Genomic DNA, 144,179 nt, shown 5'->3' with positions numbered 1-144,179 from the left:
TCATCTGGCATCGTCTAACGGAGCAAGTTCCAGGCAGGGATCCATGGAGCCTTTCCAAAACAATGGGCTGCCTCTCTGACACAGCTTGTGTGCGCAAAGGTCCCTCTTAGCTCATGTCTAGGGCAGGGGTTCTCAAATACTATCACATGAACCTCGCTAAGCAAAGAAAGGAAGTCTGAGTCTCTTCAATTCAATCTAACTTAAAACAAATACAGGCAGCTCATCAGGCAGTATCCTGGCTCCAGGAAATTGGAGGCTTCCAGGCTGCCTTAACCTGGAAGAGGCAGGCTGTACAAAATAATAAGAATTGCTCGCATGTGATCCGGGTCATTGGCTGTTCTGTGCGCAGGGAGAACAGCCATGTTTTTAGAGCAGTGGGCCCTTAGGATATGTCTGACCTTGCTATATCTTGCTGTGCTCCAGAGCCAGACTTTGCTGGCCTCTTTCTTCTGGAACAGAGGGCAAGTACATGAAAAAGGTGATTTCATGGCTAAGGAAACCCCTGAACTGGCTGCAAGAAAGACAGCAGACAAGTGGGGGCTTTCAGAGGTCAGACTGAGGTTGGCGGGACAGAGCCCCATTTGTCCTAATGAACCACCTCCATTGTAATTATTCCACACTAGTTAGAACTCAGCTGCTTCCATGCAGGTCCTGCACTTTATAGAGGAGCTAGACCAGCCTTTCTCAACCTTGCCACCATCCCTGGCTAGCAGCACCCGTGGTCAGGGATGATGGGAGCTGTAGTCCAACAGCATCTGGGAAACCAAAGTTGATAAAGGTTGATCTAGACAAATTTGAACAGGTTCAAAGGAGGGTGATGAAGATGTTCAGTAGTATAGAAAGCCCTAGGAGGAAAATATGGAGGAACTTGACAAAAGGAGGGACACGATAGCACTCTTGAAATAATATCAGGGGTGTCACACAGAAGAGGGCCAAGGTATGCTCTCTGCTGCCCTAGGGGCAAAACTAATGGGCTTAAGTTAGAGGAGGGTAGAATTTGGCATTATGTGAACCTTCTTGGTGATATAATAATAATAATAATAATAATAATAATACATTGGGGAGTTGTGATGTGATATTTTTATTTTTTGTTATTGTAAAAATTAATTTAAAATGGTATTAAAAAAAGGGAGACTGGGGCACTGTTAGTGTGGGGTGGGGTTCCCTAGACCAGATGGCTGGGAGGTCGCCTGGTCTTGATGGGGTTACACTTCCTTTGAAGGAGCAGGTTCGTAGCCTGGGGGTCTTCCTGGATCCTTTGCTTCGCTTGAGGCTCAGGTGGCCTCAGTGGCCCAGAGTGCCTTCCATCAGCTTCAGCTGGTGGCCCAGCTATGCCCCAATCTGGACAGGAATAGCCTTACTACTGTTGTCTGTGCTCTGGTAACTTCAAGGTTAGATTACTGCAATGTGTTATATATAGCGCTGCCTTTGAAGACAGTTCAGAAACTTCAGCTGGTGCAGGATTCAGTGGCCAGGTTGCTCACAAGACAGTTTGAGCGTATTACACCAATCCTGGTCCAACTGTACTGGCTACCAATTAGTTTCCAGGCCTAATTCAAAGTGCTGGTTTTGACCTACAAAGCCTTAAATGGTTCAGGACTGCAATACCTCAAGGACCTCCTCTTTCCATATGAACCTACCCGGACCCTAAGATCATCCTCGGAGGCCCTTCTTCATGTGCCACTCCTACTTCAGAATTAATAAGCTAGTGCAAGCTTTGGATGGGATGGATTGTATCAGGAGGTGGCAGAGTGATGTTTTTGGAGTTGTTTGGCAGAGCAGGAAGCCTCGAGTAAAACTTAAGATATTGACGGATGCTAAAGAAGGAGGTGGACCTGCCCTGCCCTTAAATTTTGTTGTGAACCATCTGCTTTTTGCTGGCTGAGAGAATGGTTGTCTCCTGGAAGCACAGAAGTGTTGGATAATGGCAGATGAAGTTGATGGACTAGATGAATTGGTGGAAAAGACTGGCAAGATCCGAGACCAGGGAGAAGAGTCGGTGGAAGAAAAGTTTAAAGAATATTTATAGAAGTATTGTAAAATTAATGAATGTTAGAAGAACGTTGGAATGAAGTTATATGGCTTCAGTAGAAATGTTATAAGGAATTAAGTATAAATAGATTAATAGAGTATTAAAGGAAAATAAGGTTAAAATGTGTTAAGGTAATTATAAGATAGAAAACAGGGGGAGATGGACAGGAAGTGGAATTAAGTATAAATAGATTAATTGAGCATTAAAGGTAAAAATATGGTTAGAATGTGTTAAGACAATTATAGGATAGAAAACAGAGGAAGATGGAAAGGAATTGCTGAAACAATTAATAGAAGTGGAATACAAAAAGGAAGGTGTGAGGAGGTCGAGGAAATAAGGGAAAGAAAGATAAGATGTTGAAATTGAAATTTTAAATGGTTTTTGTTTTGTTTTGTTCTGTTTGTTTCTTTTATTTTTTTTTATTATTATGTATTGTATTGTATGTTTTTTCTTTTTTTGGTCTTTTGCAGTGTTGTGTTTAATTTGTTGGAAACTCAATAAATATTATTTGAAAAAAAACACAGAATTAATAAGCTAGTTTGCTGAATTCGTTTCACAGAGGCTTTGGCTTTTTAGTTTGGTTCCTTCTGAGGTGGCACTTCAGGCACCTTCAGGTACCCACCCCTTTAACAAATCCAACTCTGGAGGTAACTTTCAGCGATAGTCTTAAGGGCTCACAACCCCCCTTCCTTAACTGGGTTTTGGGAGTCTCTTAATCCTCAGAGGAGTCTCTCCTCTCCAGACTAGTTAGAGACCTAAGTAGACTGATCCTTTTTCAGCTATTTCTCCTGTCTCACCCTCAGTCTCCCAGCAAGATCCGGTCCTATTACACCTGCAGGACACTACACTGAGTCCTTCTCTGAACACTCAGCGTGGATGATTTCTCCTGAACCAACTATCCCTCCTCAGCACTCTGAATAATTCAACTTGTCTCCTAACCTAAATCCCAACCTCAATTCCATGATGTATAGATGGTATTTGACTCCTGTAAAATTAGCAAAGATATATAATAATTGTGACAATATATGTTGGAAATGTAAAGAAAAGGAAGGAACCTTTTATCATATGTGGTGGACTTGTCCCAAGGTGAAAGACTTCTGGGAAAAGATTTATAATGAATTGAAAAAAATGTTGAAATATACATTTATAAAGAAACCAGAGGCCTTTCTTCTTGGAATAACAGGTTTGGAATTGCCCAAGAAAGATGTTAAATTATTTTTGTATGCCACAACTGCTGCTCGTATTTTGTTAGCTAAAAAGTGGAAACCCCAAGAATTACCAACAATAGAAGAATGGCAGATGAAGATGATGGATTTTTCGGAGCTAGCCAACCTAACCGGGAGAGTCCATGACCAGAAAGAGGAGGAATATCAGGAAGAGTGGAATAAATTTAATGATTATTTAGTTAAATTTGCTAAGTTAAACTAACTGAAAATAGCTTGCAGATACTTAATGGGCTTTTATTTATGTTAAGTGATAAATTAATATGTTTAATTCCATAAGGTGGAGATCTAAGGATGTTAATGTTTAAATTAAATTTCATAAAAATTGGGATTTGGAAAACCGTTAAAAGGACATGCAATGAAATTCAACCAAGGGGAAGCGAGGAAGTCACTTAACAAGGTTAATAACTGTAATTTTCAATAAGGCTATGATTTTTGTTTGTTTGCCTTGTGTGTTTGTTTGTTTGTTTATAATATTTGAAAACTAATAAAATTTTTGAGGGGGGGGGAATCCCAACTTCAATTCTAACCCCCCACCACCACAACCACAACTCAAAACCAACCTAACTAACTCTCTCCTTCCAAAGCTTCTCCTTTTAAACTCTCTCTCCTCAGCCAATCAGAGGCTGCCGTTCTTTAACCATTTGCTGGCAGGAGAAAAAAGTAAAAAGAAATACTTGTGGAAGCAACTTATTGGTGTTGGATCTTAGTGTTGGATCTTATTGACATCCAACACCCTTTTAGAATGTGGCTTTTTGGGGGGGGATAATTGGGTTACTGCTTTCAGCTTGATTTTATATGATGTGGTCTTGTTTGTGAACTGCCCTGAGACCTCATGGGTATAGGGCATTGTATAAATTGAATTAATAATAATAATAATAATAATAATAATAATAATACGTTTTGTGGACTGCTACAACCTTTCTCAAGTAGATACATACTAACACAGCAAGTATACTTGGATTTTTATGTTTCCCTCATTGCATCTTAATGGAAGAAGGAAGGAAGAAAAAAGTTGAATATGCGACTTTTAGTAATATCAGAAATACTAGGCACACAGACTCTGCAGGCCTCAAAACATTAAAAACCCATAAGAAGAGCCTGTTGGATTAGGCGCATGGCCATGTCTTCTCACAGTGGGCAGCCAAATGCCCCTGGGAGGCCCGCAAGCAGGATGAGACCCTCTCCCCACCTGTGTTTTCCAGCAACTGGTTTTCAGAGGCACACCCATCTATTCCAGCATGCGTCTGTATATTAGTCTTAGTTTCACTCTAATGCCACACACTGAGGCACCTCTGCTTCATTATTGGCTGCGTAGGAGGGTTACTGAGAGGCGAAGTGCTTTTTTTTTTTTTAATGATATTTATTAGAAATTTAAAAATTACAGAAAAAGGAAAAAAGAAAAAGGAAAAACAATAAATACAATTACAATTACAATACATAAAAAAAACAAAGAAAAAGGAATATAGAAACATAAAAAGGCAATACAACAATGCAGAGGGGGGAAAAAACAAAACAAAACACTAAACACACACATCCAATATTCCATATCTTTACCTTTCATTTGCTTGTTTCATCGACCTCCTCACACCTCCCTTTTTTGTATTCTATTTCGGTTAACTATTTCAGCAAATTCTTTCCATCTTTCTCAATTTTTGTTCTATAATTTATCTTAATGGTCTAACCTTAAATTTTTCATTTTGCCCTGTTATCAATCAGCTTTTACTTAATTTTTTATTACATTTCTGCTAAAACCATATGGCTTCATTCCAGCATCCTTCTAACATTCATTAATTTTACAATGTTTTTGTAGATAAGCTTTAAATTTTTTCCAATCTTCTTCCACTGACTCTTCTCCCTGGTCCCGGATTCTTCCAGTCATTTCCGCCAGTTCCATGAATTTCCATCAGCTTCATCTGCCATTCTTACCTGGTGGGTAGATCTTGTGTCTTCCAGTACTTTGCAATAAGTATTCTTGCTGCTGTTGTGGCGTACATGAAATTAGAGGCGAAGTGCTTTTGCACTCAGCGTCTCCCTGCCTCTCAAATTCCATGCCAGAGGAAGAGCCAGGTGCTGAGAGTTCAGAGCACTACATCTCAAGTAGGGCTTCTTCCCCACAGCGGCGCAGCATTGGACCCCAAGGCATCCTGCACTCCATTTCGGTGCCTCTGTCCCAGCCTGCCAAGGCGGTTCTTCCTTGCATGGCCTCTGCCTGGACTTCTGGCTCCACCCGTCTCCTTCCCAAACACCTTTGCCAAAAAAACCCCAAGCCCCTCCCCCTGTTTCCCTACATCAGGGATGTCCAACAGGTTGATCGGGATCGACTGGTCGATCCCCAGGAGGTTCCAGTCTATCGCTTCGATCGCGGGCTCATTTTCCGTTGCTTGTGCCTAAGAGCACCTGGCCCCGGCCCCTCTCCCCTGCCTGTATTTTCTCCTGATCTCTGTAACGAAAGACGGAGATTTTGCCTTGAGGCAAAATGCTTCCACAGTGCTGTTTCGGTGAGCGGCTAATCCACTTTCCCCTTAAAAGTCCCCCCCACCCACCTGAAGCCCTAAAAAGGGGGGTAGATCACTGCCAGATTTTAATTCTGAAAGTAGATCGCAGTCCCTGGGGAGTTGGCCACCCCTGCCCTACATGATGGAAACGGAAATCCTAAACCTAAACCTTTATCTGCCCATGGTGACCACAGAAAACCCTAACCCTAATCTCACCCAAGAACAACTAACAGCATATTTGCTGAAGCAAAGGTTTAAGACTATTTCGCCCCTTCTGTTCATTTAGCAGTGAGATGAACCTGGCATCTGTTTGTCCCGGGAGACAATGGCCGAGTGCAGTGAGATGAACAGGGTAGCCTTTACTTGCCAAGCATCCTGTGAAGAAACGAGCACTGGAGACTTATGACACCTTTTTTGTTGTTGTTTAGACGTTTAGTCGTGTCCGACTCTTCGTGACCTGCTGCAATTTCCTGCTGCAATGAGCTGCATAGTTGTATCATTGTCTCCTTTTAATGACAAGGCCTGACTTAAACAGAACGCCCCACAATTTTAATCATCATCATAATCAAGTATGCTGGAATATTTGGATGAATTACTTTAAACAAAGAAAGCTTTTAATATTTTTATTTTATTTTGTTAAGATGATAAGGACACTTCACCTACTTTGGTGCCTATCTATTGAATCTTAGTGCAAGCACAGACGTTGGGATCTCTTATACACTGCATATTGATTTATTTTTTTAAAAAAATCAGAATTACTGCATTTGCAATGATTACATTATTTAAACTTTTAATAATGGTAGATACGCCATGAAAGGGATTGCTTAATTCATGACACATGTTTTGCTGACCTTCCTCTCGTCCAAATATGATGGTGAAGAGCGAGCCTGGCCCCAAATCCCAAAAGCCCAAATTAATGGCTGCTGAAGTAATCTGATAGTGTTCTTTTAAAAGAAGTCCAAATTGCAATCTAGAAATTGTGTCTCTTTCACATCCCATGAATGAGGGAAACTAGCTGGGTTAATTAGGTCCTGGAGAAGCTGAAATGTTTACGCAGAAGGATGTAAGTCCAAGCAGGCTGCTATGTCTTAATTTCTCACTGGGTTGCCTGGCATCGTTCCTGCTCTTTGGTTATTTTAAATTCAAAGTCCTCTCTGAGTTTCTAAATACATTCAGAATATCTGTCTATCTATCTATCTAGCCAATAGTCTGCAGCCTTGATGGTGCTCAGGGAAACAAACAAAATATCCAACAAATTTAAAAAGTACCGTATTTTTTGCTCTATAAAACTCACTTTTTCCCTCCTAAAAAGTAAGGGGGAATGTGTGTGCGTCTTATGGAGCGAATGCAGGCTGCGCAGCTATCCCAGAAGCCAGAACAGCAAGAGGGATTGCTGCTTTCACTGCGCAGCGGTCCCTCTTGCTGTTCTGGCTTCTAAGATTCAGAATATTTTTTTCTTGTTTTCCTCCTCCAAAAACTAGGTGCGTCTTGTGGTCTGGTGCGTCTTATAGAGCGAAAAATACGGTAAATCCTACAAAACGAGAAAAAAGCAGCAAGAAAACAGAACAACAAACCAGCAAACAGAAATACTACCCAGAACAAATAAATCAATGCCTTCTCCTAGCCATGGAATCGCCCCGGCCCTCTCCTGTGGGTTGCCTGAGTTCCGGTCAGCTTTGCTCTCATTCTGTTGCACACGCCCATTCTGCTTCCTCTTCTCTCCAGTCCTGCCTTTCCCTCTCCTTTTAGATCCCATTTCCCCTCCTGTCTCCTTTTTCCTAGCCAGGGTTTAATATCTCCCACTTTGCACTGGGCAATGCCTCCAGTCACTTCCCTGTAGTGCTCCAGAAACTTCAGCCAGTTTCTGGCTCGGGCTCCCAGACACCCAGCACCCGCTCATGACATCACTCACAGGCGACAGAGTCTGTGGCCAGCCTGGGGTGGCCCATTCAGGACAGGGGGCTCTTGTGCTCTAAGTCCTTGCAGCATCTGACAATGAGGAAAATCTGACAAGCTACATCTGGACTGGACTTGGTAATAGCACCTTGTTTTTCAAAGAGAGCTACCTCACTGTTATAAAATAGCTTCCTCTTTGGTTTTTTTTAAGGAGCACCAGCCAAGGGAATCTGACTGGACTCTTGAAGCCTATGGCTTGAAGTCAGCCTCTCAGGTTCACCCAGCTGCAACAATGGATTCATGTGACAATCTGTTTGCTCTAGAGGTTTCCAAGGCTGCTGGACGCAACATGTCTTGCTTTTGTATAGCTGAGACCATGGAAATGGGTGTGCCTTAGCCTCATTGGCTGGAAAGTTTAGATTATTGCAGAAGCTTTCCAATGAAAGGAAACCGAGACCATCAAGGAACACTGTGTAGAAGATGATTGGCAAACGATTAGTCATGTCAGAAAACAGTGTCTGTTGAATTAGTTTATTTACTTTTTAAACTACAGCCAGTTCACATGACCTTCATAGCAGTCTGAGCTGCTCGGATTTTGCTGCTTTAGAATATTAGTCTAATAATGAGCAGGAACACATCAAAGCAGCAAACGTATGAACTCTTGCTTCCTGTCAGGTCTGTGGATGGATGATGGTGTTATATCCTTTCCAAAAGGATACGTTCATACCTGACCCAGTACTGCTTTGCTCTGATGACCTGGCAAAGAGTGCTCAATCATGCAAACCCAATTGCCGTTTAAGGTTCAAGACATCTTAAACTGTATCCAGAAGATAGTTTTCAGGAGCCTTGCAGGTGGACTTGGAGGTTGTCATTGTTTGTGGTACATATATGTAATTTTGTCTGTCCTACTGCTGCCTCTGGTTGAACCAATTTGGCTAGTTTGCAGTTCAATCAGTTCTGCTATTTAGCATGAATACAGGCAGCATTGATCATGCTCAAAGCACTTCACCACTCAAGTAAACCACATGGCAATCCCACAGGGTTGGACAAAGCCATTGTCCCCATGTTGCTGATAGGGGGCAGAAACCAAGAGCCACCTCCTCAAGGCTTGGGCAAGAGCAAAGCAAGGGGTGTCCTAGTTTACAGCTCAGCCTTTCAATCACTGCATTACCATAACATAAGTCTAGCATTATATCCAGTAAATAAATAGTACTTTCAACATCTTGATTTAAGTGCAACCAGAACTCTTGCAGCCAGCCAGTGTCCATGTTGTCAATGATGATGATTGGCATACACCCTCAGTGCCCATCCAAAGGTGTGGGCGTTAGGCCAAGTTGGAATGTCTTTGTGCCATTCCTTTGGCATCATGTAGGAAGCCATCGCTGGTCACCAGGCTCAAGGGCCTTCTCCGTTGTGCAGTTCCAGGGTGAAGATTCTCAGTGTTCTACCTGGCCTTCTCATTTCCTTGTGGGCATGGAGAAGGGGAGATGCAAGTCCAACATTAGCATTCTCTGGGAGAGAAAAAGCTGTCCCCCAGCCTCTTGGCCTTTAACCAGGGAGAACCCAGTGCTCTTTCCCTCCTGACACACACTACCACTTCAGCAGGAGTCTAGATTTGCTCCCTCTTCCTGTTCAATAGGAATTACTGAGTAAAATGAATTTTGACTGGCTGCTCCACACTATCTCATTCTAGAGAATGGGTAGTAGGTTACATTCAGGTAGATGGGACTGCAATAAACACCAGGAAAGGATTCCTAACTCAAAATGCACTTCAGTAGTAGAACAAGCAGCCTAGAGAGGCCATGGGCAACATTTTCATGAGAAGTCTCCTCGAGTATCAGCCAGGGATGATTTTCTTTGGTGCTGGTGGCAGCTCACAGCTCAAGTGGTTCACAAGAAGATTTTGGGCTAGAGTCCTATATACATGCTTTGGAGTAAGTTCACTGAACTAATTAAGGTTTACTTCTAAGTAATTATACATAGAATTGGGCTGTTACTCAAGCTTCTCCAAGCCTCTGCCCCACCAACCTGTCTTAATTCCGGTTTGACAAATCATTGTGCGGTATGTGAAAATTCATAGAATCATAGAATGGTAGAGTTGGAAGGGACTGAACTTGGGCTGAACTTAAAATGTTACCCTTAAGCTTCCACCGAGCTACCCCTATCTTTAAAAAGCCCCCTAACCTGGTTGTCCCTGCTTTAGATATAAAGTACCCCATAGTCAGGCTTGGTCAAGATCCTTGGGATGTGACTTCTCGTTCAAAACTTACACTTTAAAGATTGCCCAAGAGGCTGCAACTAAGCAGGCATGAATAAAAATCTATCCCAGCATGCAGCAGAAACCACAACTGCTGCTGACTAAATGCTGTAGCCTGGATTCTGTGAGGTGGCCTTTTTCTGGTTAATCCAAAATCCAGGACAAAAATCTGGAGAGTTTCCCGGGACATTACAACTGGGAAATAGCAGCAGTCTCATGAGAAAGACTTGGTGTCACAAGATTTCCAGAATGGTGTCCAGCTTGAGGAAGTTTGGCTATACATCAGATTTTTGAATGCTTTTTCCAAACCCAAAATCTCCTCACCTTTAGGGGGCAGGTTCTCCCTTCCTAGGCATTGTATCTGTAAGCGCAGCTGGTTGTGCAATGAGTGTCACTGCTAAAGTCCATCTGCGAAAAACTTTTTTGCAATCTTTGGACCAGAAATCTCAAGAATTTCCAGACACGTACTTGGCTAGAAGTGGAAGGAGGAAGAAAGGGAACAGCTTAGTAGACAGGATTTGTTTGCTAGAAAATCACTGCTTTCAGTCTGTGTCCAATGGAAGCAATATGGTTTCAATCTCAATCTTGAAAGTGGATCAGACTACAATAGAAGCACACATTCCATTTTCTCCTCCATGCCACTTGCTCAGTCTAGGTTGGTCAGAGCTAAAGTGACTTAAGGCCAGAGAAAACAAATGGCTCATTTAAACTGAAGTATTAGCCCCATCCACAAAGTACTTGCAGAATGCGAATGATATAAATGCTTGATCTATTGCTGTTAAGTGATTGGCTATTCTACAGTATCTTCACCTGCAGAGTATTGACATGTTGGAAGGGGAGGGGGGGAAGCAAAGAGATTGGTATCCCTTCCTCCAAAGGTAAGGGGAGTGGACATAGCTAAGGCTGACAGGACAGCTTACTCTATGGTCTTAACCCCTTCATGCATATTAAGCATGTTGACTGGCTATATCCCACACATCTGACAGGAGGCTGCATCTCCATCGGTGTCACTAATGCTGCTTTTGGAAGTCTGGCTGTTCCTGCCATGTGAAGTATTACAGCCTGAAAACTGGGATACTGTACTATAGTGACAAGGGAGGAAAGAAAGAAAGAAAGAAAGAAAGAAAGAAAGAAAGAAAGAAAGAAGCGGCAGAAACTGAAGGAAACAGGATTTTTTATATATATATTAAAAGGTTTAGAACTGATATTATCAATTTAGAACTGATATTATGAGCTTTCTGAACTAAGCCCTGGCACAAACATATCCCTGTGTGTGGGAAAAGAATGAAGAATTTGCCAGTTGGATGAGGACAAATCTCTGTAAGGACAGAAAACACTTCTGTGAGGATCTACTGGAAAGTAGAAAACCAGGAAAAGTTTTTTGTGGAGACAGACCAGATTATTTGCTTCCAAATGACACATCCAAAAAAGGGGAGATTGGGTATCAGGCCTATGTAGAAGTTATGACATGTTCCCCATAACCTTAATTCTGAGATGAGGAAAGGTATGAATAAGCTGCACCTGTTTAATTGTGAGGAAAATACGCTTTAAACATGCTCAATTTCCCTCACACCACAAATTCCAGGAACTGGCCCTGGTATTAAAAACAGATTTTAGCGTTGACTCCTGATGAGCTGTGGCACAAATGAAACAGGGCAGCATTTTCTCTGTGTTGTGGTTTTATTTTCTGCATGAAATAAACGAATATGTTCATTCAATGAAGGTAAGAGACCCCGGAAGCAAGTTGATGACCAGAGAGAAATCAGGCTGGAAGAAAACTACCCCACAGGCCAGGGAGCGAAGGCGCTGTCTTGGTATCAGAGGAGTGATGTGGGTGGGTGAGCAATGTATAATTTGGAGCTAGGGAAGCCAGGGAGGTGGACAGGAGTCAGTGGGGATGAAATATAGATAATTTTGGCAGGAATATCAGCCAACATTTTAGCTGCAAAGGAAGTAGAAATCAAATATTGTCTAGTTAGGAAAAGAAAATAAGAACGAATAAGCATGACACTCTTGTTATTTAGACATGAATACCAGGGACGCGGGTGGCACTGTGGGTAAAAGCCTCAGCGCCTAGGACTTGCCGATTGCATGGTCAGCGGTTCGAATCCCCGCGGCGGGGTGCGCTCCCATCGTTCGGTCCCAGCTCCTGCCCACCTAGCAGTTCAAAAGCACCCTCGGGTGCAAGTAGATAAATAGGGACTGCTTACTAGCGGGAAGGTAAACGGCGTTCCGTGTGCTGCGCTGGCTCGCCAGATGCAGCTTGTCACGCTGGCCACGTGACCCGGAAGTGTCTGCAGACAGCGCTGGCTCCTGGCCTATAGAGTGAGATGAGCGCACAACCCTAGAGTCTGGCAAGACTGGCCCGTACGGGCAGGGGTACCTTTACCTTTTTACCAGGGAATCTACGTATATATATATCATTGAGGAAGATAATTATTTGAAAGAAAACAAGGGGCAGAACCCACAAAACAGTGTTGATAGGCAACCACCGCTTATTTCAGGAAAGATTTGTTTGATCTCTATCAGTGCTGCTTGAGATATTTTGCCCAATGTTCTCATTCTGTGAAGGATAATAGACTTTCATACATTTTCAGCATTCCAAGTGGAATCTATTTTGAGACTGGATTCTGATTAGGAGGTGATATAACTCTTTTGTCAACATAAGCTTAAAATAATGGCTTCTCAGACAATTGCACTACTAAGCCAGCTTTCTCTCTGCCCCCCTCGCCAGTTACTCCAAAATTGAATCTGACATTATTACTATTTTTTACAACGTTTCTTTTCATATTTCAGAAGCATTTAGCCTGTTCTTGCCAATTGGTTCATGTGGAATATGATATACAAAATCTATTTCCCAGGACTTGTTGGCACATTCCATAATGTCGTTGAAAGACCTGGTTCCTCCACCATTTGGGCAAATAATTGGGGCACTTGATGCCTTCGTGAATGTTAGCTGCTTTCCTGACTCACCATTTGAAAAGAGGGTGGGGGCACTGGAAAGGATTCCTTTAAAATACTGTTGCCCTTCAGCTTACAGAAGGTTACGCTTACTTCACCATTTGCATTAAAAAACCTGGCTGTCTGCTTCTTGGTTCTATGATGGGCAAGATCTCCATCTGGCATCCTAGCTTTCGTACAGTTTTGCCAATTTACACTTGGATTTTGATATGTAGGAAAATGGTCTGATTCATGGGAAATTGTGGAAGGTGGCACCTTGAAACGAAGAGGGCAATAGGGAACCTAGACATTTTTAATTTAACCATTATTTTAAGGAAATAAATGATTCAGACTGTGGTATGCAGGAAACTCATACTGCCTTCAAACTATTTTCCAGACTTTCAAGTAAAAACCTGGCTTTCTACAAGCCATCCTTGTGTTCCTATACAAATAATTTAGGAACTTTCACCACTTGTGAGCTAAGTTTCGCTGCCTGTGTTTTCTTATTGCTTTTACAGAAACGCACATGAATCTGACCTTTGAAAAGTTTGTAAGTAAACCATTTTTAACTTACCAAATCTGCGGTCTTTTTCTATGCTAGGGGAAGTAGGAAACTTTGGAAGGAACCTGGAAGGGCATGTTTTAAAGGTCTAACATCCTATATTTCCACACTGCATATTTTGTTATTTTAAATCTCTGCTGGGGCTGACTTACAAAAATGTACTTGCCCCAAACCAGGATCTTGGCATCTAGGGGATTTTCCTTTTATACCTATATTTTTTCTTGCCAACCAATAGAATCATAGTCACTCAGTAAACATTGCTTCATTGCTTTTGTACATACAGAGCATTTTCTTGCATGTATGTAACTAATGGCTGCTCACTGCCTTCCTGGGGGGTGACGTTTCTGGTCCCTTGTACTCCAACCTCGATCCCCGCCACCTGGCCATACTCACTTCCTAGCAGTTGCAGAGAAGTCCATGTTGCCTGGGGAGGTAGGGGTGGATTCCTGCTAAAAATGCCCATTCAAGCGGCCCAGTCAGTGGCTGTGCCAGTATGGTGGACCCTTGCTGGCTGGCTGGGCATTGGCTCTGGCCCTGCCTGTCCTGTCCAGGCAGCAACACTTAAAAGGGCCGTCCACGTGGCAGAACTCTTCAGCTTGATGCAAAACACTTTCTTGCATGTATATAACTAACTGCTGCCCACGGTCTTGGCCATCCTTGCAACTGGTAAGGATGTTTTCAACCAAGGGAGCCATTTTCGTTTTTCCAAATACACCAAAGAAACAGCAGAAAAAAGGCTGGCCACTTATGGTGTCACAGCTCTGATTCTCCAGTCAGCTAAAGTGATTTATTCTCTCCTAAAAGAAACAGGAGCATTCAAACTGCAAATTTCAATATGAGTGAAACATTTCCAAATTCCTCTTTGTAATTTCTTGCCAGCCCTAATGCCTCCACAATTCTGTTTGGCATCAGTTCCCACCACGCTGGCCTTCCTCTGTCCCATCTCCCAGATTTATCCCCGTAGGAGCCCCTTTCAATTTCTCCTAAGTTTTACTAAGTTTTCATGGACTGCTAACCTCCATCTTAGCATGCCACTATCCTGCTGTGTGCTGTCAGGCATGGAGAGTCCTCCCCTCCCTTTGGTAACTGCACAGACAAGAATTAATGAGCAGTTTATCTTTTATAGTTCTTTTTATTCAATCATCTGGTTGCAAGCAAAAATCCACATCTCTCCACAAGGAGAGCAGTTGGCTACTCTAAATCCTCCCCCTTCCGTCCCCAGCAACATCCTGGGCGCCAGTGGGGAGTTCTCTGCACTCTTTGTTCTCTAATACGGATGGATCTCCTAGTTCTTGGGGAGGGAGGGTCCCTCACAGTCTCTCATGACGTCTCTGCTGGCTGTTCCCTTCCTTCTGCTTCTCTTTCCGTTATCTCGTAGCTAGGCAACTCCTGTCTCATCTGCTCAGTGTTTGTGCCTCCCTCTGCTTCTGAAACCACTGGAAATGGGGGGGGATCTCCCCCCTCCTCTTCAAGGAGGAGCTGATCTGCCTGAGAATGCATTTCCAATCCTCTTATTCAGACCATTCCCTGACATCTACTCAGGAGATCCTAGATGTCTGGATCTTATTTGATTGCCTTATTACCTTCCAGTTCTCTAACACCTCTGCACACTAGATCTTGGGTCTCTTATGATGAAATGTGATGCATGTTTACTGTGAAGCTTGTTCCATGGCAGGAAAGTGTGCTTAGGATTGGAACTAAGGGCTTCACAAGGCATGCATCAGACTGCCCTGTAAACGTGCCCTTGAAACATGGACTAATTCTGCTCACATCTTGCTTCAAATTGTTTGTTCATTAGAATATCCTATAGCTGGGGCATCATCTCCAAGTATACTGCCTGAATGTGAGCTCTCATGTGAAGAAATGGGATTGCCATAATGCTTGGTTAAGTTTTCTTTTTCACCCCCCTGAAACATAGATCAGTATCTGGACCGCTGAAAAGGCTACACTTGCTAAGGAACACTTTTCAAGAAGGAGCAGGGTGGGTGAGGCCGGTATCATGTGCATCGCTAGTTCACTAAGAGAAACTACCTAATGGAACAAGCACTGCAATAAAGGCCTCTGAACTTTAAATTTTGGATGGCAGCGCTTGATTCAGCCTGATGGCGCCTGCAAGTGTCTGTTGGGATCTGCGTATGGTATTTCAGCAGCAGGCAAAGGAGCTATAAAGAGAAATGAGTGCACATCTGGGATGTCCATCATGCACAGGGCGTCACAGGCCAGCCGGGCAAGCAAAGAGCCTGAGCTGCAGGAGGTGAAGAGCAACGTTTGGCCTTGCAAAGGACTTGGAAGTCAACGAATAGTTCCTGGAGTCGTTTTTTGTTTATTTTAGATGCTATATTTCTCTGGAACATATATTCTCAGTTTTACTTTGGCAGTGCTTGATAACGCCTTCAGATCTAGCCTACAATCTCATGACAACTTTACCCTCTATGCCTCTTCTTTTTAACTCTTTCTCTTTGCCTCTTTGGTCAGTTATCTGCTGCTGCTCATCTTCCGTTTACTTGGATTTGAAGAGCAAAAGGTCTTGCCACTAGCAGGCACTGTCCATGTGAAATGTCTGCAGGAGAGGTTCTCAGAGCCCAACCAGACAGGACAGAGCCACGCGTGTCGCTCTTCTTGTGCCTGCAGCATCCACACACAAAGTAAGGGTGGGCTTTCCTTTCCTTTCCTCTCCTTTTTGCAGCCAAATGTGTGTGTGTGAGAGAGGTAGATTTTGAAGAGGCTGTATTAATTACAATTTATCCCTCCAGACTCCCACAGAGACTCTCATCCCTGGCAGTAAAATAGGAACGTAAGAAATTAGGGTGCAAAGGCTCCTTTTTTATCTACTCCAGCTAAGAAAGTAAGTTGGCTGCCCCCTTCTTACCCCACTTAGCAAAGAATCAGGCAACAACTTGTAAAGCTGGTTTTAAAATTGTGTCTACTTACTCAATAGTCTTGTGCTGGTTCATGGCAAAGGTAGCAGTAAAAATGATGCAGGTAAAACACTTATATTTACAAGATAAGCTGCTTTAGGCATGAGCCTGGAGTTGGAGCAAGCAGAGGCATGTGTCTGTTTCCATTGTTGGCTAAAGAAGAGAGAGAGAAGAAGAAACAGGAAGTTACACCTGCTCCTTCCCTCCTAGGGGAAATGCCATCACACAGAGCCTTGTCTACCAATTGCATTTTCTATGGTTTCAGTGTCAGCCTATCAGCAATACAGCTCTGCGGTTATTTGCCCCTAAACTTACAGACTAGCACGAATTTGCATTGGTTGAATTTTACTGCAGTCTCCCACAGTGTAGTATTCTGTTCAAGACCACAACCTCCAGAGTGTTCTCAGCCCCTTGTACACCAGTTGACAAAGCGTAGAGCCTGGAGTCTTAGTTTCTGCTCTTGGACCTAAAAGCCCTGAGTCCTCATTGGGGAAGGATTGAAAATAAGCTCTCCCTCCTCCCTCCTCCTTCCAAACATGCTACCTGTTCCACAGTCATCCTCTGAGATTCCTTTCTGTCCCCCTCTCAAAATTCTTTCCCCGACACTTATTTCTGTTCACATACACAAACATGCCCTTCAATACACCTGAGCTTGATTCCAAAGAGCTCAGCATCTCCTTCAGCCTCATCACACAAGGAGTGTAGCTCCTTCCCCCAAATTTCCAGGAAATGTGCCAGGTTTGCGTAAAACTGTCTTTAGAGAGAGAATGGCAGCAGGTATAGTGAAGAAGGGGGCTCAGCTCCCATCACCCACACATCCCTCTTCATATAAAAATTAAACACCCCCTGACACAGCTTGTTGGACCCCCGTTAGTCTTCTGCCATGGCTGAAAGGCCAGTGGCCCACTGCTTGCAATTCAGGGCCCATTGTGGGATCTGCAACCGTGTCCTTCCCTTTCCCATCCGATTTAATGGGACAGAAAGCACTCAACCGATTTCCTACCAATACCTGGGACTGCCTGACTCCCCACCTGCCTCTTTCAATGGGGTTGTTATGCTGCTGAGGCTGTCGCTTCCTATGACCCCTACGTTCCCCACATACTTTCTGCTGGTAATAAATTATATTGATAATGGGGTTATGTTATTTGGTGCTTCTTATGATATAAAACAGTTTTGAGAGGGAGATATTATGGGTAACAATGCATTGTTGGTGTTGTCTCAGTATTGTTTTCTCATGATTTGTTGTGACTGCACTTGCACACCACTTTTTGGTAGATGTTAAAGTGTCTGAGGCAATTATTCTCTCTGGTGATTAAACTAGACCTCCTCTTCATGAACTGCTATCTTCCATACAGGCTGGCTGGCTTTCTTAGGTCACATCCACACCATACATTTAAAGCACACTTGTTCCACTTTAGCTGTTGTAGCTTCCCCCAAAGAATATTGGGAACTGTAACTTGTTAAGTGTGGGGGAACCGTAGCTCCCTCTTAGAAAGTCAAAGGGAGAAAAATGGCATCTGGCCCTGAGGGCAAGAGTCTGCCACCTTCATTCTGCCCCCTTGCCCAGAGATTTTACTCTTTTCCTATGTGACTCTGATAAGGAGGTCAGCGCCTCAAATCTTTAAGTCTCCTGAGGCAACTGAGGGCTTCTGCTGTTTGATCAAGATGCTCTGATCTGCCCCAGCTTGTCCTGTGTGACTGTGCCACCAGCAAGGATCACACCAGGGATGGGGCCACGTGGTGAGTCACAGTAACCCCCACTTACTTAATAGGCCCCATCTTGCTCCAGCAAAAGTGGCCTCTTGGGCCACATGTGGGTCAAATGTTGTGTAAAACTACCGTCTCACTTCCTTGCTTTGTGTAACATCCTTTACAGCAACAGCTGTGTGTACTAGAGATGTTTAAGATGTGAATGACCTTGAAATTTATGGGCTGATCATATGTGGTATGCATTGTAAAGATGTATATATACAACACAAATTTATTGCAGGAATCCTGTAATCCCAGAATACCGAAGGAAGCCATGCTGAATGTGCAAAAAAAAGCACATCTGTTCTTGCTGCCTAGCTGCCTTCCCCACCTCCCATGCCCCCTCTTTATACTTTCAGTTGATACAATCTCTCACTGTCATGTAAAATTTACAAATATTTTAGTTAATTGATTAATGTTGCAAGCCAGAAGGGCAAAGAATACTGGAGAAAGTCAATATGTCTGTGTGGTTCAATGCAACCTTAAAAGACCAGTGACAAACATTTACCATTAGCACAAATTTCCACATTATTTTATTTGGTTTAAAAAATGCAAATCTTATCTACCATAATTACAAAGGGCCAGACCCGGCTGAAGCTAGTTATACTACAGCTCAATCCTATGCATGCAAATAAACCACACTGTTGTTTATTATTAGAACAATTTATTTATACATCATCTGTGTACTGTCAGAGGCAGGTCCCTGTTTCTCTGCAGAGGGACAGAGAACAAAGGAGAAGGGGAGTAACAAGTACAGGGAGGAGGGTGGGCAAACACTATGACAGGGGTCAGCAAAGTTTATCTTGCCTGGGCCAGCTCGGTCTTGGGGAGATCCCTCCGTGGGCCAGATCACGCGTGTGCCCGCGATTTTTGGCTCGCACGCCTGTGATTTTTGGTGTCTGCATCTGCGCAGACACAATTTTTGGCACCACGGAAGCGAGTTTCCGCACTTGCTGTCCCGGTTTAGTGCAGCACGTGAGCAGGCAGCTCGGTTCGGGGGCGGCTCGTGCGCCAGTCAAACGACCTCTGCCGGCTGCTTCCGGCCCATGGGCCTTAGGTTGCTGATCCCTGCACTATGGCATCTGCTGGTTATTTCCTTGATAATGCAAATTCAGAGAAGAAAGCAAAGGCTATGCCAGAACGAAACAAAACCCCAAGTGTGGGGCTTGCAGTGAGAGTGTGGCGGCACCTTGCATATACTCTGGAGGAAGTTGCATGCAGAGGAAGCAGCCAGGGAGAAAAGCCATTTCACAGGGCAAGAAACTTTCAGGTGAATTGGGGTGGTAGAGATGGAAGGATGGAGGTCACAAGCTGGGAAATGATGAGAAAAGGGGCTGAGGGCAAGGCAAGGAATGTGTGCTGAATATGCTGGGGAAGGGCAGCCAGTGAAGGACTGTCACAGAAGGTGAACCAACTCCTTAGCATGTCCCACTGAAAGCAGTGAAATGGATCGGCCACAAAACTAGGACTTGCACATGAATACCGTAATCTTTGCTAGTTTTTAGGGTCTAAATCTTCTCAGCTATGGTGGATCAGCCAGGAGAAGGCAATATATGACGCTTTCATTAGCCTCCAACAGAAGTGAACATCTGCAATATTCATCATTGTGTTGGAAGACTAGATTAGGAGTTTATCACTTTCATCTAGTCTTCCAGCACAATGATGAATTCATGTTGGAACTCCTCCTCATTCTTCTCCTGCGAGGCGAACTTCCTCTCATGCATTTTAATTGTTCTCAGAAGCACTAGGAGCTCCTTTATGCAACTGTGCTCCTCAGTGTTGGACAGTCATCCAGATCCATTTGAGATAGCCCCAACTTGTTCCTTGCTTTCTGATCTTTTTGTACCAAAGATGTAAGAGGGAAATGCACCCAGAATTCATAACGGCTACACAGAGCAAGGTGCAGAGGTTGGGGGAGGGAGGGACATATTTAGGTTCTGATGCAATTGCCACATTCAGGAGAGATGGATTTATGCTTATTTGCAGACACATTGCTTCAACACTGGAGATACAGAATGACATCTAGAAATGTAAGCTAAAAGTACATGTTCTGAAGGCTAGACATGAGATGATGTCATGGTTACATTACACTGAATGCTCAGTGTAGGGCTCTGGGAATAATCCAGCCAAATGAGTTCAACATTACAGAATTATTGTTGTTGTTGTTGCTGTTGTTGTTATATTTATACCCCACTTTCCCCCCTGATGGGACTCAAGACTGCTTACAGATAAAAACAAGAACCACTATAACCAGAAAAATCAATCATAAACATACAGTGGTACCTCTGGTTACATACTTAATTCATTCCGGAGGTCCGTTCTTAACCTGAAACTGTTCTTAACCTGAAGCACCACTTTAGCTAACGGGGCCTCCCACTGCTGCTGCATGATTTCTGTTCTCATCCTGAAGCAAAGTTCTTAACCCGAGGGTGTATGTAACCTGAAGTGTATGTAACCCGAGGTACCACTATACATTTAAATCTGTTTAAACATACCAATAATTACAATGAAACCAGCACAACACCAGCCCCTTCATTAAAAGCATTCAGTTCCCCAAAGCCTGTTGGAACAAGAATGCCTTCATCTGCTAGCAGAAGGACAGCAAGGAGGGAGCCAGTCTAGCTTCCCAAGAGAGAAAGTTGTCTGGGAGCAGCCACCACCGAGAAGGCCCTCTTCCAAGTCCCCACCAAGCGAGTCTGAGAGGGTGGGGGGACCAAAAAAAGGGCCTCCCACGAATATCTCAAACCCCAGGAAGGGGCTCTATGAGGGAATAGAGTCTTTTAGATGGACCAAAGTCTTGTAGGGTTTTCTAGGCCATCACCAGCAACATAACCATACAAATGGGTGCGTATTTTGGAGAAATTACTTCTGCATTTAGGACATCAACCAATGCAGACTCAGGAGTCCTTAAATCAAATAATTTAACAAAGAACCTAACTCTGTTGGACTGTGCCCTAACCATGGAAGCCTCATTACACTTACTAGGGAGTTCATACGATTGAACTTGAAGGGACTTTAGTTTGGTGTTAGACCTCAGTAAGAGGCGTTGGACTGAAATATTAGGAGTAGATCACATTCACATGGTCTTCTATTCAGTTGTATCCTATCCAATTATAGGTGGTGAAATGTGCAAGCTTTCATGCAAGCTGCCCTGGGGTTAAAGAATGAGGGTCACATCCAAATGCCCATCCCATTGGAAATAATGGACAGCATATTTAGTAATAACTTGGGCCATTGCTCCTTCTTACATTAATTTGAGAAATATTGTTAGTTCTGCTTCATTATATTCATTTAGCCCCCTCCCCAATCCTTTTAATGCTTCTATGCTTTATTTTGAATTTATTTTACTTACTTATTATAAGCCGGACAGAGAACTTTATGTTATGTGGTGGCATACAACTGTCATAGGTGGCGCTGTGGGTAAAAGCCTCAGCGCCTAGGACTTGCCGATCGCATGGTCGGCGGTTCAAATCCCCACGGCGGGGTGAGCTCCCGTCGTTCGGTCCCAGCTCCTGCCCACCTAGCAGTTCGAAAGCACCCCCGGGTGCAAGTAGATAAATAGGGACCGCTTACTAGCGGGAAGGTAAACGGCGTTTCCGTGTGCTGCGCTGGTGCCGGCTCGCCAGAGCAGCGATGTCACGCTGGCCACGTGACCCGGAAGTGTCTGCGGACAGCGCTGGCTCCCGGCCTCTAGAGTGAGATGAGCGCACAACCCTAGAGTCTGTCAAGACTGGCCCGTACGGGCAGGGGTACCTTTTTTACAACTGTCATAAACAAATTGGCTATCAAGTACACATTCTGTTAAGCTTTCCAATGCACATCCAATTTACACTTGCATTTCCTGAAAAGGAGAATTGCCAAGATATTCCTTGGCTTTGGAGAGACCTGACAACTTGACAATAGGAAGCAGGACAACAAACAAAGGAGGCCAACAAAATAGGAGCTTGTATGGAACAGAGAAAGCCAAAATGGGAGCAAGGGTTGCTGAAGAAGGGCAGTATGAGCAGGGAAGGACCAGGCTGAGAACCTCGTCTTCCACTATCCAGATTCGTTGATTTAGTGTGAAGGTCCCCAGCTGGAAGTCCTCTTTGGGTGGCGCTAGCATCACCAATGCATGAAGTGGGTTGAAGCAAATTTGTATTGGGGGAGCAGGGTTCAGGACTGAGCAGGAGTGTTGATGCAAGGAGCCTTCTCCTTGCTAAAAGCAGTTTTGGGGTTCTCTCAACGGCTAGTTTCTGTGGAGGTTTCCTCCCACCCCTCTTTGCTTTCATGTATGCTGCCTTTCCTTGCTCTTTGCTTTCATGTATGCTGGAGGAGACTCTTGTTGGTGCTGGAGGAGACTCTTGAGAGTCCCATGGACTGCAAGAAGATCAGACCTATCCATTCTGAAGGAAATCAGTCCTGAGTGCTCACTGGAAGGACAGATCCTGGAGCTGAGGCTCCAATACTTTGGCCACCTCATGAGAAGAAAAGACTCCCTGGAAAAGACCCTGATGCTGGGAAAGATGGAGGGCACAAGGAGAAGGGGACGACAGAGGACGAGATGGATAGACAGTGTTCTCGAAGCTACAAACATGAGGCTGACCAAACTGCGGGAGGCAGTGGAAGACAGGAGTGCCTGGCGTGCTCTGGTCCATGGGGTCACGAAGAGTTGGACACGACTGAACGACTAAACAACAACAACAATGCTGCCTTTCCTTGCCATCAGAAAGAAGTCAGCTGTCTTAGAGAGCCAGCCTTTTTCAGGATTCATATGGACACAAAATGGCGACTTGGTCATGGTTTAGATATCTGTAATCTACTGGGCTCATCTTCAGTGGCTGTCTCTTCATTCCAGAGAGGTTGCTATGGCACCAGCTTTAAAAGCAAACTGTATAGCCTTGGCTCAAGAAAAGGTTCCTGGCTGGTTTCTGGCCTTTTCCTTCGAACAGAATTTGGAAGGGATTTGCATTTCCATTAGCTTCAGCTGCTGTTTTCTCTTGTTTTCTCCTGCTCCGCTCCTTTTGTTTCCGCAGATATTGAGATAAAGGTTAGACATCTGTTTTGGATCTGCCCACGCTGTTTAACTCAGGCAGAGTAACTCGCTGTCCTTTTCTCATAAATCACTGTGCATCTGGAACACAGTCATAGCTAATTGTGGGGATCGTTCACCCCATACAACTAATTTCAGAAAGATTGATTTCATTTCTCTCCAGTTGTGTTTTGGTTCTTCATGGAAGGAACGGTGATTGGGAATGGTCTGACAAACAGCAAGGGGGAACACCCATATTAAGATATTAATGATAAAAGTTCAATTATGCCTCATGAACAAGACATTCTGCCCAAAATCTGCAAGCCACACACTCTTTCTTGTTCCTCACACATTTTATACAGTCGTACCTCGGCTCCTTAGGAGTTGAACGTTCTGGCTCCTACACAATTGGAAACCGGAAGTGAGTGCTCCGGTTGTTGAATGTTTTTTGCGAAGCTGAATGTCCAGCGTGGCTTCCGCTATTGTTTCTGGTGCAATCGGAAAACCAACCAGAAGTTTAAAAGTGATAAAAAGAAAGGATTTAGTTATAGAATATAAAGATTTCAAAGAGAAATTGTAGAAGATAATAAAAAATTACTGTTGAAAATGTATAATTTGTTGTTGGAATGGGAAACCAAGGAAGAAGAGGTTAAGTGTGTAATGTTAAAATGGGCAAGCTTCTTTTTAGGATGTGGGACATTATATACAAATGACAGATTGGGAAAGGCTCTGGAAAATGGATCTGAAATTTACTGCATGTTTCTCACTTAAAGAGAATGATATGAAAATGATGTACCGATGGTAAAACTTGCCAAAATTTATAGAACAAGTTCTAATAAGTGTTGGAAATGCAGAGAAAAAGAGGGTATGTTCTATCATATGTGGTGGGAGTGTAAGGTTATTAAAAGCTTCTGGGAAATGATCTATAATGAATTAAAGAAAATGTTTAAAATAACTTTTGTAAAAAACCCCCAGCAGTTTTCTTATTAGGATTGATAGGACCCGAACTCCCCAGAAGAAACAGAAGAAAATATTTATGTCTGCTACAACAGCCTCCCCAACACTGTTAGCCCAAAGATGGAAGGAAGAAAAGACACTGGCAAAAGAAGAATGGCAAATCAAGCTAACGGACTACGCAGAGATGGCAAAATTAATGACAAAGCTCAGAAACTATGACAACGAGAAGTTTAAAAAAGAGTGGGAAATGTTTATTGTATATGTGCAAAAATACTGTAAACAAGTTGATACATTGGCAGGATTTTAAGTAAACACTTGCAACCAGCAGAAAGTTAGATAGAATTTAGGGGAAATAATCATTGGATAAGTATAAGTATGAATATACAGCAGAACTTTGTATATATAAGGAACCAGAAGAGGGAAGTCTAGAAATTCAAAGAATCTCAAAGAGAAGGTTCTTGAACTTGTATCCATACATATCTAGATTTGGTAGAATTGTAAGTTAATTTTTGTTTTTAATTGTGGAAATTTAATTGTCAAAATGAATATATATATATATATATATATATATATATATATATATATGAATGGAAATCCAAGGTAATCTGTGTCTCAGGAAACATAGATAGAGTGCACCATTGGGGGTAAAATCAAACCCTTGTAGAGACTGATAAGGGAGAGATGTGTCCGGCCCATGTCTCCCCTCAGGGGGCTGGACTTAGGGGACAGCTGAGGAATTTGACAGACCTGAACTGCACCTCCCGGATTAATATACAAATCAGAACATAGTTATCCTCCAGTTTTGCAAAACTGGGCAACCCAACTACTGGCGCCCGTCCTGCAGTTGTCAGTTGAGTAAAACCATCAAAATTCATTTTAAAATATGCGCTTCAAGCAGGAAATGTTTAGAAATACATATTTTGTGGGAAATATGACCACCTGTGTGGATTACAAAGACAAACGCATCTCTGATTAATGTGGGAAGCAGGAGCCAACAGAGTGATGAACGAACAAATGCACAGGTGGCATGGCAAGGAGGATGCGCAGACTGATCTGCACATCCCTTTCTTGAAGGGCAAAGAAGCCGGCCAGTGCTTTGCCCCGGGGCTGCCGGCGTATCTGGAAACCTCAATGCCTGACGTTGCCAAGGGAGAGGCAGTAAACAAGGCACCCTGTGCTGAGCCAAAAGGGATTCCAGGAAGAAGCCAATGGCCAGGATGTGAAGAGATTCCCTGATTCAAAGTGAAAGGAAGGATGTTTGAAAGACTAACCATGCAGGAGGATGCAAGGCGTGGGGTGATGGCCGCTCATGCGCCCTTCTAGATGGGATGTAGGTAAAGGTAAAGGTACCCCTGCCCGTTCGGGCCAGTCTTGCCAGACTCCAGGGTTGTGCGCTCATCTCACTCTATAGGCTGGGAGCCAGAGCTGTCCGCAGACACTTCCAGGTCACGTGGCCAGCGTGACGAAGCTGCATCTGGCGAGCCAGAGCAGCACACGGAACGCCGTTTATCTTCCCACTGGTAAGCGGTCCCTATTTATCTACTTGCACCCAGGGGTGCTTTCGAACTGCTAGGTTGGCAGGCGCTGGGACCGAACGACGGGAGCGCACCCCGCCGCGGGGATTCGAACCGCCGACCATGCGATCGGCAAGTCCTAGGCGCTGAGGTTTTACCCACAGCGCCACCCGTGTCCCAAGATGGGATGTAGGCTGTGAATAAACTGCCTCCTAAGCCAGTGGGACTCGGGTGGCGCTGTGGGTTAAACCACAGAGCCTAGGACTTGCTGATCAGAAGGTTGGCGGTTCGAATCCCCACGTCGGGCTGAGCTCCTGTTGTTCGGTCCCTGCTCCTGCCAACCTAGCAGTTCGAAAGCCCGTCAAAGTGCAAGTAGATAAATAGGTACCGCTCTGGCAGGAAGGTAAATGGTGTTCCCGTGCACTGCTGTGTTTCACCAGAAGTGGCTTAGTCATGCTGGCCACATGTACGATGGCTCCCTCGGCCAGTAAAGCAAGATGAGCGCCGCAACCCCAGAGTCGGCCACGACTGGACCTAATGGTCAGGGGTCCCTTTACCTTTAAGCCAGTGGGTAACCAAGTATCCGGACCCTTCATGTTCAGTAGTTGGCTATTCCTGCTGCTGTCAGCTCCTCCTGCTGATTCACATTACCTGAGCGCATGGCTTCTGTTCTTGGGTGACAGGTTCTCATGTTGTTCTGGAATATATTTAATGGGAGGAGACGACTTGGGAGAGTTAATATGATGTGGTTACTCCTCATGCCAGTCCTAGCCCCTTGCAGAGCTGATGGGCTCCTACTGGGAATAACCACAGCATGTGGTTTCAATAGAGTGGAATGGAAAATTGTCACACAGGATGGTATTCAGCTAAGTGTTGCTCAGGGTGGGAGCTGAAGGTCTGAAACAGGAATCCTTCCCTACTTGCAAGAGCTTCCCAGGCATTTTTGAACCCTGGAAAACCAGTTTTAAAAACAACAATACCTGCAGGGACCACCCCACTTCATAAAATTTCCCACTTCATAAAATTTTCCTCCTCAAGTGACAATGGGAGGCAGAGCTAAGCGCTGCCTTCCCCAATGACCATGTCACCTCAAACAGTAAATGTCTGCAGTGTTTAAAGTTAACACTGCAAATATGGTCTTGAAGAGTAAACTGTAAAAGAGTTTACAGTGTAAACTGGCTAGCTGTGAGCAGGGCCAGCCCAGGACATTTTGGCCCCTGAGATGAACCACAAAATGTCCCTCCTGGCCAGAGAAGAAGGGGTGAGTGAAGATCACAACATTGCTGAGGTGTTAGAGTGTCATTCCGTGCTCCTTTCTATCACATAGGATGAGTAGATGGAGTCATATTTGGCATTGTTAGAAATTGTTGTCCGTTGTCTTGTGCTTTGCAAGATGGCTGTTGGGGGAATAATGTTTCCAAATCATGCAATGCAGGAGGGGCCGCTGCCTGCTATCCTGACACTGGAGGAGGCACCCAGCTTGCAAAATATGGTGCTCTGCTTCTTGTATGTTGAGGTTTGTCTAGAACAGATCCAATATCACTAACAAAGAGCAGGATTCAGGTCCTGAGCTCTTCAGAGAGGAAGTTTCTTCAAACTAGGTGTTTCCATTCAGAACTGCTGGAGGCACAATAAGACAGGAGACTGGAGATCCCTGAGACTAGAGTGACTGCTTGTCCTTTAAAGAAAATGCTAGCAAGCGGCAGTCCAAGTTGGGCTGCTTCTGCCTGCAGAGGGGCTCTGGCAAACTGCAGTGAGTTATTTTTGGTCCTCTGTCTCCAGCCACGCTGGCAGATGCTCTTCCAACTGAATGACAATTGTTTCCATGTATGCACTGGAACGCAGCTGTTGAACGTTCTCCAGCAACGTCACCTGCTTCCTTAAAAGGCCCAAGAAAACTGAGCTGCAAATCCTGATACCTTGAAGGGCAGCAGAATGGAAGCTTAGCAGCCACTTATCACAGGGGAAATGTTGCCGCTTTCAGCAAATGGCAAGCTATCAAAGCATTGCACTCAACTAAGAGAAGGCAAAGAAAACCCCATCTGAAATGGGACCATGTCACAAAGGAGGAAGAGACTGTGCAAAGCCCCAAACCAGCCCCTGGCAGTATACACTCATTTTCCAAAAGAAGGGTGTGTGTGTGTGTGTGTGTGTGTGTGTGTGTGTAAGTAACCTTTGGGAAACCTTTGGCTCGCCAGAAGTTCCTGAACTGCAATTCTAATCAGCCCCCGCAAGGGAGGCCAGTGGGTTGGGAGTTGTAGTTCAGCAACATCTGTGGGAGGTGGGAAACAGCAGATCATTCCCCACCCCCACCCCCTTGTGCTGGTACAGAGTTCCTCCCCGAGCTCTGGCCAGGTTGGAGGGCCAGCTTGGATGGATTCTGGTCTGTTTCCTGAGCTGCCCTTGTTATCTGGGGGCTTCCAAGAAACGAGTATGAACCAGGCTGCCTGCTGACCAGAGAAGATGGTTTGGGTCAATCTTTATTGACCTTTAGGCCAATGACCTCGATTTTTGCATCTCTATAAATTTTTTGGCTGGTTGCTGGAATCTGTGTTTCCGTTGCCAATGACAACAGGAATCTTTCACTTAGTGTATGGCCTGTATGGCCCATGCACGTGAAGGAGCCAGGATGCAGCACTCAGGCCTAGCAGACCATTGCACAGGGGCTGCTGTTGTGGGTGAGCTCCCTCCATCGTTCCTGGCTTGGCTTTTCAGCTGGGGGATTGGGGGAATGTGGTGGCCAAACAACAAGCCAACTGGCCTATGGTAGTTATGGGGGAATGGACCATTACACCCACTTTCCTACACAGAAAACTGTTAACGGAAAAATCCGAGGGCTCCCTTGGACAAAAACAAAGACACCAACCAGGATAACTTGGAGCAAAACAGCAGCCTGCAGGCTTGGCCTTTATTGAACTGTTGCAACAGGGTGCTCCCCTCACCCGCAGGAGAGAGGAAGGACCCAGAAAAATGGTGTGCAAGGCCTTATAAAGACTTTTGAAATTGACACCCTGTAGATCAAGACCACCCCCAGAAACATCATACATACATCACAGAAGGGGTGTAACCCAAGACTACCCCTCAGATACATCACACCTACATCACAGAAAGGAGGGGTTGAGGGAGGAGTTGTGGTGGTAACCTGAGTGTCCTGTCACCTGGCTGGTTCCCCCTTTCCCCCTCCCCATGAGTACTTTCCAGGTGACAGAGGGGAGTTTGCAGTTTCCTGCCCCCAGAGGGAAGAGCTGATTATTGTCCTTTGTTCCAGTCTGTGCTGAATCCACTCCCATATGCAAGTTCCTTGTGATCTTGATTGTCTTCTGTCTAGGACCATCAGGCTTGGCACAGCAACTGGGCAGGGCTCCTGTGTATGTGCTGGTATGCTCAAGGATTATGGCTGCCCTGTATCAAACCTTCCCCATTTTGTAGGCCTTCCTTCATGGAGTAAAATAATAGTGGAACAGTGCAAATCTGATGTATAGTTGATTTTCTATGAATTTATAACAGAAGCGTAGCGTATGTAGTGTGTGAGTGTGAGTGTGAGTGTGAGTGAAGTTTGTGAATGATTGGGGGGGGGGGGAGTTTTTCCTGCGACAAGTCTCACACTGCACGAGAGCATAGCCATATCTGCAAGCAGCAATGTGAGAAAGTGTGTGCTGTTAATTCTGCTTCCACTGGAGTCACATCAGGTTTGGCCCAGGCATGTCCCACAATCTACCTCCAGCCCCAAGTGGTACCAACATTTCTGAAGCCATGTGCTGATTTTCCGAGGTGCAGAAAAGAGAGGATGAAGAGTCGCGGACTCCCACGTGTAACCCTGAGCTAAACCATGGCTCAGCTTATGGTGGCATGGCAGCAGCAGGACCAGGAGATGAAGCACAGTAGCTGCAATTCCTCTGGGGACCCTCTGGGGAGCCAGTGTGGTGTAGTGGTTGAGAGCGGTAGTCTCCTAATCTGGGGAACCGGGTTCGCGTCTCCGCTCCTCCACATGCAGCTGCTGGGTGACCTTGGGCCAGTCACACTTCCTTGAAGTCTCTCAGCCCCACTCACCTCACAGAGTGTTTGTTGTGGGGGAGGAAGGGAAAGGAGAATGTTAGCCGCTTTGAGACTCCTTAAAGGGAGTGAAAGGCGAGATATCAAATCCAAACTCTTCTTCTTCTTCCTCCTCGTATGGCTGAGCACTGCATGTGAGTGAGTAGGTTTTCAGACCCACACATCCCCTGAGTCAGTGGTACTCAAAGGGTGTGGCATGCTACACTGACATGGCAGGAGATGATGGCAAGTGTGGCAGGAAGGTTCAAGGGCAACCAAAGAAACATTTACACATTTCAGTGTAGAATAGTATGGTATAGTACAGTATCAAAATAATATTTTTATTTGCAGAATATGGATCTTTTCAAAATTAAGCGCTGCTGGGAGTTGTTTTGTTTTCCACTGTAAAAAAATTTGGCGTGGCACAAATAAATTTTTATTCAGAAAGTATTCTGTTTGAGAACTGCTGCCCTGTCATCTTCTAAGGTTGGCAAATTGCTTCAACTTTGAGCTGTAGCACCGGAAAGGAGAGACGTGCTGATTCTCCTTTTGGCAGTAAAGCCCATTGGTTGTGTTGTTGCAGTTCTAGATGCTGCTCTAAGTAGAACTTGGCCCCTTAAGTCCTCTGGTGGGCAGACCAGTGATATGCCACTGGACTGACACCTGACAATTGATTTTTTTTTTTTTAAAAAAAGCACAATGAAAAGGGCATTTAACAAACAAATCAGTACTTTATTCTCTGCTGACAATAATCTCAGAGCTGATTCCAAATAGATATCCAGTTAATTAGGCTGGCTTCCAAGTCTAGAGAGCCTTCTCCTTTGCAATGCCAGAAGGACACTACCAGCGCAAAGTATTGGAAGACACAAGATCTACCCACCCGGGAAGAATGGCAGATGAAGCTGATGGACTACATGGAAATGGCGGAAGTGACTGGCAGAATCCGAGACCAGGGAGAAGAGTCGGTGGAAGAAGATTGGAAAAAGTTTAAAGACTATTTACAGAAATACTGCAAAATTAATGAATGTTAGAAGAATGCTGCAATGAAGTTATATGGTTTTAGCAGAAATGTTATAAAGAATCAAGCAAAAACTGGTTGTTAATGGGCAAAAGTGGAAAATTTAAAGTTAGATTGTGTTAAGATAAATTATAGAACAAAAAAAAATTGAGAAAGATGGAAATTTGCTGAAATAGCTAAATTGAACTAGAATACAAAAAAGGGAGGTGTGAGGAGGTCAATGAAACAAGTAAATGAAAGGTAAAGATATGGAAACTGGATGTGTTTTTAAATGTTTTTGTTTTTCTTGTTGTTTTGATATTTTTTTTTGTTTTTTTATCTTTGATGTATTGTTTGTTAAATTCTTTATTGTTTTCTTCTATTTTTTCTTTCTGAAACTATTAAACTTTTAATAAATATTATTTTAAAAAAAACAGAAGGGCACTGCCCAACATTTCTGAGCAGGGGCCCAATGTCAATAAAATGGCAGGAGGAGAAAGAAAGAAAGAAAGAAAGAAAGAAAGGTGAGTTCTGCCCAGCAGGATGAGACAAGCTCACAGCCTAAAATGTTGAGGTAAGGAATGCTAACTAATGGTGCATGTTGCTGTTAGCTTAGACCTAAATGTAGGAAGCTTGTCATTTGTGTTATGTATTAATATTTTTTAAATAAAAAAAGTGATTTGTGTGTGTGTCAGTCACTATCCAGAATACTGGAAGGCAAGGCTCAGTTTGCTTCTTTACTGAGCAACTGGGTGGAGTGGGGCTGCACATTTTTCTTTCCCCCCAAGTAGCAAGATGAGAGACTTAAGGCATTTTTGTCATCAACAGGAAAGCCGAACATTTGGGGAAGGGTCCCTGTACCTTGGAAGGAGCAGGCCCACACGGCTCCCCTGAAGCAACAGGTTTGAGGGGGACACTTGGCAGCATAGCCATTGGTGGCTCCTTCCAATCTCCATGAACCTTGGGGGGCTGACTTGCTGGCAAGCAGTGGTGGCGCACGGCAGCAAGACTCCAACGCATGGCCTGTGGCTTGGCGTGGATGCCATTTCTATTTCCCACAATGCTATGGCAGGGGTGCTCCAGGGCAGTGTAGGAAATGAACATTTTGGTGGCGCCAAGCCACACTGGGGTTAATCCAGGCCATTTTGTTTCTCTGATGCTGGTTTAAATCAGACCTGAGTGATGTTTTCCGATTCAGTGTTACACTGCGTCACACGGGGAAGACTGAAGCCAAGGGAGAAACCTCGTGCTCTTCTAGACATGTCCTAGTAAGGACAAAGTCGGTCTCTGTGCAGGATACACTTTTAAATTCTCCCCTTCAACAGTTAAATTCCTTTCTTATCCTATATTTTATGTGCTTGAAAGGTCTCTTGCTAATGTGGTTTTTGCAACATGTGAAACGTTTTGGATGAGCATAATCCCACGGCTCTTGTCCAAGAGCTTTTATGAAAAACAGATACAAAAGCTGCATGAGTTACAAGCCTTTGTATCATCCCTTGGGGTGGAGAGTCTGTTCACAACAAAGACTCCTATTGCATCTTAAAGACTACAATGGTACCTCGGGTTACAGACGCTTCAGGTTACAGACGCTTCAGGTTACATACGCTTCAAGTTACAGACTCCGCTAACCCAGAAATAGTACTTCGGGTTAAGAACTTTGCTTCAGGATGAGAACAGAAATCATGCTCCGGTGGCACGGCAGCATCAGGAGGCCCCATTAGCTAAAGTGGTGCTTCAGGTTAAGAACAGTTTCAGGTTAAGAACGGACCTCCGGAACGAATTAAGTTCTTAACCCGAGGTATCACTGCATTCTAATTTAATTTTAGATCCATGAAGTCCACTTTCTCTGATGCATTAGAATGGGTTAGATTTGTGTGGGAACCACAAGTGGTGTGAGAGTGTTGCTGTACTCAAGTGAGTCCTGCTTGTGGGCTTCTCATGGGCATCTGGTTGGCCATGGTGAGATCAGAATGCTGGACTTGTGATAGGTATTTTATGGTCTTAGATATATGGTAATGTTCATAAGTGTACCAACCAAGCACATACATAGATCAGCACAGGAAGACTGACCTGGAACCATTTTGATTCCTAAACTGAGCAAATGTTTTCTCTGCAAGGTCAAAGTGGGAAACCTCCCATTGTCTCTTTCCTGACAAATCCTGTCTTAAGGGCACATTTAAGATATGACTAGGGTGTGAGCCTGTCACATGGCCCAGGAACTAAGTATTTATCATTACAAAAGACTGGCCAGGCTACCCAGGCAATCCAATCAAGTAACCTGCCAGACCGGAGATAAACAACGACAGGAGAAAAAACAACATTCAAATTTCTGTTTTAAGACTGCCTTTTCTGTGATGTAGGTATGATGTATCTGAGGGGTGGTCTTAGGTTACACCCCTTCTGTGATGTATGTATGATGTTTCTGGGGGGTGGTCTTGATCTACAGGGTGGCAATTTCAAAAGTCTTTATAAGGTCTTGCATGCCATTTTTCTGGGTCCCTCCTCTCTCCTGCGGGTGAGGGCAGCACCCTGTTGCAACAGATCAATAAAGATCAGGCTTACTAGCTGCTTTGCTTCTCAATATTCTCTGGTTGGCCTCTGTTATTCTCTCCTACCAATAGGGAACCTGTGTAAGGACTCTAGATGGGCTCTTGGATACCCCATAAGGGAAAAGGGCAATTTTTGTTTACAACAGACTAAAGAAGAGCCAAAGGCTCTACTTAAGTTTCTTTCCTTTGTTTGGTGTATGAAGTACAGTGGTGCCCCGCAAGACGGAAAACCCGCTAGACGAAAGGGTTTTCCGTTTTGGAGGTGCTTCGCAAAACGAATTTGCTATGGGCTTGCTTCGCAAGACGAAAATGTGTTGTGATTCCTGGGGTTTTCCCCCCCTCCCCCCCTTTTTCCCAAGCCCCTAAGCCGCTTAACAGCTGTTCGCTAAGCCGCTTAACAGCTGATCGCTAAGCCGCTTAACAGCTGATCTAAGCCGCTTATCAGCTGATCTAAGACGCTAATAGCCTTTTGGCAGCTAATCCGCTAATCCCTTAAGCCTTTAATAGCCGCTAATAGCCTTTTAGCAGCTAATCCCTTAAGCCTTTAATAGCCACTAATAGCCGCTAAACCGCTAATAGCGCTAATAGCGCTAATCCGCTAATGGGCTTGCTTCGCAAGACGAAAAAAACCGCAAGACGAAGAGACTCGCGGAACGGATTCTTTTCGTCTTGCGAGGCACCACTGTATTTGAATAAATATACCAGCTGGGTCATGGTGCTGCTGTCATGTGCCTGTGGGGAGGAAGAGTGGGCTTGAGGCAAGGCATGCTTCCTCTCCTCTTCTGCTTCCTGTACATTGGTCTCCCTCTCTGCGCTGCCAAAGTCCTGCTGCATGGTCCACCCTCACACTGTCCCTGTTCCCAGCCTCCCTGATCCTTTTCCTGGCATTGACATCAAAAGTGTGTGGGGAGAAAGAAGCCCCACTTCCTCTCCCTCCCCCGAGGGGTGAGCGAGAAATGCATGAAGGGAAAGGAGATGCACATATCGAGCAGGAGTGGAGAGGAGAAAGACACAAGACAAGCAGAAATCACCGGTGGAGCAATATTCGCAAGGCGTACAGCTTCCGGGTCATGTGGCCAGCATGATTAAGCTGCTTCTGGCAAACCAGAGCAGCACACGGAAACGCCGTTTACCTTCACGCCGGAGTGGTACCTATTTATCTACTTGCACTTCGTGCTTTCGAACTGCTAGGTTGGCAGGAGCTGGGACTGAGCAACGGGAGCTCACCCCGTCATGGGGATTCGAACCGCGGACCTTCTGATTGGCAAGCCCAAGAGGCTCAGTGGTTTAACCCACAGCACCACCCGCGTCCCCAAACCTGCTTCTGTAGGCTTTTAGAATAGTTGGGGGATCTTTTGTTCTTTAATTAAAGTGTGCATGTATTGTAATTTGCTGCGGAGGTTCAGGATCAGAGCTTTCCTTCTCCTAGATGGGCTACCTTCCCAGGTGGACAAGCCCCATCTGCCCTTCATCTTTGTAGTATGTTGCTTTTATTGAATAATAAGAGAAAACACAAAACACTATCAAACTCAAAAATTCTCAAAACCACAATTAAACTTTATTTAAAAGTTCTTTTGTATAGATTTCCTAAAAACAAAATCATAATAAAAATAAAATTCCCACCCCCTGCCAAAAAATACTTTTTTTCAATAGAACACACAACATTAGAGGATTGCCAAAAAAAAAAAAAAACATTCTACACCATGTTTTAAAAATTCTTTAACTCAGTCGTTGGTCCCAGCAGTGCATCTGTACTAAGAAATTCGCATTTTTTTCTTTGATCACATATGCATGAAAAAGAATTAGTATAATCCAGCAAGAGTAAAACAGAATGAAAAGTTGGGCTGCTTTTGTTTCAGAACTGGCTAGTCCTTCTGCATAAGGCTTTCAATCTAAAGTTATGCTCAGTTATGGAAACGAAAGAAGCAAGTACATAACAGCTGCAGTGATTTTCTTCCCACATTATTTTCTAGTCTTTACCTTGCCTAAAACTGGCAGGATACTGGGATCCAAAGGAAACTGTAATTTGTTCAAACAACTAAGATCTGTGGTGGGTAAATATTACATAATGTTGAAATTATAGAGTATATCCCAGACATATTTAGCATTCAGTCCATGAACAGTTTAGCACCATATTGATAAAGTTGTGTAGCAAAACACTTTTTTGAAGCTTTGCTTCGAACGTAAAGCAGAAATAACACAGTGCAAGGTAGTCTATACCCTTAGCTTTTATGGGGTATATTGGCAATGGCTGACTCCTGGTTCTCTTAGAGGTATGTGTTGATGTTTCGCCGTGATTTAAGTCCCTATTGTTGTTACAACACCAGGATTGACAGGAGCTGAAAAAGCAAGAATAGCTTATTACGATTTCACATCACAAAAAGACAAAGTTTCAATGAGAAAATGAGAGCAGATAACGAAAAATAAACTTCAGCATCCTGGTGGACCACCTACTACTCTCTGGTTGTGGGGACCTTAGAAAGCGATCATTAAAAAATGGAGCAGGAAAGAGTGAAGCCAGCCTAACCCTTGTAGAATGTGAACGAGGGATGGCAGAGAAATATGCCAAACTCAAATTCTAAAGGAGACTCATCTAATTTGACCCAGGCAGATCATGACCGGGACCACTTCAGAATCCGCTGATGAGCATATTCATTTATGAGGTGGGCTGCCTCTTCTTCTAAAAATGGGTTTTTTTAAAAAATCAACTTTTCAAAGTAAACACTGGGGGCAGTTATGCTTTCGCCATACAATTCTCTCTGATAGCAATAGAATGTTATCCAGTCCCGTTGTTCTGATGGCTATTGCACTCCTAGCATGTTGCTCTCGGAGTCTTGTGGGCTGAGCTCCTGCTCCAGGATGTGGGAGGCTGCGGAACCTACTGTAAACTGCCCCCAAAGTGCTGCTTCTTTTTTTCAGGTGTGAATTTCCAGGCAGATTTTAATAGATACTTCATTTTAAAATCTGCCTGGATACAGGACAGGGCGGATTTAGTGCCATCTCCATTTGGTACTGGATCCGTCCATTACCAGGTTAGCCCAATTAGGACATACAGTGGCCTGCAAGAAAGCAGAAGCCAGCAAATAATGATTTCATCCTCATTCCTTTGCCATATTTGAATGATGCTCTACTGCTTTTTCCTTTATAGCTTTTCCTAGGGCTATGTCATCAGTTTTTAAAATAAATCATGGAAACAAAGTTATACTCAGTAGGCACACTTACATCTGCACAGTCATTGTTGTTGTTTTGGTTTGGCACAGCAGGCAAACAATCCTAACTGGAAATAGTTGTGCTACTGTTTTTAATATGTCAATGCAACTTCAATGGGATCTGTCGATGAAAGTCAACATGGCAGCAGCACCAGGTGAGGGTGAGAATTTGACCCAATTGTTTAAGTGCTCTTCTAGTGTCAACAGTTTCATGGAAGATCCCCATTCGTTGCTTACTCTCTTCAAATAAAGGCAAGCGGCAAAAGTAGAGGTCATCCCTTACCTGAAATGCAGACTTTTTCACAGTCTTTCTGTGTGTCAAATCTGTTTTCATTTCCACCACAGCCACCATACCAGAATCTAGCACAACTTTTGGTTTTTAGATCAAAATACCACTTGAGGATAAAGTTTCGGCAGGTCCCTTCCTCTTTTTGCAATTGACAGATATCTGTGGCTGGAAATCAGTAGACAAATAAATAATCAATGTATTGGCCAGTGCATGCTTCCTGTGAGTATCTTCTACTTTGCGTGTTCACAGATACTCAGCAGAACAAGAAGACGAAGCATCCCCTCTGCTGATGTGCATGCTGAAGGGACAGGGACAAACATGGGACATGGGAAGTTTTATCCATCTCCAATATGTATGGCATGCAAGATGAAGCAACAACAGAAGACCATGTCGGCAACAAAGAGATGACCAAGAACCCCTATCTGCCACAGGAACAAGGAATGCAGAAGTAATGGGATGCCTGGAACACAACTGATTTAGGAAGAGGGGATCATGCCTTCCAATACTGCACCACTGACCTAGCTTTAAATGACGATACGATATATTGAGAACCTCTTGTTAGACGGGAGCAAGGGAAGAAAGGATCTAAACTATTCCAAAGTCCTGCTTTTTGGGCAGTCTTGCAAAGTAAGTGTGCACACAATGAACTTCCAGGTGAATGAGGTTTATTTATTATTTATCTGATAACATTTGAAGAAGAAGAAGAAGAAGAAGAAGAAGAAGAGGAGGAGGAGGAGGAGGAGTTTGGATTTGATATCCCGCTTTATCTCTACCCTAGGGAGTCTCAAAGTGGCTAACATTCTCCTTTCCCTTCCTCCCCCACAACAAACACAGGGTGAGTGAGGCTGAGAGAAAAGTGTGACTAGCCCAAGGTCACCCAGCAGCTGCATGTGGAGGAGTGGAGACGCGAACCCGGTTCCCCAGATTACGAATCTACTGCTCTTAGCCACTACACCACACTGGCTCTTAATACCGTCTGATTGTTAAATAAGAAAAAAAAAAAACTCAAAGTGGTTTCCATATGTTGGGAATATAAAATGTTATTCTGCTGGGTGACCAAAAAACTGAGCCGTGTTTGATTACAATTAATAATTAAAATAAAACACCACATTTATTCCAGCACCACATTAATGCCACCCTTATAAGATGTACTGATGCCCCATTTTTACTGCCTCCCATCTTCCAGATGTTGTGGGAGGGTTGTAATGCGTGGGGCATCTGCAAGCACGGAGGCATTTGCACCTGATTATACCAGCAGCAACAACAGTGAAAGAGAATTCAGTGTTGCTAGCTCTTGTCTCTTGAACAGAATGAAAAATCTATGCAGACCTGACTCCTTCAGTTATCATTAAGATAATGAGGAGTTAGCACATAAGCACGACAGATTCAGTGTATGATTTTGGAAATGTCCGCCACAAACAGAAGCACACACGATTTTATTGCCCAAGTCCAGAAATCTATGATAGCGAGAGCCCCCTTGCACCATTCCAGAGCCCCCAGAGTCTATTTTTTTCTGGACTTTTGGCTCACTGACATCCTCTTCAGGCTCTTAGGGGGGGGGGTGTCTCCTCATGAGTCACAAGGTCTTTCCAGCTCTCTCCTGCCATTTCAGGTGAGAATTATTTCTTTTCTGGCATATACACGGTTGTGCGCAAATCGATTGCACGTAAGTGGGGAGATGCCTGCATTACTTTCAGGTCTTGCAATGGGAACATGGTCTCCATGTCAGTAACTTATCACAGGATAAAGAGAAGGCTAGATGGACCCTTCTCTGTGATGCAATAGGTTTTTGGTATGGGGTTGATTTCAAACAAGACCTCTTCCCCATAAAACGCTAGAGGGGACATGTCCTATGTGAGATTGCTTTCATCTCAATTATGCACATTTAAATAAGCTCCAAAACCCAATGTAAACTGGATCCCAGGTGAGCAAGAATAACTGAGTGGTGCAAATGTCTCCTTTCACCTCTACTATCTGACCTGTACCTGCACAGTGAGAGAGCACTCCAGGGACCCAAAGGCCAGCCAGGAGCTGCCTTCCTCACACGACATGCATGGTGGTGGAGGGTCTGGTTTAAATGAGACACTGGCCATGGCTCAATGCCACATGTGTCATGTTTCAGTAGGGTGTATTAATGAATATGATGCATCTCTGATTTACCCTGAAGACTGTAAAGGAAGGGAAGGAAATGGTCCCTAAAGAGAGATCCAGCTCAAAGGCCAACACAGCCAGAACTGCCACGGACCAACTCTATGGATCACACTCCTATGGTGATTCCAATGGCCCTCAAGTCAGCTGCCTGAGGGAAGAAGCTTGTGGCAAGAAGAGATCTGCCTGCTTGGGCTGGACAGGGACAGCTGCCCTGCTCCCAGGTTTGATCTGCGGGGAGGGCTTCCCAGGAGCCCATCTTCTCTGAGGAAGCCAGAATCTGCATAGGTAGACCTGTGGGTTGTAGGTCACTCCAAGTAAAGCCAATGAATTCAACAGATCTAAATTCGTCCAATGCCCATTTATTCCAAAGGAGCTACACTGGATACAGCCCTGTGTAACAGTGTTCTAATAACTGGTGCCTGGTGTTGCTTTCCCCTCCTAATCCACCCATTTCCCCTTGCGCATCATGTATTTTGCACTGTCAGTTTAAGGGCATGGACTGCCTTCCTGCAGATGTTGGTAAGACAGATGCAGAGAGAGAGAGCCCTTTGGATGAGGAGAAGATCATATGCTTTGAATGAATGAATGACATCTTCTGAGAATTCTGCCTTGGGATCTACAAGGAACCAGGAATGGCGTGCATTTGTTTCTCATCCACCTCTCTCTCTCTCTCTCTCTCTCTCTCTCTCTCTCTCACACACACACACACACACACACACACACAGCTATCCAGTAAAGTGATGGAAGGATGGAGTGAAATCAGATATTCTAAATGAAGCAATTTTTCCACAGATTGGAAACATACTTTTAGGCAACAGATTCACCATGTGTTTATATACTTTAAAACAGTTGCATCGTGTTAATAAATGCTTTCCAGAGCTTGAACTGACATTTAGAAAGTATGCTGCTGATATGAAAATAGACAAAATGTACTTTTAATCCATTCCGGTGCAATTAATGCATGGAATGTGTGCAGTCCCGCAGTGGGTTTGGTGCTTGTGTTGACCAAAGTGACAAGCATCTGCCAACTGTGGGCTTCTTCTCCCTGGGATGAAATATTGACCTGAGTACCAAGTCCATGGGTGAAAACATACTGCAGCTTGTGTGGAATTTTGGCATGTGTCTCTTCTAAAATGTAGGAAGCAACTGCTAGAAAAAGAGCAGGCCATTGCTACTGAATCTAATCTGGTCCAACTATGCTCATCAAATTCAGAGCAGTCCAGTATAAAAGAAGTCACATTTACCTGTCATCCCATCATGTTCATATTGCATCCTTCCCCTCCCCATTTCTTGATTTTTTTGAGATGCTTTTGACGCTTGATCAAGTATTAGTTTTCTCGAGGAACTTAGGAAGCTGTCAGAGCATCTATTGTCTGAGGGTGATCCTTGTTACACAACCTGGAACAGCCACTCAGTTGCAATCCATCCCTATTTTGCATCCTTAAAATTCTGGATTGCTCAGTGATGAAAAAACTAGTTTCATTCTCTTTACTTTGTTCTTTCTAGTGAAAAAATAATTGACTTAGCCAAGTATTAAATCCAGAAGAACCTACTGTTCAAGAAGGACACTGACAAACTGGAACGTGTCCAGAGGAGGGCAACCAAAATGGTCAAAGGCCTGGAAACGATGGCTTATGAGGAACGGCTAAGGGAGCTGGGCATATTTAGCCTGGAGAAGAGGAGGTTAAGGGGTGATATGATAGCCATGTTCAAATATATAAAAGGATGTCATATGGAGGAGGGAGAAAGGTTGTTTTCTGCTGCTCCAGAGAAGCGGACACGGAGCAATGGATCCAAACTACAAGAAAGAAGATTCCACCTAAACGTTAGGAAGACCTTCCTGACAGTAAGAGCTGTATGACAGTGGAATTTGCTGCCAAGGAGTGTGGTGGAGTCTCCTTCGATGGAGGTCTTTAAGCAGAGGCTTGACAACCATATGTCAGGAGTGCTCTGATGGTGTTTCCTGCTTGGCAGGGGATTGGACTCGATGGCCCTTGTGGTCTCTTCCAACTCTATGATTCTATGATTCTTAATGAAGCAAAATTTCACTGGCACTATGGGAGTTTTACTTGGGAATCCTTGGGATTCCACTGGGACCCACTTCCATGGGAGATGCTTGAACACTTCCCTCCACAGACAAACTAAAGAATCTGCATCTTTTGATCCCGTACCTTCCTGCTTCGGGGCGAAATTTTTGCCTTGCGTTGTTTTCTATTTTCTCATGTAAGTCATGGTTTCTGAACTCTGGTCCATTCTGAGGGATGATCTCTGACCACACAAAGGTGCCTCAGACCCGTGGACCCTCCTATCTTGACTTGCCAGGTCTCTCCAGGCTTCCTCGCACAGCTCTTTCCCAGCCCTGCTGCCTGAGTGCCGGGTGGACAGGGATTGAACCTGCATGCAAAGCAGGGGCTCTGACCCGGAGGCAATTTTTCCCTTTGTTTTTTTGCTTTATTTCTTCCCCTGGTTTCTTTTCAATACATATAAGAAAAGGTAAAGGACCCCTGACAGTTAAGTCCAGTTGCAGACGACTCTGGGGTTGCGGCGTTCATCTCGCTTTACGGGCCAAGGGAGCCGGCGTTTGTCCGCAGACAGTTTTTGTGGGTCATGTGGCCAGCATGACTAAGCCGCTTCTGGTGAAACCAGAGCAGCACACAGAAACACTGTTTACCTTCCCACAGGAGCGGTACCTATTTATCTACTTGCACTTCGTGCTTTCACACTGCTAGGTTGGCAGGAGCAGGGACCGAGCAACAAGAGCTCACCCCGTCGCGGGGATTCGAACCACCGGCCTTCTGATCAGCAAGCCCAAGAGGCTCAGTGGTTTAGACCACAGCGCCAGTCTCGTTCAGTACATATACTTCCCTCAATCCAGTTAACTTCTGGTTTCTTTTTCTCATACCTGCTCTTGCTACCTTTTTTGCTCTGCTTTCCAATTTCCTTCTGGGTAATTTCCTCCGTAACTTCTTCTTGTGCACTTTCTGTCCTGTAAATGTCGAGACCAGTTATTTTACTATGGGTTGGGGAGCCTAGGAGTGAGGCTGAAAACGGAGTGCAATTCAGCTGAGCACTGAGTGGAGTCGGTGTGCAGGGAACAAACAGACTCCCCCCCACCTTCCTCCTGCCCCACTAAATTCAACCCACTGCTTAATTGTTTTGTTTCCTTGAAAAGGAATTGTGTTGAGTCTGTGCCTCATTTTTACTCAGTGCAATTGAAATAACTCATGAAGCCTATACAAATAGAAATCTTTACTGAAAGGGCATTATGTATCTCAAGCAACGAGCTGGGAAAAGATTAATTCTTCAATTTAAGTATATTATTTTTCTGTTGCTGGTTAAATCAGCATTCTTCATCCTATTCAACTGTCTGGACAAATTGGGATACAACAATTTATATTTTATGCCTATCAGGTTTGAAGTAACAGGGAGAGATGGGGACGTTCCATTGTTCCGCCAGTTCCACTCAATATCATTGCGCATCTCCATTCACCACACCCGTTGCCCAAGCAGAGGGTGGCCTGAATCTTGGGGGGAAGAATTGTGCTATTTAATTTCCCACTCTCTGAATTGATATCCTTGAATTTATATTTTCGAGAAAAAGGACTCAATGGAGTCTTTACAAAAGGTTCTTGGTGTGCTCAGCCCTTCGGCTGGATGGAAAACCTTGGTTTATGCATCTCGGTGTGTTTCACAGAGTTTAACAAATGAATCCTTTACATTCTCCACATCTCTCTCTCTCTCATCTATCTATCTATCTAATCTACCTACACAAGAATGGTTCCAGGTGTGGCCACTTAACTTGCAGTGTGGCGTTGTGTACATTTCAGTCATTTTGAAATTAATGTTCTCACTATTAATCAATGCTCTTATTGCCACACTTAAAAAGTTTTTTTGGCACCAAGTAATGACTTGTTTGCATTTCCAAAACTTAGGCTGCAATCTCATGAGAGAGGGTCCAATAAGCCCACAGACTATGCATGAGTTGGTCTAAAATTCTTGTGCTGATTCCATCCCCGTCCCCAACTGTCAGTTCCGAATGAAGGGATTTTTTTTTAAAAAAAGTCATAAAATGGACAAAGGAGCACCTGAGTGTTCCTGTACTGTCACATCTGCCCTACCTCCTTTGGACTGCAGCCTTAGTGAATTACAGTGGTACCTTGGTTCTCAAACAACTTGGAACCCAAACACTGCAAACCCGGAAGTATTCCAGTTTGCAAACTTTTTTCAGAAGCCAAATGTGCTCCATTTTGAGTGTTACCCTTGAGTGCCACATTTCCGTTTTGAGTGTTACGCTTAGGTCTGTCTGTTTTTGCTATTTATTTTGCATTTTTGTGGCTTTTTTTTGTTTTTGTGACTGTGTGGAACCCAGTTCAGCTACTGATTGATTGTGACTGGAGTACATTGCTTATCGCTTTCATTTGGTCTCGTTAGATAGTAAAATTCATGTTAAAATGATGTTTTAGGGGTTGTTTTTAAAAGTCTGGAACGGATTAATCCATTTTGCATTACTTTCTATGGGAAAGCGCGCCTTGGTTCTGGAACGCTTTGGTTTCGGAATGGAATTCCAGAATGGATTAAGTTTGAGAACCAAGGTACTACTGTAATTTGCTGCTGATACATTAGACTCCTCTGCTGTTTTAGCTGCTCCTACCATTTAAAATAGTTTTTATGGTTTAGTATTTTGTTTTGCATAACTTTATGTATTTTTTACTCCACCCTGGGATCCACTGATATGAAGGGTGGGCTACAAGTAGTATTAATAAATAAGAAACCAAAATTAAAGTTGGCTCAGAACCAGTGTTTTTTATCCAAAGCAGTCAACAGGGCTTGAAGTCAAGAGCCAAAAAGTAAAATTAGCAGATCATCCTCATCTTGAAAGATGATCCAAACTGTTGAAATCTAGATCTCCGCAACATAGATGCTGCTGCTCTCATTTCAGAAGGAACTCTTAACTAATGATGGGGACACCTATGGCGTAAAAACCAAGGGAATACCTATTGAGATAGTTCAGTAAACTCAGAAACCAAGCTATGTGTTTTTAGAGGCTATGGGCAAGGGAAGATGGACTCAAGAGGCTTCAGCAACAGACCCTGCTCCTTCCCATGTATGTCTCTGTCTTGGTGCCTTTGGAAGACCTTTCTTCTGCCCCTTGCTACCGCTGCTGCTGCTATGCTTGCTCAATAGTCAACTACTCAGCTCTTTCTTTCACTTGCAATCCATCACAAAATTTATTTCAGAAAATTCCAGGATTTCTATTATGTGATGCGAGGAAGAGCTTATGCACTTAGATTTCTTTCACTTTTTCCAAGCATGGGCCACAATTTAAAGCTCCATGTCCCAGCGCCCCCCCCCCCCCCCGGAGCTTTAGTTGTGAAAACCTGTTCTTTAAAGCTCAACTGGAACAAACATCAATGAAAACCTGAACTGACATTTGTTCTAATTCAGCTTTAAAGAGCAGCTTTTGTGGAGGGTGGAGGGAGTGCCACACCAAGCATTAAAGTATGAACCTCTGCCTGGAAAGAGCAGGGCAACAGCTAAGTGTGGCCGAGCCCTAACTGAGGGCCCCTCTGCCTTCCCAACGGAAGTGGAAGGGATGCAATGGATGTCCTTGGCCTGAGTTCGGAATGTGAAGCTGATGGTCGAGGGGGGCACAGCTGGAGCTTATGGCTCAGATTCAGCACTCCTTGGGATGGGAGAGAGAAAGCCTCACCCTCTGGCTGGCACTGAGTCATGCCAGTAGCACATGCAGGGCCAGGCAAGAGAGCGATGGGGGAAGACTCCTTTTAACCAGTCCTCTTCTTGAGGAATAAAAAGGGCGGTAACCCGATGGTGCAGCTCAGTTCAGCACTGTCTCACCACCACTGCAGCCTGCCCAAGAGGATATGCCATCCCAAGATATTGCTTTTCAAATATTTAAACAGGAAGGAAGCATTAAGCACTATATCTGCTGAGAATTGGCCGAGGAGCCATGGGTAAAAATGACAAGATAGATGTTGGTTAACTGATGAATGTAAAAGAAGCACAGCAATGAAACAGAGTCAGGCTATAAATCTTGACACACTTAGCTGGGAGAAATCTTACTTTTCTGTCTGCATGCATGGGATTGGCTGGACAGAGGGCTGAAGGAGCCTTTTCGTTGGAGATTTCTGAGAAATCACAGAGAGGCATCTCTTATGGGATACTCTAGGGATGTGCATGTTGCCTTTGTGCGTGGAACAATAGTCTACACCCGGCAAAAGATGATGCGGCGCTTTGGGGTTTTCTTTGAGTCTGGTGTTCCCAATCTGAAGCCTGCCTGACTCCCATTCATGCCATAGCCTCCAGGGTTTCTCACTGTGGTCTAAGCAGTGCTTTGTCGGGAAGGGGGCTCCTATCTGAAAGGAGACCACTGAAGCAGAAGGCCATGATGAAAAGGACGCGGACACGTTGTTTGTACGAAAGTAGAAACACACAAGTGACTATGTTAGTAATACTGAGGACAATACAGCATGAGTGGTGACGTTTACATGCTCACCAGAGAAAGGGACATATTCTTATTTTAAATTCTGGTTCTTGTGTCTCCTGCAGGGTGTGTGTGTCTCACCTTCCAGGTCAACACCACCTCCTGCTGGGGAGCTGGGGTCAATTTCTGACTCTACCAAGGGGAAGGGCTCCCTGACTCCCCAAACCTGAACTGGAAAAGAAGATGTCCCTTGACTCCTATAACATGACTCAACACGGAAATAAAAATATTTATCTAAGGGCAAAGCACAAAAATGCATGTGGATAAACACAAAAGAGGCGGACAAGGACAAGAGTGAGACTCAAACCAAAATGCTCTCAAGGTAAGAGGTCAATCAAGTAGCCTTCCCTCTGGACACACTTGGAAAATGAAATTTTACAGTAAGAAAATTTGTCTCTCTCATACCCAGTGGCATCTCTTTGGGTGGATCTTACGGAAACACGAATGCATTGCAAAATTAGGGCAAGCAGCAAAATTAGGGATTAGGCAAGTATTAAGATCTTCAAGAGAGAGACTCCTCTGCCTGTCAGGGGCTGCAGACAGGATTACAAACTCCTCCTTAGGGAGGCCAGTCCAGCTCCATTTCTGATGGTCCTTCTGCCAACAGGCCAAGGCTTCACCCAGAAGGGTTCCAGCTGAATGATTTGTTGGCTCTCTGCTCTGTTGCAGTGTTATATTTTGCCCATTTTTAGTTTTCAGGGAGCTGCTAGTTTTTATTTCCGATCTTTTTCTTTCCTTTAAAAAAATAATAATACTCTGTTTCATTGTGTTTTGTGGTCTTAATGCTGTTAGTTGCAAAGGGCATCAGGTATGGGAAGGTGGGCACAAATCACAACACTAGAGCGTGTTTTTGAAAAGCATGGCTGAAAAGGCCACTCAGTTTGGCGTCCTCTTTGCTGCCTTTTCCACTCCCTTGGAGGATGCAGACTGGCAAGTGTCTGGCCAAGATGACTTGGAAGCGCCTTCCCAGTTCTTGAAGCCCCTTGGTTGTGGGCCAACTCTCCCAACCTGGTGCCCTCGGCACCCAGCTGGTTGCAGACCCAGCTGGTTGTCCAACAACATCTGGATGGCAACAGGCTGCGTACGACTGGTCTAGGTCCTGAGATCCAAAGAGGCAGGATGTGACAGAGTCATCTTCTGCTCCCTTTTGCTTTAGTTTTTATCCTTCATCTCTCTGAAAACTGCTTACAGCTCCCCTTCCAAAAACAGATCTTGAAGCTGAAGGAGGAGAAGTTGGCCAACCATGACTAGATTCCTAGGTCCACAATCCAGGTGCAAAGCCAAAGGTTCTGATATGCTAGATGTACTAGATAAAATCTCACCACATCCACAGGGTGGGTGGCTAGCAGAGATAGGGGAAGGGACTTCCCTCATTCCATCCTGTTAGAGGAGCCCCTCTCCTGTTGGAGTCAAAGCTGGCGCTGCCCACCAGACGATGAGGCGGCTCCGTCCCAGTTAATGAGACTGCCCTCTGGATGCAGGAGACAGAAGAAAGTGCAATATATTTACACCAGCATTGCTTTTCTAGGTCTGATGGGAAGCATGCAGACGGAGATGGAGAAATATGGAGCATTGACAGCAAGGCAGGAAAGCAGCAAGGAGGCGCATGGGTTACATTGGGCAAAGCATCCAAAAGATGCATCCAGTACAATGACACATAACTAAACACATAATCCTCTCCATTCCTGATTTTACCTGATAAGGGACTTTTCTCAAGGACAGGCAGCTGCATGACTCTTTCATCTGCTGTAGAGAAAAAGTGTGTGGAATTTGTTTTTAAACTTTTATCCCCTTCCGCTCTGAAACGTTGCTTGACAATGTTTAAAAGTGCAAAATGGGTTAACCCTCTGTGGGTACTTACATGGCTTCAAGCATCTGCTAATGCAGTCAGCTTCTGTCTCAAATCTATTGGCGTTACCGCCACACCCACCATACCAAACCTGGGTGCAGATCTTGTTTTTGAAGTCAAAGAACCACTTAACCTGATACTCCTTGCACTGCGTGCCCATGTCAAGGTCCAGCAAGCAAGGATCTGTCAAATTTGAATTTCAAAATGTGCAAATGTTAAATGATTCTGAAAAGGTTAAAAGCTGCAAAAAAGCACAGGAAGCAAGAGGGGGAGGGGGAGAAGCCATTTTCAACAGCACAAATGAAAAGGAGCTTGATCTGAACTACCATCCATCTCCTAATGTCTTCCTTTACAGAAACAACCTGGGAAATAATAATGTTGTGCCCATTCCTAGTAAAATCACAAACATGCCAAGCAGCCAGTGCATGCAGCTCAATGTTTTATTCTGCTTTAATTTTATTTTCCGGCATGGATTTGCTGTAAAAGCTGATAGGCTTGTACATGCCTCCGCAAGTCTTTAGCCACATCCAGTGCAGTGTAGTAGTCAGAGGCATCAAAAAAGCAGAGTGGAGAAATGCAAGAATGGTGCAATGGTCAAATGTTACAACCCAAGTGACGTTCATGGGTGGTTCCCCAAATTACAAAGACAACGTTGTTCCAAGTTGGCCACCCATGAGCACCTGCATCCCAGGTGCAGACCATGGCTACAATAAATATGGTTTTTCCCATCGGCTGAGGGGTACACGCAACTGAGAAACTTGGCTTCCCATTCAGCCTCTAGGCTGCTTCCCATCCAGCTGATATATATGTCCTCAGTCCAGGCGCAGTGAGGTGAGTTGGCTATCTGGAGGCCAAATCCTCACCTTGAGGGAGCTGGCATGCTTGAAGCTTGGAAGTCTAAGACAAGGAAGTGGGTTCTTAAGCAGCTTCCGGAGCCAGCAGACACACTGGCTTTGCCTGCCAGCTAGTGGACACAGCACCACAGCACAACTGACCAGTTGAGGATAGATTCACACGTTAGGAAGGAACTTATTTCCTGCTATAACCATGCTTTCTTTTGAGACAGAATCAAACCCTGAAGTATATTTCAACCTCCATGACTACCTTCTCCCAAAAGGCTTCTTAGCTTGGGGCATTTAATGCTGCCAGGCTCTCCTTGGCACATGACAACATGGGAAGTGAAGAGCAGGGAGCAGAAGGAGGCTCTGAGCCAGGCTGGGGCCGCTTGGACAAGGGCATTCATGCGCAAGGGGAGAGAAGGTAAAGTTGGGCACTTCAGTAGGGGCCAATATATTATAGGCCACCCATTTGGGCTTGAGGTTTTTCATTCCATGAACCTCATTGCCTTTACTGTGAGTCATGGCTTCCCTTCCCTCTCCTTGTCCTTGTCTCCCTCTCCAAACATATGTCAGGAGTGCTCTGATGGTGTTTCCTGCTTGGCAGGGGGTTGGACTCGATGACCCTTGTGGTCTCTTCCAACTCTATGATTCTATGATTCTATTCTATGATTCTATGATTCCTTATGCTCTCCTGTGTTAAACTTGAGACTGCAAGCTCCTTGGAGTGGAAATCTGCTCTTTTGTTTGTTGCCAACCACTATACCACTCAGAGTGGCTGGGGCACATTATTATTATTATTATTATTATTATTATTATTATTATTATTATTATGGCTTGCTGGCATGATTACTGCTGTTTATGCTCATTCATGGGCCATCTCTTTTTAACTCTGCACACCCATGTTGCCCTCATCTTTAAGCTCAGACAATATTCTGCCGTATCTATACTGGTGACCAGTATAGGAGCTTCTTAATACAACAGTAAAATACCACTATTTTAATATGTAAAAAACAATTGCACTACCCCTGTAATGGGCACAAGGACTCAACGTATAGACCGTCCACCTTAAGATACCTTGCAGTAGGTATCCACGCTCGTGAGCATTTTTGTACGTGGCAATAATGACAGCACTCTTGCACTATTGGTAACTGTAGGTGGAAGCAGGACAGGAAGAAGCACTCTGCTATTCAATCAAATTTGCACCCCGGCTAAGGAGAAAAAAAGAACTTCACGTGTGAAAGCAGCCTCTGAAGACAGAAGTCTGTTGATTTGATAATTCCTGATATTCTTCTGCATTATCCTTCCCATGCTTGCAGCTTTTATTATACACTTTGTGAGGTGTTACTGTGGCTCATAGACCTGTGTTAGGTGTCCTGTGGCTCTCTTACAAAAACAAAATAGTTAATAAAAAGTTAAGACATCTAGACAAAGACAAGTGCCTTCCAAGAATCTGCTCAGTGCTCTGCTAAGTGTGTCATACAAGATGGAAATTGGTGACAAAAAAGGACCAAGTGCAGTTATACACATAAACTGAAGGTGAACATGACATAGAGTGATGCAAGTGAAGGGGAAAAAACACAGGAGAGATGAATCTAGGACCACAACCTGGAGCGGACAACTTCAACAACAAAACAAGCAACATACAACCTCAGCATCACCACAGAACATCCGGGAAACGGGCTTTCAGCAAGATAACTTATTTGGGCGCAGCTCTCTCAAAAACTCTGGAATTCTTAATTATTTCCGGAGGTGCCTTTTTTGTTTTGTTCAGGTATATGGAACAGCATATTCAACACAGGCCAGCTTGTTTGAAGACAGTTATACGCAGCACTCAATGTACATGAGAAGAAAAGCTACTGAATTTCGTTTTACAGATATTCTTCATAGTAGCATGTAGTCTTCAAAAAATTTAACACCAAGCACTCAGTTCTGAATCCAAGAAAACTGACCAAGGAAATTAGGAACTTGTATAAGACGGCTGAGGCAAGAACTGCTTAATGTGCAACAGAGAAAATAATGTAAATTGGACTGCCTAATCCACAGTTTCCCAAACTTAGGTCTCTAGCTGTTTTTGGACTACAACGTCCATCATCCCTAGCTAGCAAGACCAATGGTCAGCGATGATGGGAATTGTAATCCAAAAGCAGCCGGAGACTCAAGTTTAGGAAACTCTGGCCCAAGCTATGAACTATATGGCTTTGAATTTGAAACAATTAGGTGGCACAAGTGATTTCTATTGTTACAAGTGGCCAATGCATAATGAGCAGAGAGCTGGTGTCAACATGATAATCTCTACCATCACATTTAGAAAAACAAGCAGATTTGCCATCAATTATTTCTATCTTGCTTTTTGAGAAATAAATATGAGTAGGCAAATGAGATTAGCATATATGCCTAAAACATATCAGGCAGCAAAAGTTCTAACAGATGTTTCAGTCCAATAATTATTGGAGAATTGCATTATATTATACTTATTAAAACAGAAAGATCAACAGACTATTGGCATTCACACACACAATTACACATTTATAAAAAATGTTATTCATCCACATAATTGTTAATCACTGAGTACAAGCTATGTTAATTGTTCATTAATGGTTTATAAATGATAATAAACCATTAATGCGTCAAGACAAGGCAAACAGACAAGCACAAGGACTTACAATGTGACACAAACTTTCATAATTGAATACTTTCCAGTGAGCCACAGGAAAATAAATATTTTCAATATCCCTTGGTGATTTTTTTATTGTTGGCTCCATGATGGCCATGACATGGGAAGCTTAGCCACTGCCTGCTCAAGGAAGAGAAGCCATGGCAATCTGGTGTTTCTTTTGGATTTTTCCCAACCTCATGAGGCTTGCTTATTACTCAGTTAATTAGATGGTCAGAGTTTTGAGGGAAACCTCTTTCAAGGCATGTAGGTGATGTGGGATACCCAGCCTCAGACAACCAACGTGCTAAGCTCCAAACAATGCATGAAGAGGTTAAGAACATAGAGTAATCTGTCCTGCCCCTCTGTTCTCCCATTCCACCATGCCAACCCTCCCAGGAAGGAGGTCTAAACTGGATGCTCCAAGCTTAGACTGTGTGGCTTAAGCAAGCCATCTTTGTGTTGCTATACAAATAATTTAGAAACATTTACCATTTTGGAACCTAAGTTAGACTGCTGGTTTTTTCTTGCTGCTGTATGCAAAAGCACATGAATCTGACCTTTTTAACTTCCCAAACATTTGGTCCCTTTCTAATCTAAGGGGAAGTGGGCAGTAACTTAGAACAGTGTATGTTAGAGATCTAACCGTCTATATTTCCACTCTTGGCTTTGCTGTGTGTTTTGCCATTTTAAATGTCAGCTGGAGCTGTCTCACCAAAGGGTACTTGCCCCAAACCTAGATCTAGGCATCTAGGGAATTTTTTTTTTTAAATTACCTAGTATTTTCCTTTTTATCCAAATTAGCCAGCAGATAGCTGATAACTGATAAAAAAATACACCTTTGTTCAATACCTGTGAAAGAATAAAACCCATGATTTTGTGTGGCCTGGGATCTGGGGATCCATTCTCTGATACAGATTGGGTTGCCCTTCTAGGGATGCAAGCCTAAACAGGTCTACTCAGAAGTAAGGGCCACTGAATTCAGTGGGCCATACTTCTAAGCTGATAAGACTGGGATTGCACTATTAAGCATTAAGTCGTGCAATGCTGAAGGAGGTCTAATGGGACACATGTCTCCTCAGAAGAATTTCAGCACAGTGCTGGGATGAAATGAACTGTGCACATTGAAACTGCTGGCATTTCTTCCTGGGTGATTTTTCTAGGGATGCAGACAGTGCGTTTCAGTCACTAGTATGACAGAAACTATGGATATTCAAATTGCAGGTGCTTTCCTCTCAAGCGACTACTCCATCAGCAGGCTCCCCTTTTCTTTGTGTTTTCAGTGCAATGTTCAAAGCGGCAGAGCCACATTCATTTGAAGGCCATGCATCTCGCAACTAAAGAAATGCACTTGTCATTGCTTTCCATATTACACTGAATCAGCCGAGCAACCTGCTGGCTTTTATTTGAACACCTGAAACACCTGCTGAATTGTACTGCTTTTCTGCAAAGCCCACTTCCCCCCTCCTCTTTACAAAATTAATACGTTCTACATTCTTGGCTTGGTTGGTGGAGCATCACTGAGCATCAATTATAATGACACTACTTGTTGGCTTTCCCTAGAATATGATTATGAATGCTGGGTGCTCCATATGTTAATGTACTTCCTTCAATTTAAATATTTGCCTCTTATTTGGGAACATCAAGGTGCCATGAAACATTATGTGCATCTTTTATGTGCATCCTCTTTACAGAAATTATTTGTCCTTATTTCAGAAAACATGCCACCTAAATGTCCCTTACTTTAAAAGAAAAATCTGTCAGGGAGCCCAGCTGAAAATGGGACACCGCTTTGATACCTCAGGAGCCCTGGACTCACCTGTTTCCGGTCCTTCCAATGGGTCAGTGTTCACCATCAGATTGGCTACAGCTGCTGCAGGTAGCTTGGGTAATGGCATACTCTCTGCAAAGGGAAAGCGAAGAAATTGCGGCGTGTGAGGGGTGGAGTACCTCCCAGTAACCTCCTAAGCAACACCTTGTGTATGTTTCCATTTATATCAAAGTCACCCACAGAAATCTCTAGCTGGGAACTAGAGGTGTCATTTTTTAACAGAGGAAGAAGAGATCTCTTAACAAACCACTGAATTAAGCTTGGTAAATAACAGTTGGGACATCATTCAACATGAAGCACAAGATTTTGAAATGAGTATTGGTTTCCACTGGGGACATTAGTAACAGATGTTTGATTAACTGACTATATAGATGAATTTCTCCAGCTGCTAAACCTCTCCCCCTGATTGTTACCCTGAAGTGCTAGAAATAATCAGATCCAGTTCACTTGCTTTTGGAAAACTGAAGCCTTTACAAAGAAAAAATTCACAGTCATTCATCAACATTTTCAGCTTCTAGAATGCCAATTTTTGTGCATTGTCTGAGCATGAGTCAACATTATTAATGCAATGTTAATTTCCTCCCTGTTCTTCATATTTCTAACATCTGAAAGCTAGTGAATTCCATCCCAAGAAACAAGACAAACTTACTTGTGCTAAATGTTCCTCTGTAGGTTGCTTTGGCCTGTGAATTGTGGAAGCCAGTCACAAAGACATTGTATTTCTGCCCACTCCTGAGGCCTCCAATGACCCGTTCAGTGCCAGTTAAATTGAGCTTCAGGACTAGAGAGTGGTCATGTGCGGAGGTGATTGTGATGTCGTAGACAAAGACATGTTGAGGTTCAGGGTTCACCCAGTGCAGTTTAGCGCTGTTTTCTGTGATATCAGTTATTTGGACTTCACCTGTGTGCTTAACCACTGTCAAAAACAAAACTGTCATAAGGCTTCAAAGAAGAAAGCAAGTAGACTGCATTTTTAAAAGAATTCGTTTCTGAGAATGATTTCAAATAGAGAAAGAGATCATCCACAAAAACCCAAGAGACCTCAAATAAGTGCACCCCAAATATAGCATTCCCTTTGTATGGCTGATTTAATTTCAAAGCAACTCCAATTGCCACATACCTGGCACTTAACCTGGATGGTCAATTATCCCTTCTATTTCCAATGTTCAAAGACAACTACCAGTGTAGTGAAAATGGCACCATTCTAACACATCAAGGGAGGTTTCAGCAGACTTGGGCAAGGTTTGCAGAAGCCAAAAAATCTAGTTAGAAACCCCTAAGAGGGGCAGCCCTTTAAAAACAGGCCAGTGAAAATTGATCTAGTGTCCAGATCAAGGGAAGCAATAGTCCCACTCTCTTCTGCCTCAGTCAGACCACACCTGGAATGCTGTGTCTAGTTCTGGGCACCACAAATTAAGAAGGATGTTGACAAGCTGGAACGTGTGCAGAGGAGGGCAACCAAGAGGATCAAGGGTCTGGAGACCAGGTTTCATGAGGAGCGCTTGAAGGAGCTGGGAATGTTTAGCATGGAAAAGAGATTGAGAGGAGATAGGATAGCCATCTTCAAATATCTCAAGGGCTGTCACATGGAGGAGGGAGCATGCTTGTTTTCTCCTGCTCTGGAGGGTAAAACTCGAACCGATGGCTTCAAGTTACAAGAAGGGAGATTCCAACTAAACACCAGGAAGAACTTTTTGACAGCAAGAGCTGTCCAGCAGTGGAGCAGACTCTCATGAGAGGTTGCTCTGGAGGGTAGGACTCAAACCAATGGCTTCAAGTTGCAAGAAAGGTGATTCTGACTAAACATTTGGAAAAACTTTGACAGTAAGAGCTGTTCAGCAGTGAAACACAAACTGTGTTCCAAACTGTGTGTCACGGCATGTTAGTGTGTCAGCTGCAGTGTGTAGGTGTGTCACATGATCGCTCCCCACACTCCTCCGGGGGCTGGAAAGGGATTAATTTAACCTCCATTTTGCTAGTCAAATTGAATTAATGTGTTGTGAAATGGTGCATGTCTAAAAAGTGTGTCACCAACATGAAAAGTGTGGAAAGCTGTGTTTAACATATGAAGTGTGCCAACTGGGGATATTCAAAGTGTTGGTGTTGACCTTTAAAGCCCTATACGGCCTCTGCCCAGTATACCTGAAGGAGCATCTCCACCCCCATCATCCAGCCCGGATGCTGAGGTCCAGCGCCGAGGGCTTCCTGGCGGTTCCCTCATTGTGAGAAGCAAAGCTACAGGGAACTAGGCAGAGGGCCTTCTTGGTAGTGGCACCCGCCCTGTGGAACGCCCTCCCACCAGATGTCAAGGAGATAAACAAATACCTGACATTTAGAAGACATCTGAAGGCAGCCCTCTTTAGGGATGCTTTTAATGTTTAACAGACCACTGTGTTTTAATACTTTGTTGGAAGCCACCCAGAGTGGCTGGGGAAACCCAGCCAGATGGGCGGGGTACAAATAATAAATTATTTTTTTATTATTATTTCTGTAAGTGGGTATTTGGGGCTTTTCTGTCTATTTTGGCCCAGTTCTCATAAAGAACAGCTGAGGGCCCAACCTGTGTCTGAGCTCTATCACATTAACCACCTCAAGAAAACCAGCATGTCATTGAGAGGGCTGGGCTAGAACACTTCTCCCTGATACTCTGGTTTTGTATGGGCAGGGAATTATGCAGGAGAATTCCAGTCAACACTGATGCAGCCTAGAAGCAGGCTATCATACCAGCTCATCTGCTGTTTGTACACCTTATGTTCTAGTTTTGCACCAATGTTGTAGATATTAATTTCACTTGCCCGCCTGCTTGCTTAGGAAGTCTGCAGAATGTGAAACGTCCCACTGATAACGTCACCACTGACTTGTGGTGGGACTGGTGAGACCCGTTGAAGACGGTAGTTTTGAAATGATTCCTCTCTATCTTCACTTGTTAGTGAAATTTATTCTAATGAACTTGTTTGAATGATCCACTGTATTATAAAGATCTTACTGCTCCATGCTTTTTTTTTTAAAAAAAATGAAAGTCTACTGTATAGTGGGGTTTTTGGATTTTATTTTATTAGTCTTCAGGCTGAAAAACAACCCATAGAGAACAAGAGATCTCCTGATTTGTTATGGTCCATGGAAACAAGTTAATAAAAGTCAGAGGACACATGCATGTTAAAATTACTAGAAAGAAGAATTTGGTAGAGGAACACATATTAATGGGACTGAATTTTTAATCAATCTTCACAAAATATTTATTTATTTAGCACACACACAAACACATTAAAATCTACACAAAATATTTAAATCTATCCACATTGTGTATACTGATTGAAGACGAAGTTATTTATCTTCCTCTACCAAGATTATTCTTCCTAACAATTTAACATATACGTGCCACTTGACTTTCATTAATCTGTTTATGTGGACAATAACGATTTGGGAGCTCTCCTGCCAACAGCATATGGTATGAATCTTTTACAATATGCATTGCAACACATGGAGACAATGTGTTTTTGAAGCGGTATTGGCTTATTTGGTCCAAATGACAATGTTCCCAGTCAGATGATTGGAATGGGCTGACTTGGCTGTGAGATTAACCAGAAAAGTGTAATACAGTGGAAAACAATGGGCATAAAACCAACCCAGCATACAGCTAAGAAATTCATTGTCCTTAACTGCATCATGGATGTCACTCAGCTCAATGAGTAAATAGATTTATTTACACAAACATCTGATGGAATTTCGTCAGAAGAACTCCCTCAGGGCAAAATGTTCTGATCATTTAATTTTTGTCCATCTTTTAGTGCAGACCAATGTTCTGGGAGCACAGAATTTCAATGAAAGGTCAGATTTTTGGTTGGAGTATATGGGATGATGCTTCAGTTAAAACTAAGCTAACCTAGCAGCAAACTACACTTTAACTACAGGTGCCTGTAATAAAACCCCAGCGGCTTGCATTCGCCAAACTTCTTCCATTTGTGCAAGAACTACCACTTGCAGAAAACTTTCCCTCCCTCTCCCCTCTCCATGGCCCTCCATTCTGCTCTTGAGCGTTGGGTGAACTCCTAGGATTTGCAGGCTGTGCAGGCAGAGTAGAGCAAGGTAAAGTTCTGCTGCCCAAGCAGAAGTCCTTGTGCGAACAAGACAGTAGTGTTAGATACAACTCAATGGTTTCTGTTTTGTCTCTTTATTGAACAGTTGCATTGCTTGACTGTAATTGTGACCAGAGGAGCTGCAGAGAGAAAGGTGCCTAACCTTCCCACAACATCTGTTTTTCTGCTCCCAACTGCTGTTTTTGGACTACAACTCCCATCATCCCTAGCTAGCAAGAACAGTGGTCAGGGATGATGGGAAACCCTGCTCTAGAGCAGCATTTCCCAACCTTGGGCCTCTAGCTGTTTTTGGACTACAACTCCCATAATCCTCAGCTAGCAAGACCAGTGGTCAGGGATGATGGGAATTGTAGTTCAATGGTTGGAAAACCCTGCTCTAGAGAACAAATATCCCCCACTTGCCTTTTGTGGCTCCTCCACTCAAGACTGCAGCCTCCTGCAGCTCCTTTTCCTTTCCTTTTTTCAAAAAGCCAAACACGTGTGCATTTGTGTACAATGTGTAGTTTGTCCTTTACCAAAGAAAAGCAGTGGTCCTTAACTGCCGCCAAAATGCAACATGTAAGGATCAAATATGCTAAGGATAAAATATGCTAAAGACATTTGGTAAACGCTAGATACTGTACATACCTTCCAGTTTTTCTTTCGTAGTAGTAGGTGTAGAGGTAACATTATTTGGAATGTTTCTAATTGAAGGAACAAAAATTAGTTATGGATATGTGATAGGAATTTTATGGTATTAGATATATGGTAATGTTCATAACTGCACATACATAGATCAACACAGGAAGACCAACCTGGAACCATTTTGATTCTTAAACTGACCAAATCCTTTCTCTGCAAGGTTAAACTGGAAAAGCCTCCCCATTGTCTCTTTCCTCACAAGATATGTCTGTTTGAATAAGGTGTGAACCTGTGACCTGGCCCAGGAAATAAGTATTTTACCACTACAAAAGAATGGCCAGGCACCCCAGGCAATCCAATCAAGTAACTTGCCAGACAGGAGATAAACTGTGACAGGAGAAAAACAACATTTAAATTTCTGTGATGTAAGTGGGATGTATCTGAGGGGTGGTCTTAGGTTACACCCCTTCTGTGATGTATGCATAATGTTTCTGGGGGGTGGTCTTGATCTACAGAATGGGAATTTCAAAAGTCTTTATAAGCCCTTGCACAGCAATTTTGGGTTTCCTCTTCCTCTCCTGCGGGGAGCACCCTGTTGCAACAGATCAATAAAGATCAAGCTTACTAGCTGCTTTGCTTCTCAATATTCTCTGGTTGGCCTCTGTTATTCTCTCCTACCAATAGGGAACCTATGTAAGGACTCTATATGGGCTCTTGGATACCCCATAAGGGAAAAGGGCATATTTTTATTTACAACAGGATATGTGTATATTTTCCCCCATGAGCAAAGTGCTTTACAGTTCTTATAAAGTTTCCTGACCCATTTAATCTTAAATTTAATGATGTTGCCATGATCCAATGTGCTTCCCAGAGGAACAGACTAACTAGATTGCTACATGGAATTTCTCAGTTTGAGGCACCTTCCAATATCATTTTTCAGAATCTGGAGCACATTTCCCCATGCAGGAGACTGGGAAGAATAACTGCAAAAATAATCCCTTGTTCATTATCTTTTCTACACCCAGTGTCAAGATAAGTCTAATTCGCTGTCTTCAGTAGATCTCAATGTTAGCTTTGCAGACTGGCAAGCAGGGCTTGTCTCTTCCAAACAAGCCAGCAAACCCCCCCCAAAGGAGAGGTACTGGAGCTAAAACCTTGGAAAGTGAAACATACAAAACGTTCCTTTTCTCACTGTGTGCCTCACACTCTTATACAGGAAAGATAATTAATTCATCCTAAAAGTGTATTTGTCAGAAACAGAAAACATGCATACTGCTGGCAAAAAACATGTACTTCATCTGGTTTTGGGAATAAGCTGCGACTGTTCAGTCACCTGTCTTTTCCTTCTATTCAGAATGCTAAAAACTCATTAGACTTACACTTCTTTCTGGCCAAATTTTTTGACCGGCTGATCACCTTGAAACCAATCACATTGTTTCCTGATGTCTGGAGACAGGTAAAAGGCATTTTCACCTAAAAATACAAGCAGAATTTGAACAAAGCCATTCTCCCTGGCCAAACATACTATTTCAATTTAAACCATAATAAAAGTAGTCTAGTAAGTATGATAGGGGCCATATCTAAGCATTTTAATACTTTATTATACTTTATTATATACATGGAAAAATAATAATTTGCATAATCTCTTCTTCCTTTCTTCTCAGCGAAAAATGGTTTCAGTCTTGCAAGTAATAAAACACAGCTCTCCATTCTGCTGCTTCTAATTACGATATAAGCAAAATATGTGGAGACTGTAATTCTGCCAGCAACTAAAGGAAGTTTTTCTTTAGCTATAATGGGAGAGACTATGCTTTAGACTTAAATATCTTATCGGTTGACCTAAAAAAGGGGAAGAAACGGGATTTTACCAAATTAGGGTTCAAAGAGTTTTAAGTCTGCAACAGAAAGCTGGAAATTGTTGACAACTGAAAGGAGGACTATAAAGCTGTGATCCTACATACACACAAGATAAGTTTCCACAAAAAGTGTTTATGACTCCAACTTTACCAGTAATTACTAGTCTGTGGATACTGTGATTCTAAAATCCAAGAGAGATGTGCATTTCTCTTAAGGAATTCCTCATTTTCTCTTCTAAAGAGAAATGCACATCTCTCTTGGATTTTAGAATCACAGTATCCAGTTTTTTGTGGGAAAACTTTATATATGATCTTTTATGCATTTGGTTCAGCAGACCCATCTGTTTGGGGTCTTAAAATCAGTAGTCCCCTTGCAGCCTGGATTATATGGCAGCCAAGCCTGAACAGTACCCCTGTTTCTCAGCAGAAGGAGAAAAACTTCACATAATATTCATGCAACGTATGAGTTTTCTGGCAAAGCTTCATGCCTGCCAACAGCATGTTTTGAAATCTGTCTTAAAACACTCTTCTTTGGGACTGCAGAGCTGCACGCTAAACTGTAGAGAGCTTGTTCTAGAGTAGGTCCCTTAGGGCCAGCATCGCCCCGCCCCCAACTGTGTGCTTGATGCGCTGTTGCTGCTCTGCCATGCATGCTGCAACTCAGAGGGGACCTTGCATTGCAGCTGAGGCCCTCCACCTCTTGACCCCATGCCTCCTCAGGGCCTTGCATATAACTCTCTTCCAGCCCAAATGTGTACTTGGTGAAAGATCAGTGGCTAGGAGGCTGCAGTTGATGGGGCACAGCTGAGACTGCCTCTCACAATATGAGCCTGCCTGGCTTTTGAGATTTTCAGGGGCAGCCTCTCTCTTGGCCCCACCATCCCCACAGGGCCTTCTTGGTGGCTGCTCCCAGACTCTGGAACTAACTGGCTGTTGCGACCGGGTCTTTGAATGGCAGACGTTGCATATTTTCTTCTCCTTCAATGTTTTTAAATGGTTTCAACTTGTTTTCGTTCAATGTCACTTTTAAGAAGGCAACCTTTAAAAATATTTATACCTGATTGGGGTGTGGGTGTGGGTGTGTGTACACATGCTGTATCAGTGTTTAATGCATGTCATGGGCTGTCTTAGGTCCTGCACTGAGGGAAAGGTGTGACATTAACTAAACAAGTACATCACCATCATCATCTTTTTCTTCTTGTTCCACAAATGAAGTATACTGCCCCGAGACTGAAGTACATCAGTGCTCCTTTCACCTGGCTCAAATGTCCGGGGGGGGGCAATGCACACTTCACCCCCACCTCCCCTTGCACATTTCATGGTCAGCATCAAATTTCCCACTGCTGTGCCACTGCATATACTTACTGCTAATAAAAGATGGCAAGAGGTTCCCAAAGCGCAGCATAGCCTCTTCATGGAGCTCAGATGGCTTATCGACATATTTGAAGAAGACATCATTGGGCTCACTTGCCAAACTGTAGATGCTCTTGATGTTCACTTTCCTGCCAATGCCCAAAATCACAAAGAAGTATCCTTTGCATTTAGCTTCTACAATAACTCTCTGAAGGTGTTCGAGTTCTTTGCCTTTAATCTCTCCAGTCATCATCAAGACTATGACTTTGAGATCTCTAGGGTTTGGCGCACTCTCAAAGATGTGTTTTGTCGTATATTCAATTGCACTCGCCACAGCCCGTGTGCCATACAGCTGTGCCATTTGGTTGCTAATGAAATCCATCAGCTTGTCTTTGGATCCATAATCTGTCAGGGACAACTCCACCTTGACAGGAGATGTACTTGAGTTTGATTCAAACTCATAGGGAGCATGTTGGATGACAGCCACCCTGGCATGGTGCTGGGATACCTTGGGGTCAGAGCTTGTTTCCAGCTGGCTTACTACATACGAAATGTAGTTCTTCATCTCTCTGAATTGCAGATGGGTGGTGCTTTCAGAGCTGTCTAGAATGAATGCTATATCAATGTCAACATCTGTAGGAGCAGCCCGCCTGTCTCTGGTAAAAGGCCTTGTGGGACCACAGCTAGAATCAGGATCACATACATCTAAAGGAATAAACATATCACAGTTAACTCAAATATCTGAAATCAACATCCTTCAGCGTCACAGAAACAAGAGGGTGTAGGAACCTGAATTGGCATATTGCATCAGAATCACAACTTCTGGTAGCTCCCAAATAATTTTGAGAATTTCAAAGAAAGCAAATGGTTTTAAAATTCCCTCAAAATGAGTGTACAGTTTGGGCAAAAGATGAAGATGTGACAGGTCCGTTGATTCTCTCCCCAGCAAAATGCTGCAATCACTACCAGTGAATTGGACAGCTGTCCATGAAGTCATGGCATTGCTGCACTGGCTAAGTGAAGCCAGTTTTTAGACTTCAGTTTATAACTGCAGGACCCCTGCAGGGGCTAAGTATCACAGGGTAGAATGAAGGCACTTGAACAGCACTGCTGTGAGCATAAAGATGCCAGGACCACCAATGGTTCTTCTGCATGGGACGCAGGTGGAGCTGTGGTCTAAACCACTGAGCCTCTTGGGCTTGCCAATTATAAGGCTGGCAGTTCGAATTCTTGCAATGGGGTGGATTCCCGTTGTTCTGTCCCAGCTCCTGCCAACCTAGCAGTTCGAAAGCACACCAGCGCAAGTAGATAAATAGGTACCACTGTGGTGGGAAGGTAAACAGCATTTCTGTGCGCTCTGGCATCCATCTGTTGTGCCAGAAGTGGTTTAGTTAGTCATGCTGGCCACATAACCCGGAAAGCTGTCTGTGGAGAAACGGCACCTTCTTCAGCCTGAAAGTGGAGATGAGCGCCGCAAACCCATAGTTGAATTTGACTGGACTTAACCATCCAAGGGTCCTTTACCTTTTATCAGTCATGGCATATGTACTGTGACTGCCTCCAGAGGTTTGGGTAAAAAGATAGGGCTTTTTACCTTTATCTATATGGCACTAATTTAATGGCCCATAAACCTGAAAACAACTTAGCACGTTGCCACAATAAGGGTCTTTGCAAACAAAAAGTGCTCTTTCAGTTAGATACAATATTCAGAATAAAATCACTATAAAATTAGTGCATTGTGCAACAAACAATGTGTGATGTGGACATTTCCAACTGAAAAACACTTTCATATTAGGGGTGGGCAGACTGAGATCTACTGAAAGATCTCTATTCACAGTAGATCCAGAAGGGTTTCTGATTCCCACTTTGTTTAACAACAGCAACACAAAAAAGCTCCGCTGCCCCACTTTCCTAAATTGTGTTGCTGGAATAGAACACTTTGAGGGGTGTGGTAAACCAGGTGTGGATTTTGGGTCTGACTATGAATTCTTGGCTGACCATATGCTCAGGAGCACCCTTTACTTTAATTAATAGCCTGTTTCTGCCTGGCTGAGCTATGGTTCTGTACCTGGCTTCAACTGGTAGACCTCCAGGAAAACAACAACTCCCAAGCAGATCCTGTGGACCCTTCTCATAAGCATATACTGTATATTTGCACCTCACTAAGACAAACGGGTTTGGCACCTCACAAGGCATGGGTTTTAGGGGTCCAGCAGCTGCTCAAATGTACAATGGATGGGTCTGAACTGGCACAGAGCCCTGACACTGGCCTACAATGTAAAGGTACCCACACTTCAGTAGCAAAAGTAAATTTGAAGGTGTCAGGTTCTTGAATGGCTCTGCAGTGTGGTAGACAAGGGACAAAGGTTTAAAGCCTTTCCTGACAAGAGGCCCTGCCTAGCTTGCAGAAGTTCATATTGTCTGTACAGTGCAGCTAAAGCAAATTCCAAGTAATGGCTGCAAACTGTACTGTCCTTGAAAAGTACATTATATAGGAAAGAAACCCAAAAACCTTACCTAGACAAACGTGGCACGTTATTACTCTCCTAATAATTTGGTTCAGTTGATCCCTGTTGCCAGAAAATACCATGGCTTGCCCACCAGTATTGTTGATCTGGTTTAGACAAAAAAGAAAACAGGCATCAAACATTGATTGGTGTAGACAGCCCATGAATAGCTGAGGCCAAACAGAAGATTCGGTTGACTTCAGAAAACTTTGAGCAGCTTATGCTTTTTAGAGCTGCCTTCAGGCTACACAGGAGATGGTGGCTGAGAGCTAGAAATCAGGCAGTCAGTTTCATCATGCTTTTTTACAGTGCATAAAAATGAAAAGCGTTTCTTTTTCGTATTTATAAATGCTTTAATACATATGCCACTTCTTTTTTTTAAAAAACTGCAAGGCTTTAAAAGAGGGCAATATGCCTGATGGCCACAGTCCCTGGAGAATGGTTGTGGCTTAATCCCACAAAATACCCCTGGAGGAGAAGAAAAGTTGAAGGGATGCAAACCTGCAGTGCATTTATGAGGGGTCTGTCCTCTCTGGAGGTAAGGAACACAGGCACAACTCCCGCATCATATAATTTCATGACAGCGTCGTTAAGTTCTGCAGATGCTCTTGTTGGCCCATTGCTGAAGAAAACAGCCACTTTCCGCATGAGGAACCCACTGCGGGCACGTTTGAAGGTGTTCCTGGCCACAAAAGACATGGCCGTTTCTAAGCTTCGCTGTTTTGATGTCTGCGGCATTTGGAGCTCTTGAATCTGTTTGATGAGATTTGCTTTCCTCCGGGAGTCAGCAAAACGGATCTCAGTGGTGACTTCGCTGTTATAGGTAACTAACGCAACCCGGGCACCCCTGGGACAGTTGCTTTCAGCAATTGTGAGGTTGTTAACAATTGCCAACACTGCTTGCTTCGTTCTGTTGAAAATGTCTGCACTTCCCCCAGTGGCGGTATCTATAGCAAATGCCAGTTCTGTGGGGTAAACTGGACATTCCCTGGGACCTGCAGGTAGTGGATACATTAAACAAGAAAGGAATATGATCAAACACATTTGCTTCCAAAATAGCAAGGGACATATTCTGCAACTACAAACCAGTCCGTTCCTTTGAAGCCACAGCTTGCATCCGTTTCTGGTGCCAGAAACAGAGGAATCTAATATGGACTTACCATAACAGCAGGCTGTGAATAACAAAAAGAAAGAAAGAAAAAGAAAGTCAATGACTTCATAGTCTCCTCCAAATCAAACTAAGCATTAGAGGCAAAAGAAATGGACTTACGGCATTTGTCTTTGATGTTGCGTACAAGTGTGCATTGCTTTAAAGGAAAAGGAAAGGCAAACGGTGAAAAAAATGAAGAAATACAAGAAGTTTGGTACCAGGACGAAAAATTACGGAATGAGAAGATGACTTACGTCTCTTGCTTCTCCTCTGTCACCCTTGAGTCCCTGAAAGAAAGGATTTAAAAATGCAAATGTAATTGCAAGACTTGGGTTTCAGAGTGCTTGAATGATAGGAGCTTGACAGATTTCAGTCAACTGAGTAGTCAGGGAGGGGGGCAAAGGGTGTCTGTGTGGGGGAGTCAGAAGGGTCTTGCCAGGGAATGGAATAGGAAGGAAGCAAATTACAATTTATTGTCATCAGATCCTGTTTGTTGACATTGTATTTTGCAGAATTCTGCATCACTTTTATATTTGAAAATTAATAAAAAATATATAAAGTGTGTGTGTGCGTTTTGTGTGCATTCTTCCAAATAACTGTGTGCCTTGAATTCAAGCGAAAGTTTCATCGGGAGATCTTCTTAGCAAAAAATCTGAGTATCACTATACTGAAGGCCTTATCCATGAAATGTTTAGAAGGGTGCTTTGCCTGCCTTTCTACTGATTGGGTTATTCCATCAAGCCTCAGTCAAGTCCTTGGCACATTCTATGCTGTCCCCAAATCCCGCAGGCATAAGGTTGGCGCTGGAAGGAGTGCCGTAATTCTTCCACTCTTTTTGTAAGACAGATGCCTCTGGTTTCAGAGGCTGTTCTGACCGGGAGGTCCAAAATGTCACAGGAGGGTTACCTTGGGGGAAACTAAGCCTAGATCCTGACAGGAGGGGGAAGAAACCAGGGAAATTAAGGGGAAAATAATTCCAGAGCTCTCTTCGTTACTCAAGATGGTGGAGGGTGGAAAACAGGGCTTCCATCTCTGAGGCGCCAAACCCTTTTGGCCTCCCCTCCATATTTTCAAGGAGGAGGTTGGTTCAAAGGAAAATGTTCAAGGAGGAAGAGGCAAGCAGGCCACAGAGGGGAAGGAGCAGGAAAGTAGCTCCCGGAGGAGGAGGAGCCACTGCGTTTGGCTCCACCCACACCCTGATGCTGTGTGGGTCACATCATGCACCCCATGATGGCCCCCTTCTTCTGCAGAAGTTGGCGCCTCTGGTGGAGAAGGAAATAATTTATGGCCTTTGGTCTCACCCAGCAGGGCTCTTCTTATATTCCAATGAACTGAGAGGGGGTTCTTTGCTGCTGTTCACTGCTTTTTTCATTATTACCAAGCAGGAGTTGGATAGTTTATATAATAATCGCTTATCAAAATGGCACAAGTGTGGCTGGCATGAGGGTGGGTGACTCAAGCCCAGAGATATCACAAGCAAAGCCCGAAATGCACACGAAAACAGAAACCTCTGCCTCAGAATTCAGAATTGGAGTTCAAACTTTAACGGTCCAAGTTTTGAAACTGATAACTTAAAACTGTCAATTTGGATGTTTAATTTTTAGATTATTCTGCATCTTCCAGTCTCATTTCAGATTAGAAAAGCACTGATTAACATCTTCAGCTATTGTTTTACTAAAAGATGTATAAATTAATGTTCAGTTGTAAGAGTCATAGGAGTGATGTTCACATCAGCTGGCAAGAGCCAGTTCCCTCACTGTATTATCATTTCTTCTTGGAACTTTCTTTAAACTTTGCACGTATGTTTTTATGTTGTGATTTTATCCTGTGAACCACCCTGAGACTTTCAGGTATAGGGCAGTATACAAATTTAATAAACAGTAAAATAAATAAAATAAATAAAAATAAAAACAAGACTTTCAAGCAATACAAGCAAGCTAGAAATGTTCAGATCAATAACAATTTTTTCTTTATAATTCCTTAATCTCTCACACACAATTGCAGAGTTTTCCCTGTTTTTAGCAGTTCTTAATTTTATCTGTAAGCTGCCTTGAGTCCCGTCAGGGGAAAAGGCGGGGTATAAAAATAAAGATATACAAGAAATAAAGGTTTATTCAAGATAACTCGGAATCATTCTATTAGATTAACAGAGATGAAATATGGTATGTGAGTTTAATAGTAAGCTCAGTATAGAAAGAAATGTAAACGTATTCTAGACTCTTCAGCAAAATCAACATGTCAGACCAGTAATCTGTGTATTGCAAACTTACCTCTGGCCCGGGATATCCATTCTCTCCCTTTTGGCCTCGTACGCCAGGTGCCCCTGCACTTCCCTAAACAGGAAAAAGCAAACAAGAGTAAACGTGCGTGATCCAAATCCCACACATCTGCCCTTTTAAGTTAATCGCATCTGCTATGGGTTGTTTACCTGGAGAGGTTTGAATTAATGCAAACAGAGCCAGCATGATTCTACCTGGCCTTACCTGCAGACACTCCCCTCTCCATTATTTCTGCCCTGCCCTGGTCCGTGGGGCTGCCTTGACCTTCCATCACTTGCTGAGAGAGAGGGGGCAGGCTGTGAGGGTTCTGAAATTCCTCAAACCCCCCTCCCCAGATGTTCAACAGAAATCCGCTCTCCAACAAGTTACCCAAACATTTGAGAGCATTTAATTTCATTTGGAAGTTCATACTAGTTAACTGTTGTAGGGGCTCTTTTATTACCTGATGATTTGGACTTACTTATGCTGAAATAATCTTTATTTTAAGCAAGTGTTGTAAGCTGCCTTGAGGACCAGTTGGCAAAAAAGGCTTATAAATGGTTTAAATAACATTTTTGTTCATGTACACTATGCAGACTCCTGTGTGTTTGTGCAGAATAGGTTGGATCCATAAATAGTGTGTGAAAAACAAACAGCCAGTAGTACTTGCAACTGTTTCTGCAGTGCAATACCAGGTAGCTTTGAATACAGCTTCGAATACAGCTTGCACAAGTTTTTGCACAAGTACGTGGACACTTATTTAGATTTATGCTCTAGCATGAGCCGTAAAACAGCACCACTGTGAACAGAAAGCACCTTCGACAAGCATGCCACATTTGAGTCTAACTCTATGATGTGTTTGGCTGCAGTTGGCCCAATCAGAGTTTACTAGAGATCTCTTCTCTAGTAAACTGGAAGTGGAAGCTGATCTTTGCCTTGTAACTGATCATTTTGACGGTCTGAGACCGATTTTGTGCTGGCACCTACGGCACTTTTATGAATATATGAGTACAGTGGTACCACGCAAGATGAATGCCTCGCAAGACGAAAAACTCGCAGGACAAAAGAGTTTTTCGTTTTTTGAGTTGCTTCGCAAGACGAATTTCCCTATGGGCTTGCTTTGCAAGACGAAAACGTCTTGCACCTTTTTTTAAAAACCGTCAATGCATTCCTATGGGAAACCGTCAATGCACAGTGGTGCTTCGCAAGACGAAAAAATTCACAAGACGAAAAAACTCGCAGAACGAATTAATTTCGTCTTGCGAGGCACCACTGTACTGGGACTTCTTTTTTTACCCAAAAAAGGCACCGAATACAACTATGCAAGTAGCTGCAACAGGATGAAACTGGGAATAAAGAAAATGATTTGTAGAAGAACATGAACCAAGCAGGCTCTCAGTTTAATCTTCCGCTATCAAACACAGGGAGCTACATTACCCTGAGACCTCTGCTTCCTTTGGGGCCAGGATCTCCAACGCCACCATTATCTCCAGGCGCACCCTGTTGAAAACAGAGCAAAGCATTATCTCTCTGGCACATATCACTCGTGGGCTACTGTATTTTAGCATAAGGAACATAATTAAAATTTTTCTAAGTACCCTTGTTCCTGGATATCCTGGGAAACCCGGCTCCCCCTGTGGAAATAAGAAACAGGTTGTGGGTTCAATGAAGCAAAGGCAGCGACCTTCCCTTGTCTGTTCCCAGAAATAAAAGGGCTCAGATGTTCCCAGCTGTGCCAAACCAGACCTGAGGAGGCACCCAACAGGCATGCCATGCCACGCCACTCAGTAGAAAGAAACCACCTCCATCAATTCTGCTTTGAAATTGTGTTCCCAACCCCCTGTAAGGGCAAATTAACATGGGGGGGGGGGAATTCATGCAACATAAGACTGATGTTGCCTGGATGCTCCTCACCCCCATGAATGCTTGAGATGCTGTAAATGGGAAGTAATTGGCTGGTGTGGAATTGTCCCAAGGAACCACTTCCCACTGCCATGTGCTGCTACAATGACTCTAGAATAGGGAGGGCCACGCAACATGCAGGAAGAGGACATGGGCAGGGTTGCCTTACAAGGCAAGATACCCTGGGAGGGGCAAGAGGCCTTGCGCTCCTTGATACACATTTTGCTTTCACCAAACTCAACTGCAAAGACATGCCTTGTGGATTAGGCACCATTCATGTATCTATCGGATAAAGGCAAGCCCTGGGACTGTACATACCTTTCTGCCTTTAGCTCCTGCCCTGCCAACTCCATCTCGTCCATCATCTCCCTACAAGACATAAAGGTGCAGAACATGAATGCGCAACACATCCTGGAGCTTAGAGCTGTCTTCAGCCAGTGTACGTGATCCTCAAAATTAGACATGCCAGAAGGCCAAGGCTAATGTGTTCAAAAAGGGTTCTTTGAAAGAGAGGATTGGGAGAGTTGAAACGGAGGCTCTGTGAAGTGGATTGCAAGCTGCCAGCGCTGGCCTCGCTGCAGGGATCAAGCTCTTCAGCCTCTCAGAAGCGAGCCTGTGGGGATTGGCTGTTCGTTTCTCAATGGGGAAATGCTGTTCAGCAACTTACGGTAAGCCACACTTACCGTCTCTCCTCGGGGCCCAGTGGGACCATTGGGACCCTTTGGACCAGCATTGCCAGGTTCGCCCTGTGTTAAAAATAATAAATTTAACTTAGGATGCAAGCTAGTATAACACAGTACTTAAGGGGCTCGGATATGAACCCCTGGTTGGAATCGCTTCTGCAATAGGCTCATGAGGTGACCTTAGGAAATCTGCCTTCTCTGCTTAAGCACTCCCATCTGAAATATGGGGGTAACAATACTAATCTCACATGCAGGAGGGTTGTAAACATTGCAACAAGATAATGTAAATAAAGGGCTCTCAACACTTGAAGGAGCGTCTCCACCTTCCTCGTTCAGCCCGGACGCTGAGGTCCAGCTCGGACAGGGAATCCTTGGTGCAGCGGGGAGGTTGGTACACCAAGAGGAATCCTGTACTGCCCCTATTGCCCAACTTCCAGAACATGCACTCAGAAAACTGGATCTTCCCAGTAGGACGCCTGATGCAAGCTAATGACTTCCTAAAAATCACTGCAACCCCCCCCCACCCACATGACCTGGGTTGCTGTGCGTAAGAGAAACCTGGTGGGCAAGCAGCAGCAAGGACAGGCCCATCTGCTTCCTCCAACTAGGTCTCTGTCACACATGCCAGGTCAAATCCTCCATCCACAATCAGGTTGTGGATGGCAGTGGTTTTATTCATCATTGACCTGGCATTGCACAGCAACACCTTCAGGTCATGTGGGTTTCCCCTGTTGATTCCAGTATCCATCCAGTCAAGGCCAGACCCGGAGGCAGGGATAGTCTTCAAACAACGACTAAACCTGCCTCCTTGGTAATGACATGGTCTGGTCTTAGCGTAACTCCTCCTCCTGCCCATGATCACCGAGATCGGATGTCCCAGTGCTTCCCCCCTGTGGAACTTGTCCCAGCCATCGTGTTGGCTGGGGCCTCACTCCCAGGCAGCTCTGATCCCGCCCCTTAAAAACAAAACACAAACTATACAGAACCAATAAAACAACAACAACAAAAAAGGAACAGAACAATTATACTAAAATTAATCCCCAACCAAATATCCATCCCACCCACCCACCCCCAACAAAGGAAAAAAGAAATAAAAATTTAAATTGCCACCGACTGCTTGAGGACATTTTAAAGCAGTTTAACCACTTGGAACAGGGAAGCAATGGCAGAACACTTCCCCAAAAGTTTGTTCCAAATAAGGGCCTGGGCCACGCCCCCTGGGCCAGTTGGAAAAGGCCCTGGAAGGGAGCAGGCCCTGCAGTCCTCCCCACAGCATATGCGCAGAATCCCATTTTTAATTTTGAGCTACAGAAGAACTTTGAGAGAAATAATCATGCTTGTTCTGTACTGCTTCCGAGCACAAAGCAGCTTCACATTTCAAACTGGGCATTCAGACATTTGGGCAACGTCACTGGAGCTGACCTCTTATATTTACGGCTTTCAAAGTGATATTGTTAAAATGCATGCCGTCACAGAAGAATGGGGATGACTCCCCTTCATAAGAGGAACCCTGGAAAATCATTCACATCTTAACACCAACATTAGTGTCCCCCATCTCCAGCCGTTCTCTGTAATTTTGTCACTTACCTTTTTCCCAAGAGGACCCGGCCGGCCACGCTCCCCAGCAACTCCTGGTGGGCCTCCACCGCCCTATGGAGACCAAGGTCTGGAGATTGGCAACAGAGCAATAGCGCAAACATAACAACAGGAACAGCATGAACAGAAATTCTTATGGAAGCTCAGGGGGCAGGATTTAATCTATGTTCAGATGTACTTGGGCAGCATTTGGAATCAAGATGGTAGACTGAACCTTTCAAAACTGCACTGATTCTAACCACTGACTTCAAAACTCAACCCATTTTTTGGTTTCTTAGAATTCCTTAGCAATGTTGGAAATAAGGCAGCCATGAGAACCAGATTCTGCACTCATATAATCCCCAGATGAATTTGGGCAAATAAGTGCAGTTCCTTTAAAACCTAAATTTCAAACTTTTAAAATGCTGCACTCATATTTGGTAATTTTGTCAACTTTATTTCCAATTCCAGTTTTCGGCAACACTGGAAGAATTTGTGGAAGGAACTGCTACAATGAATTTCTGCGAATGCTACTCAATAACATCACAGCAGCCTCATTATTATTACAGTATGTATTTATTTCTACTCCGCCTTTTTGCCTGACAGAGAAAATTCTGCTGGACGGATTTTTGAATGAAACTTTTCAGACTAACAGAAACAAGGAGCATTTTGTTACAATTTGTGAAGGATCTTGACAAGATGGAATGTGTGCAGAGGAGGGCAACCAAGATGATGCTCTTGAACCCAAACCTTATGAGGAACGGAAAGAAGCAGTTGGGTATGTTTAGCCTGGAAAAGAGGAGACTGAGAGGAGATATTATAGCCTTCTTCAAATCTCTGAAGGGCTTTCACATGGAAGGTGGAGAAAGCTTGTTTCTCCTGCTCCGGAGGGTATGACTCAAACCAATGGATTCAGGTTACAAGAAATGAGATTCCAGCTAAACATCAGGAAAAACTTTCTGACACTAAGAACTGTTGGCAGTGGAATGGATGACCTTGGAAGGTGGTGGACACCCCTTCCTTGGAAGTATTTTAGCAGAGGTTGGACGGCCACCTGTCATGGATGCTTGAGCTGAGATTCCTGCAATGCAAGGGGTTGGACTAGATGACCCTGAAGGGTTCCTCCCAAATCTACAATTCTATGATTCTAAAAAGAATAAAATAATTTTACCCTTGGACCAGGCAGGCCTTGCTCTCCTCGAAGACCTGGAGTTCCAATGGTGCCAGGCGCTCCCTGTACATAAGCAAAAGCAAATAGCTGAGGTAAAAAACATTCAATACAAAAATCGGAATTTTGCCGAAACACAAAGGAGCAGTAACATAAGGCCCGGGTTCAACTTTTGAGGTCATGGCACTATTTCTTCCCCGATATAAGTAAATCTCAGGAAATGACAAAAACATACTTTCCCATGTCATGACACCACAAAATAATATATAGAAGCTCTGTGCAGACATTTCTTCAGTAAATATATAATGGTCTGCACCAGGGCCGCAGCTAAGGAGTGGTGAGGAAGGCTCCTGCCAGGGACACAGGTAAGGGGGGGGGCAAAATCGGCTAAAAATATAAAAATAAATTAAATAATGGATTTTCTGTGAAAGAATTCATTACGAGGTTAGGTGCGTGAGGAATTGAATAGGTGGAGGAAGGGTGGAGGAGAGGTGGAAAGAAAAGCTAATTTGTCTGTGGCTGGGGGGTGCAATCAGGATGGTTCTGCAAGATCACCCAGCTACGGCTCTGGTCTGCACTGGACCTGAATTAAACCAGTATCCCATGCAGTAGGCTAAATATACAACATTAACTATTTAGCGATCCAATGATGGTCTCTGTGCAATTCCACCGTTGGTACATTTTCAATTCACATCCCCAGAAATTATGTAGAAAGGTAAAGTCCACAGCATCCTTTGCAGGGGGAAGAGAGAATCACCACTTACTTACTATTGTTATGAATGGACAGATTTACCTTACCAGGCATATATTTGAGCTGTGACGTTTCCTGGCCTTTGGGCTCCCACTGTTTACTGCCTCACCTGGGAAAATGCTTCAGCTGCAGCCCACAAAGGCTCAAGCCACATTCAAGGTGCCACAAGTCTCCTTTCTGTTCTCTGTTGTGCAACAGACTAGCAGGGCTCTGCCCTGGAATGTCACCAGAAATGCCAGAAATAAGCTACAGAATCTCCTCACCTGTGGTCCTCTTGGACCTGGTTCTCCCACAGATCCTGGTGTACCTGCTGGGCCTCTGTTTCCCTAAAATATAAGAGTAATTGAGTAGCCAGTTGGCTGTAGATTAAGGACCGCAAAAAGAAAAAAGCACTTCTTCACAACATGTGGAATTTACTACCCCTAGGTGAGGTACTGAACCGGGTGTGAAGACTTTTCTGCTTTCCTCTGCCTCTGCTTCTCAAACCACGCATACACGGCCTACCCTGTGAATTCTGCTTCCTTTTTAATGAGAGTCTGTATGCCTAAAGTAGATTAGGCAAATCCATGGAGTTTTTGCGTTCAAACAGCAGGACTGGGCATCTCTTGCCTCCATCTGTTGCCTCTTCTCAGAAATATCTGCACTGACCACTGCTGGGAACAGGGTTCTGGGCTAGAGTCTAGCATTTAAAAGATGAAATGTAATTTTCCTAAATGTTGTCCAGTATCTACATGAGTATGAATATGCATTCAATAAATGTTCATCTTTAAATAAATAAAAATTCCACGAGTGCACACCTGAACGAAATGTGCTATGCATGGCTTTGGAGGACACCATGTAAACCTCACTGAATTTCAGGTCTTATTTATTACTAATAGGTTCACAATATTTTTTTTTCCCAGACATGAGCCACCTGTGAAGCATATTCATGTCTGCAAACGTCCTAACAATTGCCTTGTATAAATGAGCAGTGTACATGATTAGCTAAAAAAAAAAAAGATCCATAAATGGTTCAGCTGCTTCTAGGGCAAATGTTTCTACAACAAATTATCCTAAATGCAAAGTTACCTAACAAAATTATATTTAATATCAGAATTGCAGGAATTCTCATTTGCATTCTTCAAATCTGATATACCGTATTTTTCGTCCTATAGGGCACACTGGCCCATAGGACGCACCTAATTTTGGGGGGGGGGGGATTTTTAAAAAATATATATTCCCCCCCCACCAGCCGCGGGGCTGGGGCGAGGAAAGCCCGAGCTTCCCCCGACCCCAGCCCCCAGAACAGGCTGCCGCCCGCAAGCCTTGCGAGCCCGGCGGGGCCTCCCGCTGGGCGCGCAAGGCTTGCGGACATCTGCCCGAAGCACAGGGCGTGCTCCGCAGCGCGTCCCGTGCTTTGGGCTGCAGGCTGCTGCCCGCAAGCCTTGGGAGCCCGGCGGGCACTCGCGCCAGGCTCCCAAGGCTTGCGGATAGCTTCCTGAAGCCTGGAGAGCGAGAGGGATCGGTGCGCACCGACGCCTCTCGCTCTCCAGGCTTCAGCGAAAGCCTGCATTCGCCCCATAGGACGCACACACATTTCCCCTTCATTTTTGGAGGGGGAAAAGTGCGTCCTATAGGGCGAAAAATACGGTAACTTCTCCTGTTCTGCAACCCATATTCCCAGTTATGGATCTTTAAAAAAAAGAAAAAGAAAAATGGTGCAGAAGTATTATATTTTGCATGTAGATTGTTAGCACTTACTTTGATCCCTGGAGGTCCTCTTCTGCCCTGTTCTCCCTGCAAATTGATAAAAAGCACAGCCGCAAACAGTAATGTGAAGCTATCTCTAGCAACAACCTCTGTTCTATTTTTGTCACTGCCTCTGCTTTGCAGTCTCCTTTCATGGTTCCCTGATAGGAAACAGGCCACTTATTCTGAACTTCCTTTGTGGGAAGGCATGTGGAAGATCACAGCAGAGCTAAGTAGCTGTTTTAGCTAAACAAGCCTTATCCGACACCTCCTCTGGTTCAGCTTCTGGCCCTCCTTTCCTTCAATGTTTCTTCCCCAGTGATGCCCATGACATGGCTTTCCCCCAGACAGCACCCACATTCTCACTGCCCTCACCCAGATCCCTTAGGAATACCCTGCTTCATAACACCAGGCAATATGTCCCCCACCCAATGAAGCTGGCGTTCTTGTGGTAAAACCATTCCCTGTAACAGGCAGGGCCAAGCCTCCTTCATCACGGTAATGTGGCCTCCCGCCAAGCCTCAGCCCTGGGGCCCATTGCGACTGAAAGTGTTATATCCAGATATGAAGGTGCGTCAGTCCACATTTGCCACGTGTTCCTCCCAATATGCCCTCGCTCCAAAGCTGGCGTGAAACCCGCTGAATTGTCTCAGGCAGCAACCAGCTCAAGGTGGCTGAGTGCAGGGAATCCATCCCTGATGATACTGCCATGGGAGCAGAAGAGCACGCAGGGGAGAGCAAGGAAATGGCTCATGCCACCAGGAAAGGCCAGGCATCCCTGAAGAAATACGGTACTGCTTTCTTCACGGATAACATCACAAACAGAAGGAACTTTGCTGTTTGTTACACCTGGCTGTTTCCCCTAGTTTCTCTCATTGGTTTTGTAAGTAACCAAATACTATAATCCCAACGCATTGATTTCTAACAGTAGCATGAGCTTGGCTGGAAGGCGCACAATTCAGATGTTACTGAAGCTAAGCAAGTGTGGAGCCAGTCATAGGAGACCACCTGGGAACCCTGCTGAATGTCAGCTTGAACGCCATGATGGAATAAAGGTGGGCTCTAAATGCACCTACATAAATAAATAAGGAAGAACCCACACTGGGGTGCTGCACCAACCTGCACCCCTCCAAATTGTTTTCAAGAAGCAAATCTTGATGAAGGACAGTATGAAAAATATTACAAATAACAGCTCAGTTCTCTGTCCTGATGCATTGTTGATGGAGTGTAGCAAAGCTGTTTCCTTCCATTACACACTAGGAAGCATTAGCCAGAATCAAACTAAACAGTAGGGGAAATGAACAGGACTCACATTTCTTCCAGGTCCTCCTGGGGTACCTGCTGGTCCATCTCTTCCAGGTTCTCCCTGGGACAGACAAAGCACAGAGTCTGTTTATTGCTTTATAGGCAAAGAGTAATCAATATAACAACATTTTGTTTGAATTATCAGTTTTTATTGCAATGACAATCCAATGAAATGAGCTCTACCGTTTGTCCAAGTTCACCCTTTTGGCCTTTAGCTCCTGGCTGAGTGACATCAGGTCCTGGTGAGCCCTGGAAAATAGAAAAAGTCATTAGTGAGGAAGCATTTGCTTTAGTAACTTCCTGAGCAGCCATGATTTGTGTTTTGAAGCAGGTGCTGCAAAATTAACATGCCTTGAGATCTCAGATTCTTATGCTATATATATTTCCCCTGCCTCAGCACAGTGGAAGGGATTCAACTAGCAAAGGCTGATGCCTCGATTGCTTTGAGGGTTGGGCTCTAGGAGCCCAAATTTCAGTCACCTCAGAAGAGGTAGCTGCATCTGCATGCAGTAAGGTGCATCCAGTACCCTAGAAGTTCCCGTTCCAGAGAGCCACCACTTGGTCAGCAGAGAAACCTAAATAAATTGAGACAGCTTGTGGCCCACTCCCAGGAACCATGTACACATTAGGGGCTGCTTGTATAGTATGCCAGAGATGGGGAAGAACCAAAATTGTGTGTGTGTTTTAGTGATGCACACCACTGGACACCAAGAGCCTTCTGTTTCACAGAGAAACTGCTCCATGACAGTTGCCACAGTCTAAAGTCTGAAATAAAAACCCTTGAAAAATGTTCAGCATATTTACCGAATCTCCTCGCAATCCACGGTCGCCACGCTCTCCTCTTTCTCCTTTGACTCCTTTGGCACCCTGCAAAGGTATATATCCACATCATAACACAGCTGAAAGGCACCCAGCACAGCTATGGCTTTCTGCAGTCAGTGTGTCGCTTGCAGCTTTAAGTATGTTGTCTGACGATTGCTGATTTCCCACAAAGAAAGCACTAATGAAATGGAAAATGGACTGCATTCTTGCATCTATGTCAGGGCCTCTTTAATACCAAACAAGAGGACCCCGCCTTAGGCCGCCTGTGTCTTTTCTGATGTAGAATCAGAGGTGTTGGTGCCTGTGTTGGACCCGTGGAGGTCTTGAGGTTGCAAGCATTTTGCCGGCAGCAGCTCTGGGTTCACATTTGCCCTTGTGTGTTTTGAGTACTTTAATAGATAACATAAAACTTACCCGTCTACCGGGGCCTCCCCTGTCCCCAGGAGATCCTGGATGGCCTCTGTCTCCCTGGCAAAAGCAATCACATTATTCACATCTATTAATGAAAGTTTGTTACATAAAACAAATATTTTCCAAACCAGAAAAGTTTCCTTTAAATGACCAAATGTTGCCCAGGCAACTTACTTCTTCGCCATCTATTCCATCGAGGCCAGCCTCACCCAATTCACCCTGCAGAAGGGAACAAAGCAGTTATTACAGGGCAAACCACCAAATTTACACAAAGGTGACAATGCATTGTTTTTAGGAGACAATGCATGGTACACATTTTTTCCTTCTGATAATTCTAAATGGTTACATACCTTTTCCCCTTGGAATCCACGACCTCCCTAGAGAGATACGAGAAAAGGAAGGTTATTCGTGTAAACAAAACCTTGTTCCTCAGAAACCCAAATTAGAGAAATAAATCAAATGATAATCAAGGGGCCACCACAGTTCGAACCATCAATCTTCTGATCAGCAAGCCCAAGAGGCTCAGTGGTTTAGACCACTGTAACTCCCATCATCCCTAACCAGCAGGACCAGTGGTCAGAGATGCTGGAAATTGTAGTTCCAAAACAGCTGGAGGGAACTCTGCTCTAGAGAATAAGACAGACATTCTAGACCAGGAATGTGGACCTTCAGGTCCGTGCCAGGGACAGAGGTCAAGTGTGACTCTCCAGGCCTCTTTCTCCAGCTGCCAGAACTCTCTGGAGAGTACCTGCCCTCCCCCAGGCCACGGTCTCTCAGGGACTCTGCTCTGCTTCTCAGGTGCTTCTCCCTGGCTGCACTGTGTCCTTGTACTGTGACAGTGCCTCTCACTTGCCTGAACAGAGGACAGAGGTGGGTGAGAGTGGTTTTGTATGTGAAGAAACCTCTTCCCTTTGCACAGGGTGGAGTGCAGTCTATTGTGCAAAGCTTTCCTGTAGCTTACTTGGGTCTGAGTTGAGGTCATTTTGGGTTCCCTCCATTCTGCTAAACCTGTTTTGCAATGGCTTGGTGTCTACATGCAAATAAATGAATTAGCTTGAAACTAACTTACTGCGGAAAACTAACCTTCTGCTGCCTCTGGCCCCATCCACCCTGACATGTGGCCTGCAGAGGGCTGGCCATTGGGCTGAAAGGGTGACCACCCCTGTCAGTCTGGGTTTAGGTGAGGGCACAACCAATTCCAGGTTTAGGGAGCGGAGTTTCACAGCATAATCCTCTATGTGCCTGCCCCATGGTAAATCCCACTGAGCTCAACGGGGTTACTCTCAGGTAAGTGGGTATATGAGTGAAGCCTCTCAGGATAATCCTACAGATATCTGTTCAGAAGAAGTTCAACTGAATTCAGTAGAGCTTCCTCCCCAGGAAAGTGGGACGAGACCTGCAGCCTCCATCATTGTCATTCATTTTCTGAGCTTAGGGGAAAGAAGACGAAGCAATATGCTGAAAATTCTCAATATTTATCACATGGTAAATATGGATGTTCACTGATCTGCTGCAAAATACCAATACAGTGGTGCCCCGCAGGACGAATGCCTCGCAAGACGGAAAACCCGCTAGACGAAGGGGTTTTCCGTTTTGGAGGTGCTTCGCAAAACGAATTTGCTATGGGCTTCCTTCGCAAGACGAAAATGTCTTGCGCTTCCTGGGGGTTTTTCCCCCTCCCCCCCTTTTTCCCAAGCCCCTAAGCCGCTGAACAGCTGATCGCTAAGCCGCTTAACAGCTGATCCACTAAGCCCGCTAAGCTGCTAATAGCCTTTTAGCAGCTAATCCGCTAATTCCTTAAGCCTTTAATAGCCGCTAATAGCTGCTAAACCGCTAATAGCACTAAGCCGCTAAACCGCTAATGAGCTTGCTTCGCAAGACGGAAAAAACCGCAAGACGAAGAGACTCGCGGAACGGATTCTTTTCGTCTTGCGAGGCACCACTGTACTTGATCTTCAGCTGGAGTGAACAGGAATGATGCCTATGGACAGGTGTTCATCTGCTTTATTCTGTACTATTTGTGGTTGTTGCTTTCAATACCTTAGTTCCTCTTTCACCAGGACAACCTTGGAATCCTTGAGTTCCGTTTATACCTGGAGGACCACGGTCACCCTGTGAGAAGAAAGGAACAATTCAACAATTTGCATTTATGTCCATTCAGTCATAGATGGACGGGGTATTATCTTGGCTATTGTGCCTTACCTAGAAAGCTGATTATTTAAGCACTTCTGCAATTAACACCTGGCGGGTCTCTAGTGACACCTCTCCTTAAATACTCACATAGAAATTCCATCATACTTTAATAAAACTATAAATGGGATTTGCCGCCGCCACCCCCCCCCCCCATTTTAAATGGCAGGTGAGAAAAACCAGTCATCTGGCCTGTGCTGATCAGCCCACAGTACTAACTACCATTGTTTAGTTCTTTGTAACTTACTTTTGCAACCTTTTCCTTCCAGCCACACAACAAGAAGATGAGGGGAAGGGGAGACACCCTTAAGGTTAAAGTCACTTTCCCCCTTCGTTTTCTTTTTCATTCTATAATTTCATTTTTAATTTGCATACCACCTTTTTACATAGCACAAGGCAGTTTACAAGCCACGGAAACAGGAAAATATAGAACAAAGATCACACATCCTATAACAGTTTCATCCAGTGCAAGGAAGTCGTAATGAAGCAGATTACTATAAAAATAAACAACTCAAATCAACTAAATAATCAATTTGAAATATGTTACAATTAAAAAACCTCAAAACCAGCAAATAACAATCAAACAGAAAATCACTCTCAACCATTACAGTAAATCGTTACCAGACTACAATCAGTTAAAACAGCAGCAAAGGCACAACATACACAAAATTTCTCAGTCGAAATACAGTGGTACCTCGGGTTACATACACTTCAGGTTACACCACTAAGCCAGAAATAGTGCTTCAGGTTAAGAACTTTGCTTCAGGATAAGAACAGAAATTGGGCTCCGGCGGCACGGCGGCAGCAGGAGGCCCTATTAGCTAGGGTGGTGCTTCAGGTTAAAAACAGTTTCAGGTTAAGTACGGCCCTCCGGAACGAATTAAGTACTTAACCCGAGGTACCACTGTATATAAAAAAAATTAAAAATATTGTCCAGTAGCACCTTAGAGACCAACTAATTTCTCAGGGCACACAAAAGAGCTTCTATTTCAAAAGGTTTACTCACTGGTCCGCCTTCATCTCCAGGATAACCTCTGTAGCCATTTTCCCCTGAAGATCCCTTTAAAACAAAGACAAAACACATATGGTTTGTATTTCCATCTATATACAGTACATACACTTAGGCTCTCTCTTCTAATATCCTGTATTCCTCTCCCCTTAATCTCAATTCAAAATCTTTCTGGGTTTCTACAAATAGAAGGTTTCTATTTTACTATTTATAGAAGTAAATAATTCTGTATGTATATTAAATTTTACAATCTTTCATGAATAGCAATGGTATCTTCTTTTTATGGCATTAGAGGATTGCAATCAGATAATAACAGAAGCAGGTGGCATTTAGCTTATCTCTGCCACCTGAAGTTCTATTTCTGTTTCTCTAATGTGAACAGTGTTAAATTATTCATTATTCTTTGCATTACAACTCAATAGATGTTCAGAATTTGACCAACATCGCAGAAGTCTTTGCCTATTCACATTCAACTTGTCAATACATCATCAAGCACTGCCAAGCCCAGAAATGTGACACAGTCCCCAGCATGGTCAAATTCTGAGCCAAAAGTAGAAACTTTGCTTTTTATCAACCTAGGTAAACAATGCTGGAATGAAATTTCACATAAGGGGAAATGAAATTTCAATTCGGAATCTGGCAAATTTTAATGGACAGCACTGAACCGATTATCCGCACGATTCTTTCCAAACAGGGCTACATGAGTACAATATACAGAATTTGCCATAATTCAATTCTGGCCCCTTTCACTGCCATTCTAAGAGAACAAGGGAGGTGTTCAGGGTGAGTCCCGGCACCTCTTTTTCTAGAAAAATAGCACTGGCAATACATAGATCATTGTGAAAGAAAAGCTATCAGCCAAAGAGCTACTTTCGGTGTGCCAGGGGTCTGGGCAATTTTTCTAGTGCAATTTTGGCCTCTTCCCCTTTGAACCAAAGAACCACGTTGCCTCCATCCATGCCATATCACTGATAGCGCCCAGTTTCAGAACCATGCTGCTATTAGTCATGGGGCTGATATCCCCAGATCTAAATCTCCTTGGAAGTGTGGAACTAGTTATGTAGTACTTTGCATCCTGGTCAAAAACCAGAAAATTGGTTGCTGAATTTCCAATGGCTGAAATCCCAATGAGGCTGAAACATCTCACCTTGGGTCCAATAGACCCTGGCAGTCCTCTGTCTCCCCTCTGCCCTGAACATTTGCACGGGACACCACAGCATGCCTTTTCTGCAATGTTGTCCTGTAAGGAAAGTAAGTATTGCCATTAGTAAATTAGAACACAGATCAACTCATTTTTTTAAAAAAACACATGAGCTACAAGTAAATTCCTTCTTCTCAGTGGCCATGTTTGCAGTAGATTAGAGTGTGTTGCTAGAGAATGAAAGGAGTTGAGGCACAGGCCCGTGACACAAATGTACATAAAATTTGCATATGCTAATGTGCACCCAACTGTCCTACAAACCAAAGTCCTTTTAAAAAAAAAAGTCAAAAGAGGCTCCTTACAATATCTCACAATGAAGGCAAGTCCACTAACATGAAATTAATGTATGAATTGTCTCAATTTCTTTTGGAGAGTTTAGAAACTAATGTTTTAAAAACTGGCAACTAAATTTAAACTAGCTGAAAAAAAGCAGGAAAGATGCTAAAAGCAGCAATGAGGACAATACTCAGCTGACCTGGACCTACAGCTTGGAGAATGTGTGTACTTCTGTGAAAACATTTTCTAGAAAGCAACTGTGCTGAAATAGGCAGAAGGATGTCAAGGAACAATGTAATAGTAAACAAACCTTGAATTCATAATATTTGGGGAAATCATTTAAACCACAGGCCTTTCCCCCAAAGAATCCTGGGAACCCCAAACACAAAGCGCTATTCGCAAACTGCAGTTCCATGATTGACTGGTGGAGCTGAGTGCTTTAAATGCAGGTGCGGTTGGGACCACAGCATGCAAACAAGTCTGAAAATGACATCTTGGTAACTAAGTATTAGAGTCCAATGGACAATTACATAGGAGAACTAGTTTGACGTAGCAGCTAAGAGACACAGAAAGTTGCTAGCTGAAATGTCACCTCATAGAGTTAGGCACAAAAAGAGTGCATTTCTGCAAAGAAGAAACCACAGGTGTGTAACAGGTGTTCAAACCAGTGGCGTAGCGTGGGGGGTGCAGGGGGGGCCGGCCGCACCGGGCGCAACATCTGGGGGGGGCACGCTCGCACTCGCAGCTCTCTGCCCCTACCTGGCTCACTCACTCTCTCTCCCTGCAGTGCTGGCTGTGCAAATCCGATCCGAGCCACCAGGTTACTGCCCACTGTGGAGGGGAGGGTGCCAGGCGTGCGGTGCGGTGCGGAGAGAGAGCGAGGGACTATCTGGAGGAGGGACAGTGCAGCGGGGGGGGGGGGCGCAAATTACTTGCCTTGCCCCGGGTTAGGGGGCGCAAATTACTTGCCTTGCCCCGGGTGCTGACAACCCACGCTACGCCACTGGTTCAAACCTAAGACCATAAAAGTATACATCTAAAGCTACCCAGGCAAAATACAGATCTTAGTTATTTACTAGTTGCTCTGCCAGTTCAAAGTCTATGTCCTGCAGATTCACTCGGAGAGGTCGATTATAAGTGAAACCACGCCCAAATTCCAGCTTCATCACTTCGTCGAAATTTGCTGCTCGCTCCAAGCCAACAAAAATGAGAGCCTTGACACCTGGAGAATTGTAAGAAAAAGCCATCAGTCATAAGCGATTGTTCACCAACTCTAAACAGCTTGTTCTGTATAGCTCTGCAAAGTGCCACCCTTGTTCTCTGGGTAGACACCATCAATATGCTGATGATGGCAGCTAATGGCCTCCTTTCATTTGATCCAAACACTCTGCTCTCAGTGCTTATTCTGCCTAGAACCAAGTTGCACCAAATTACTGGTGCCATCTCAGAAATCCACACTATCAGATTTTGGAAAGATTTCCCCTGCTGTATTATTGCTCTTGCTATTCAGACACTGATTGGTCTCTGTTGAACCAGCCAGGCCCAGAAGTTAAGGAGCCCTTTAAAAATTGGAAAGAGGCAACTGCAGGCTACTCCTCCCACAGCTCAACATTTTGTGAACCATTTCTTTTTTTCTAAAAAAATCCCAGTAGTGGAGGATGGTGAGAGCCCCTTCCTCGAAGCTGCCACACACATCTTCCTTGAATTAAAAAGATGGTACAGCAACACGGCTTCTCAAACGGCTCCTTGGCTCATTCATTCTCTAGGAATATGGTATTCCTCTGGCTCCACTAGACTGGGAACAGTGCAAATGTAGCACTGAGCAAGAAACCCCAGGCTCTTTCTCCCTTTTTTGTAATTGTCTGGGACAGCCCTTGCTATGTCAAATGGTATCACAAGCTAGTAATTAACTCTTTCTTGTGTCGCACTGGTTAAAGAATGGCAAAAGAGAACAAATCAGGGTAGTTTTAAAATGTCAGTCTTCCATCTTCATTCAAAATGGTGTCCAGTTGTATCCGAATGCAGACAAAATCCTGCTCTTCCCTCTCAGGAACCATTGTGCAAAATTTGCTTATGAGATATAAAATTTGGCTAAAATCGGCACAGAAATGTTTAGTCCACCATCTTGATTAAAAATGGCTTCCATTTGCATTCAAACACAGACAAAAGCCATCTCCCTCATGCAAAATCTGCTTACAAGGCAAAGAGACATGCAACTTTCCAAAATATATTGTTGATAATACCTTCTCTCTTCAGATCATCAGATGCAGCTGCTAGCTGCCCTCTAGCACCATCAATGCCATCAGTTAAGTGTATTACAACCTAAGGAAGGAAATAAGTTATTATACATCAGTTGTGAAACACATTTATATGAAAAAACACCACTCTAATGTAATTTATTTTATTATTAGATTTATGAACCGTCCTTCATCATAAGATCTCAGGGCGGTTCACATAATAAAAGGTCTGCCATGAGAAATGTAACAACCATTCTGCTTTCAGATGAATCCTCCTTATGGCTGGGTGCTGATGCCATAGCTGCTATTTTCTGCATTACAAGAATTCTGCACAGCTAAAATGGAACCCGTTCTCGGCGAAGGGAGGCACTTCTGTGCACGTCCCTCTGCCATGGGCAACCTTGGGCCATGTCGTTCTCCCCAAGGTGCCCTGGTCAGTTTTCAGAATGACATTCAGGAAATGGCCTGTGGTTCATGAGCTGTCCAAGGATTTCTTCTGGATATGCCCTGTGGCACAAGGGTATTCAAGGCCAACCGTCCTCCACACTCTTTGCCTTGGATGAGAGCAGGATGATGTAGAAGTTGGGAGCAGCAAGGAGACTGATAGCTCCTCCAGTCATGGAAGAGGGACACAGGTGGCGATGTGGATTAAACCACTTAGCCTCTTGGGCTTGCCAGTTGGAAGGCCGATGGTTCGAATCCGCACAATGGAATGAGCTCCCATTGCTCTGTCCCAGTTTCTGCCAACCCAGCAGTTTAAAAGCACACCAGTGCAAGTAGATAAATAGGTACCACTGTGGTGGGAAATTAAACGGCATTTCCATGCACTCTGGTTTCCGTCACAGTGTCCCATTGCACTAGAAGCAGTTTAGTCATGCTAGTCATGACCCAAAAAGCTGAATGTGGACAAACACCAGCTCCCTCGGCCTGAAGCAAGATGAGCACCACACCCCATAGCAGCCTTGGACTGGACTTAACCTTCCAGGGGTCTTTACCTTTTACCAGTCATGGCATATGTACTGTGACTGTCTCCAGAGGTTTGGGCAAGATAGGGCAAGGCTTGAAACGAACAAGGCTGCTTAGGGCAAAAGAGCGGCTTACAGGGCAATGCAAGTTAGCAATCTTCACCAAGATCACATCTATAACTCCATACAGGCAAACAAAACTTATTAAGTGCTAGTTCAAGACATTTTGCAGCATGAACTGAAGCCCTAACCCTACCATCCTTACCAACACACTTTAAATTCAGACGCCAATTCATAGATCATATCTAATTCATATAAATCAGTCAAGATCAATGCTATAAAGGAATACATTTGGGGTTTTTTAATCTTCACATTTAAGCATTTATTTGGCAAATCAGATTTTATCTAAATTTCCCAGCTAATAGTGGATAGTGCTGTGGTAATAAAGCAAATAAGATTTTACAAATTCTTTCAAAGAGCAACTTGTTGCTTTGTGCCTATAAAACAATATTTGGCTGCAGCAAGAGATTAGGATCATAATCCACTAATCTAGATTTAAAATAATGGGGGGCGGGACTTAATTTGCTTGCAGCTGTTAAATAATATTTTTGCAAGTGTTTTAATGAAACAGTTGGGAGAATTTTTTGCCAGAGCATGTCAAGCAGTTCCAGTATTATGGCTACTCAGCCTTCCAGGCTATGTGCTGGCTGTAAAACTGAAAAGCAGCACAGATCCAGAGTCCATCCCCTCCCCTCCAAAAAGAGAAAGAATGAAGTCCAAACGTACCTTCACGGTTCCAGCAGGAGATGCTCTGAATTTGTTCTGGTAAGATTTGAGGGTCTCTGCAGTTAGGACATATGGACCACCATTGTGCAAAGCTTGGAACTTCTCAAACAACTCCGGCTGGTACTCAGAAAAGTCAAATGCTTCCACAACTCCAGAGCGAGTCTGCGCCAGGAGAGCCACCCGAACCCGAGGTGCCTGGCTGGCAGTGCAGCTAATTTTCTGCATCTGAGTAATCGTGTTCAGAATGTGATTGACCTTTGACTCCAGCACCTTCTGTGAAGCAAATATGCTTTGCCCTGGTCCGACATCTGATACATCAAATCCGAGTATAACATCCAGATCACAATCTTGAGTAGACAAAAGCACAATGGCATGTTACACCGCGTAGGGGAACATACATCCTACACAAATGTGTATAGGATTCTTCCATACAGAAAAAGGGATTTATGTAGCAAGTACTCATAACCCAATGTCCTAGACATGGTGCTTTCTTTCTGTTATTCATGGGTAAATTGATAACAACAATATCTATAATTATTAAACTACAGTGCAGATAAGCTTTCAGTAAAGATGTTCCTTACTTAAGCTTTTGACTCTGCTTCTCCCATTTCCCCAAACTTGCACCACGGCTAAACTTCCACCCCTAACATATTGGATACCCCCTGGGACAGGTGCCACACTTGGTCTTATTTAGCTTACTTTTTAAATTTCCGCCCCACAATGGTCCAGTAATGCGCTTCCAGTACTTACAGAGGAAAAGAGGGCCATAAACCCTGATAGCCAAAGGGGCCTCCATGTTGAAGGAGGAGGAGGAAGAGGAGGAGGGGGTGGCTTCCAGCACAATATACAAAAACACAACAGAGCATCACACATTTAAAGCTTACTGATACAGGACTACCTTCAGATGTCTTCTAAAAGTCAGAGAGTTGTTTATCCCCTTGACATCTGATGGGAGGGCATTCCACAGGGTGGGCGCCACTACCAAGAAGGCCTTCTGCCTGGTCCCCTGTAACTTCGCTTCTCGCAGTGAGGGGACCACCGTGGCTGTGAGAGCTATAAGCAGAACTTCAACTGCTCATCTTAATGCAGCTGAGGGAGCATTTCAAATCTTAGCTTTGCCTCATGCATGGTTTGAATTTTATCTCTGCCATTATCTCACTGGGTAGCTTTAGGCAACCTTCTCCCTGTCTCTCTCTTTCATTCCCCACCCTGCCTTTGGGGTTGTAATAATCGTGTAAGGTTGCAACAGGGCGGTAAGGCATAAGAAGCACTATAAAAACTCCAAGCTTTACTATTTTCATTCAGGACCAGCCAGATCCCTAACTCTCCTCAAGCTTCAAGGTCTTTCAAGAAACTGGAATTTGGGGCCTTTAGCCATTTACTGGCCTGACTCAGACTACATCCCATCTAAGAGACCACTAGTGGTGCATTCCCACATGCCTTCAGCAGCGACATGCTTTTTAAATTGGTAAGTGTTGAAAATAAAGTAGGTTCTATCGTAAATAAAGTAGGTTCTAGCGGGTGGCGCTGTGGGTTAAACCACAGAGCCTAGGACGTGCCAATCAGAAGGTCGGCAGTTCGAATCCCCGTGACGGGGTGAGCTCCCGTTGCTCGGTCCCTGCTCCTGCCAACCTAGCAGTTCGAAAGCACGTCAAAGTGCAAATAGATAAATAGATACCACTCTGGCAGGAAGGTAAACTGCATTTCCATGCGCTGCTCTGGTTCGCCAGAAGCAGCTTAGTCATGCTGACCACATGACCCAGAAGCTGTACGCCGGCTCCCTCGGCCAATAAAGTGAGATGAGCGCCGCAACCCCAGAGTCGGTCACAACTGGACCTAATGATCAAGGGTCCCTTTACCTTTTATTGTAGAGTGTAAGGAAATGAACCATTCTATGGAAGAAGCTACTGTACTTTAAAAAACGCAGTATCAAAGGAGAGAAAGAAGCAAAAGCACAGTTGTATACAATAATTACACCAATGCGGAGTGTCAAGATGGAAAGTGGACAAGAAAAAAGCAATGGAAACAACCCAAGTGTATTTAAAATGGCAGCCATTACCTTTTGAGACTTCCCCCACTGGTCTGCACAGCTGCTCTTTCATGGTATCACTCAAGGTAACCAGCACAGCCTCATTCAACTCCGAGAGTTCCTGGGCCGTTGCTGCCCGGAAAGCTGTGGTGCCGTCACTGGAGAGTTTGGTAACTTCCCCAAGGTCAATGTTTTTCACTCCAACTGCAAACACCTTGACACCTGACCGTGCCAGTGCTAAGGAAGCTGCCTGCGCGTCGTCTTCCGCCTTGCCTCCTGTTATAATAAATGCAATCTGAGGGACCTTCTGATCTGCCCTGCTGCCAGCCTCCTTCACGAAGTGTTTTGCTTGGACGTGCTTGATGGCTGCTCCAGTATCAGCAACTCTGCCTCCTTTGTATGTTACTTTCTCAACAGCAGTTAAGATATCATCTTTTTTGGAGAAATCCTTCAGGAAGAATTCATCGCTCACATCTGAATTGTACTGCACTAAGGCAACATTAATGGAATCGCCTTCTTCATAAATAGCGTCAATGATGCCATATATAAAGTTAATCACTTCTTGGAAATTGTCTTTCCCAAAGTTGATGGAGCCATCCAGCAAAAAGACAACGTCTGCTTGTTTTTTGCCATCTGAAAGATGTAAATGGGTGGGGGGAAGTGTGAAACAGGCTGAAGATCCCCTGCCCCAATCAGCAAGGCAAGAGAGCTGCGTCATCTGCATAAGGGTCACCAGCAGAATCCGTAAAATATAGATACAGTGGTACCTCGCCAGACGAATGCCTCGGAAGACGAAAAACTCGCAAGACGAAATAGTTTTTCGTTTTCTGAGTTGCTTCGCAAGACGGATTTCCCTATGGGCTTGCTTCGCAAGATGAAACGTCTTGCGCCTTTTTTTTTAAACTGCCAATGCATTCCTACGGGAAACCATCAATATGCAGTGATGCTTCGCAAGACGAAAAAACTCGTAGAATGAAAAAACTCGCAGAATGAATTAATTTCGTCTTGCGAGGCACCACTGTAAATGCATTATGGATACCTCTCCACATTTACTTTGTAAAGAGCAGAAAGTGCCTAGAATTGATGGTTGTGAAGACAAACTTGAAACTAAGCAGGTGCTTAAATCTTACTTAAAATTTTAGAGGGATTGAATTGCACAATAACAATTGAAGACACATTATTTCCTCACACTAGACTACTATTGTTGCCCAAAGTTCCATGAATGGCAACTCATCCTTTGCCAGTGCTTATGGGAGGAAGAAATGAAGTTGGGTAGCAAATACCCACGTAGGATAAGCTAAAACCAAATTCAGTATATATACTGATCATAGCTGTCAACGTTTCCCTTTTTTTTCAGGGAAATTCCCTTATTCCGAATAGGATTCCTCACAAGAAAAGGGAAAAGTTGACAGCTATGATACTGATGCATCTAACAACCGTAACATCCCACACCTACACCCCATTTTCAATGTTGGGGGCTTTAAGGTAGGCTCCTGTGCCCCCATGTGATAATTTTGTAGATGATTTTATTTTGTATCCTATTATTAAAATGTGATGTCAAGATAATGAAGAATATGTTTTTTAAAGTTTTTTAGATTCTAAAAGAATAAAATTATCACATGGAGAGCAAAAAAGAAAGAAAGAGCTGGTTCATGTGATCACCTTCTGCTTGAAGGATGAAAGTTTGGTATCTCTATCAAGCAAAATGGGAAAGGGCTTTGTGGGGTGAACATTTGCTCTCACCTCCATTAGTAGTATCACGAAGTATCAAAAGGGTGGTGAAGGATTATTGGTATTATGAGCAAAGACTGAAACACTGGAATGGCCTTTAGCTTGTATACCTCGTTTAACATATGAATCAATCCATTATCATGGAAGGCTCCTCTTCTGGAAACTATCAAATTTATTCTTATGGCCTATACCAAAGTAGCAGTGCTCCCCTCATCACACAGTGCGTGGATTTCTGCCAAGCACATTCAAATTTATATGGGGTCAGCCCAAGGCCAGGCCAGCTTTTAAATCATGGGAGTGGACCTGAGTGAAGGCTCCCAGGGGTCAGTCTCAGGCCCCACCCCCTTAGTGGCCCCGCCCCCAGGCCAGCCCACGACGGAATCAAACAGGAAAACAAATTCCAGTGAGCAGTGAGAGAGGTGAATACATCTCCCTTCAGTCGCTGGAGTCAAGACATGCTGTGGAGACTCTGAGCCATAAACACCACATCACCACAGAAGGCGTGAGGGGACATTTCCTCCGCTAAAGAACAGGCCCACTTGGTCTCGTTTGTGTGTGTGAAATGAGAGCCCAAAGGTCTCATTTCCTCTAAAATTGCAGTATTTCCCCATTACTACATTCAAAAATATTTGTTTTGAAATGAAAGACTAACCAGGGAAAACGTCAGGCGGCGAGAGTGTCGGTTCTTGAGGTGCCTCAAATGATGCATAAAACCTTTTCGTTATTGATGGGAGCTCAGTAAACTCTCTCACGAAAAATACAGTTCGGGGATCATTGGTAATTATTCGCAGTTCTTCATTGTCTGCATTCCCTGATCCTACACCCAGGCTTTTAATCCCAGATGTCTGCATCTTGGCAGCAGGTCTGCTGACATCATCGTCTGATCTCCCCCCAAGCAAAAGAACTAAATGCTGTGGGACTCCATCTTCTCTTCTACTGCCTGCAGATTTAACAAAGTAGTTCTTCATAACAAACTCCAAGGCTTTCCCAACATTCAGGGGAGAACCTCCTCTGTATCGCAAGCGCCGAAGATGGTCTATGACGGCACCTCTTGTTTTGTGCTCTCTTAAGGAGAACTCAGGGAATACCTCATTGCTGAATTGGACAACACCAACTCTTGTTTTGCTTGGTGCAATTTCCAACATCTGGACAATCTGGATAATAAAATCTCGAATGCGAGCAGCGTCGTCCCGCTTGACATTGTCAGAGGTGTCGACGACAAAGACAATGTCCTTTGCTTCACTGTCAATATCTGCAGGAAGGAAAAATGCAGCAAAGAGGAGTGTCACTGGCTTTCTTCTTACACTAATGCCAGGCTCAATTCCTGGCATTTCCAGTTAAAAGCAGCTTGGGGGAAAGTGGCTGAGAACATAGATAGCCACTGCCAGTCAGAACAGACAATATTGGGGAAGTTGGACCAACGATGGAACTCTGTAAAAGGCAGTGTTGCAAACACCGGGTAAACCAGTTTAGCTTTTTCTAAGCTGTAGGTGCTTTTTTCTATGTGCAGCATTTTCAAAAATGTGTTTATGCAAATCTGTACAAAATAGGCTTCTGAAGCTTGACTCCAGTTTTTAAACACATTTCTAATGTCAGTATCCTAACACCTAGTCTTAACCACAACTACTTGCAGGCAACATTAATGTCAGTGGATTTCATTTCCAAGAAAGCTAGCAGCAGGATTACATTTCTGCTACTGCAATACTGCAAATTATTTCACATTCCTCTTGTAGTTTAGAAACAGTAAGCTAGCATTGCATGCTGACATAGTTGTGTGCAAGCATTAAGGGGTGAGACAACAGTAACCTCTCCTTCTGGGTATTAATATTCATTCTATACCAAAAGAATATCTTTCCTTATTGAAGTATGTATATCCAAAAGCAGAAATTTATCTCTGAACCCATGATACAGAGGCACCATTTTAAGAGGTTTATGTCCTCCTTCAGGTCTTTCCACAGGCATTTGGTTGGCCATTGTGAGAACAGAATGCTAAGACTAGATATGCCTTTGGCTTGATCCAGCAAGGCTCTTCGTATACCCTTATATCCACCAAATGACATTTGAATACAGTGGTGCCCCGCAAGACGAATGCCTTGCAAGACGGAAAACCCGCAAGACGAAAGGGTTTTCCGTCTGCAGAGGCGCTTCGCAAGACGAATTTCCCTATGGGCTTGCTTCGCAAGACGAAAAATGACGAAAAAAATTGAATATTTTTTTTTGTTCCAAAACCCCTTATTCTGAATCGCTAAGCTGCTAAAAGCATTTTAGCAGCAAAATCACTAATCCCCCTCCCTTAAAAAGCCATTTTTAGCCCTTAAAATGTCAATAGCGCTAATAGCGCTACTCCGTCAATGGGCTTGCTTCGCAAGACGAAAAAACCGCAAGACGGAAAGACTCCCGGAAAGGATTCTTTTCGTCTTGCGAGGCACCACTGTATTGTGTTGTAGAACAAGATCACTTGTTGGAGCTGGCTCAAGTCATTTTGCCATGCGAAGGGGAACAGCAAAGCCTTCCCTCAACAAGTGAAACTACATAGTACCCAAGTTATGTTGGCATCTGAGATAGAACATCAGAACATATGAACAGCCTGCTGGATCAGGCCAGTGGTCAGGCCTGACTTGGGGGGTGGAAGCGGCGGGCTCCGGTGCACAAGTGCACCGTCTGGCAACAGCACCCCCCCCCCCGCCCACCAGCATGTGACAGAAGACACTACGGCCCTGATTCAGCTTTTCTGAGCTAACACTCAATGGGCACCATCAGGCACCACCAAACATATAAACCAATTCTCTTGGTCTAGGCAAGAGAATTACAGATGCTTTAACTGATCATAAGGAGATCGTTTATTCTCCTTTTAAAAAAACGCTACCTGAAAATGCGGCAGATTTGGCTATCAAAGAAAGCTAGCTATTGCCCTCACCCACCCAAATACAGATTAAGAACCTTACATAGTGATGTCAGGAATGAGGGGAAGCAAAGGATCTTCTATCCTACTTTTAGCATCATTCTGTGAACTCCTAAGAGGAACAGAAGCTAATGTGACCCCGTGCTAGTTATCGTAACAAGAGCCCCAGAACATTCTGCAAACTCTTCAAACTCCTAAGCCTTCAGACTGGTGCAATTCTGCAGCAGTTGTTGTGACATGTAGCCTGGTAAGAAGTTTCCCTATAAGATGGAAGAGGTGGGTAATCTAATGGGAGATGAGGAAATGATTTAAACAAACAAAAACAGACAGCAATCTTACCTATAGGGGGATAACCTGTGTCACCAATAAGGCTTTGTATCTGCTGTGAAGTTAGTGTTGTAACAGGGGCCAGCAATTTCTGTTCCAGACTTGGAAGATCCTGATAGGTTGAGATCTGGAACACATACTGAGGGCTAAGAGCTATTTTGACCAATTCCTCATAATCCATGTTCACTCCAATAGGAAATGGTGCCACACCAACACTCTTGACTTGGACTACAGGATCCTCTAAATCATCATCAGGTGGGCGGGAAAAGAGAATTATTAAAAACTGAGGTGCGCCCTCTTCTATGCGACTTCCTGAGGGCTTCGTAAATATGTTCTTTGACACATATTCTAGGGCAGATCCAAGGTTGACTTGCCTCCCTCCTTTGGGTCTGAGTCTTCTCACTGCAGCTTGGACCTCATCCTTGGTGGAATGTGCATTCAGCAGAAACTCAACCCTGGGGTCATTGCTGAACTGAATCACAGAGACCCGAGTCGTAGCAGAGCCCACGTTCATACTGTTTACAAGTCTCTCAATAAACTCAACAACTGAAGGAAATTCAGTAGCTGCAAACTGGGAGCCGTCAATAAGGAACACAACATCTCTCCTCTCATCCACTATAGGAAAAAGGAAGACTTTAGAAGACACTAGTACAAATAAATTATGCAAGCAACACATTTGAAAGGCACAAATAGTAGTAATTTTAGATTGCAGTCGACTTCCCAAGCGTGGCTTCTGATTGGCTGCTGCAGGAAGCTCCTGCAGCCAATCGGAAGCCCCGTCGGACATTTGGCTTCCAAAAGAACGTTCAAAAACCGGTTTTTAACGTTCCGGTTTTCAATCATTCGGGAGCTGGAAGGTTTGACTCCCAAGGCATTCGGGAGTCGAGGTACAACTTTATCAGCAATATGGCACTGAAGCCAAATGTACACTCAATAAAAGCTACACAAAGTGAGCTTGGCAAAGTTGATCAGTGTTTCTCCTGACAATTTTAGCTCACAATCTTAGTGATGGAAAACTATTGTTCTCTTATAATGGCAATGGCGCCTACCTGAGAGAGGCTGGAACTAAGTTCCAGTGAGTTGTGGATGAAGAAAAGCCCTGGGTATGCTAGTGGGAGACAGCAGAGAAAGTCCTACTTGCACCATGGGATTTCCCTCTTCATTTCCTCCCCCCATGCCCTCCCCCCAATTGGCTTTTTGACTCACAAACAGAAATGCCAATGCTGACACAACAATCAAATTAGTGTGACATTGAATTCCTCTGTTAGAAACTATAGTATGTAGTTTGCAAATCATGCCTTATGTTGATTATAGCCTGGCATGATGTCTAAATAGGCAATCCATAGGATGGTCATCACTACTCTGAAATTGAGAAACAGGAGGGCTGAGCTAATGTGAAATGAAAACAGAAAAAGCAGCATTAAGCCCTGGTTTGTCTGTTGCCCATCTGGAAGCATTTGGGGTTACGACTAGTGCAAACCATAGTTTGCCAGGGTGTGAAGTGGGCACAACATGCAGTAGGGTGGCCATTTTGCTTCTCTCCTGCTGCACAAACCTTCATGGAGCCCACCAGCTCTGCTGCTTTTCTCTGCATCAGCCTGAGGCTGCGGCATGATAAATCTGGCTCACAGAAGATAATGTAGCCAGCAACACAATCAGAAAGCATAACCCAAGTGTAACCCCTGGAACCTTATAAATGCACACAAGCATACACACAGGAAGTTCCCTGCCTTCTGCAGGTGAGACATTACCCACTGGTAGTGTAACCATCCATTCTGGGTGCAGATAACACTACCCAGACTTAGGGCTGCCATTTTGTGTGCAGTAGTTCTGGCATCTCCCCCACCATACGGTTCTTGTGTAAAATGTTTTTGCGAGATTTTGTGCTCTTTAAGCAGCCACTGGAGAAGCCAAAACAAGCCCTGGCAAATGTGATCAGTGCTGCTGCAATAGCCCTGTGCCCATTTTGGACCAGATGCTGCAGAACAGGGTTCAACACCCCCCGCTGCCTCCACCAACCTGGGCTGCTTCATGACCACAATGTGTTTGTGTGTACTAGGAGCATAATTATAACACAGGTTCAATAATTAAGAAGTTTCTTTTCACCTGGGCTAGGAAGCGCTGTGGCCAAAGAGGTTATTTTTGACCCGGTCAACTCAGCCACCGTTTGTGAAAGCGTTGATTTTAAGGAGCCCAGCTGAGCGACACCTGGGAGAAGGTACACGAACTGAGGAACGAAAGAAATTGTCTGCATCTCAGTGGCATCCGCATTTCGAATCCCAATGCCAAACGGCACTGCACCCCTCGTCTTGAGATCCAAGGCAGGCCTTGTGACATCATCGCTTGACTTTTCCGCAGTCAGCAGGAACAATATCTGTGGGACCCCTTCAGACAACCTGCTTCCAGCCTGGCTGGTGAATACATTGCTCCTCAGGTAGTTAAGGGCAGCCCCTGTATAAGGGGCAGGGCCCCCCATGGCAGACACTCTCTGGATGGCCCTGATCACTTCGGCCTTGTCTTGGTAGCGATTCAGAAGAAACTCCGGCTGCACACGGCTGCTGTACTGGGCCACGGCCACCTGAACTTTGTCGGGACCAATGTCCAAATTGTCGACCAAACCTTGCACAAAGGACTTCACCTCTGGGAAAATGCTTCGCATGCCATCCGAACCGTCTATCAGAAACACAACATCCCTCTTCGGAGATTCCTCAGCTGTTGAAGAAATGTGGGGGTTATGAGAAAAAAAAGGGAATACAATCAAGTGTCACATAAAGAAAAGGGTAAGCTCTCATTTGCCTCTTAAATTTTGCATGCTTTTGCTCCCAGGGTGAAACGAAAACTGAGGGGGAGAAATGAGGGAAGGCACCAGCACAGGGAATGAAGAGAGGTATAACCTCAAATAGGTATAGGAATTGGTTAAAAAGACTACCAGCTTAAGTAGATTTACTGGTGAGAGCCAGTGAAAGTCAGAGTGACTGTTTAAGCAGTTTCCCTGAAGAAGCAGGTGGTGTGATTGAGCCCAAAGAAGAGATTCTTGATTTGAAATGGTGAAGGGGAGCCTTCAGAAACCAAGAGATTCCTGTGCACTTTGAAGTTTCATTTTCTCTCTGTTTCCTGCTCCCATCATCATCTCAGTAGCAAATACTTGAAAGTTCTCTCTTCTACGCTCAAGGCCTCATCTACACATACCTTTGCTACAGGCTTTCGAGACACAGCTCTGGGCTTTCCAGGTCTGTGTCCAAATGGGGTTTTTGTTTTTTTGTTTTGTCCTGGCACTTTCCATAAGAAAACCCATGTTTTAACCACTGACTCAGAATGAATGACCATCTGTGGAAAACCCAGTTGCTGTTTGCTATGTTTCAGCTGTAAAATGCAGGTTTCCCAAATAAAAGTGCAAGAAAAGAAAAGAAAAAACAATGCTCATAGACCTGGAGAGCCCAGACCTGTCCCTAGATATACGGCACAAAAGGATGTGTGGATGGGCCCCTACTTAAATTACCCCTCCTTTACACTGGCTTTACCTTCCCACACATCAGGCTGAAAATGGCCATGCTAAACTGTAAAAAGGTAAAGGGACCCCTGACCATTAGGTCCAGTCGTGGCCGACTCTGGGGTTGCTGCGCTCATCTCACTTTATTGGCGGAGGGAGCTGGCATACAGCTTCCGGGTATGTGGCCAGCATGACTAAGCCGCAAGGAAATAAGCAGCTATAGGATGGAGAAGCAGCATTTAATAATGAGAGAAAGGAGCTTTTTCCAGGGCGAATGCTTTACCTATAGCAAGCAGTCATGAAAAAGCAAGAGACTACTATGCTGACAGGTAAAATATAACAGTTGCCTTGTGTTCTTTCTGATATAATCTATCATACAGATTGGTGCTGGGCTCATGACTGAGCCTGGATTTCCAAACTGGGGAGTCTGTTTTCAAACTTCCCCCAACTCAAAGCCTGTTAGTATCACTACTGCACTTCATTATATATGGGAAGCACCTTATAGCCGCACACTCAATGACATTTGTATCTGGGAAAAGACGTGAATGAGGTCTCCCACATGCAAAGAGGAAGCACAACACTCCCTGCACTTTATATGCATCAAGAATTATCTATCTGAGACTTTTTCAAAGTAAACAGACTCTCCTAAATGCTTTGAGCAAATTGCAGCTAGCCAGCAATTTCTTATTTACATCTTCTTGTGTAACCCCTTGGACTGTGAATGCTTCAAAGAAAAAGAAGAAAACTGCAGAAATGAATACCTGATGGCTGAGACGGAATGGCTTTCAGCAGGCTGCCTATTTGAAGTTGTAGGTCTCCAATTCTGGAAAGGGAGTCAGCAACTAGCACAAATTGAGGGTCGAAAGCTATCTTTTCTAATTCGCTACGATCTGCAGTCCTGGATTTGATAGCAAAGGGAATAATTCCAATTTGTTTCAGAGCATCAGCAGGGCCATCCACTCTATCGCTTGATCTCCCAGCAGCAAGGAGCATAAGTAGTTGTGGCACTCCTTCCTCTATCCTGCTTCCAGCACTCTTCACAAATATTTCCTTCGTGGCGTAATCTAACGCAGCACCAATGTTGAGCAACCTCCCTGTTTTTATCTTCATTCTTTTCACTTTCTGGAGGATGTCTTGCTTGTTTGGGATGTCTCCAAAGTTGAACTCAAGTTGCACGTTATCACTAAACTGGGCCACAGCTACACGTATGGCATCCGGACCCACATCCAGGTCAGAAATAATCCGGTGCAAAAAGTCCCGAACAGCCACAAACTGACCCATAAGGTTGGCTGAGCCATCAATCAAGAACAAGATATCAAACTTGTTTTCTGGACCTAAGAGAAATGAAAATGTTTAATACACAAAACGATATTGCAGATTTATTTTGCAAACTAGGAGATTAGGAATCAGAGCGATCTTGATTATGTAAGAGGAAGAATTCACGCTTTGGGCCTTTCTATAGCACCTTTCCTTAAAAACCCCAAATTGTGGAATCACTGGAAATTACTCTAGAACTTCCAGGAGAGTGAATTATTGGTACTTTTAATGTATTATGCATCCTGAGGACTAGATTGTTGAGATCAGTGAACCTAAAAATGAGGAAGTGGAAGTGGAAATGATTCCAGCTTCTTCCAAACGCCTAAAGAAGACCTTAGTACTTGCAGCTTTCTGTCATCAACACAGGGAGAGCATCACATCGTGGAGACATGAGGCTTCTGTCTTTAAGGCTCTGAAGAGGAGGGGTGGTACAGAAGTGTGCCTTCTCCTATCATAGCCAGTGCTTTTTTCTGGCAAGGAGTTCTTGAACCAAGTACTGTTGCTGTCAGGGAACTGCCATCGGAGCTGGAGGCGGAGAGAAGGCTCCAGAGGGATGCCGGAGAGGGTCCCAGTAGGGAGAGAGGCAGCCCATCCGCTGGGGAAGGAAATCAGCGTAACACCAGTGGAGAAGGGGGGCAGATGGGGGAATCGGAGAAGTGGCTCCAGGACTCTTCGCCGGAGACCAGCGGAGAGAGTATGGGTACTCCGCTGCCCACACCCTCCCTGCGCAGAAGATGTCCGCGCAGGGAGAGTAGGAGGAGACTGGGCGTCAAACAGCTTTTATGCTGGAAAAGGTTCAAGAAACGCCCACTGACAGATTCTGCCAGCGACTGAGGCAGCCACGAAACTTGAGGCTGTCCAGACAGAAAGGGTTCAACCAGGTAACCTAGCCAGGAGTGGCGGCAACTTACGCACGAGCAACCCCTAGAACCATTACAGTTGCCTAGGCTGCCACTGCTGCCTGCTAGCCAGAGTGCTTCCTTTGGCCTATGCTGGGGCTTACGTCTTACAAAGTTGGGGAGGGAAGGAAAGAGCATGTTCAGGTAGCTGCCTACTTTGTCCTATTGTAGCTGGAGGGCACATGGGGAGGATATCCCCACAGGCTCAGGCGGCCACAGCCCACCATGCAGTGGTAGGCACCTCCTCCATCTCATACAGTGTCTTGCTTTTCTTAAGGGGCTGGATAAAAGGAAAAAGGAGCAGCAGCCAGGGTATCAGCACAGGCTCAGGCAGTGGCTGCCGGCCTGCTAACCAGCGAAGTGAAGATTCTGGCACTTTCTGATGGTACGAGCTGCTTGAAATGAAATGGACTGTGCTGGAAGGTGGCAGTCGCCCCTTTGCTAGGCATTTTTGAAACAGAGGGCAGGAGGGACACCCAGCAGTGGATCTCCTACGTCGGCAGCGCATAGGACTAAAGGCCTCTGGAGAGCTTTACTACTCTAGGATTCTGCCTGGGAGACAGCAAGTCACTTTCTGTGTGTTTATCGGGCTTCTATTTTATTGTGTGCACAGACAGTTACCGTATTTTTCGCCCCATAGAACGCACCGGCCCATAGGACGCACCAAGTTCTTTTGGGGGAAAATAAAGGGGGGGATTATTTCAACCCCCCCCCCAGGCGCTTGTGGGGCTGGCAGCGGGGAGAAGCGCTCTTCTCCCCGTCGCCCGCCTTCAGACCAGGTCCGGGGACAGTGGGAAGATGCGCTGCGCCTCCCAGCTGTCCCCGGAGCTTGCGGGGCTGGCGGCGGGGAGAAGCACGAGTCTCCCCGCCGTCAGCCTCCAAACCACATTGGGAGACAGCGGGATGGTGGTGTTCTGCCTCCCCGCTGTCCCCCGACCTTGTGGGGCTGGCCTGGGGCTCTCCTGAAGCCTGGAGAGTGAGAGGGGTCGGTGCGCACCGACGCCTCTCGCTCTCCAGGCTTCAGCGAAAGCCTGCATTCGCCCCATAGGACGCACACACATTCACCCTTCATTTTTGGAGGGGGAAAAGTGCGTCCTATAGGGCGAAAAATACGGTAATCTTCCCCACCCCTTCGGAACAAAGAAAGTGGGGGGAATGAGGGCGAAGAGCACAGAAGCTGTACCCTCAGACACTGTTATAAATGTTACGCACTTCTTTTCACATGTATCATAGAGCGAGGAGGAGCGAGATAGTTTGTTTTAAAAAATAAAAGTAAAGCTATAGAAAGAAAAAAATGAGCACTCCTCATGTATCTATTTTGTCAACTGTAGCTTCTCGAGATATGTCCAAATGGTAAAATAAATGCACGTGCAATCATTATGCAAAACACTACACTTGGGTTCGCACCAGCCAACCGCATTTCTATTTATACCCTGTGCATAGAATGTGTGAAACAGCCCTAAGGGCTTCTTCAGAAAATTCAAACATGGAAGGAACATGTTAGGGATGCTGCGGCAGTCACACGTGGCAGCCTTCATCCGTGATGCTTGTTATGTGTATGGAAACAGGTTCCCTACATGAATTTCACAATGTGTGCAATGCCTCTAAGACACAGCTGTGGCAAAATGTTTCATGCCATTTGAAACATACCTGCAAGATAAAACAAAATCATTCTTAAATCCATTTTGAATGAAGAAAGGAACAAATTACCTGCTGATTCTTCAACATAATATGTTGTTATTTGACCAATCATTTCCTGTGGCACGTTTGCCAGAGAACTGAATTCATCCTTAAGAAATACCATTTGTGGATTGTATGCAATCCGCTGAAGTTCTGTCAAATCAGCATCTTTAACACCAACGCAGAAGGTCAGCACTCCTGCACGAGCTAAAGAATGGGCAGCCTGTTCGAATGAATCAACAGATCGCCCTGCCGCAAGGTAGACTAGAACCTGAGGAACGCTTTCATCTATCCTGCTCCCACCGGCTTCGGTGAAATGATTTTCACGGACAAAGTCTAGTGCAGCACCAGTATTCCGTATCGATCCCCCAAGGAGTCTCAATTGCCTTAGATGATTGAGTACCTCTGCCTTGGTTAGAAAAGTGTTTAGAAAGAATTCTGTTTTCGGATTCTCACTAAATTGCACTAGGCCGATTCGTATATCATCAATTCCAACATCAAGGGAGCCAACTAGGCTCACAACAAAGTCACGGACCAATGGGAAGTTGGCATTTCCAACGTTGGCTGATCCATCCAAAAGAAAGATGATATCCCTTTTATTTAACAGAACTGCAGTAGAGCACAGAAAATAATGTAAGAAATCACAGAAAAACATACCAGAATTTGTCATGTGTGCATACAACATTTGCTGTACACACATGTTCACCTTGTGAGAGAGAAGAGAAACAGGACAGCCATGAAGAGGTGGAAGGAAGAAACGAGTGAAGTGTCATGATGCCCCACCTCACATGGGTCAAAACACACCCAACTACATTTTAGGTTTTCTGTCTACAGGTGATGCAAGCAGGGACTCTTTCATGTTTAAAATTGCCAGTGAACTTCAGTGTAAATGGATTTTTAAACTGGATCTGAAAGCTCAGAACAATTCTAAGTATCCAATTGATATTATCAGGCATCAAAAATGGACTGGAAAGTTCCAAAACAGCCTGATCCTCAGCACTCACTTGACAATGTCTTTGGACCAAGGCCAGATCCTAGAGGCTTTTATACTTGTCATAAATGTGTCAGCACATGTGCACAGGCCCACAGATGTCTCTGTTGAAGCACCAGGGCACCTTCTAAATCCCCTCCTGGGATGGATTGGGTCCTTTCTGTTCCCTCCCCAAATGAGTCTATGGAGCACCTGAAAAAGCAGGAATGGATTGATCCATATCTAGAAGGAATTCAATTCCCCCACATGACTAGAGCAGGGACATTCTCGCGAGACCCCACCTCTTGCGTCCTGTGCCCAGCCCTGACAATGTCCATGTCTGACTGCGCTGGTCCACTTCAGCACTGCTTTCTGTAGCCGTGTCTTCATCTAACTCACACCTGACATCAGATATAACACCAGATGTGCCTGGTTTAGGGCAGTGGTTCCTAACTGGTAGCCCACAGACCCCAGGGGGCCCACGTAACCCACCCAGGGGATCAATTGCACCATTCACATAACAACAAACTACTGCAATTGAGAGAATGAGTATCTGTACCCTCTCCTTCTGCAGTTGCCTTATTGCCTATCTAGCATCTTTTATTTATATATGGAGGTGCTTTTAGCTTATGCTGGTCTATGGCCATAGTAAAGATTTGGAAAACTACCATAGAGATATCTATATTTTCCAAAGTAGTGAGTCCACGGCTTGGTTTTTGAAAAACAAGGGGTCTACAGAACTTAGCTAATTGGGAACCACTGGTTTAGGGGGAACAGCCTTGTGGGCCAAATTTGGAAGCTTAGCAGTCCAAATTTGGCCCTCAGGTCACAGGTTCTCCACCCCACACAGCTATTAAATGTGTAAATATGGCAATAGTTTGAAAGCCTAATTGTAATTATAAGATAGAAAGGGATAATTGTAATTTATGCCCATATGCTTATACCTGCAGGGAATGAAACAGGGGGTGGGGAGGGAGAGCGAAGACAGAGGGAGGGAGGGAGAGAGAGAATATATATAATATACATACTGAAGTATAAGAACATTTAGAACATTTTTAATTTATATTTTAAAATAAAAATGCCACTGTTTATATGCATCATGCAAGACTGTATTAGTAAGAGACATACATTTTGAAAAAGCTTGTTAAGTGACAGATATTCCCGTGATATTCATCTTAATTTAGGATAATGCTTTAAAATTTAGCAATTCTAGAATAACTGATCTCCGTATTAGGAAATAAAAGCTCCTTAGAAAACTAACACTGTTGTTCTGCATTAGTTTTGCCATCTTCATCACTGGCAAGACTGCTCAGGATTCTTAAAAGTGTTCACTGCAAAAGATTTATATCCCATAAGTGCAGTCTTTCATGTCCTGGGTGCATTTAGCAGTCTACCAGCTCCCTAGAGATGCAAGTGACAGAAGAGTGGCCTGTTTCAAGGGTTGGTTGCAGCAAACGAGGCCTGCCAAACAGACCCCTGCCCTGGAGAAATCTAAAGTGACGAATAAACCCATCGTAAATTATCATTAGCGTTGCTGAGGATGAATAACCGGGGTGGGGAGGCTGTTTTTAAAACAGTATTATTTACAAAGGTCAAATGCATTTTAGAACTTAACAAGAACAGTGTTTACCTTTTCCACTTGGTGTTACTTCAATCCATCCGGACAGTGTCTTCAGGGGTGACAAAATATCATTGAGAGTATTTACCAGGATAGGTGTGCGGAACTCGGGAGGACTGAATACTAGGGATGGTTCGTAGGCAATTTGTTCTAGTTCTGCACGATCTGCTTTTCGGGCTCCAACAGCCAGGATGAATATGCGATTCCTTTTCACTTCCTGTGCTGGTTCGGCAACATCATCTTGGGATGTTCCACCAGTAATAAGGACCAGCATTGATGGTATGCCTTCATTGATCCTGCTTCCAACAGCACTGGTGAATAAGTTGTCTTTCACATACCTCAGTGCAGAGCCTGTGTTGAGTACAGCACCACCCATTGGCCTTATTTTCCTGACATTTGCAAGGACATCTTTTTTGTTCTGGAAGCTATTGAAATAGAACTCGGGTCTTACAGTTTCTGCATATTGTGCCACTGCAACTTGAACAAGGTCCGGTCCAATTTCCAGTTTCTGGATGATTTTGGCCACAAAATCACGAATTGCATTGAAAGGGGCAGTTCCCAAGGCTGCTGTGCCATCTATCAGGAAGACTATGTCCCTCCTATTGACTTCAACAACTGCAAGCAACAATATACAAACATATAATCAGCAGCATTACTTACTTAACTCGTTCAATCAATTCCTTATCACTACATACCTTCTCGGTGCTACATCTTACAAAAGGTGTCTTTCTGTTTGTCGTCGTTCCCCCCCCCCCCGCCCCCGCATTTGTTTATGCTGAGTTATACTGAACTGTATTGCAATTCAAATGTGCTAAATCCAGCTTGGCCACTTTTACACAAGGTTCTAATAGCGTTGCAGAAGATCCCTGTGCAATAGTCACACAGTCAGTTCAGGGCTCTGCACTGTGAAATAAGGATGGTAAGAAGAGCTCTGTTGTGTCAGATCAATGGGGCCTGCACCCTGTTCCCAGCAGAGGCCAATCTGACGCCTTTAGGAAGCTTGCAGGTAAGACATGAAGGCAATAAGCCTCTGGAACAGGTCTCCTCCCTTTTTGCTATGGAGCTGCCATTCCTTTCCACAAACCTGTCTTCTCCCAACACCTGTGTTGCCTTTGCCAACCATCTGAAGATATCAGACTCACTGCCCAGCCCTGCTCTTCTCAGGATGGACCACCACTTCCATTTATATACCTCCAGCCTCGACACATCGGCCCAGTAAACTGCCCCACCCCCAAGCTCCCTCCAGGGCCCTCCCCCATCTTCTTCTTTACCAGCCCTGATCCCACCCCCACCCCCCAGCACCAGGGAGATGAGGACATGAGCCCATTGGCACCACATTTGCTTCGTAGCCAGAACTTCCATGTGCTCCTCTGAACCACTTCTTCCCTCCTGGATTTGCTAACGCAGCTCAACTGGGCAATTGGATTCTATAATAGGAAAGTGACTAGAAGGGCCAGAATCCAGTCCAGGAAACTTTTTTAAAAAAAAGTTATTTCTTCGATCTTTCAGTGTCCATGCTTCTTATTTTTAAAATGGAATTAATCTGTCTCCTAAAGCTAATGTGGTAAAGACTTTACTACTCCTACAAAGCAAAATGAACTCAACACTCAATAGGGAGAAAGCTAGTATAGGGGTAAACTACGGGTGGGCGTGTGTGGTTCAGTACCATACAATGTACAACAAGACATAATGAATCAAAGTCTAATTAAGTCAGTAGTAATTCTGGAGCTGTGACCAGCAGGGCAGGGTTGCTTGAATTCAGCCTTGAAATTCACCATAATTCACTTTAGACCAGTTGCGGGGTCAAAATGTTTGGGGAAGAAAAAAAGACCAGAAAAAAGAGGGGAGAAGAAAAAAAGACCAGACCATGTAAGACCAGAGAGTTCTGTTCCTAGACAAAGCTAGGTCACAACCCCTCTTCTCTGTGACAGAGGAAGTGAAGGTTCTTCTCTTCCTTTCTCTCACTTCATTTCTCACTAAATAACTGACGAGGATGGACATGACTAAACTTGCTCCAAGTTCAGACTACATGTTTGAAACTATATGCCGTATTTTGCACAGAAGAGTAATCTACTTGTGTTCTCCTTGCTGCTGCATGGAATAATGCATGAACTAGACCTTTGGATTTGGTAAGCAAAACATCTAAAACTTACTTAAGAGTGCATGGTCCGTTCAAAGCTCCATACTGTCCACATGGAGCTCAAAATACAATTTTAGCAAGTTATGTGACACTATGCCTAATGTAATATTAATTAGAGCAGGGAAGAAGTACTCACTATGATATGATCAAGGTTGTAATATCAAGTGACAATTCAGGATTTAAAGTTTGCTCAGGGTCTTCACTAACAACCTTGTGTAAATACCATTAAAAGGTAAAGGACGCCTGACAGTTAAGCCCAGTTGTGAACGACTCTGGGGTTGCGCTTTACTGGCTGAGGGAGCCAACGTTTGACCGCAGACAGTTTTTTCTGGGTCATGTGGCCAGCATAAGTAAGCCACTTCGGAACATCAAAACCAGAGTGCAACGGAACACCAAAACCAGAGCAGCACATGGAAACGCCATTTACCTTCCCGCCAGAATGGTACTTGTTAATCTACTTGCACTTTGACATGCTTTCGAACTGCTAGTTTGGCAGGAGCTGGGACCGATAAAATACCATTACAGGCCACCTAATGGCAACTTGCGTTGTGAATCTACAGCAAACACATTATACCTGTGAATTTCAGGTGATTAGTCCTGTTATGTATTTAAGTTCTCACCCTGGCCACCAGGAGTATTGTGTATGTAGTTTTCACTCAGGTCCACGTCAGTTATTTTAGGGGGGAAACCCTGTGTTGTTGTTGCTACATTGTTGACAGCTGGCTGCCTATAAAAGCAGGCTGGCTGAGTTGTTTGCTGTTCAGTTCTGTCCAGCTTACAAATAAAGAGCTGCTTTGGAAGAATCGCTGTGTCGTCTGCTATGTCTACCCACTATTCAACAAGTCCTATGACTAGTGTTCACTGCAGACACAGAGAAAGACTGCAATATAAGCCTATGTTCCACGTAGAAGAGCTTGCAGGATTATAACTAGTGTGCTTAGAGGACCAAAGCAGTGGAAAATCAGTTGCGCCTTTGCACTGTTTTAGTAATACTAGTTTTCTGTGAGGTAGAAAATTCAGTTTTCAGGCATTCTTGCAAAGGAACAATTTCCTTGACACAGAAAAATAGAAAAACACATTCCTGCAAAACCTTAAGAAGATGCCTTATACAGAGGTACAGCCAGTATCTATACAGCAATGGTTTCAAACAGGCATCCTTCCTAGGCTTACTTTGTTGTTTAATCTGGGACCTTCTGCATGGAAAGAATATGCTCTACACTGATCATGTTAGAATCCCATGTTCCATGTATATACAGGAAAGTTCTGCCATGTGAATCCTCACCTGCAGCCTGAAGTGGGCCATCTTTAGGTTTACCATCATCTTTCTATCAGTTTATTTTTCAGTTTAAAAGCCTAGGAAGGGCTGAAGGATCTATGCATGTTCCCTAAATGTGTGAAAACAAATTGTGCCGTATACAAAGAAATCTTGAGTCTGAAGGTGGCTATCTCAGCATGATGCTCTACCCAAGTTCCTCCTTGCCACTTATCATGGAACTCTGGGCTGAAGTCCAATCAACATGTAGACAACACTGAACTCTACCTCTTGTTTCCATTGTCCAATCTCAGGCAGGCAGAGGAAGTTTAAACTGAATCCAGACAAGACAGAAGAGATGTTGCTAGAGTATGGTACTAGCAGTCTAGATCAGGTGAGTGGTCCTGTTCTAGATGGGGTTTCACTCCCCTTGTAAAATCAAGCTCACAGCTTTGGGCTGAGGGGTCTCCTGGATCCATATCTTTCTCTGGATGCTCAGAGTTTGTTACTGGAGATCTTTTTCTTTCCTTTTTTTAAAAACCAGCTTCAGCTCATTCAACACCTGCAGTCTTTCCACCTGTGATGGAACTATGCATTTTAACTTCCATTGTACCGCATTTTTCGCCCCATAGGACGCCCTTTTCCCCCTCCAAAAATGAAGGGGAAATGTGTGTGCGTCCTATGGGGCGAATGCAGGCTTTCGCTGAAGCCTGGAAAGCGAGAGGGGTCGGTGCGCACCGACCCCTCTCACTCTCCAGTCTTCGCACAGATCTCCGCAAGCCGTGGGAACCCGCGCCGGACTCCCGCAGCTTGAGGAGAGTTGCTTGAATGTCGAAGGCTGGGCGCGCTGAGCTCAGCGCGCCCAGGCTTCGCGCGGCTCTCTGCAAGGCGCGGGAGCCCGGCGCCGGGCTCCCACGGCTTGCGGAGAGTTGCCTGTTCTGGCGGCTGGGGTTGGGGGATAATTTTTTCCCCCTTTATTTCCCCCCCAAAAAACTAGGTGCGCCTTATGGGACGGTGCGTCCTATAGGGCGAAAAATGGGATGGGAAGGCCTGAAAAAAACTGGAAAAATTGGGGGGGGGGCAGTTTTTTAAAAAACAACAACAACCCAAAGCTGTTTTTTGGGGGGGGGGGAATGGGCAAGGAAGTGTGTGGAATATTCAAACTATATCAAACTGGGTTTTGATTTTTTTACAATTTTTCTGGGGGGAAACGGCTTTGGAAAACCCCCAGAAAAAACACCTGTTTTTCCCCCAATTTTCCCAGTTTTTTTTTACAGACCTTCCTGTCTCTAGAATTAACAGACTTAAAATATACATTGCAAACAAAAACGACAGATTAAAATATATGTAGACCTTATATAAATTCAATAAATGAAAATAAATAAAATATGTCTGGATCGTGGAGTTGGAAGGGACCCTGAGGATCATGCAGCCTGACCCGCTGCAGTGCAGGAATTATCAGCACCAGGCGCTAACCAGCTGAGCTATCCAGCTCTGAGTAGGCTCGCTTTAACAAAATTGCTTTTGGCAGGTGCTGAAAGAAGTGGAGTGAAAGGGTCTGGCTGGTGCTTCTTGGCGGGGAGTGTAGGAGCAGCAACACCTGCGCCACCCTGTTGTCAAGAGCACTTTGTGGTTGTGAGATGGGAAGGAATGCAGAGACACAAACAACAAAACTGCCTGTCCCCAGCAGATGTAACTGGGCACTTGGGACAACTGATAGCTCCTGGGTTGGAAGAAAGTGAGGTTATGTGTATTTTAGGAAAAACACCTGAAGATTCATTTTTCATGAGGAAGGAATACTTCGTATGACGAGATGTGGGGACATCTAAACTGTTGTTCAAAGAGCTACTATGCAACAAAGTATTCGTTATTCTATTAATTATTGGACTGTGTATGGTGTAGAGTGGATGGCTTGGCTTAGCCCACCCTTTGCCTTTGAGTCATGTGCAGAGACCCTCTTTGGATCATACCCAGCTCTACCTCTCTTTTAAATCAGAACCAGTGAAGGCAGTGAAGGTCCTGTGTGAGTGCCTGGAGGCGGTTGGAGGATGGATGGCGACTAACAGATTGAGGTTGAATCCTGACAAGACAGAAGTACTGTTTTGGAGGGATGGGGTGGGTGGGTGTGGGGGACTCCCTGGTCCTGAATGGGGCAACTGTGCCCCTGAAGGAGCAGGTGCACAGCCTGGGAGTCATTTTGGACTCACAGTTGGACTCACAGGTCAATTCTGTGTCCAGGGCAGCTGTCTACCAGCTCCATCTGGTATGCAGACTGAAACCCTACCTGCCTGCGGACTGTCTTGCTAAAGTGGTGCATGCTCTGGTTATCTCCCGCTTGGACTACTACCATGCGCTCTACGTGGGGCTACCTTTGAAGGTGACCCAGAAACTACAATTAATCTAGAATGCGGCAGCTTGACTGGTGACTGAGAGTGGCCACCGAGACCATATAACACCAGTCCTGAGAGACCTACATTGGCTCCCAGTACATTTCTGAGCACAATTCAAAGTGTTGGTGCTGACCTTTAAAGCCCTAAATGGCCTCAGCCCAGTATACCTGAAGGAGCATCTCCACCCCCATCGTTTGACTCGGACACTGAGGTCCAGCTCTAAGGGCCTTCTGGCGATTCCCTCACTGCAAGAAGTGAAGTGGCAGGGAACCAGGAAGAGGCCTTCTTGGCAGTGGCACCCTCCCATCAAATGCCAAGGAGATAAAGAACTACACAACTTTTAGAAGACATCTGAAGGCAGCCCTGTATTGGGAAGCTTTTAATGTTTGATGTTTTATTGTGTTTTTTATGTGCTGGAAGCAGCCCAGAGTGGCTGGGGAAACCCAGCCAGATGGATGGGGTATAAATTTAAAATTATTATTATTATTATTATTATTATTATTATTATTATTATTAATTATTATTATTATTATTATGGACCCTGGTATGAATAGCTCCTCTGCATCAACCAGGGTTTCGGTGTTTGAAAGCACAGCAAGAACCAGGGCATGTATGAACCTGCAAAAGTACGAACACCTTGGTCTCACAGCTGGCAGTGCCGGCATGTAGGTGCCAATAGGCTACAAGTTAAATTACTATACAAATAAAGTAGAATCTCCATGGGAGGAGTGTACACATGGTTGTATACATCAAATTCAGATAGGCAGCAGCTTGACAAAATGTTGCTACAATCACAGAAATGACAGCTGTGTGTACAACCCACAGGTGGGGGTGCTGTGCCAGCAACTGATTTCAGAAGTGCTCCTACAGGTGCCTGGCAGTAACACGTCATGCTCCTGAAATGCTCGTAGGTGGGTTGTTTGCCCTTGTGAACCATTTTAAAGTCAGCTAGCATTCCTATTAAAGTATTAATACTAGCACCTGTCTTTACTAGTATTAAAGCACTAACAGCACCACGCACCATGCAGAATTTCTAATTCCTACAAATAAACTTCATTTGAATATCCCTTTAGCAATCAATAACATTAAAAAGTAAGGCCTGAGGTTGCCATTAAAACTGCACAGTGTTGGTTATTTCCATCACGCACCCAAGTTTTTCCATGGAAGGGGCACCATAAGGATTCTGTTCTCCAGTGCCAAAGATCTTGTAGGTCAACAGTGGGGCTCAGAGATCTTGCCTCTTTCCCATCCCACAGCCACACTTGACCACATCTGCACTTGTGCATATATACAGTGGGTTACAAACGCTTTGGGTTTCAAACACTTCGTTTTACAAACTCCGCTAACCCAGAAGTAGTACCTTGGCTTGAGAACTTTGCCCCAGGATGAGAACGGAAATCGTGCGCTGGCGGCATGGCAGCAGCGGGAGGCCCCATTAGCAAAAGCGTGCCTCAGGTTAAGAACGGTTTTGGGTTAAGAACGGACTTCCAGAATGAGGTAAGTTCGTAACCCGAGGTACCACTGTATGTAGATATATATTTTCAAAGTCCTATATGAATTTGCTACAGGAGCCTATGTAAAGCTATGATGTACTCTGACTCCTCAGGCACTCTGACTCCAAAAGGGCTGTTTATAAGCTCCCATAAATGAGTATAAATAACTGAATGCAATACAATGGTTCATTAAAATAAAAAAAATACATACCTTCTGTAAGCATGGTTGGGCCATCTAACAAAATGAGCCTCTGGGCCACTCCAACAATATTTGGCAGTAAGAGATCTTGAAGTTCGCCAAGGTTACTTGTGTCCAGGGCAGTATACACGAAGCTTCCGTCAGTAGCAATTTGCTGAAGCTCTACATTGTCAGCATTCTCGACCCCAATGCTAAATGAAAATATACTGGCTTTCTTTATGGCCAAAATCCCCTCTCTAAGGTCATCGCTAGACTCACTGCCGCTTATCAGCACTAAGATCTGGGGGACACCCTCCTCTATCCTGCTGCCTCCTGACCGGGTGAAGTGGTTTTCCACCACATGCTCAAGAGCTTCCCCGATATTTGCTTCCTCGCCACCCGGCAGGCTAAGGGCCTTCACTGCATTTAAAATGTCAGCTTTTTGGTTGTAGCTGTTCAAGAAGAATGCAGTTCTGGGTTGGTCACTATACGTCACTACCCCAATGCGTATGTGCTCTTCTCCAACTGAGAGTTTTTCAATAAAATTTGCAAGGAAATCACGAATGGCTGCGAGAGCGACAGTGCCGATGTTGTTTGATCCGTCAATAAGGAAAATAATGTCAGCAGATTCTTGTGCTTAAAAAAAAAAGAGAGAGAAATGCAACAGGTGAAAGCATTAAACAAAGTGATTCCATGCAAGTTGTTCTGACATGTTTCTTCGGAAACCAGCAAGAAACACGAATATGGAGGAACAAAACACAAGGTGGCCAAGATCAAATTGCCTGCTAGTTCTGCATTCTGATTGAATATGATTGACCAGATCATATCTATTAATTGCATAAGAACATTGTACCTGAAAGAATTCTCACATAGGCTTACTTGAGGGTTGGGGGGTGACATCTTTTCATTGTATAGTTTATTACGTTTTGCATTTGTGGGCCGATCACTCCCACCTCTTTGTGCACACTGATACATGAGGCTGTGCTATACAACATCACCTTCATGCTTAAGGCATGTGGCCTTTATAGTCGCTATCTTCTGTGACCTGGCCCATGTGCAACACCTTCTCAGGCTGTGCTTTCAGGCACATTTGGCCAACAAATAACCAGGGAGATGAGAGAGCAAGGAAATCCCCTTTTGTAGGCAGAAATCCTTGCAATAAGAGGGAAAACTTTACAGGCTACAAACCTTAAAGTACAAGTAAAATGGTTAAAATGTTAATCTAATGATAAATTATAAAACAACTTTAGAGCTTCTTAGATAAATCCTGGAAAGACGGGAATTGTTTATATATAAAAAAATATGTTCAAATGCATTTAACAATTCCAATCAAGAATTGACCAGGATATAAGGCAATGTTTTCAAAGGTCAAATAAGTATCACAGTATATTGACCATATATTTGTTCTTTATATTTAAGGTATGTCTACATGTTTACTAATGATATAACACTAAAATTATTTATTTATTTATTTATATCCCACCTTTTTCTCTAAGGAGTAGAAAGAAAACCTATATAAATATGCTTGTAGACATGATTTATAGGAATATTGTTCAAAATTGCATTTCTAATGAAGACATTTCTGCTTTTATTCTTCATGTACCATATGACTACTGGATATTCAATCAAGTAATGCAGAATCATGTTAAAACAAGGTGATGAAGTCAGTCGTAACACAATTATCCAACCTTATATATGAGAATTCTTCCTGAATGATCAGCTGTTTTGGGATATAAGAAATGTATAATCACGTGGAACATCTCAATGGGAGGTAAGCTGGGACTGGATGCGCTTATCACAGATTAATTACCATAGTCATTAGTCAGGTGAAGTCATCCATGGCTTGCTATAATCTGCACTGTCCAAAACTAATCTAAGCGTTTGGGAATCTGACCAAAATCACTGTGTATTAACAAATGACCCTTAACACATCAGTCTCCATATGTGGAGTTTTCTTGTAAAACTGTTGATCTGGAGCAGTGCCTGCTCTGGTTCTTTTATCCACAAGCAGATGAATGTGGATCATGTTTAGCTTCACACAACAGAGAAGCGTCCTCTGCTCACAGCAAAATTTAGTGCATCACTATAAAATGGCCAAAACTGGGGCCGAACTGATGACACAAGAATACTACAGTATTTCATGAATATTTAAATTCATCAAGATGATTAGAGGAAAAGCCACCAAACTCTGGTATTACATTATCTTTAAAGTATATTTAGATCAAATTTGGCCAGTGTTTGCTCTTTTATAGTGACTATCTCACAGTTTATGCTACCAGTGGAGAGACCGATGGAATCAGACCACTGAGATTTTGGCCCAAAACTTTAAGCAAGTCACGATAGCTGATCCTGAACAACCTCACTTGTAACTTGATCTTCCATAACTCTAGCCCTCAGCCCCCTGAGGAAGGGACAGGATACATCTGTGATGAATAAATATACTGAACATTCTGGAATGCTTCAAGTTTTCTGTTTTGCCATTTTAACTATCACACTCTTTGTCGGCCACAAAAACCTAGTGTGCTTGTATTTACTACATGACCTGAAGGTCCCATAAACTGAAATACTGCCGATCTCAAAGAAATAGGGAGGAAGTATACATAACGGCTGGATAATTTGTCACCACTGAAATACCATTATACTGAAGTACACAATGAAGGATTAGGCTGGTGGTGGAGGGCAAATTAAAGCATGCTTTGTTACACAACTAAGCAAAGGATTGTTGGCTTAGAAAGGAAGCAGTGACTTAGTCATTAACCATGATGCAGTAAAATATGTAACAGGACAATGAGAAAAGTGAACTCTGAACCGGTCAAGTAATTCATTTCCAGTATGACCAAAATCTGTCCTTTAATACAACTTTGGGAACATATCGTCATGACATTTAATATGTGGAGGCTGTAAAAAGCACCTGTTGGGTTTAACATTCTATCTCAGGTAAAAAAGTATTTGTAATTGATTAAATATCATGTTATGCTTTGATATGCATAAGCTTATTAAGCCAATTATATGTCCATTGCTAGAAAAAGAAAATTACTTTTGGATGCTGGCAACTATAGTAATATTTTTGAATAAAACACCCTGTACTGTATATAGTTATATACATTCTGTGTATAACTGGAATAACCCTTGTGCGCAGTTACCTTTAAGCACTGTTTAACTCATATACCATTTGCAATATATATTTCACAAGCCAGCTCTCCATGCTGGGCTCTGCCAGACCATCAACTCATATATACCACTGCATAAAGATGAACCAAGAATCTCATGGTGGTGGGAGGGCTAAATCAGAGCTTCTGCTCAGATAAGAGGATCCCACCATATTGGTTCCAATACAGATTAAACTCTGGCAGAAGGCTCTCAAAGAGACCCTGAGATGAATGTGTACTTTCCTAAACCCTTAGAGGTAAAGGGAAGATCCTACAATATGTGTTTCACATCTCTCTGCCTCCTGCATGCTCAAGTCCTCTAAAGGACGTTATGAAGATGTCTTGTCTTGAATTGACCTTTTTTGCATGGTGATTCTTTACAGCAAGATCTGGGAATCAGTTTCAATTCCTTTAAAGCCAATGATGGAAGTCCTTCTTGGCAACAAAGGTTACCATAGGTTTCTGATATGCTTTTTAAAATTTTACTTTAAAACATTAAAAATTCATTCTGATATCTAAATGGCCAGTTCATCAGTGACCTCAATGAATCTGAATATTGCCCCATAAGATTTGCAGAAAAATGAGAGAAACATCTGTTTGCCTGTGTATCATGCAGCAATGCAATGGCGGATGATGGAACACATAATGGAGCTAAAGGGAAGAGTTAATCAGACAGGACAAGATGAGTGTTATAACCTGCATATTGCTGTCAACCTGCAACATTCAAAACATCCATTTCTCATTTCATGCATCCCAGGGTATAAAAACAAAGGTCTGAGAAGTCCACAATGTGAGAGAATCGTTCTATCAGATTAAACTCAATAGTTTTTCACATTCAGGATTCCCTTTAAAAAATCATTTTGCTTCCGTTTCCTTCCATTTAACGAGGAACAGAAAGATATGAAGTAAGAGGAAACCTTCCACTTTGCCTGACTTCCATTTCTCTCTCTTTCATCGGAGGAGTTTACTTGATTAGACTTGCCAGATGTGCTTTTCTCCGATCTCTTTTATAAGGCCCCTCCCCCTACCTCTAGTAGTGAGCAGTAGGGGAGGGGTCCTACAAAAGTGATGGGAGAAAAGAACATGGGGAGGGGAAGAGGTAGACGGCAGCTGCCACAGCACCTGGAAAGATTAACAGGTAAAGGGGAATCTCCAGGTGGCCATCAAGGAAACTGGGCTTGACCAGCGACATGCTCCCACTGCCATGGCCACGGCCAACTTCCTTTGTAAACTATTGCAAATAAGAAAACCATAAGGGAGCTCTTTGCCCACCATTTCAAGCCCATATATTACCTGAGAACAGGAAGGAGGCCACCTGATCTTGGGAAAGTCCTTGGGCACATAGATACTTTTTTCACATAAAGTGTAGCTCTAGGAAGGCACATCAATGGAGCATAGCTGTCAATTTTTCCCTTTTCTTGTGAGGAATCCTATTCAGAATAAGGGGATTTCCCTTAAAAAAGGGAAATGTTGACAGCTATGGAGTGAGGGGAGCTTAAGTTTCGCAAGCAATATTCATTTAGTTCTAGTTCTGTATCTGCAGTAAATGTAAGCTAAGGTGTGCTGATAAGAGTCTTGACAGATCCTCATTCACTGTGATTCAGGTGTTCTTGAACGCACCATTATCTCGGCTGCAGCAGCCTCCCTCAGAAAATGTGGTTACGATAACAATCCTCTATGTCACATTTAAACGTACTTTACTAATGACCACAGGATAAGGAAGCACTTTGGACTTCATTTGTATGTGTTTCTGCTTTAGAGCCTATAGCAAAAAAAATGCCAAATTGAGCAGCCTTTGTTTTTAACCCCTCAGATGTGCACCTTAGGGCCTTTCCAGACAATTCTGGCTTTTGTTACTCAGCAGCTGAAAAGGAGAAGAACCAGGCATCTTGCGCTAACACAGCCGCCCAGTGTGCAGAGAAATTTTTCCAGCACTCCCTTGAGTTACTTATCACTTGCTGTGGTGAGATAAGCAACATTCCACCCATCTACATGACACTCTGCAAAATTTTAAAATGCTTTCTATAACTCATAATTGTATATATTTATTAGAGGTTAGGCACTCCCTGAGCATAGCACTCAAGCACGGAATCCCTCGCGCAGGGTGCATGCAGGGAGATCTGCAGCAGAACACCAGTATTTTGTTATTTCTTCCTCCCACCTTTTTAATTTGATTCCTGTGGTTGCTGTTGCCGGGAAAGGCCCTTGGTCCACACATCCAGATGTCTAAAATGATGGGAAGAGCACCAATTGCAACACCTCCCTTGAGTACAAGTATTGCAATATTGCGGCAGAACAGCGTTACCTGTGATGTCTTTAATCACTCCTTTTGCTCCAGCCATTTCTGGAGTCATAGATGAGCGAATGCTTGCAACTAAGTCTCCCACAATGCCGTGGAGAGCAGTAAAGTTCGCTAGGTTGAACAAGTGCATATCAAGGGGTTCGCTTGCTATTTCCTTTAATTCCCCTTCCACTGCGTCCTGCACTCCAATGGCAAACATGTTTACATCGGCAGATTTAAGAACGGATGACGGCAGAGCCACGTCATCTTGGGATCGTCCATCCGTTAACACTATAATAACCTGGGGGGCGCCATCGCTCAGCCTGCTTCCAGCAGCTTTAGAAAGATGGTTCCGAATTAGAAACTCTAATCCTTCTCCGGTCTTGGTTCCTCCCCCCATATAAGGCATGTGTGAAATATGGGAGAGGACATCTTGTACAGTATGGTATGTGTTTAACTGGAATTCTGTGTGTGGGTTTCCGCTGAACTGGACCAGACCAAACCGAAAATCGTTTCCACCCACATCTAATTGTTTTACAACATCATACAGAAACTCCCGAACAAGTTGGAAATGCTCCTTTCCAATGCTCCAAGAAGAATCCACTAGAAATATTATATCAGCAGCAGCACCGATTTTCACATCTTTAAAAAAAACACATGGATTTATGATTTTCTAGAGGCCACAGGCCAGGAGAGGGGAGTCTTGTTCTATAGTCATATACCCCGCTTGGCATAATTGGCAGGAGCACAGACCTTATGAACCCATAAACCCAATAAATTGAGGCATGAGGAAGGGGGGGGGAAGCTCATTCCAACAGATCAGCTTGCTCTTGTTGAATATATGGTACGCTGAATATGTAATTTTATTCCTTGTAAACGTATGGCTGTTTCTTGCTACAGAAACTTCTTCCAAAGGAATATTCTCTAGGTATGGGATTCCCTTACCTAAGCAGGACGAGCAAACACCCCAATGCGTTTATGTGTCATCCTTTCCCAATGATTATAAGTCATACTCAAAACCTGTTGATCCTGAATAGCAGCTGTAACCTGTAGCAGCTCCTGAATAGGCCACTGAAGAATACAGTGGCAGTTTGACTGTTGATTTTCTTGGCCGCATTTGTGGGAATTGAAGTTATTCCACTTGCCTTATTGTAAAACTGGCTGAATCAGCAAATAACTAGAGCTATAGAAAAGTCCACCCCACATGCTACGTTAGCACAATGCTGAAAATTATCACACTACACTAGTAATGGGTAGATTTTTTTTGTACTGATTTAAAATGTCAGTCCTTGAAATTATTTGCATGCTTCTTACAGAAAAAAATGAAACATTTGAACCATTTTCCTGAGTTTATCTGAAGACTTGGGAAGTACCTTGCGAACCTGCTACCAGTTTTTTAAAAAACCAAAGACCCAAAGACCTCCTCCTTCCCTTTACATGCCTATGTAGAGACAGTGGGAACCGGAGCTGTGTTTTCCTCCCACACAGCCTCTGCTTCCATCACCAGGTTGCTTAGGCTGCAAGAATCCTTGGGAGAACTACATCTACCACAATCACCTGGGAATTCTGCCTTGGCATTTGACTAATCAGTAGGGCAGAGGGAGGAAACGAGGGGGAAAGCGGCTGCCAACCGCCACCTGACAAGTAAGCAATGACAAGCAAGTAATGGCAGAAAACAAATCACTGGAGAAGGGTGGGGTGGAGGGTCACAACCCTGGTCTCCTGGCAACAGGATTCCTGCTGCTTGCCAAGGGAGGGAGAAGGACAGTGGCTGGGAGGTCAGCGCAGGGTGGGTCCACCACTGGAGTCCATTTGCCAGTGCACCCAACCTGTGCCAACCTCTGCACTTTCCCTCCCACCTCCTCCAAGTAAGCAGCAGTGACCCTGCTGCCAGAAAGCTAGCACTGTGCCTCTCCACCCCCTGCCCACCCAGGGAAAGCCACTTCTGCCTAATGGGAAGCAGGGATAGTGCCTGGTGGACTGGGATCTGGCACAGAGGGCTTTGGGGGACAGCAAAGGCTGGCAGCGTCAGGGAAATGTGGACATTATTTTCCAGCTGGAATTTTGATCCAAGGCAGGAAAGAATTCTGGGGTTTTAAAAGCTCACTGGAATTGCATGCCAATAATTGGTAGAAAAAAAGAATGGTATAACGATTTACTACAATCACCCCTGTGCAATAGCGCTCAGATATTCTGTAATACTACTTAGCACATTAGAACAATAAAAAACTGGTCTCAGACTAATTTTTGGTCACTTTTGAAAGGGGGCGGGAATAGTTTACTCTTTTGTATTGTAATAATGAGAATGAGGGTGGCAGGTGGAAGACCTCCATGGCAACAGTATCCATATTTTTCCTGTGCTACGTATGTATACCAAGAGAGACACTGGCCATGTTTGGATGTAACTTTAAACCATAGTTTAACACAGGGAACCTTGGCAAGCCTCAAGATGACATGTTCCTCCTTCCCCTTCCATTTCAGATTAACCACAGTCAGTGAAAACAAAAGAAGCTCATAAACTATGGTTTGAAGTTGGCTTGTTTCTACCAACCATAGTTAAAATGAACTACAGTTTGTCATGGCAAGCGGTGACTAAACTAAAACAGAGACAAAATTTTCTGAGCTCTGCCTGGCTGTGCTGGAGGAAGAGAGAGCTCACAAGCCTAAGGCTTGTTTTGAAAATTAAGCTTGGTATATCCAAATCAGCCTACTATTTCTACCAGTAAGCAAAGGTAAGGAAAAAAGAGGTTATACAGGGGCAATTACTTAATTCACAGAGATCTGTCTCCCGGCTCTGTCATGGGATCACTGCAATGAATGTGTTTATGGAAACGCAACAGAGTTTCGGGGATATGAAGCTGCAGTTGGTACAACTGATTTGAACAAATATTTGTTAGGGCCCAAAATACATGTCCTCACTCTCTGCCAACTTCAAGACATCAAAAAGCAAGTTACCTAAAGATAATGGCAACTTACCAGCTCCTTGCTGCTGGGCATCAGCATTATGGTAGCCTGAGAGTAAAAGACAAAAGATGGTTGCTAAAGGCAAATGCCGGTGTTTCCTCATTTTCTTTTTTAGGTGGGTTGGCTAGTTTCTCAAAGCACCAGTTCTTAGATCTGAAAAGAAACAGAGATGCTGTCAGGAAAATTCCTACAGAACTTCAAATGGGAAAGCTACATAACTCACTCATTCCACAAACCAAGCACACATACCATAATGATTTTGCGTTTGCTATTAATAACTGTTTTCAATCATGCAACAAAAATGAAAACTAGGCCATCAGTATTTACTTCTGGGCCACTCAGCCTACGATTGTGTTATGTACTGAAGTTCTCGCCCTGGCCACCAGGAGTATTGTGTATGTAGTTTTCACTCAGGTCCACGTCAGTAACTTTAGGCGGGAAACCCTGGGTTGTTGTTGCTACACTGTCGACAGCCGGCTGCCTATAAAAGCAGGCCGGCTGAGCTGTTTGCTGTTCAGTTCTGTCCAGCTTACAAATAAAGAGCTGCTTTGGAGCAATCGCTGTGTCGTCTGCTATGTTCCCCCACAACATAATAGATTGTTACTGGCACAAATAGATTCTGTCTTCTAGGAAGAGAAAGTCATTGGCTGAGCTGCCTTCCTGGCCAGAGGTGCTTGGGAGGGAGCTATAGCACCTCAGAGCTCTGTTACCTCCCCAGCTTATAAAGTAAGATGCAAGGAAGCCTCTCATGCGCTCCCTTCTCCCAGGTTCCTCTTCCTCTGAGCCTTGTGCTGATAAGAGGTGACATTGCTGAGCTCCAAAGAGTGCAGCCCACAGATCATCATCCAGATTCATCCAGGCTATGTTGGCACAAGGTGTGTAATGCCAAGGTCTGAAACAGGGTTGCGCTCCTGCAACAGCATTCTGTACCTGAAGTTTAAAGGGTTATCCCTGACCCATGAAGATGGAGATGCCTCATTCCAATTAGCCAAAAGTGTTTCAGCGTCTCAACTTCTCTGCCAATTTAACTCAGCACGTGCAACACAACATGAAAGACAAGGAAGTCTGAGCTCATTAGCGACAAGCAACATGTTTCTGTAACAAAAATAAACAACTGTCAAAAACAAACCAGTTGGAAATGAAAGAGTTCCAGATCACTTAAAATTTTGAAACTCTGCACTATCTTGTCAGGGACAGCTGCTGAAGAGTGGAATGGACTCCCTCAAAAGTTGGTGGAGGTTTTGGGGCAGAGGTTGGATAGTCATATGTCAGGAAACTTTTAGTTCTGGTTCCTGTTTTGCCGAGGCTGGACTAGGGCGCCCCTGGGGTTCCTTCCAATTCTTTGGTCTGAGAAGTTAAATCACACAGTCCAACACATGCACAACTAAGGTTAACGACTACAGATCGCATCAATAACTTCTTGCAGAATGTATCTGGTTTGATGGAAATGAGGAAGAAACCTCCAGAATCATACGGCCTCAAAATCATTAGAACAGCTATATAGGAAGAAATCAGTCAGGCACTCTGCATGTGCCCACTGTATATCCGATAAAAAATAGGTTGCCATCCAGAAAACAAAGTAGGTTAGCATAGATCCAGAATGGCTCCTTGGCATGTGAGCGATCAACTTGAACCCAGGTCCATCTCTTCCCCTCTTGGAACTCCAGGGCCAGCACAACCTCTCCTTTGTGATCATTTCCCTTATGTGGTGCCACCACTCACTACAGTTGGAGTCCAGCTTAGTGATGTTCTTCCATCAGGAGTCCCCAGATCAGTGTTTCCTCAAACTTGGGTCTCCAGTTATTGTTGGACTACAACTCCCAACATCCCTAGCTAGCAGGACCAGTGGTCAGGGATTGTGGGAGTTGTGGTCCAACAACTGCTGGGCACCCAAGTTTGAGAAACCCTTCCCCAGATGTTGCTGGATCACCACCCCCACAAATGCAGATCACCTCCATGGGACAACATCCAACATCAAGCTGCCCTCTTTGTGCCATGCCATCACCCAGCTGCCTGGAGTCCTACTTGTAACTGGAAAACTTGTATTACATACACAGATAGAATCTCTTCAGACAACTGCACATGTTCTTTGGCATGCCTGAACAGGCCTGCAGAGTGAGGAGAAAGTGGTGAAGAAGGGAGCTTCAGTGCGATCACTTGTGGCACCCAGGAGAATTGGTCTCGAACAGTGCTTTGGAGATGTGTCCTGCTGTCACCTAGTTCACTGAGCTGGTCAAATTGCATCTGGGCTATTCTGCCCCAAGCTGCAGATGAGAGGTGCCTCTATCATAACACATGTCCAGACAAAATAAGGTTTTCCCCAGTGCACACCAGCAGCTCAAAAAGAATACTGAATGAGAACTCCTCTCGTTCTTTCTATGGAAGGATTTCCGTAGGGTAGATCATTCTGTTTCATAAGCCTTTGCCTGTAGTCTGAAGTGCTACAGTCCATATATAGATTTACTACCTCAGTAAAGGAACAATAGCTCAATTTTATTTTCATTTCTAAGGGACATGGTTGGCACTGTGGGTTAAACCACAGAGCCTAGGACTTGCCGATCAGAAGGTCAGCGGTTTGAATCCCCGCGACAGGGGTGAGCTCCCATTGCTCGGTTCCTGCTCCTGCCAACCTAGCAGTTCGAAAGCATGTCAAAGTGCAAGTAGATAAATAGGTACCGCTCCGGCGGGAAGGTAAAGGGCGTTTCTGTGCGCTGCTCTGGTTCACCAGAAGCAGCTTAGTCATGCTGGCCACATGACCCAGAAGCTGTACGCCGGCTCCCTCGGCCAATAAAGTGAGATGAGCACCGCAACCCCAGAGTCGGCCATGACTGGACCTAATGGTCAGGGGTCCCTTTACCTTTTATTTTCATTTCTATTCTGAATTTCCCTAAAAGAACTCCTCACTCTCATACATATTACAGAAACTGCTCTGCAAACGTAGTTATTTCTTTTCCTCCCCTCCTACCTCACAAATATGGTATTCAGTCTCAGTTCCTATATATTTTATCTCACGATAAAACTATAGCTTCACAGAAACACAATTCATGTAAAAGAACACAAATTCTTTCTCAAAGCAATCTTCACATTCTTGAAACAGGCAATAAATTTCTTATCATTATTATTTATTAAATTTATATGCCACATTTCACCTGCAGATCTCAGGGCAGTCCCCAAGACAAAAATGACAAAATACATCAAAATGACATATACACATACTTGACTTTCTACTTGCTTTCATAAGCACATAGACTGAGGGTTAAAGAATTTGGGTTGCAATCCAGGATACATTTACCTGTGAGTAAATCCCACTGGGCCAATTGGGTTGGTACAATGGCCTGTCAGATTATTTATTTTATTATTATTATCATTATCATTATCATATTATTACACAGGATTCTATCCAAGGTTAGACCTACTCAAAGCAGGCCATCAACATTAATGGACATGACTAGGTTCATTGATTTCAATGGGTTTATTATGAGCAAAACTTAGTTGGATGCAACCCAAAGTCCGGAACAAGAGCTGCAGGAACCGAGGCAGTTTGACTGCATAGGGAAACAGAAGTAACATATTCAGGTATAAAAACTCAAGGAGGAAAAGAAAATGAAATGCTTGAAGTTTGTGTCCTCCAGATTGGTAAAAGATTTGCCACCCGTTTCCTCTTTCAAGCAGAGTAGGAATTACCCCTGATCTTCTTGTGTTCAGAGGCGAATCTGCTTGGCCCGGAGGCTCTCTTTTCTGTAGGCATTCTTCCTCTTCCCTCCATAAACGCTTGAAAGTATTCGCAGGCCAAGCACTTCATCTGTTGGCTCTTTAATTATACAAATATGGCAATGAACGCAGTTTTCTCCTTTGAAGGAGAATGCATATGCAGCTGTAACTCATGTAATGCCGTCCGTTCCCTCCGAAGAACAAAGTTTTGAGGGGGGTGGGGATGTTCTTCTTTGTGATCCAAGAACACAGCTGAAGAATATATTACACAAACATGCGCTGATGCAGCGCCAATAAACTCAGATGTGAAAAGTGATGGATGTGGCGTTTCACAGGGAGGGAATGCTGCCATTCAGGTCACAGTCCATATGGTGGGGGCTACTCCAAAGCAAAAGGCCATAAGGACAGGAATTGCTGGGCAAGAGCCAGCCCAGGCCTCCTCCCAGTTGCTCTCCACTGTGCATACATCACTGCAGCTGCACACTCTGCAAGCTGTGGGTGGGAAGGTTCGGCTGGAGCAGAAGTCATGGCGAGATCCGAAGAGAAGGGAGATGCAGACCAGCTCTTCTCTCACATTTCAGCCCAGTTTAGTTTTGCTGCTCATTGTCTGGGTCTAGGTACTGTAGACAATTCTTTTCCTCAAAGAATTGGCACTGTAGTTCATCCCCCACAGAGTTATAATTCCAGCAACTCTTAGCAAACTACAGTGGCCAGAATTCTTTGAGGGAGGAAATGTCATGAGCCCCTTGGAGGTGACATGGAGGCGCTGGTCAGATCTCTAGGAGGAATGTGAAGACCTCAGAGATGGAGGAGGCAGAAATGGCACCCCAATAAGTCTCTGATCCTGGTGTTGTAAACAAAATCTGCTCTTTTTCCCTTATGGGGTCTCCAAGAGCCCGTACAGAGTCCTTAAGTGGGTTCCCTATGGGTAAGAGAAAATAACAGAGGCCAACCAGAGAATATTGAGAAGCAAAGCAGCTAGTAAGCTTGATCTTTATTAAACTGTTGCGACAGGGTCCTCACTCAACACATGCAGGAGGGAGGAGCAAGCCAGAACAATGGCGTACAATCCCTTATATAGACTCTTTGAAATTGCCACCCTGTAAGCTTAAGGCCATCCCCCAATACATCATACATACATCACTGAATCCTATCTGGCAGGAAACCTGTTGCTGGATTTACCTGGAGAGCCTGGCTATTCTTTTGTGATGATAAATACTTAATTCCTGAGTCCAGGTCACAGGCTCACCCTAAAAGGTCTAGGGACCCCTGACCATTAGGTCCAGTCGTGACCGACTCTGGGGTTGCGGTGCTCATCTCGCTTTATTGGCCGAGGGAGCCGGCGTACAGCTTCTGGGTCATGTGGCCAGCATGAATGACTAAGCCGCTTCTGGCGAACCAGAACAGCGCACGGAAACACCGTTTACCTTCCCACCAGAGTGGTACCTATTTATCTACTTGCACTTTGACGTGCTTTCAAACTGCTAGGTTGGCAGGAGCAGGGACTGAACAACGGGAGCTCACCCCGTCGCGGGGATTCAAACCGCCGACCTTCTGATCGGCAAGTCCTAGGCTCTGTGGTTTAACCCACAGCGCCACCCGGGTCCTTATTCATATCCAAATGTACCCTTAAGGCAGGATTTGTGAGCATAGAGACAATGGGGAGGTTTTCGTATTTCCTTCCTCCTTGCAGATAGACATTTGAGGTCAATTTGGGAGGTCAAAATGGTTTCAGGACTATTTTCCTGTAATATTTCAGACACATGGCTTACATGCTTATGCATGTGTTTGCCTTGTAAATTTATGAACATTTAATTTATATATTTGAGACCTTAAATTCTTATAACACTGTCCAGGGACCTGGTGGGGGGTGTGGCAATCAGGATTCAGGAGCAGGACCAAGCAGGTTGTCAGAGGGATGTCCCACTCTTCGACATCAGGCCTTCCTAGCCTGACACCTCCACCTGGGAAGCCACCTCTGGAGCACCTTCTCCTTTCAGGGAGGCGTTGATCCCTTCTAGAAGGCAACTGAGAATGAATCTGATGCTGAGCCAGCCTTGATTCTGACTCTGTCTCCATGGACACAGAAACGGCAGCACCAGCGAAAACAAAGGCACAGAGCCCGCCCGCCCAAAGGAGCGTTGCTTTGCTTGCCCATTCTTGGGACTCCACGCACATGGTTGTGCCCACCCACTCTTTAAAAGGATAGTGCGGAGGGGGGCATTGTTTGTTGGGTCAGTTGCTTCATAATGTGTCTAAACCTCCTACGTACCTGCTGAACCCGGCAACCTCTATTTTGCCTTAAGGGCTGATACGATTTGAGTACAAAAGCCTTGGGCAGAATTTGAGCTGGGAATTGGAGTTATTAGTTCAGCGGACAGGGACAGGGCAGAAAGCGTGATTTGTGATGACTTTAAAGGGGTTGGCTGCATACACACTAGGAGTATTCTTGTTCTTATCTTCCAGAATCATCTTCCAAAGCAACTAATCTATTCCCAACTTAAGAATGGAAAGCGAAATGCTAGTGAACAACAAAAGAGGTTTAAGGCACTCTCAAGGCAAACCTAAAAAATGCAGTATAAGCACAGATAATTGGGACACACTGGCCTGCAAGTGCTCCGCTTGCAGAATAGCCTCTACCAAGGGTGTCATGGACTTTGAAGAAGCACAAACTCAGGATGAAAGGGAGAAACAAGCTAAGAGGAAGGCATCTTTGGCAAAACCTCACTCAACTCCTGCCTGGAAACCTATGCCCCACTGTGGAAGGATGTGCAGATCCAGAATTGGCCTCCACAGTCACTTGCAGACACACTGTTAAGACCATATTCACGGAAGACAATCTTACTCCGCAACGAGTCATCGCTGAAGAAGAAGAAGAAGAGTGTTCGTTGTCACTTTATATTATTAACTAAGTGGCTTTTGAACACCTCAGGTTTGCTGCCATCTCATAGAACCACAGAATTGTAGAGTTGGAAGGGACCCTAAAGGTAATCTAATCCAACCTCCTGCAATGCAGGAATCTCAGCTAAAGCACCCATCACAGATGGCCATCCAACCATCCAACTTATCCTATAAGTGAGCAATCCAGTCTCTATAGCAATTCCATCCAGAGGAATGTAACAGTTAAACTAGTAGGGATGGAACAGTTTGGCTATTATTTTATCGCCTTGACCTCTTTAGTAATTTCTCTAACAACAGACAAAGAGATCTGCTGGTTCAGATAATCCACCTACTCCAGCATCTTCCTTCCTACTTGTATAGTGAACCAGATGCTTCACAAGTAGGAGAAAGGGAAACAGTTTGGTCCTGCTATTGCTTCAAAGAGGCCCAAATGCTTCAGCCTTTCTTCTTAGGGAAAGTTCTCCAACCACACAATTATTTTGGTTTCTCTTTTCTGCAACGTTTACAACACCTTTTTGGAATGGGATGACCAGAATTTCACACAATATTCTAAACGTGATTGACACCATATTGTATGATGTAAAACAATGTTTGAAAGTTTTAGTTCAGTCCCCTTCCTAATGACCCGTAGCATGATCCACTGATCTATCCTCCAAGAGCAAATATCATGCTAGCTTGGACACTTGGGTTAGTTAAGTGACAGTGGTGACAGTTTCCTGCGGAAGGGAAAATGCCACTCAATGCAATCCATTGCCTTTTTGAGCCATGTCTGTTTCTCCCAGAGTAGCTCCTCCAAGTTAAGAATCCTGCTGGATCATACCAAAAGATATTTGAATTGAGAGACCGATCTCCAATGTAGCTAGCCACATGCCTCCATTAAGCCTGTAAGAAGGGCATGAAAGCGGTCACACTCCCCTGTGGTTTATCCCCCATATCTGATATTCTTCTTCTTCTTTCTTTTTTGGCAATCACTCACAGCCGAGTAAGATTGTCTTCCATTAACACGGTTTTAACAATGAGTCCGTTAGTGAATGTGGAGGCCAATTCTGGATCCACACATCCTTCCACAGTGGGGACATTGGTTTCCGGGCAGGAGTTGATCACGGTGTGGATTTGCCAAGCATGCCTTCCTCTTAGCACTTTTCTCCCTTGCATCCTGAGTTCGAGTGTCTTCAAAGCCCACAACACCTTTGGTAAAGGCTGTTCTCCAACTGGAGCGCTCACAGGCAAGTGTTTTCCAATTGTTGGTGTTTATAAGCATTTATAATAGTAGCCTGTTGGTTTTTGGTGAGTTTTGTTCAAAGGGTTGAGAGCCGCTCATTAATGCTGATATGGACTTCTGACAGGAGCTTCACAAGATCGTTTTTTATAGCAAAGCCTACCCCATGTATTTGATGTTCTTGTTCATATAGACCTTTCCAGAATAATGTGTAGCCTCCTTTTTCTTCCTTCAGTTGCCCCTCGCCTGCTCTTCGAGTCTTCTGAAGCACTGCAATATTGATGTTAAAATGTCACAGCTCTCTTGCAATGATGGCAGTTCTGCGTTCAGGACCCTCGTTATCTGTGTTATCCGACAAAGTCCGTATATTCCATGTTCCAAAGTTCAATTGTCTTTTACAACTGCTAGGTGGTGACCCCACTGGGCGCGGTAATCTAGTCAGTGGAAAAGGGAGGCAGACTATGTTTAGGGCATCTTTTCTAGCCCCTCCCACTTTTCAGGGTGAGCAGAGTGGATCCTAAAAAGGGCTGCTCAGTCATGGATACAGCTGCTGAGCTGCTCAACTGCTTTGTTCCTTGAGTCAGAGCGACTGAATCTGTATCCACCTCCCATGTGCCAGTTCATGACTAGGGGCTTCCAGATTTCATGATCCTGCCCCCGTTACCATTTGCCAATCACCATGGGACTTTTTTGGGTTTGGGTTTGGGTTGGGTTTTTGGAAGACGCCTGTGCATGAAATTGTTTTATGTGTGTAGATCAGTGCACGCTGACCAACGCAGTCTTCGCAAAACTACTGGACATGGCATGAAGCAGTCCCTTTCTACTGTAGGCTTCCAGCTGTTGGTATTCAGAAGTACACTTCACCTGAATATATTGAGGTTGTACCATTTAACTTTGATTCCTCATAGTCACCACTAGCCTTATCCTACAGAAATCTGTCTCATCCCATTTAAGACCCTTCTTAGACAGCGTTCATCACCACATTCTGTGGCAGGAAATTCCACTAAGGGGACATTCTCAGTGGTGGCATCCTGACTTTGGAATGCCCTCATTTTCCAGAGGTGACCAGCACCAACACCAAGGGAGTTTCAACACCAGGTGAGAACATGGTTATTTGCCCAAGCATTTGTCCCTCCACTGGCTGATGCATACTGATTGGTCTTATATTAAATGGGATATTGTTTTATTGTATTTTAATGTTGCTCTTCACTATGGGATGGCAAGAAAGACTGAATTACAAAATATTTTATTTTTGTTCTTTTGATAAATGGTCAGCATCATATGGGTAATTCTTGGATGTGACTAGAGAAGGAAACAGGAGATATGCTACAACACAAGCTTCTGGGCAAAAATGTTCTGCCATATGACGAGGAGGAGGAGGAGAAGGATGCTAGAGAGGGGGAGCCCAGCCTGTTTTGTCCCCTGAGGCGATATGGGAATGTGCCACTCCCTGGGCACATTTTCTGGATTGAATTAAAAAGCAACAGGCGTGCAAGCTCACGCCCAGCCCAAGCTCAGTTCCCAGGTCAGACCTGATCTGGGGGCGGAGTGGAGGAGAGTCAGTGGTCGAGAACTGCCACCTCTTTCCTCAGCTGGGTTGTGCCACGCACAGATCTGCCACACTGGAGAGAGGCTGCGGCGCATGAGGAAGCTGCCACTTCCTTGTGCCTGGCCCAGCAGCGCTGGCGGAGAGAGAAGAATGGGTGGCAATGCTGTTTTGTGGCGATTCTCGCCCTCTCCCACAGATGGAGTAAATAAAGACACCAGACACCAGAATTTAGGTTAATGGGCAAAAATGGCCACAACTTTATTGATTACAGGTATTGGCTTTAGGCATTGGCCCTAACAGACTATCCGGTCTAACCGGGAAGGGTTAAGCACCAACAGGGGGAGCCCCCGAGATGCACATCCCTAGGCTCTCCCCAAGGGGTTACCGCTCGGGAGCGCACTTTAGGCCCTAGCCTCCGTAGGTTTCAGACGAGGCGACGCCCCCCGGAGTCCTTTAACGAACTACCCTTCAAGATTTGGGGGAGGTGATGGCGTTCCTCCCCCCCCCCCGACTTCATTTGCATAACAATACCCCTGCCAATGCCTAACCGCCAAAACCAAGGAGTTGTGACGTTTTGCTACGAGGTAGGCGAAAAAACCAAGTGGCTTCAAAATACAGCCAATTAGCCAAATGGAAAAACTCCTACCAGGCCCCTTGCGGCGACCAGCCGAAGCCCATAGCAAATCCGAATGCAAACCTAGAGGGCGGGTGGGTGGGAAGCCGCAGCTGCTGTAGGAAAGAAAAGGGGCGAGCCAGGGCTGCCCCGACCTTAAGAGCACCTAGTAAGCCCGCCCCTAGCGCCAGCCGATTGGCTGGCGCTGAGGGTGATGAATATTAATGAGACTGGGGAATCCCTGAGTCCTGCGGGGCTGGCGCCAGCCCCGCAAGATTGTAGACGGGGGCGTGAGCCCGCAACACCCCCCCCCCTCTTTAGGTCGGGAGTGGCTCTGCCACTCTCCTGGAATGTGGCATGAGAATGCACCATCTGCATCACTTTGCGAGGTCAGCCGCAGTGGGCCGGGCTTCCATGCGCTCTGCCATTGGTGGCAGATGAGACGCTGCCTCTTGCACTTCTGTTGCCTGATGCAGGTGCTGCCCTCCTGCTGTTGATGCTGGAGCCATAACTTGTCCCCCAGTCTGGATCCCTTTGTGTTAAGTTGTGGGTGAATATATCAGATGACACAGCGATTCTTCAAACAGCTCTTGTTTATTCACAGGCCAGAACAGAACTGAACTGAAGGGTTCAGCCAGCCTGCTTATATAGAGCTCCACTAGAACGCAACAGTAACCACTTTCTGTAACTATCCAATCACTGAACGTCACTTTCAATCCCTTATTTGCATATGTGGACCTGAGTGAAAACTATCTAAAGTATCCCCCTGTTGGCCCAGGGTGAGAACTTCAGTACATAACACTGCTTCCCAGAAACCTTGGAACAAGTGGAAACTTAAAAGCCTGAAGCCTCTTAAAGGCAAGGAGATTTTCTAGGCAAGCGTCACACATTTGTTCACAAAATTACTTGGGGCCTTTACTTAACGATGGCAATAGCTTTCCTTCCCATTCATCACGAAGAGTAGTTTATTCAGTGCTATGAGTAGGTTTCTGGAGGAGATTCTGGTCTGAGAAGGGATATTAATCTCAGGCTATAATGCAAATGTTGACTCACCCACTGCACACATTAGAAACTGTTCCTGATGCTACAGTGTTTGTGCAACTAGTATTTAACATGCTCAAACACAAAAGCTTGATTCTGAGTGGGGACTCAGAATTTAGAACATGGGTAGGCAAACTAAGGCCCGGGGGCTGGATTCGGCCCAGTCGCCTTCTGTAAATCCAGCCCGTGGATGGTCTGGGAATCAGCGTGTTTTTACATGAGTAGAATGTGTGCTTTTATTTAAAATGCATATCTGGGTTATTTGTGGGGCATAGGAATTCGTTCATTTTTCCCCTTCAAAATACAGTCCGGCTCCCCACAAGGTCTGAGGGACAGTGGACCGGCCCCCTGATGAAAAAGGTAGCTGACCCCTGATTTAGAAGAATAATAATGTGGGTGGAAATTCTGTAGTTAAAACTATGAAGCAAAACCTTCCATGGGATAGCTGCCGGGCTGTTTTATTTTCCCCCTGCCTCATAGATCTTTTTTAGGTCTGTGGCCTAGTTATCTCTGGGATGGTTACCATGCGCCAGGGCTGTGAACATATCAATTGACACTGGGAGTGTGGGTGGTGCTCACACGAATGAATGCTCCTCCATACATTTCATTTATTTTTATTTGAAGGTGAGCCTTCCACCTGCAGTGGTTACAGAGGGCTGCCATAGGGCCAGATTTTCCCGGACATTTCTCCGATTTCCGCCTGGACACTGCTTGCGGCTGCAGTATTCCGGATATGTCCAGGAAATTACGATTCTAGATAGGCTGATATAATCAAGGGGCGGGAGCCAAAATTTAAATTTTTAAAATCCATACAGTAGTTTGTGTGCAAGATTCATTAGTCTTCCAATTTAGACGGTTAAATCCTTGGCCAGCAATCTCCTCAGCCTGAAGCAACTGATTTCCTGGATGTTTGTCCACTGAGATCTGGATCATCTACAGTTGTTCATTAATACTGATTAAATTATGCACAAGGCCATCAAGGGATCAGACCCCTCAGTCCCCATGACAGCTTCTTGAATGCATCAAGATGACAGATGTTTCTCAGATAGTAGTAGATCAGTTTCAGTTAAAAAAGAACTGTGCATCGGTTTCCCTAACAAAATTACAGTGGTGCCCTGCAAGACGAATGCCTCGGAAGACGAAAAACTCGCAAGACGAAAGAGTTTTCAGTTTTCTGAGGTGCTTCGCAAGACGGATTTCCCTATGGGCTTGCTTCGCAAGATGAAACATCTTGCGCCTTTTTTTTTAAAACCGCCAATGCATTCCTATGGGAAACCGTCAATACACATTGGTGCTTCGCAAGACGAAAAAACTCGTAGAACGAAAAAACTCGCAGAACGAATTAATTTCGTCTTGCGGGGCACCACTGTATGTAGCCTGGTGTGTGCACACGCACAGATCCATTGTTTCTTTTTTGCATAAAACACTTACTTTGAATTGAGGCATATACTGCTGGCAAGTGTCTAAGGATACTCATGCACAGAAGAGTAAGGCAAAATAAATAATTTGCTGATATCCCAGGGTATTACACCTATACTTTCCTATCGCTTTTACAGCGCCATACACAGCATGATTGGGACTGGATATGGAATTACTGCGAACCTCAAATTTCACACTTTTTCTTTAAAACTCTGAGTTTCTAGGCACCACACTCTTTTAGATTACAGTGGAACACAAACCAGAAAAAGATCCATTAAAAACCTATGTCAACCTGTCCAAACATGATTCATTTAGGATTGTGCAGACACCAGCCTAATCCAGATTTCCACAGGTCTGCTGCAAGAGGAACCATGCAGGAACAAAATCCACCATCAGTTACTGTCAGGGAGAGGCAAACGGGAAAAGATTCAAGAACAGAAACCAGCACTTCTAGACAGCCTAAAGAGATCATTAGCAGCCTGTCGTCTGACAGCGAGCCTGACACAGGGAGGGAGGAGGACGAGCCTGGAACAAGTCATTCTGTACACAGAGGAAGTCAGGGGCGGGGTTTCCACAGACTTACATGCTGGGTAAAGAAAGGGGGGGGGGAGTAGACGCGGCAACTGTGCCACAAGGGCCGGACGTAAATTGAAACGCTGGAGATGTACTTTTGAACGTTGTCAATAAATCAAATACATTGGAACTGGCCGTGAGCCCGGAGTCTTATCTATGCCAGCTTGACAGCATAAAGCCCCTGACAGTTAGTGCCTGATCACCGAGAACAGCTGTGCGAGGGTCCAAGCTTGGGACCTGTCCCATATCAGATCACTATGGTGAATGGGACCTAGTGAAGTACCACCGATCAATCATGGGTTACCCACAGGACGGATATAGCTAATGAAATCCCACTGTCCCCTCTGGTGCAAAATATGGTAACAGGCTTGATGCAGGAAGTCCTGCCTGCTCAACTTCCCTGGGCTAGCAATCCAGTTTGATAGCTGTGTCTCATAACCCAGGGGCAAAGGGGAATAAAATGTTGCAACATTCAAATTGCTCTTTGCACATATAGCACACTTCGTGCTGATTTTTTCTTTGCTCCGAAGAGATCACATGCTGCCCAGCCCTTCGGATTTCTACCACAACTCAACCTCAGGCTCAGGTCATTATTCATTTGTATGTTCCCTCTTGCAGTCTTTGCGTAGAGCCCAGGTCAGCCACTGGAGACCATCGTCGTAGATCTCCAGAGAGGGTGAGACTGAGGAAAGAGGTTTTATCCAAGTGGTCTCCATAGGCCTGCATCAAGGTACATTTAGCTAGAGCCCTCTGTTGTGAAAAACCAAAGCCCAGAGAACAAGGCTTTATCTGTTCAACAATAATAAGAAAAATAACTCATTTCTGCAACCTCACACGTTCCTTTCCCATCTCAAGACACAAAGGCCAACGCTTCCTGGCTCTAATATGGCTTCTTGCAGTGCATTTCTCAGTGCTTCTGTGCCCATGCCAGGGGAAAGTGCAAATAAACCCGAGGAGAGAGGAAGAAGGTCAAAGAAATAAAAGTGGCACTGTCATAAAGAAGACTTTTATTTATTTGTTTGTAAATGGTATTTATAACTAGGCTTTGCCTGTTTTCTGCCTCTGATGCCTTCAACGTAAGCTAGTAAGGGGCGGGCGGGGGGATTATTTATGGAAAAAAGCAAGAAACTCCCTAAAAACTCAACAAGTCTTTGTATACAACCACATATTTTACCAACCACCCTCCCTCCACCCATGCCACTCAACATCTTAATGTGGAATACAGAACATTAGGATCTGGAAAAAATGATGGCACTCCAACGCTGGGCTTCTGAATCAGAAGGGAAAAAACCAGGTAACAGAGCTCGTTCAGTCCAGGAGAAAGTTTGTTGAAATTGGCTGATGCAGAACTAGATTCCTGCACAATCACGGGGTCAGTTGCCCCCTTGTATAGGGAAAAGAACATTGATCTGTGGCCCAGTCACACTTCTGCAAAATCCCCCTTGAAAAGCATGGCAGTTACACCTACTGCAGTTTTGGGCTTTACCCTAGGAAAGCCTGTGAACGAGGTCAGACCCCTTCAGAAAAGGAGCGTCATTTCCTTGAGAGCACAACTCTATACGTAATGTATTCCTTTGCCCCTTTCTGCGGATTTTAGTGCTAAGTCAACTCAGATACTGCTTTCAGTGGCGTACTAATTAATGGATTTGATGTTCATTATTAAAATTTATTTCAGTGATCTCCATAAGCTTTGTGGCAACTCCTTGTCTACAAAGATTGTGACAGTTCTCTTAGAATCAAAGAGTTGGAGAAGGCCTAGTCTCAACCTCCTGCTTCGACACACAGGAAAGCCTTCAAGTCTCTGCTGGAAGATGCCAGGGGAAGGAGAGACCACAGGGCCTCCCAGGAATTGGTTCATTTCTCCAACTTGGTTCATTTCTTACAACTTAAACCCCTTTAATCTATTCCTACCCTCTGAGGCAGCAGAGGACAATTCTTTGGCCTCTTCTGTGTTACAGCCCTTCAGGACTCAGTGTTAGAAAATCGGATATATAAGCTAGGCGCCAAATGACTCCTTAAACCAGGGCCACAGTTGCCATTTGGGGACCAGGCAGCTTGAAAGTCGTATTTTTCAAGACAATTTTCTGGTTCCTGAAATTCATTCTGATTGTGCAGATACCTGCACCAAATAAAATGTAACTATTACTTCCTGCGACTTGGAAATGATGCTTCTATTAATGGAACCAAAAAGCACATAAACTTTTTTTTTTTTTTGCAGGCACATCACACTGCTGCTATGTTCAGTTAGCAAGATCATATCCACATATATTGATGTTACTAGGGAACGTACATCCCTATCCTATATCTGTGAGGTGTCTCTGCCTAATTGCAGAAGTTGCATTTGTCCTTGCTTAACTTCATGCTGTAAATCTGCACCCTGATTTTCATCCTATCCATATTCATTTGTTTTATTTCTGCCTCCCAAGGTGTTGGCTGTCCCTCCCGGGCCTTTGATAAGTTTGACAAGTTTGTCCTTCATCAAAGTCATTGATAAGTAAGTTGCAGAGTGGGGTTGCCAACCTTTTCGGACCTGTGGGCACATTTTGAATTTTGAGAAAGTGGTGTGGCCACCAGTCACAAAATGGCTCCCAAGGAGGAGACAGGGCATTGCACCACAGAACACAGAGTCACTACTGCTTACACACACACACACACACACAGACACACACCATGCCACCTCAGGCAGCCTTAGGCTTACCATGGGAAGTCAACTATGCCCAGCTGTCCCGACTGTGAAGATCACACCATACTGATTTCTCACATAAACACAGCCCAGCACCAGGAAAAATGTACAAGGGACCATGCCCCACTCCTTCCCTCACGCACAGTAGGTGCATACAGGCACACGCGCATCTCTCACCTGCTCGCTCGCTCGCTCACTCCTGTATGTGCACTTTATTCACATGGACACCTCTCTCTTCCTCTAACTCTCTCTCTTACAGACCACATATTCACATGCAATCTTTCCTCACAGACCACACATACATGAGCAGCCCTCCCTCCCATGCATGCAGGCGGCAGCCACGCATCTCCCCTTTCCAGGCACATGGGCACCCACAGGATGGCAAAGAGATGTTCAGGTAAACACTGGAGCATGCTAACTGGCAAGTTTTGCCTCATAACTCAGATTCTAAAGATGCTAGCAACTTTCTTTTGGGAAGGAAGGAAGAAAGGAAAGGAAGGTTATGGTTCATCCTGGGGGGCAACAGAGAAAGACTTTGCAGGTGCCATGGTACCTGCAGTCACCAGACTGGCAACACTGTAGAGCACCAGGTCCAAGACACCTCCCTTGCATTGGATCAGAATTTCCAACAGGCTGTGGGTCCACATGACAGTCAGTGGCGTAGCGTGGGGGGTGCAGGGGGCGCCGGCCGCACCGGGCGCAACATCGGGGGGGGGGGTGCGCTCGCACTCGCAGCTCTCTGCCCCTACCTGGCTCACTCACTCTCTCTCACTGCAGTGCTGGCTGTGCGAATCCGATCCGAGCCGCCGGGTCGTCGCCCACTGTGGAGGGGGGGGGGGTGCCAGGCATGCAGTGCGGTGCGGTGCGGAGAGAGAGCGAGGGACTATCTGGGGGAGGGACAGTGCAGCAGGGGGGGGCACAAATTACTTGCCTTGCCCCGGGTTTGGGGGCGCAAATTACTTGCCTTGCCCCGGGTGCTGACAACCCACGCTACGCCACTGATGACAGTCCTATAATCTAGCTCGCATTTAATTGCTTCAATAACCAAAATATCATGGGGAATATATTACCCTTTCAAAACAAACTTGCAGCAAATTTCAGAGCAGGAATTTGTTATGCAAAGGATATTATTAATTTGTTGTGTGGAAAAACAGAAGGGTTCCAGAACCAGACCTGATTTCATGCACAAGTTTGCCAGTAATAAATCAAGCAAAAAAGCAGTATATCTGCTTCCCTTCAAACCCCAAAGCTTTAGAAATATATGGGACTCTATGGATCCAGAATGGATTGTAAGTGGCAACAAGGCCTTTGGGAACAAATATGTATGCCAACCAGCCTAGGTTTAATTGGTCCACCACAACAAGAAAAGCCTGCCCTCCTTTTTTTGTTCACTGTTCTGTATATTCCCCACTTGTGGCGCTTTTGAGTCTGCATTCTACTGACCCACCATCTAACCCCTGCCCACCAAGACACATGCCCACTTATGCAAAAGAGTGCCCTGTTATCTTTTGCATGGTATATCAGGGCATCTTCAGGCTCTAGGAGTTTGGGGAAGAAGAAAGTATTGATCCTCACCCACAACACTGGAGGGGCCTTAAGGGCAGAGTGTGCAAGCATGCTTTGGTACTGCTTGGGAGGCCCAGTGTGGTGGTGGGGCCACCACTGTAATTGTTCACCTTTTCTCCTAAGAATGAATGGCAGTTGTGAGTTTATATGTGTTAACCTCTGGGACACCATTGGAATGGGGATTAAACAGACCCCTGCTAATCCCACAGAAATCAGCAGGAGCCACTGAGAACTGACTCATAGCCCCCCTCTCGGTTCTGTTGGCTGGCCACACTGCAGCATGCTCCCCAACCTGCAGGCTCTGACATGGCTGGATTACAACGCCCATCTTCCCTGACCACTGGCCATGTTGGAAGTTAAGAGTCAAAAGCAGGAATCCTCAACCTCGGCCCTCCAGATGTTTTTGGCCTACAACTCCCATGATCCCTAGCTAGCAGGGCCAGTGGTCAGGGATGATGGGAATTGTAGTCTCAAAACATCTGGAGGCCTGAGGTTGAGGAAGCCTGGTCAAAAGCATCTCTGGCGCCTTTGAAGAGTATGGCAGAGGCTCCCCCTATATGCACACTGGAAGATTCTGTTGTTGTCCCCCACACCATGGGATGCAGTGTGAGCGTGAAAGAAAGGAGCCTATATGCATACACTTGTAGGTGTGCAGGTCCCTTTCATGCTAACATTAAGCATGTAGACATCAAATCGGTGTACAGTGGTACCTCTGGTTGCGAACGGGATCCATTCTGGAGGCTTGTTTGCAACATGAAAAGAGCGCAACCCGCAGTGGCATGCCTGCGTGGGTTGCAATTTGCTGCTTCTGCGCATGTGCGTGACATCATCTTGTGTTTATGCGCATGCGCGTGACTTCATATTGCGCTTCTGCACATGTGCGAGCGGCAAAACCCGGAAGTAACCCTTTCTGGTACTTCCGGGTCGCTGCGGGACGTAACCTGAAGGAACGTAACATGAAGCGGACGTAACATGAGGTATGACTGTATGTGATGAGATGAAGGGAGTGAAAGAATGGAGGGTGAAAAAGTGACTAGCCCCAAAATGTTATAAGGGCAGAAGGGAATATTGAGAACAGGTAGCCAGGTAAAAGCTTTCCTCTGATGTGTTCTTCATTGTTCTTAAGCTACAGAGAAATCATTCCAAGAAAGTATACTAAAGCAAAGCAAATAATAGGTGTGGCTGCTGTCACTTGTGGGATGAGGTGGAAAGGACATTGTTCAGGCCTCCACAAACCCACCCACCAACTCAACAGATCAAGTGTCCCGGTCCACTGGTGCAGAGCCTCTTCAGCCCCCATGAGAGGTTCCCACTCCCCTCTCCATAGCTGGGGGTCCCGGGGGGGGGGCACGCCTCCATGTCCTGGCACATGCAGAGGATTCAGGAGATGGAAAGCTCAGTGGGGAACACAAATTCAAGCCAAGCCTAAATCTCCGAATTGCCAATTTACATATGTCAGCTTATTCAATTTTGAACAAATTTTAAACCATAGACAGCCTGGTATTTCGACACTATAGAGCCCACACTTGAAGAAATAAAAATCTGACCAGAAAGCAAACAAAAGGAGAAATAATAATGCTCAGAGTAGTTTTAAAGTAACTCAGAAACAAAAATGGTTGTTAAAACTTGGCCAGTAATCAATCCCAGCAGTAAGATTTTTAGAAATTTCCAGACGTGGGATAAGGAAATCAGACCAAAAAATTGCAGCCCACAAACAAATAAGGTATGAATCAGCAAAGCCTGTGGGAAGGCGGGGAGAGAAAGGATTCCCTGGTTCCTGTGCAAGGATGGCCAAGAGTTAGAGTAGTGCCTCCGGGGGAATCTCAGGGGTCCCTGCAGCTAAGCATATCGTGTAAGGGGCCTATGAATCACTGCAGGGGAAAGAACCACAAAGAAACTGACAGAGCTTCTCTCCCAATGCCAGTGAAACCGCTGGAACGCATGGGATCTGAGCCATTCCTGCCTTAGTCATTGAGCACTGAGCTGAAGGTACAGGCAGAAACAGTGGCGTAGCGTGGGTTGTCAGCACCCGGGGCAAGGCAAGTAATTTGCGCCCCCCCCCCCCGCTGCACTGTCCCTCCCCCAGATAGTCCCTCGCTCTCTCTCCGCACCGCACCGCACGCCTGGCACCCTCCCCTCCACAGTGGGCGGCGACCCGGCGGCTCGGATCGGATTCGCACAGCCAGCACTGCAGTGAGAGAGAGTGAGCGAGCCAGGTAGGGGCAGAGAGCTGTGAGTGCGAGCGCCCCCCCCCCAGATGTTGCGCCCGGTGCGGCCGGCCCCCCCTGCACCCCCCACGCTACGCCACTGGGCAGAAAGCAGGGTTTGGCCAGGGATATCTTTCTCACCCTGGGGTGAGGAAGTGAGTGCTACTCAGAGAAAACGGCATAGGCTTCTCAGAGATCCGTCATAACAGAAATCTCCCAGAGGAGGAGCCCAGGTTTAGTTTTCATGCCCTTGGCAGTTAGTTACACAGTTATTGGTGACCTCCTTTCCACATGTTTCTGCAACACTTTTGCAACATTTGTATATTAGCCCACAGTCAAACCTTGGTTGTCAAACGTAATCCGTTCCAGAAGCCCGTTCGGCTTCCAAAATGTTCAACAACCAAGGCGTGGCTTCCGATTGGTTGCAAAAGCTTCCTGCACTCAGCTTCTGAAAAACGTTCGAAAACCGGAGCATTTACTTCCAGGTTTTCGGGAGCCGAAACATTCCAAAACGGAGCCATCCGGGAACCAAAGTTTGACTGCATTACCACTGCTCTTCTTTTCTGGAACACACTGAGCTACTAAATATATATATATATGGGTCGGATTCCATGCTTCCTTCATAGCAGCCTCTATAAAACCAGTCACAGTTACATAAAGTAAACAGCTATCCATTCATATAAGAGAAATAAAGGCTATTTTCTGCAGCTACTTTGGGCTGCGTTTGTTCTTTATTTTCAACTGAAAAAAGCTGCAAAAATGGCAGAACTGGATGCTCACAGTGGTGATGTTGCATTCATCACACGGGGGGGGGGGCAGTAGCTTTTAACTGACAGGTCAGTCAGTCTACAGGGCCATGATAGTGTTGGCTTTGAATTATCTACAATTCATGGAAGCAGTGGGGTGGCGGGGGTGGAGTGCAACTTGAGCTCCCCACAAGCAGAGTTCTTTGTGATTCTCTAGCTTCCTAATTAGGACAGTACTCTGTCACTTTTAAACTTCAGCAATACCCGAAGAAACATTTTCCTCCTGCAGTATCATTATTTTCTCTGCTATAAATGTGACATTGGCAACTGGGATCCCAGGGGTGACATCACTATTATGTAAATATCGAAAGCAAAAATAAGCAAGCCAACTAATTTGTTGAAAGTTCCATTTTGCACACTGTATGCTGTGCTCATTTACTTTGCAACCAAGGAATAGTTCCAAGAGAGGCACCAGGAATCAACGAACATCGCTCATGGTGCCTTTGGAGCTATGATCACACTCAGCATTTATAGAGCGCTTCCAATGTCCAAAGTGCTTCTCATACAACCGTCATGTTAAGGCAGCGCCATATTACTCTTCCCATAATATATACTTCTGTTTGTGGAGCGGAGACTGACAGAGAGAAATGAAAGCTTTCATAAGGTCACCTTGTGAGTTTGTGGCTGAAGTGTGACTACAACATGTCAGATAAATTTGCATATCAAGAAATTGCTAACGTTTTAAAGCAAGAGATCCAGATTCTGTACCTCAGCACACTTGTTCCGTTTGAACACAAGAGCAACGTTTTGAGGTGGGAGTCATGTAATGAGCTCTGGGAGCGGAAGCCTTGCACAAGAGCTTCCGCTTGTAGGATGGGGCGTTCCCTCCCTCCTCTCCCTCCACCCGCATGTCCTCCAAACCTCCAGAAAAGTGCACAGGGAGAAGGGTTTTTTTTTTCATTTTACAAGCCGTAGCGCTTGCACAGACAGAACATTAGTAACAGCATGAGGTGGAATGTCGCCCTTAGTTTTGTTATTTGCCAAGGCCTTGTATTTGGAACCAAATCTGGCAGAGTTTTGACATGCTGAAGTTTGCACCACCATTAAATTTTGATACCTTCATTTGGAAAAGGGTTGCAAAATACACATTAAGCTGGAAATCCTGCATTCATACACTTACAGATTTACTGTGCAATCTCCAGCCTCGCTGCTTAAAGAGGAATCTACCCTCATGCTACTGTACATGTATAAGATTGCAACCTCAAAAGGGGAATAGTTTTGTAAAGTGGGCACAGACCATAGCCTTGAATTTCACATTTTCAATTCATTTTAGTTCCATTGCAAACATTCCCAGAGAAGTACTTAGCTTAATTACGATTTCCAGCTTGAAGGAACCTTTAAGAGGAACAAAAGGTCAGCAGATTATTATCCCACTAACATGATTAGGTGTTGATGGGTAGATTTCTTCTTAATACTTGCAGAGCTACATGGTCCCGGAGCTCAGTTTGTAAGGAAAGAAGAGGAGTTGTATTTAGTCTTTGCACAGTTAACAGAGAAGACCTGTGATCATAGCTGGAAGGGACCCCAAGGGCCATCTAGCTCCTTCTTTTTAGCAGCCAAAGGGTGTGTCCCTGTCCCACGATGAGACTTCCAAGTCCATTATGGAATATGAGGATTATGCTGAACCCATGTCCATGTGAGATCAGTGCCATGGAGGGATGGTTCATTAGGGCTGAAGGCTGAGATAAAGGCAATTCCCCTAAAGTGTCAATCCTCTAGAGATCCCTCCTGCGCCCCAGAACACTTCACAGAGACCCAAACAGTTCCCTGGTGCATTTTACTTAACTCTACTTTCCCCTCTTCTTGTTGCTTCAGGCAGCCAGACAAGACACCATTTCTGCTCTGTATACACTGTTTGTGCCTTCTCTGGCATCGCACAGTCAAGGGTGAAGGGATGCCCAGGCTCTGCCCTCTTTGGGCATCCAGGACTCCTTTGCATCCGTGTGGAGGCCAGCCCTAATAAATGCATCCTAAAGGGCTCCGTCCTTCTGCCCACAAACCTTGCCCACATCCTTGCTCTGTAAGATAGACCTTTTGGGTACTAAACCTGGCAAAGCCGCCTCTTAGGGAATCCTCTCCTGACTCAGGCAGAACCCGGCAGCTGCATCAAACAGCAGTCACTTGTCTGCCCGTGTATTTTGATTTGAATCGGCTTTTCCTGAGCAAATACCAACATTCCTCCCCCCTCAGCACACCCTCTCCTTCTGCAATCCAAATAAAGTTAGCCTGATTCGAGAGCCAGTGTGGAGCAGCGGTTCGAGGGTCAGACCCGGTTCGAATCTTCCAGGTTCGAATCCTCCACTTGGCTGGGAAATTTGCTGCGGATGACCCTGGGCCTCTCAGCCTAAGCTACCTCACAGGGATGTTGTTCAATGGGGCGGGGGTGAGATTCGTGTAAGCCACCTGGAGCTCCATGGAATAAAAGCTGGGCTATAAGTACCATCAATAAGAAAATAAGTAAGCAAACCAACTAACTCACCAACCAACCTACGCAGGTCTTACACCTAGACAAAGCAGGCAGCAAATGCAGGGAAAGTCAGACTTGACAACGGAAAGCAAAATCACCCGCGAGACGCAACTTCCCCGAGCGAATCTGCTCCTCAAACTGGGAGATGCGTCGGAAGGGAGAAGGCGCCCGACCCGAGGGCGGACTGGGCAGCCCGCTTCTCCTGCAGCCCCGGAGCTGCCTCGCTCGCTCGCTCACTCGCTCGCCCCCCTCCACTCTCCTCCCGCGCTGGCCCCTCCGGCCGACCCCACCCGAGCCGGCGCTACGGCTCCTTCGAAAGCGAGCCGCCCGGAGCCCCGTCCGCCCGCCCGCCCGCCCCGCGCAGCCCGACCAGGGCGCTTACCCCGAGGAAGCTCGACGCGGGACTGGCAGGAGCGGAGCGGCCGCGTTGCGCGCCGGACTCAGCTCTCCCTCTGGCCGCCTCTTCCCTGCGCCGCGCGCCTCTCTCGCGCCTCTCGCTCTCTCGCTTGTCTCGGCGGCGCAGCGCGAGGGGGGCGGCGCTCGGAAAATCCTGCCGCGCGGGCGGCGGAGGGGATGGCGGGGCGGGGGGGGGGGCGGGAGACGCGGCGGGGACGGCGCCGCCTCCAGCGATGCCAAAGGGGCGAGCAGCGGGCGGGCGGGCGGGGGGCCGGCCCAGGTCCCGGCTGCCCAGAAGCGCCTCCTTCCGCGCCGCCCCGCGCACCCGGCGCCAAGCAGCGCCCAGAATCCGCGGGAAACGCCGCTCCCCCCGCACGTGTTTCTCCTGTCAAACTTTGGTTTCGGCGCCAACTTCCTTCTGAATTCGAGATTCGGGAAAAGGAGAACGTGAGAATGCGCCCGAGTGAGAAAAAGCCCTGAACTCGAAGTTACCTTGGTTTTCTGTCAACGTGATATTACCCAGAACGTTGCTGGCGAGATCTCTCTGCCTGCGCACAGCCCACAACCATCCGTGCGCGGTGCAAAGCAGACGGAGCGCAAGGCAGCTCCGGAAAGAGGGCCGTCCGGGGGGGGGGGGCTGGGCTGGAGGAAACGGGGCCTTGCTGCTGCTGCTTCGAATTGACCTTGGTTCGAGAGCCTCCCGTCATTCAGTCAGCCCGCAACCGGCCCGCATTTCACTTGCGCGCGTTCGGCTTCACATGCGCGCCTAAAAGTTTATACAATGAAAAGCGGGCAGGAAAGGGTCGGGCGTCGGGGAGAAATGACCTGGGGAATCCCACCCCCCTCTGAGCCCTACGGGTTTTGAATAAACACGGTTTGGGCTTTTGGCGCGATCCCCAGGCCTACCGTAATAGACAAAACTAACATTGGAGGTGTCTTAATACATACGCCCTTTTGCAACAAAGTTCTGCAACTTTCACTTAGCTTGAGTTATTAAAGTGGCAAAAAGGGTGTTGCTGCTGCTGTCCTGCTTTTGCTGTCCTGAGATTAATATATTGCAGAATATGAATGTATGCACGTCTTAATTTGTCCCAGATATTATAGGTGGCCAATGAGTTTTAAATAGTGTTCCCCCCGCCCCCAGGTATTTAACTTTGAAGCAGCTGAATCATAAAACTTTTAAATGGACTCAAATTAATTGAACTATTGTTTAAAAAGGAAACCTTATTTTCAGAAATGAAACCTTTGTGCGCTCCGTTCCCATGGAGAGGCTGCCCTTGAGATATTGGGGTCCTGATCTGCATAAGGCCCAAACCAGCAGTTTGAAGAGGGCCCAGAAACTGATGGGTGGCAAGTGCAGCCAGGCCAGGATTGGTGGGATGTGATTAGACCATTCTGTCCAAGTCAGCCACCTGGACATCACATTCTGCTCCAGCTGCAGTTTCCACACCACCTTCAAAGACAGCCACAGGTATAACATTTTGCAGCAATGTAACCTAGGGGCTTCCAGAGCGGAAACGGCAGATGTTAGGCTATCCCTGTCCAGATAGAGGTGCAGCTGGGTCACTAGCCATAGCTGATAGAAGGCATTCTGTGCCACCGAGGTCTCTCAAACTTCAGTTCAGGGCTGAAAAGTAAGCAAATCACAAGTAAACAGAGATTGAAATGTGCAATTGCCTAATTCCTAGCTTCCAATCAGCCGCAAACGTGCATAAACGTTTTTACTCTGCTAAACAGGGCTTCACAGCCTGACAACACTCATATTTTCACACACACATGGCACAGGTTTAAATCCCAAACCTATCTCCATCAGTTTGGGAGGACCATTTTGTGGTTCGTATCAGATGCCAAATTGGGCCAGTGACACCCATGGATCTAGAAGCTGCGTACCTGCTCCTTCAAAGGGAGTGTAATCCAGAGCAGGCCCCCTCCCATCCATCTGGTCTAGAGAAGCAGTGCCTCAGCCTTATCTGGATAGGCTCTCACCTAATGCATTACAGAAGGAAAGGACTGCCTAATCCCAGGTCATAGGTCTGGTTGGGATGCATGGTCATTGTGCAATCCAACACCTAATATTACAGTGGTAGAATTAGTACACAGAACAAATTATCAATTCAGCTCTTTTCAAAGACCTCTGTAAAGAAGCAGGTCAGCTAGAAACAGAAAGTATGCCGTGCAGAGGGCAGAAGGGCTTCTCCCGGGGGGTGGGCAGCCTGGAACAGGAATGGGGAACCTTTGACCCTCTAGATATTGCTGAGCTGCAACTTCCATCAGCCCCAGTAAGATGGCCAGTGGCCAGAGAGGATGAGAGATGCAGCTCAGCAGCGTCTGAGGGACTGAAAGCTCCCACACCTGCTCTAGAGTATAGGCATTGCAACTGGCAGGGTCCCACTACACATGCGTTCAGCTGGGGGACATAATGCAAGACTTGGAGTGGGTTTGGGTTTTTTTAAGAAAGATTTTATTAAGAATTTTCATGATACATTGCAATAGAAGAACAAACTAACCTAAACAAAAACAGAATCGAGGAGAAGGGGGGGGGGGAATAATATAAAATTCTCCTTCACAGGGAGATCTTAGTTTGTCTCACACAGAGAAAGGTGAGCCCTCCCAGCTCTCACCTGGGAGCTTTCATCTCTGAGCCTCCCATCCTGAGCAATCTTCCCTTCCCTGCCTCTCACACAGGGTCCTCCATCAACTAACCATCACTTACACCTTCATGTTGAACACTCCTTCAACCAGGGTTGGGAGCACGACAAAAGCACAGGGCAGGGCAGCCATCTCCCTCTTTGACTACATGCATCAAAGAAGCAACATCTGCTTAGCCAAAGATGCTGTCTTGGCCTCCAGCCAAGAGAGGACAAAGGGACTGTCTTAATGGAATAATTTCCAAGTGTATGTTACTTTTC

At 44.8% G+C, this 144,179-nt stretch overlaps 1 protein-coding gene across 16 annotated transcripts; it reads right to left on the bottom strand.

The window, feature by feature from the left end:
- Positions 1-34,671: 34,671 nt before the first annotated feature.
- Positions 34,672-142,034, bottom strand: COL6A3 (collagen type VI alpha 3 chain). Of its 16 annotated transcripts, XM_083400212.1 has the most exons (47): positions 141,257-141,456; positions 118,132-118,272; positions 115,180-115,797; positions 109,759-110,361; positions 102,285-102,887; positions 99,715-100,293; positions 96,550-97,122; positions 94,405-95,010; positions 92,311-92,913; positions 89,722-90,321; positions 87,369-87,971; positions 85,310-85,656; positions 83,565-83,643; positions 82,398-82,543; positions 80,992-81,084; positions 79,842-79,895; positions 78,686-78,757; positions 76,996-77,022; positions 76,820-76,864; positions 76,649-76,702; positions 76,217-76,279; positions 75,596-75,661; positions 75,420-75,473; positions 74,120-74,155; positions 72,643-72,705; positions 71,632-71,694; positions 70,473-70,535; positions 68,886-68,948; positions 68,521-68,571; positions 67,899-67,934; positions 67,738-67,800; positions 66,313-66,375; positions 64,297-64,329; positions 64,163-64,199; positions 64,053-64,064; positions 63,394-63,887; positions 62,903-62,999; positions 60,398-61,090; positions 58,556-58,649; positions 57,183-57,238; positions 53,108-53,374; positions 52,447-52,530; positions 47,148-47,318; positions 46,982-47,032; positions 41,687-41,770; positions 36,628-36,798; positions 34,672-35,474 (listed from the first exon to the last, which is right to left on the bottom strand). In XM_083400212.1, the coding sequence occupies exons 2-47, from the start codon at positions 118,220-118,222 to the stop codon at positions 35,434-35,436; spliced, it is 9,465 nt and encodes a 3,154-aa protein (XP_083256338.1). In that variant the 5' UTR covers positions 118,223-118,272; positions 141,257-141,456; the 3' UTR covers positions 34,672-35,433. The 16 variants fall into 16 exon arrangements, with proteins under 16 accessions (XP_083256338.1, XP_083256346.1, XP_083256347.1 ...); XM_083400220.1 differs by lacking the exon at positions 41,687-41,770; XM_083400221.1 differs by lacking the exon at positions 47,148-47,318.
- Positions 142,035-144,179: the final 2,145 nt, after the last annotated feature.

Source organism: Podarcis tiliguerta, assembly GCF_965153285.1.
Source record: "Podarcis tiliguerta genome assembly, chromosome: 1".
Taxonomy (NCBI): domain Eukaryota; kingdom Metazoa; phylum Chordata; class Lepidosauria; order Squamata; family Lacertidae; genus Podarcis; species Podarcis tiliguerta.
This window is presented reverse-complemented; position numbering and strand designations above follow the sequence as displayed.

What these genes read in the sequence shown, in the direction of transcription:
- COL6A3 (XM_083400212.1), bottom strand. Translation starts at nt 118,222, where the DNA reads ATGAGGAAACACCGGCATTTGCCTTTAGCAACCATCTTTTGTCTTTTA. An exon ending in TTATGTTGAAGAATCAGCAG is followed by an intron (nt 97,123 to 99,714) that starts GTAATTTGTTCC and finishes CATTTCTCTTAG; the next exon opens with GTCCAGAAAACAAGTTTGAT. An exon ending in CTGGAGATGAAGGCGGACCA is followed by an intron (nt 78,758 to 79,841) that starts GTGAGTAAACCT and finishes TTCTTCTCACAG; the next exon opens with GGTGACCGTGGTCCTCCAGG.